The sequence below is a fragment of the Anarhichas minor genome, unplaced genomic scaffold (assembly GCF_050575085.1).
Source record: "Anarhichas minor isolate MPS153535 unplaced genomic scaffold, ASM5057508v1 ptg000023l, whole genome shotgun sequence".
NCBI classification, from domain to species: Eukaryota; Metazoa; Chordata; class Actinopteri; order Perciformes; family Anarhichadidae; genus Anarhichas; species Anarhichas minor.
Genome location: NW_027466469.1, coordinates 5,732,277 through 5,876,455, shown reverse-complemented (window position 1 = coordinate 5,876,455; position 144,179 = coordinate 5,732,277). Strand labels below are relative to the sequence as shown.

At 42.8% G+C, this 144,179-nt stretch overlaps 5 protein-coding genes and 1 long non-coding RNA gene across 10 annotated transcripts; 4 read left to right on the top strand and 2 right to left on the bottom strand.

Annotated features, from left to right (window-relative positions):
* Window positions 1–35,921: 35,921 nt before the first annotated feature.
* Window positions 35,922–48,493, bottom strand: LOC142955230 (uncharacterized). Its single transcript, XM_076096699.1, has 4 exons — window positions 48,357–48,493; window positions 42,368–46,646; window positions 39,651–39,919; window positions 35,922–37,235 (listed from the first exon to the last, which is right to left on the bottom strand). Exons 2-4 carry the CDS (start codon window positions 46,596–46,598, stop codon window positions 36,441–36,443), a joined length of 5,295 nt encoding a protein of 1,764 aa, XP_075952814.1. The 5' UTR covers window positions 46,599–46,646; window positions 48,357–48,493; the 3' UTR covers window positions 35,922–36,440.
* Window positions 48,494–52,356: 3,863 nt separating this feature from the next.
* cstf1 (cleavage stimulation factor, 3' pre-RNA, subunit 1) lies at window positions 52,357–58,171 on the top strand. 2 transcript variants are annotated; one of them, XM_076096978.1, is made up of 6 exons: window positions 52,357–52,406; window positions 52,769–52,989; window positions 53,079–53,356; window positions 53,453–53,650; window positions 53,866–54,256; window positions 57,035–58,171. In XM_076096978.1, exons 2-6 carry the CDS (start codon window positions 52,821–52,823, stop codon window positions 57,292–57,294), a joined length of 1,296 nt encoding a protein of 431 aa, XP_075953093.1. In that variant the 5' UTR covers window positions 52,357–52,406; window positions 52,769–52,820; the 3' UTR covers window positions 57,295–58,171. The 2 variants fall into 2 exon arrangements, with proteins under 2 accessions (XP_075953093.1, XP_075953094.1); XM_076096979.1 differs by lacking the exon at window positions 52,357–52,406 and having other exon boundaries at window positions 52,413–52,989.
* A 786-nt stretch (window positions 58,172–58,957) lies between these two features.
* On the top strand, window positions 58,958–75,322 carry cass4 (Cas scaffold protein family member 4). The gene is made up of 7 exons (XM_076096933.1): window positions 58,958–59,126; window positions 70,259–70,669; window positions 71,909–71,992; window positions 72,089–72,142; window positions 72,251–73,561; window positions 74,123–74,200; window positions 74,397–75,322. The coding sequence occupies exons 1-7, from the start codon at window positions 58,968–58,970 to the stop codon at window positions 74,793–74,795; spliced, it is 2,496 nt and encodes an 831-aa protein (XP_075953048.1). The 5' UTR covers window positions 58,958–58,967; the 3' UTR covers window positions 74,796–75,322.
* Window positions 75,323–80,370: 5,048 nt separating this feature from the next.
* LOC142955225 (uncharacterized) lies at window positions 80,371–83,497 on the bottom strand. Its single transcript, XR_012955821.1, has 2 exons — window positions 82,442–83,497; window positions 80,371–81,723 (listed from the first exon to the last, which is right to left on the bottom strand). It is a non-coding gene; the product is annotated as an uncharacterized LOC142955225 (long non-coding RNA).
* Window positions 82,451–104,197, top strand: LOC142955224 (constitutive coactivator of PPAR-gamma-like protein 1). 2 transcript variants are annotated; one of them, XM_076096685.1, is made up of 17 exons: window positions 82,456–83,223; window positions 84,581–84,827; window positions 84,921–85,003; window positions 88,657–88,785; window positions 90,349–90,439; window positions 91,700–91,788; window positions 91,869–92,086; window positions 93,034–93,103; window positions 93,184–93,384; window positions 93,586–93,757; window positions 94,233–94,482; window positions 94,622–94,736; window positions 96,014–96,223; window positions 98,500–98,683; window positions 98,790–98,937; window positions 99,020–99,116; window positions 102,763–104,197. In XM_076096685.1, exons 1-17 carry the CDS (start codon window positions 82,750–82,752, stop codon window positions 103,060–103,062), a joined length of 3,078 nt encoding a protein of 1,025 aa, XP_075952800.1. In that variant the 5' UTR covers window positions 82,456–82,749; the 3' UTR covers window positions 103,063–104,197. The 2 variants fall into 2 exon arrangements, 1 of the variants encoding a protein (XP_075952800.1); XR_012955820.1 differs by lacking the exons at window positions 98,790–98,937; window positions 99,020–99,116; window positions 102,763–104,197 and having other exon boundaries at window positions 82,451–83,223; window positions 96,014–96,338; window positions 98,500–98,636.
* A 1,875-nt stretch (window positions 104,198–106,072) lies between these two features.
* phf2 (PHD finger protein 2) lies at window positions 106,073–136,552 on the top strand. 3 transcript variants are annotated; one of them, XM_076096682.1, is made up of 22 exons: window positions 106,073–106,430; window positions 115,071–115,156; window positions 115,397–115,511; window positions 115,829–115,989; window positions 117,925–118,066; window positions 118,162–118,348; window positions 118,952–119,114; window positions 121,584–121,671; window positions 122,010–122,116; window positions 123,247–123,338; window positions 123,432–123,521; window positions 124,599–124,955; window positions 125,140–125,256; window positions 126,864–126,979; window positions 127,195–127,373; window positions 128,401–128,468; window positions 129,660–129,838; window positions 130,658–130,956; window positions 131,780–131,875; window positions 131,966–132,075; window positions 132,158–132,473; window positions 134,344–136,552. In XM_076096682.1, the coding sequence occupies exons 1-22, from the start codon at window positions 106,333–106,335 to the stop codon at window positions 134,430–134,432; spliced, it is 3,255 nt and encodes a 1,084-aa protein (XP_075952797.1). In that variant the 5' UTR covers window positions 106,073–106,332; the 3' UTR covers window positions 134,433–136,552. The 3 variants fall into 3 exon arrangements, with proteins under 3 accessions (XP_075952797.1, XP_075952796.1, XP_075952799.1); XM_076096681.1 differs by having other exon boundaries at window positions 106,075–106,430; window positions 129,657–129,838; XM_076096684.1 differs by having other exon boundaries at window positions 106,076–106,430; window positions 129,657–129,838; window positions 130,679–130,956.
* The last annotated feature ends 7,627 nt before the right edge of the window (window positions 136,553–144,179 follow it).

Genomic DNA, 144,179 nt, shown 5'->3' with positions numbered 1-144,179 from the left:
GACTAATGACATTAACGACAGTAGCAACTCACATGACTAACGAGACTAATGACTCAATGTGGCTAGCAACTAGAATAACATGGCTAGCAACTCTTTATACAATGCAGTTGCTCTGACCGTTGAATAATGAGGCCTCAGCTCTATAACTCCATTGGAATGTCTGATGTAGGGGCGGTTAATGCTCGCTGATCAAGTTTGTAGTCCATGTAAAGTAACCATGTTATTCCTCCAGACTGGAAATAAGTCCGGTCTTAGTGAGCTAAAGTTACCGCTCCCTGTTTTTCATTTCCTTCCTTCAGGAATGGGGCTTGAATTCTCCTGTGAGATTATACCATACATAGTGTTAAGGAACGAGGAGTCGGATAAACAGCCTGATAAAAAAAAGTGATATCTGGAGAGACATTTTGCTGTGTTTTTTATGTAATTGTTGCTTGTATTAAGACAACATTGTGTTGGTTCTGATATCACAAACCATCAAAACATAAAACTGAACTACACAAAAGCATAGTACAACTGGAACCCTTATCTTAGAGGTGTATAAAGTTAATTAAGCATACAACCATACAATGTCCATAAAATGCTGCAGGAATGAGTCCTAAAACCTGGAAATGAGTCAGAATTTTTGCACTTCGCTCTCGTCTCAAGGTCAATGGGTTTTCGTTGACTGAAATAAGGTGTTGTTATCACAAACTTAAAATAATTTGACATTTTGTTCCGCGACATAAAATACATCAGTAAATATTTCGAGTGAAATTTGAAGCTTTTGCTAAGAAATGGCTAAATGTTAGCTTTTTATTTCTGCCGGTTGCATTTATGCTTCAATAAACATTGTTGTTTGCAACAAAGCTTCTGCAATAATCCTAAAAATATACGTCATCCCTGTAGCACTCTATTGGCAAAACAACCCAATCACAAGACAAGAACATCAGTGTTGTACAATTCTGTAAAACCACAGAATATGTTTAATCATAACTATTTCTGGTTTTCAAATTTCACTTGGCCAACCATCGTCAACCGAACTGGCGGCGTAGTTATGCAAAGAAGGCAACAAATCAGAGACAAAGTAGGACAGGTATTCAGAACTTCAACCAGTTGCGATGTGCTTCTCTGACCAGTTGAACTGAAAGCCAGCTCACTGGATGTGCTTGTTGCTAGATGCACAGCATTGCTCTAGCAAGCATCAAGCCAGCATGTCTTCAGCAACAGCCACACATTTTCCATCATGCTGTGCAGGACTAAGTATGGTGTTAACTTTGTTGTTTTTTGTTCCAAATTGCAAATGTCTGGTCAGAACATGGTGGTTTATGTTGGTAATTGTCATTTTTTGTGCTGGTTTATGTTTTATCCATTGGGGAAGGAGCCGTTACATTTGAGACGAACTGAATTGAGATGTAGCTAACATTTAACTAAAATGACTGATCAGCTGTTTCTGTTGTTGGTGTCTTCTCTGATATTGCTGTATTGTGTGAATAGTCTTCGTCTCCTGACAGCATGAATCATGACCAATATTAGCTGACATGAAAGAACAATTAAAACTTTCCCAATTGAAACAAATTTCTGAAGACCTCGGCGTACGGCGGCCTACGGCGCCAACTTCTGACCAAACTGTAACAGTGTGTATTCGCCCCAAACCAGTTAATGGAAATTTCAAAAGTTTGCTTAAAATTTGCTTGACAATTGAATGCAAACAGGGCTACTGTTACATGAGTGTCAGGCTAAATCTGACGAGTACTCTTTTAATGCCCATGGTTTTCAAAGTGTGATTATTTACCCAGGGATTAACTTGAGCTGCACTTTCAAATGTACAACACGGAAAATAAAAATCTAAAAACCAGCAGACATATGCCCTGTCTGTGGTAAGCTAAGAATAATTCTGGTTTTACCTCCTCCCACAGGCATGTCACAGCCTGAAGATCAACCCTCGCCAAATACTCCCAAAATCTCTGCAAAGCTGTCAAATCCACTTCCAGCTGCAGTGGTTTAGCTCATGCTCACATCAAAGTTGTGTTTTCTCTGCAATAAGATACAGGCAGTTTTACATTAGACAAGCAACTTCTGGTCTACCTTTGACAGTGTTGTGATGAAAAAGACCACCTACAATATGAAGACCAGAAGAAATGGCGACAAAAGCAGAGATTGTGTTCATATTGATCTAAATTAAGCTATCAAACACAGATTGATATTACCAGAAAACTATGCCAAATTACATGATTTTATCTCTAGAATGAAAAAAGGGTCAGTATTTGGCATTCCGTCAGAAATCAATTACTTTCTGACCTCACTGCTTTCGATTTGAACAAATTGTTTTAGATGTTAATCTATATGTAATAGTGTTAGAACTTGTTTTGATTAACCAGAGTGACCAACCATTCAGGGCCCTTAAAGTTGACCCATACTAGCGGTCCCACCTCGTGTATCCTTATTTGTTTGTACTCCCTTCTGAATACACATTTGCAGGTTCCTGTACACATTCACAAATCTGATTACACACACAGATTGAGACAGTTATACAACTATAGTTATACAATTAGTTTTGCTACAATAATGTTAGTAGTTTATCCCATGGGCGCATGCGCAGCACTAAGAGATCTGAAATCCACGCCCACCAGTGTGTGTAGGCCTTACCTTAATCTCACCGTGGGTATAAATTGCTATGACACCAGACAATCTTCTCCCATATGAAAGCTTTTTTTCTTCAGCTATGCAAGGAGCGTCCCAGATCTTAGAGGGTACGTTACTATCAATCTATTTCGTATAAAATATCACTATTGGGTTAAGGGAGGAGCAGGATATAGTCTATGCCTCACTGTGTCTGTCCGGTACCACAAGCACAAACACACCCACTTCGAGAGAGTGCGTCATGCGCAATGGAGCATTTAGAAAAGACCTTCATATGTACCATTGTGGCGCCTCACAGTAGAATACCTGACATTCTACTGCTGTAAGAAAATGAAGACGAAGATTGCGTACTGTAACAGTGAGGAGCAAAGTATGGAAATAAAGGCAGAGCTCCACGAGCAGAAGTGGCGGGGGAGCGCACGATTAGATCTCTCACCATCACTCACTCTCACAAAAACTCTGTGTCTAAGAGAAACGGGTGAGAGAGCAGGCGGAAGACCAGAAGAAGCTATGTAGTCCACTTTCATTCCTCTGTGCAAAGCCATGGAGTATGAAATTCCTCTGGTGGAGTGCGCTCTGATGCTCTCAGGGGGATCCATGCCAGATGACACCTGAGATTGCCCCTGAGATGAAACGTGGCCTCTTCCTCAGAGCTGTGAGGAGGAGGAAAGGAACCATCCAAGGTTACCACTTTCGATCTAAAGGAGGCAGTGATTGTTTTCCGTAGTAAACGCTCAGTTATGACGCAAAATAGCCGAGCTGCCATCGCCTTGGGTCCTCAGACATGAAGGAGCCACAGAGAGAGCAGATAAATTACTGACTGTCTTCGCAGACGTCAGAGCCAAAAGCAGAGCCGTTGTGACTGACAGAAACTTGAGTGGAACTTGATCCAGAGGTTGGAAAGGGGTTTTAATCAGTGAGCATATAACCTGTACTAAATCCCACTAAGGAGATTAAGAGCGTAGTATCGGTCCATGCCTCTGTACGCCTGTCAGAAAACGTTCTCAGAAAATATAAGTGATTGGCTGAACAGTGACCGGTCACCGAAACTCTCATGACAGGATGAAATAGCAGCTGCATCATTTTTAACCATGCTGAAAGCCAAATTCCTGTCCACCAGTAGTTGAAGGAATGAAAGCATGTGAGGCAGAGGACACGCACTGGGCTCCAGGCTCTTTTCCACACACTAACGCTGAAAAGCTGTCCATTTGGCTGACTGAGACGCTCTGGAAGACGCACAATAGTATGCTCAACATCCTGAGAGAGGCTGGGCCTCTTTAAGCGCTCCTTAGTCAGGGGCCAAATGCACAGACGATGACCTATAACTGGGTAATTCCTGATCACTACCTCTGCAAGGGAGAGAGAGTGTCCCCGCGCCACGAGGGTTCAAACGGGCGGCCTGATGGCAACTGCTGCAGGCAAAGAGACCTTGATGCGTCCAGGCATCTCAGTGCTTTCAGGACCAACGCTGACAGCCGCCCTTCCAGCACTCGGTCCGAAAACCGAGGGATTAACGGGACTGTTGGGACTGTCGGGAAAGCGTATCCTGGGCTACGGCCAATGCGCAAACGCATCCCCTTCCAGTGGATGATTGTCCCACACGCTTAGAGAGAACCAGAGAGTGCAAACAGATACAGCTCTGCCTAATTGAATCTTTCCCAAAGCTGCGTGATGAGGTCGGGGATGGGGGCTGCAATCTAGCAAGGACCTCGTCTCTACAAATGTCCACTCCTCTGTTCAGTTTGCTGACAGTATACACTGCTCTGATGGAGAGTAAGTTTGTGTACCTTAAGCACAGCAGCCGTCTGGCTATGCTCAGCAGCTGTGACCAACGCACTCGTACCTGGCAATTTATGTAAGCTGCTGTCGCTTAGTTGTCTTCAACGTTGAAACGTTGAACCACTTTCCAAACATCGCATTACCCCCCTGCTGACAGCACAGATGGATGTCTGAAGGAGCGCTGAGGGTGCTTGGCTGCAGTGAGCAAAATACCCAGTGGCAATTTGGTCTTTTCACTGGCACTAGGACTGGATGGATGTGACCTTTCCAAAATGCCGGTTTTGGGCGTTAATTACAGCGCCACCATGTGGCTGATTGGAGTCCCATTTCTCCGTGGAGCAAGCTAGTGAAAACTAGATCGTCCAGATGAAATAGTATTGTCATACCTACCTTTCATCTTGGCTCCAGTGCCATCTCCAAACATCTGGAGGTGCATGGGGCCGAACGGTTACTGAAAATGTATTCCCCGGAATGAAAGATGCAGGAATTTCCCACGTTTTGGATACTTGTCTTACAGATCAATACAGTTGAGTCAGTTGCCCACAAATCATGGATGAGTCTCACTCCACCGGGCGGTCGTACAAGCATACAATGCACTGCGGTTGTCAAGGAGACGAGCCAAGCCAGAGCCGCCGTCGTTTGTGTCAGAACGATCTCCGAAGCAACCCATTTGGAGGCTGCATTACGCACTGGCTTGCAGCCTGACACTGCCGGCGAGGTGATGCACAATCAGTGGAGACATCAGCCTCCAAACGGCACCCTTTAGAGGTAGAGGGCCTGCAAACATGACCTGGAGGCGTGTCTACACTCACACACACAGAGTGATGAGAAGAGTTTGGCACAGTTTCGTCCACACAAACTATAAAAACAAACTGTAAAAACAGCACCCGTGGTGGTTTGAGGCAGCCGGCTCACACAGTGTGAGGGATGTGCTGCGGCTGAGTCGTAGAATTCAGGGACTGGCTGTATTTTTTTCAGGAACCTTACTCTTTAGTGGAAGTGATTCATTTCAAAACAGAGTCTGTCAACAAGAGCATTGCTTTTCATATACAATCCCCGTCCAGGAACCACTCACAACGGGCATATGGATCATAGGGCATGATGTATCCCATCTGGCAGGCCAGATAGATGCGGACACCGCTGTCCGAAGACATCGAGAGCGAGTACATGTGAGTAGGTTCTCATTCTTATTCAGATGAATAAGATCAAGAAAAAGGGGAGCTGATTGTCTGGTCTCTTCACAATCTATACACAAGGTGGGACCAAGTTGAGGCCCACACACTCAGGTGGGTCTGGATTAAAGTTCTCTCAGCGCTGCGCATGCGGATCCTATATGAAATAGAACAATCCTTGACTAAACTTGTTCTCACGTTTCTTATTGTTATTGCACCTAGTGAAACATTTTCTTTTCATTCATAAGGAATGTTTAACCTCAACAATATAAGGGATGACGTTTGCCCCAATATGTTAGGATAACCTTCAGCATTCCACACATTTTTCAATGCTCCTTGACGGGAGGATATATGCACTGATTACGTGCACACCATGCATTGACTTTTGTTTGCTGACCTACTGCTCACCTTGCTACATGGGAAAGCACTCTGCACGTTTCAAATGTAGAGAAAAATAAATACATTCACATCAAGACTACAAAAAAAAACCACTTAACACTTTGCTCTGAAGACTGCGGCTTGCTGCATCAGATGAACGAGTGTATTTGGAGACCCAGAGCAGTCATTTGTCCAAACATAGAGTCCCAGTTGTCTGGTCTGGTCTTATCGGCCTCAAACAAGATCATAAAAACAAATGTAGCCGCTAGCGGTTGTTACAGATTCAAGCCCTTTTTCACAACAGAGAGAAGCAGGTCAATTGCCAAAATCAAAGCCAAGCAGGTTTCGCGCTTCATAAAGCTGAGAAAAATCACTTCAGCTGGTGTCTCTTGGAGTGAGACCAATCACACACTTGTTTCATCATCACAATGTAGGCAGCCTTTCAGTAATTGCACTCTCAAAGCCCCGTCATGTTTCTTGGCATTTGGGGACAGGCTTTAAAAGCCTAATTAAAAATATTCACCAAAATATTGGGATGTTTGGACAAATTGTTTTGGAAATAGTGGCATCCCATACTGAGCGATTTCAACAGTCATGCTGTACATTGTGATAAAACATATCTTGCACATTTTGTATGGATTGGACAGACAATTTCTGATTCATAATCTGGTTTGTGTTCAGCAAAACTCATTTTTTTGCATTTGTAGTGCCCCTTAGCGGTCGATCCATATCCTGCAGGTTTTGTGGTGATTGGTGCAACAGTTTTTCACTTTACTCTAGCTAGGTGCTGAGCCACGTCCTTTGAATTTTGTCAATGTCTGAAACACTATGTAAGATTTCAATAAGCTTTTGATAAGCTTGTTCCAATAATAATCCACAGGAGGAGACCTCAGAAAATCTAGTTTGGCAGATTTATGTCGAAGAGGCTTTGACATTGAGCTGGACATGAGGGTCAAATCTCAAGTCACTGGATGGATGTGACTTTGGTTTTGGGCATTAATTACAGTGCCACCATGTGGCCAATTAGAGTTATATTTCTTGGGAAGGACATCATTTCCAGTTGGGCAAGTAAGTTTCATATTTCCAGCTCACAGGAATTTGAGCCGCTGCGGCAGACAATATATAATAATAAACCGACACAAACTCAACCTAATCACCACGTGAGCATAATACAGCTTTTAAACCACCAAATACAAGAGATCCGTTGGGTTAGTGTGGATATATACAGGATGTCAAACTGATTTAGCAGTGAAAACAGGTTACAGAGTAAAGGTAGAAGTTAAAGCTACAGGTCACAGTGTTAAAGCGAACAAGCACATCACCTGGCGATCGAGAAAGAAGACAATGAAATAAAGAAGCTACAGTGTTCCTGTAAAGCCGGGTTTTTATTCATATGTAGACATTCAGTATACCTTCATTAGCTAACGTAGCATACAAATGCTAACGCTAGTAAATAATGTGCTATCGTACTCTACCAATGTTAGCGCCGCAGATTTTTCCGGAGAAACGTAACATTTTAGAAACGTATATCTCCTTCCAACCTCTCTGTAACGAGTATCTCTATTACACAACGTTTAACCATGACGAGCCCCAAATCCACTCAACCTGATTGGTTGGTTGAGTGGATTTGGGGGTAACCCTAACTAGCCCGATAGTGGAGAAAATCTAAAACGACTGCACAAGCCTACGGAGCAGAGCTGTGATAGTCGTTAGACCCTGGTCAGAGCTGGACGATGCTACGCTATGACTGGCAAGGACTTAGTGAAGGGTCAACTGATTGCACTTTTCAAGTAACTTGCCCAATTCTGCCATGCAGTATAATATTCAACTTGACAGACTTGATGATAGATGGCATTCTAAGAGAAAGGCTTATTATCTCTATTATCTCTTATCTCTAGTCTTCCTCGGGCTCCCCTCTCTCCACCAGCCAGAGGCTTGTGTTGTAAAGACACACAGCTGGGTCAGATATCCAAGTCAAACTTAAAAGGAAAGCTGTGTGCAGAGTGCAAAGAGCCACAGTCTTCTGTGAGGTCCTCACCTTACAGGTTGTGCAGGGTTCAAAGCAACAACAAACAAAGAAAAAGAAAGGGAATGATGTGCCACAGACTTGGGTTGCAATCTTTATTATATTCTAAATGGTTTCAACTCATGCCGCTGTGCGCCTCACGTTTTCCACCTGCACAACATGCTCTGTCTGGTCAGGGCCTTAAGGCCTTTACACACCGGGGGGTGTAAAGGCCAGTTGTTTTTGTCAAAGGGAATACTTTTACACAAAATATGAATATTACGCAGCAAAAAGACAGTCAGGTTTTTTTCTTGCCTTTGCACAACGAATAAAGGCATGAACCAATCACGTTGTGTGGAAGAGGTTGAGTTGCTCCTATATTCATGAAACAATAACACAAAATTTCGAACTGTGTTACTCCTTTCAACCTTGACAAAGGCAGAGCATACCAGATCTTACCTTTCACAATAAAAGCTCTAGTCATATAATATTTGCAGGCGAGTATTTAGCATTTTTGTGTCGTGTATTCGTCACGCCCCCGGTGTGTAAAGGTCCTTAGTGTGCAGATGGTCGGTTGATTGGGGAAATAGTTAGAGGCTCAAACATTACAAGAATAAACAGACAATACATATCGTGCCCCATTGGAATTACCGGAATTACATGGTAAGTTTCTTTACTTGACTGGGTTCTTTACCACAGAGGAATGTTGATTAGCATGATCACATATATAATTCTACATACAACATCTTATTATACACCTTTATTGTACATATACGTATTGTACGAAAATATAATTTAGAGCCTATATATATTGAAACACATTTCATATTCACAACACTTGGATACAGCTTAATAAAGGTCCCTTTACCTCCAATAAATCTCACGGAAAAGTGGAGCGTTTCACTGAAATGCTTTCAACAGTTACTGTTGAAACTAATGGAACAACCTAATAAAAAATAAAATAATATATTGGACGTTTCAGTGACTGCGACAAGTTGTGAATTCTTAAAGAATGTAATGTTTTAACAGCATGCGAGGTGGTTGAGTCGGATGGCAGACGCTCTTAAAGTGGCCTCCACATCACGCGGCATGGACACGTGTGAGCTCTATCAAAGTCTTTCATGGTGGACACAAGTGGGCCATGTGAACCATTCCTCAGCCGTGACCGAATAATGAAAAACATTGTCCACACCTGCTGAGCAGACACAGGCTGTTTTTGTGCAAGCAGCTTTGTGGTTATACCTCCGTCGGTCTGGTGACCAGGCACTGAGCAATAAAGGGATGCCTTATGTAAAAGACAAGTCATGTCCATTTTCTAGATCAAGAGCATGTCACTTATACGTCCATTTCAGGCCCACTGCGCAGAGATGCTGTCCTCTGGTCTGTCTTAGGCGCTGATAGGGCCGGCCTCTTCTGCCTGCTGGGAAAGAAACACAGACACTTCAGGCCATGTCTGATCTGGTGCTGCTGGTTTAGTCATAGTTCAAAGAACAACATAAACCAAAGGAACAACCTTTATCCAATTTTGAAAGTATTTAAATGAAAAGGACTGCATGTGAACAGGTAGAATCTGTGACTCAAATCATTAATTGATGTCTATTAATTAAATCTGACGTTTATACCTTACATTTTGCTCCAAACATGTATATTTTATAAACTCTAAACATGCACCGTTCAGCAGCTGAGAGTTTGAGAAGCACAAGCAAAGATTATGAAGCACCTTTATATTAGTTTAATTTAGATCATTAGGCCTCAGATATTTCTATCTGACATTATTTTATTTGGTCTAGGAACATCAAACTCATTTACATCTGGGATGGTATTGGAGACCACCCTTCAGCTTCTACGTCCACAGTCGAAGAGGTGTAGACGAGAGAAAGTAGAGCTTTCTTGAGAAAGGGGGTGCAGCTTTATGCAAAACCACTCTCATCTGGATTATTTTATTCAACCTCATACTTTACAGAACTTACTTTATACTAGTTACTTACAGATTAGTTTTAATTCTTCTTTATTTGAACTCGGTGCTATCTCAGCCGCAACATGATGTCAAATAGTTTGATACGAATCGCTGAATTAAACCTGATCAATTAAAGATTGAATGAATCAAAAAATGATACGACATATATAGACCTCCCCCGCTTCTGTTGGTCTGAGAGATGTGGATTATATCACAGTTGCAGGCAGACAGCTTGTTATCCCTAACTATGACTAACCTTTATAGACTCAGATGTTTTTAATCTATATATATATATATATATATATATATTATATATATATATATATATATTATATATATATATTATATTATTTATATATATATATATATATATATATATATGTATATATTATATAATATAATATATATATATTATATAATATAATATATAAATATATATATATATATATATATATATATATATATATATATACACACACACATACATACTGTATACAGGGACTTACTAAGACTAGGACTAACATATCAAGGAAACTTTTATTTGAGTTGTGTATTATAATTGGATGTGTCCTCAGGAATGTGGTTGATCTTAAGCGCACAGATGGGGTCACATAACATGGTAGACTCAGTCTTAACGGTCTAAGTGTTAAACGTGACCCCAACTCCATCTGGACTCTGTCCAGACACACAGAAACAGAGAGTCTCACCACTTAGTGACCTATGAAGGGCAAGAGACACCAGTTCCTGACAGAAGTTTATTAGTTCAGATTGTGTCATAGACATTTCCGTTTGATAAACTCTCCTCAGATGTCCGCTACACTTTTTAACATAAAATGAAAGGATAGGGTCAGATTTGTTCATATCCGTCTTTATATAATACTGTCATGCCCATTATACACTGACAGTCATTGACCGAGGACTGTCCCCATCTCTTATATTGGAGCTGGATTCGTCGGGGAACACAGGACACAGGAGAGATGATTAGTGTCCAGCAACTGTCCGTATTGTTTAAAGATGGACTTGTAAAACTTGGAACCTATCCTCTCACTGGTATTGGAGGATAAACATTGTTACCAGCAGGTAAATATATATGATTTACGCCCGGGGCCACACTGCCTGCACGGGCAGCACGTGTGCATTGCGGAATCTTTTGACAGTAGACTGGCCATCACACCAGCGACATCACTACAGTTCCAATGTGTACATCTGTAGAATATGTCCTAGACATGAAAGATTGTTTCTTATTCAAAATAAAAAAGCACTGTAACGTTTGTTTTCAATGGACAGAACCCCTTCATTTGATTACACAAGGCTTTTATTCTGAAATAGTTGCAGGACACTGTAGTGGAAAATGCAGTGACTTGCACGACATTAATAGAGTACCGGCTTTTAATTGTGGATTATTATTATTATTTATGATGTATTTTATATACACTGCCGTTCAAAAATGTGGGGTCACTTAGAAATGTCGTTGTTTTCCCTGAAAACATACATGAAATGAGTTTAAATAGGAAGAAATGTCATTGACAAAGTTGGAAATAATGATTTTTAATTGAAATAATACTTTCAAACTTTTCATTCATCAAAGAATCCTCAATTTGCAGCAATTACAGCCTTGGCATTCTAGCTGTCAATTTGTTAAAGTAATGTGAAGAGATTTCTCCCCATGCTTCCTGAAGCACCTTGCACAAGTGGGATTGGCTTGATGGGCACCTCTTGCTGCTCCCACAACAACTCAATAGGGCTGAGATCCGGTGACTGTGCCGCTCCATGACAGACAGAATACTAGCCGACTGCTTCTTTGCTAAATAGTTCTTACATAGTTTGGAGCTGTGCTTTGGGTCATTGTCCTGTTGAAGGAGGAAATAGGTTCTTTGTTTCTGGCTATTTTGAGCCTGTAATGGAACCCACAACTGCTGATGCTCCAAATACTCAACTAGTCCAAAGAAGGCCAGATGTATTGCTTCTTTAATCACCACAACAGTTTCAAGGGTTTTCTGATGATCGGTTATTTTGTTGAAATGATCAACTTGCATGAGCAAACACAGCTTGTCATTGGAAGACAGGATGGGCCTCTGTACGCCTATGTAGATATTTCATTAAAGCTCAGCTGTTTACAGCTACAGTAGTCATTTACAACATGTCTACACAATATTTCTGATCAATTTGATGTTATTTTAATGGACAAAACATGTGCTTTTCTTTCAAAAACAAGGGGATTTCTAAGTGACCCCAAACTTTTGAACGGCAGTGTATATCTAATGTATTATAGCAATGTGGACACCACACGGGGGCTAGCTACAGCAGTTCAGCGAGACAGCCGTCGTACGCTGCTCACGCATGCAGTGTGGCCCGGGCACCTGCATGCCAATTCCATGTGTGTTTTCAACGAGTGTTAACTGGTTGAGGACACATGTCCCCTGTTGGTATCGCCTAAAAAGAACAAACACTTGTGAACATTGCATGTTTTTTTCTCCCCCCGTGGTAGACTTACCTGTCCAAGCAGAAGCGGCTGCAGTGAGAGTCAGTCTGCTGTGTGCACACACAGCGCTGGGCCACCTCCCACCTCCTCCGCTGATCAGCCACAGTGGAGCGTCTCCCACGCAGGGAGCCCTGGTAACTGGACATACCGTATGGTACAGTGTGCCTACAAAAAGACACAGTGCGCTGAGTGACCAGACAGATAGGAAGCCCTGTACATTAGACTGACTACAGACTACAGTTTTTACCAGGCTTATAATGTTTAACACAGCATCAGAGAGAAACAAATGGAACTCTGTGATGATTTTAGAGGCTTCTGTCAGTGGCAGACAGTTTTATACTGGACTCATTATATTGACAGTTGTTTCTAATAGTTTATCCTCCACCATTGGGACAGAATATAGGAAACACCATTCAGAATAATGCAGTCCAGTACAACAAAACAACAGACTGCAACATCTAACTTAACTACTAAAATATTAAAATAGTTTCTACAACTATTTAGCATAAGTTTTGCAATGATGATTTATCCCACAACTGTTGGATCGTATAGATTGTAAAGGTGTACCTACTAAACTAAAGTCAGTGTTTTGACTTCAATACATGTTTGAAAGTAATCGCCAGTAAAAGAAAAGTTAAAGTACAAGTTCAAAGTTTGAAAACTACTTGAACTCATGATTCATGTTGTATGATGCCAGTAAAGTAATACGTGTCTATTTCAAAAACCCCACTACAACGCCGACTAACATCTGGCTTTTGTCTTCGTTGTAAAACACACTTCATTCAAACGACAGAAACGATACAACTCATCAAAACTGTCTCCGTTAGTCTTTCTCCCAACTCTGGTTTGACAGTTTGAAAGAGAGACGGAATAAGTAAGAGATGTAAAAAGTACCACCACAACATTTCTACTGTTTACTAACCCGGTTTCCGGTGCATCCATGACATAAAATGTGACACACCAGGGAAAAAAAGAGTAAGGCCAGTTCAGCAGAAAGAGTCTAACCTGTAAGCCTGTTGTTAGAGGGTTTACATTTTAAAAAAACAGGTATACATGCTGCTTTCGGTGGAAAAGTGGAATATCAGCCCCACTGTGATTTAGGCTGATTTGAACAAAAAGTAAGGCATGAGCAAGGCTCTGTTTTACTGTATATGAGCATTCATATGGTACAGGATATTGGAGGATTGCTTGGTATGTGTAAAATCGAGATTACTGCCTATTCTTTGTGGCCACTTATGGGTATTGTAACATATGAATCTCAGGTCTATAGATATTTGTATCTATCTACCTCTCTTATCTTTTTTGGGACAACAATGTCATACATACAACTTTCTTCAGAGGTGAAACTGAATTTAAGTGCACCCAAATGTTGGTAATAATTCCTCATTGTGCAATAAAAGTGTTAACATGCACAACTAGGGCAGGTAGAGTAGGTCAAAGCTGGACAGTCCATTAGCTATTCTAGTCTGGGTAATAATGGTACCATTCCCTTTTTTTCTCTTCAAAATAAGTCTGAGTATCTTGACAACTACCTACTGGGTCAGCTGGAATACTTTTCCTCTGCATCTCTTCCCCCATTGGACTTGTGGATGCTGCCACGTTTCCAGGTCTCAGCAGGTAGCTTGGTGAGCACAGGAGCACAGGAAGGAGAGCTGCTTTGCTGCTCTCACAGCATGCATGTGGTGAGCTGCTCACATTGACTCTGCCCTTAAGTCTTGTTATTTTCTCTCCACATGGCTGTAAAGTGTTATGAAGAACAAGCTAACCAAAATGAAAAAAAAAGTGAACATCACAGTGAACTAAAACCAAATGGCACCACCTGCTACCTTTGGAGTACAGCAGTGGTTCTCTTGAACAACCTGGGCAATCAAACCCTGATGGTGTTGGAGGATCTTCAGGCGAACCCAGAACACCTCATCAGTGGCGAAGGCAGAAATCACAGCGAGGGTGGGCGCAGAGAACATCAGGTAAATGGACTTATAGCGCCTTTCTAGTCCTCCGCTTTGATGCTACATGTCATTCTACCATTCATACACTGATGGCAGGGGCTACCATGCAAGGTACCACCTGCACATCAGGACTAACTAACCCATTCATACACCGCACGCACAGCCTACGGGAGCAATTTGGGGTTAAGTATCTTTCCCGGTGCCAGGGATCGAAGCGCCGATCTACCACAGCGGCCCAACCAGTTGCATCCAGCCCATCCAAGACCAACACATATGACATATGAGAAATGCATATGTTGACCAAAAAACGCCATTACGACTATACTTGCCTGAATGCACGTCATCATCAGAGGTAACGTTAGGCACCAACATGAACATTAACAACGTCTCACAGCCTGGCACAGCGGTCACATATTCACACACACAGGTGACAGACGCAACAGCATCATTAATCAAGTGTATGGACAGAGGTTCACCGGCACCAACATGCCCAGTAATGTTAAAAATTACTCTTTAACATAGTGGCCACATAAACCACATAGATGGGAGCATACATCAGCATAAAACATCAGCATAAAACATCAGCAGCCATCCATTATCCGTAACCTCTTATCATATTCAGGGTTGCGGAGGGGCTGGAGCCGATCCCAGCTGTCATTGGGTGAAGACTACTCCCTGGACAGGTCGCCAGACTATCGCAAGGCACCCATTAAACAATGTATTGAAATAGGCCACTACAGTCCTTACATTATAGATTGGCTTATTTGTAATGATTACAGCAGAAAACAAGGGGGCTTGACGTTGAACACTGACATGATTTCATCATAGTTTCCTTCAATGGAGAGCAGGGTCAAAGAGTTCAGTCTGTATGATGACCTGATGCCAGTTTTTATCCGACTGACAGTCTTTCAACAGTACAGCAGCTTGTTATGGGGAACGTTTGGGTGACCAGGGGCCACATGTCTTTATTACTTGGCTCTTGTTGAGGAGAAACCAGCGCAGGAGTCGGTCTTGGTAGAGAGTTGAGCAAAAAACATGTTATATATTGCATTAGGGATTTGAGGCCACTGTCAAATAACCTTTAATACCTTGTTATAATTACTGTTAACATATGACATTGACAGTGGCAAACCCCTGACAAGTGAAATGTTATTTGTACTATCCCTCTAAATGCCGGGATTGCCTTCACTTATTACTCTGAAAAGGAATAAACTCATACAGAGAAAGGATGGATCAGATTATATTGCCATGTCTGCCTGCGGACCAAATGGTATTGAGCAAAAGAATGCAATGTGCTCTTCTCACAGTTTGTAGTCTCTTTTGAACGCACTGCAAAACGTGCTCCCCTTTCAGGAGATTAAAGGATTTTGAGGCAGGTTCTAAAAGGATCTGGCTTTGTTTAGCCAGTATCTGTTTAACCATGACCGTTTATCCTGGAGTCCTCCTGTTGGAGGACATTTTGCACACTGATATAGAGATATCTGACTTTGTACTTGGCTTGCATATATCAATCAGATATTTTTTTACCGATCAAAATTGTTGTAACTTAACTCCACAGATTTTACACATGAAGGTTGGTTTACTCAGTCAGCACTACTCAGCCTGGGGCTCTGGAGGAGCTTTCTAAAGAGAAAATAACCCTGCTGATGATATCAAAGTGTTGCAGAAACTACTCATCTTGGACAGACAGTACCATTTTTCAACCTCAACTTAACAGTAAATGATTTCTAGCAATCATTTTGCCAAAGGGAAACTGCAAACGAGGTAAATGAGAAACGGCACGACCTTTTCTGACACTCTGTCTTTCTGTCTGGAGGGCAAACCCGACACCACCTTGCTGTGATTTATTTAGTGAAGCTGCACCAAGAGCAGAATCAATCACATTTAATGATTTGTGATCGCCAGCTGCTGATAAGCTACACATCTGAAGGCATTTCTGCATTGGAATCTTAGGTCTGATCTTTACTTTTCAACTTGAGGTGGAGGTCAAAGGCCAGACACACCCAACCAACATCAAAGAACTGGCGGCGCTAAAGGCCGACTGTCAAACAACGGCCAAATAGGACGTACGTTCTGCATCTACCTGAGAGCAAAGAACTCTCCATACCAGGTCAGAGGAGATGAACAATGAGAGGAGCCTTCTCTGTGTGCCCTCTTGTCTTTACTTGTTTGCTTGCTTTCCTCACCTCCCTTTCTCTTCTCGGGCACTGATTCGCTGAAGCTGAATAGCCGATCGGAGTGACTTCTCTCACCACCGGTCTCCGGCACCCATTCAACATGATGAATCAGCCAAAAAAGCCTCCGACAAGGGCAGACTAGTGTCAACGGTGCAAGACACACTGCAACAATTAGGGCACCAGACGCTCACCAAAAGCCCGACATATCACGTGGCCCTAACACTATAACCCCAACCTTACACCGGCCTTGAAAGAATGTGGAGATAATGAAACTTCCTTCTGTGAGCTTCCATAGTTTTCATGAATTTAGAAGCTTTTACTGGTCTTAAAAAAGTTGCTTGCTAACAAATGTCTAAATGAGACGACTAAACGTCCTCACTAGAACACTAGTCCTCCTTAAGCTTAGTGGTGGTGACGATAAGTCATGTGACCGTGGCGTAGTTAGTTTATAGCCTCACTTTAGCGTTTTACTTTACCGATTGCAAGGAGTTTATTTGTGAAGATTATCTTGCTGAACAAAACCTGTAAGTATCATAAACGTTTGTTTGCCACAGAGTTTATTCTCTGCAATAATTCAAAATCCAATGGAGAAATCTAATTGGCTTTTTATGGAGGGAACCAGTGTGATGCTGACAGAGATACCTACAACAATACCTCATTGCTGCAGATCTTTATTCTGCAGTTTTTCCTCTAGCACTAATGAAAATAGATATAACTGATATTAGGAACTACATCTAAATCAGTGACTGTAATACACACGATTTATATGTTGCAAAAGAATACTGAAAACTGATGATGTTTGAGCATACTGTTCTAGTACCGAGCGATGGGAAATCCAAAACTGTTGAATAAGAAAACTTTACCGGAGTAAAGTCTAAAGGTCAACTTACTGTAACAGGTACTTTAGAAGCTGTACCCTAAGATGCATAAAGCCTCAGAACAAATATTCACCTTTTCACAAACAGGCTCCCATGTGAACACAGCTGTTCCATAAGATCCAGGGTAAACAAATCCTAATGTCAAAGGATGATTACTGAGCCCACATGGTAAAAAAACAAACATCTTCAATTCAAGTAAAAAACATGGTCAATTGGGAGATTTCTGTAAATTCACAATAAACATTTGTATATTTAAACTTAAAATCTCAGAAATCTTACAAAAAATATTTGTCTTAATGAAAGTTATGAACTGGGGAAGTTTCGAGCTAATGTCTGTAGTTACATTTTTTACCCTATTCTGTTTTCTCTAAATGAGTTGTTTCTCAGACTCTGATCCACAAATCTCCACTTCAGCTCTTACATACACCAAACTTTGCACTTTCATTCCTCTCTATATTCTGAAGGTTTCTACTGAGAGCTTTGTTCACACATTATTCAGAGCCTCATTTATACAACATCTTATTACTAAAAACATGCAGATTTTTTTAATGGCTGTTGACAGTATTTTCTGATTTATGGAGTGAAACAAAGCGATATCTAAAATTCCCTCTGTGAAAACTTCCGACTCTAATAAGTCATCAAAAAGAAACAAGAACATTGAACCTGGCTTCATGCAATGTTCAGATTTCTGTTCGGGAAATCAGCACATATTTAATAGAACAAATGGTTGATTTGCCAAGTCAAAACAGGAGCTACTGATCTTCTTTGAGACATTAGCAAACATACCAACCCTAAGTAACTCAGGACAGACCTTTTGCCTGCAGCTTGATTCACACATAGTAGAACTCCCGGGCAACAAAGGAAGACAAAGACAAGATTGCGCACAGCTCAACGTGTTGCTGTGGAAAACACACGGCCTTAACACTGTAGGGCACAATGTCTCTGATTTCATCCAGGTATGTTTCTGTCGGTCTGACGTTAGGAGGTGCACGGGTTTGAATTTGCTTCCTGCACCATAAACATGTCTGAAATAGCTTCAGAAAGCGAGAGCCGCTAAACCTTCACTTAAAATCGAGATCTTCCCGATGGGAGTTCTGCATGTGCTTGTAGCAGCAGAGAAACTGTTGCTGCACTGCTCTCTGTCAGGCGGGCATCATCGGGCATCACCCAATGCAGGTGAGCTCAAAGGCACTTGAGTTTGCAGAATGAAGTGCAATATTTTGAGGTTTCATGTTTGAGGATTCTTAAGCTGATCTACAATAAAAACATGACAGGAATGCAAAAACGAATGCTGAATGAGTGAAATAAATGCTGATATATGAGGGGGGGAAACTGGCTTCCACCAAATCATTTCATGCCTTAAAGGGACAGTTCAACCCAAGAACGAAAACACATAATGTCCCCCTTACCTGTAGTGCTATTTATCAATCTAGATTGTTTTGGTGTGACTTGCGGAGTGTTGAGGATATCAGCCGTAGAGACTATTAACCATGAAACTGGTCTGTGAGGAACCAGCTCATGATTTTTCATAGTTTTTCAAACATCATTATATTGGAGAGAATCCCTACAGCCGATATCTCCAACACTCTGCAACTAACACCAGAACAATCTAGATTGATAACTGAAGGGTTAACAGAAACAAAATATGTATTTTTGATTTTGGGGTGAACTGTCCCTTTAAAAGAATCAAGAGTGTTCCTTTAACAAGAAGATTAGAGATCATGACCTGACACCATATAGCCTAAGCCGCAGTAAAGCAACGCACAGCTGCAGTATAAAGCCCTATAGATGGTCATGGTAACGTGATAGTGCAGCAGCAATAATAAGGCTCACTGAGGAGGACTCTTACTCTGGCGTGTTGATCCAGATGATGTCCAGGTGGCAGTAATACACACACTCCTTGTCCTTGTAAGAGTAACACGTGCACCTCTTGGAACGCCTCCTGGCGCCCGGCGGGTCGCAGGCGAAGCAGGGCTTCACTCCACCGGCGAGGAGCAGTTTGACCGCGGCCGCCTCCACCTCCTTCCTCTCGCTCACATCTTTGCTAGATGAGGATCCTGCTGGATCATGGCAATTTGAGAAGAAATGTTAATAATAAATCAATTAATTTATTTATTTGATATATAATTTAAGATTATAAATCAGACCTCAGTACAAAGCTACAATCCTTGCGACCAATAAAGTGCTGATCCGACTGGTCGACAGGTCAAGTAGCATTGGCCATCTGATAACAGTTTCTACTGTGGATTAACTGAGGTAGGGCTGGGCGATATGGGCAAAATCAAATATCACAATATTTTTGTATCAAATACCTCGATATCGCTATTGTATAGTGATTGTATTGTATTGTATAGTGCAGTAATGTAGATATCATGACTAAGAGGGTAAAGGCAAATAAAAGAACAGCTCGAACATAGTTAACAGACTAAATTCAGAAGAGTAGGTCATTTTACAGTAATGCAGCCTTATAACGTTATTACGGTATCCAAAATCAAAGACGATATCTGGTCACTTTTCACGATATTGATATAATACTGATATGTTGCCCAGCCCTTAATTGAGGTGATTTAAACAGTAAATATATCAAACAGGTCGCTGTGGGTAACTAGTCTGTGTTACACTTAGTTAAATGAGTTAAAAAGGAGAAAACCTCTTGGGCTCTTGTTACCTGACATGTGCATCTGTCATTATCTTAACAAGCTCGAGACTCAGTGATTAATCAGTTATTTGAAAATTGCGAAAATTGTAACACCTAATAGAATTATTGTTGTGCTGGTTTTATGATATTTTGTAATATGCAAACGCGAACTGTATCTGCTTCTTACTCTATGTGAACATCATTTGTGTAGAATAAACACAACAATAAAAAGACTACAGTCTCATACTACTCACCGTTTGCCAACGACGCTGTCACCACGATGAGAAACAAAACTCCAACATCAACCGACGACACATTAGCCATCACACATGAAACATCAGAAAATGAAAATGTCAAAAAGTCCAAAGCGTCTCCCGTGAGCTCCTCAGGTCTCCTCAGAAAACATCCCGCATCAGCCGCTGACCGCCTGTAGAGCTGCACTGCCGCTCCGCGTGTCTGGCGCTCACCTCACCCACACTCCGGGTTATCAGGAGCCCACAGCTCAGCGACAAGTCACCTGCAGTAGTCACGCGAGCTTCCTGTGGTGAGTTTTCAGAATAAAAGCGTCCCAGTCAAACGCCAAAGAAAAGGTTTGAGACTCGTGGGATGGAGCTGTCCAGTTTTGCTGCAATTGACCGCTCACTTCCGGTCCATCATATGACATTAGCTGAAACCCAGACCGACAACCGACACACCCATAAGAACTCAGTGGTGGGCCGTCAGGGCCTGCAAGGCCTTCTCTGCTGGCCTAAACAGAATCACAAAGTTATAGCTATTTTATACTTTAATATTTTTCCTTAAATACACTACATGTATTATAATTTATAAAAATATTTTTCCCATTATCTTATTTTCTCATTGCACAGCTACTGTCTTCCTCAGTTGCTCTGCTTCCAGTGCAGCTTGTTTTAAGTAGAGCTTTTATCCAATCAGATTTCACCTCTGTGTCTCTAGGTAAGAAGAGAGGCCCGAGGCCTGCAGACTCACAAGTGAATCCATTTGCAGTTTCAGTGAATGGGGACAATATTGTTGATTGTCATAGTGTTCAACCAATCAGATCTTTAGTTTGACATGTTGGGCGTATTCTTTGACGTGCCAGAGCCTGCTAGCTGGTCTACAAGTACGTGATTGGTCATTGGGCTAGCCTGACGTGTTGGGCGGTGACAATGCCAAAATCTGCTGCCTCTGTCAAGCGGACATTTTCAGCCCTCAAACACATTAAAATGTATTCAAGAAATACAACTGGGGAGGCTCGACTGTCTTCACTGGCGTCCATGAATCGAGAAGGACTTCTTACTGGAACTAAAACGCACGGATGTACTGAACAACCGTGGGATTAAACTCTTTATTAACAAAGAAAGGCGGAACAGCAGCTAAATAGTGAACAGCAGCTCTGGTAAGTTAAATGCGTTTGTTTTTACATCTGCAGTAGCTTTAAGATGCTTGTTTATATATTATTATTTGTACAACTTGTTTTTATGAAGATTGGATTTTTGTTTGGTTTTATATGTGATAGGAACCATTGTTGCGTCCAGTGTTGCTCTAGGGACATATTTAGCCGGTGCCAGTGTTGGCAACCTGGCGACTTTCTCGCTAAATCTGGTGACTTTCTAAACCCTCATGGCGACTTTTTTTGTCAAAAACTACAAGTGACAAATCTAGCGACTTGTTCTGGTGTTATTGGAGACTTTTGTGACGTTAAAGGACTACCGTTCTACAGTTACTGTCGTGAACGAGCAGCAGGTGCTGCCCCTCCGCAGCCCCAAAGCTCACAGGTGGTAACTCGCGCAGCAGTCCCAGCTGCAGTCAGAGCAGAGAGGAGACGCACTCCTGGCGTATTCTCTGCAGATAGGTGTTGGCTTAATTTTTACACGAAACAAATGACTGTAGCTGTGTTTCAGCTGCAGGACAGCAGTGAAGGCCCAGGTATAAAATGCACGGCCCGCCACTGTAAGAACTGCAGGTAGACCAGGGTAACAAGTCTCCCTTAAGAACAATGGGCCTCAAGAACCACTGATACAAACGGATTTGTTCCTAAGAGGCGTATTTTGAATTTTCCCAAACACAATTTAGCAGTGGTCCAGCCCTGTCGTAGTAGTCCTGTTCAATTAGTCTATTGTAACTTTTTTCACTAAAGGTTACATATTTCATCACGTTGAAGCAATTTTGTGAAAAATCCAATATAAATTACACTTCATAATTATGGTGACCTTATCCTGTTTGACTCTGCAATTTGAACTATAAAATAATTCAGAACTGGCTATTGATGAAATTGTATAACACTACAATATCAACATTTCAAGCTGCAAAACAACTTGAATTATGCACTAATTAAAGGTTAATTTGTCTCTGTATATCAGGCAGCAACCTCCTGTTCTGCAGACTGAAGCTAATGCGGAAGTGTCTTAAAATGTGCATAATCTCTACTGACCAGATTTTTTTACCTCTCGGGTTGCAAAAATAAGTCCAATTGTATAGAAGTCGATGAGGAATTGACTCTACTTCTCTCTTGATTTATTCCCTCAGTAATAAACATTGTAAACATGAGTTTATGGTCTCAATCTCTAGTTTCAAGTCTTCTTCAATACAGCATGATGTTAATTTAGTAAATTATGGTCCATAGAGTCAAATAGACCATAAAGCAGGGTATGATTTAGGGCGGGCTTACTGTGATTGACAGGTCGCTGCCGCTAATAGAGCCGTATACGGCGTCTTTAAGTCACTCCTTCGCATTCCAAATATGGTAACATTCATTGGTTGCAAAAAAACAACATGGCGATGGCCGTAATCCAAGATGGCATCACCGAAATAAATCGCCAAAATCGAGGCTTCAAAACCGCAGTCCACAAACCAATGGGTGACGTCACGATGATGACTACGTCCACTTCTTATAGTCTATGCTTGTATATAATAAGGTCAGGGAGAAGTGTAACCAGGCGCGTCATGGCTAACTTACCTCTCATGCGTATGCCTTTGGAACAGAGCGGGTCTTTAGTCAGCGCCCTGATATTGGCAGACGGATGGTTCTTCACATGCATCTTGTTGCCTCACAAGTCATTTTGATCTATACTTTATTTTAAAATGTTGACATTGCTGTCACTTTAACTGCATGACACACACGCATCACCGCGGATGCTTCTAGCGTAGAATTCAAGCTAGCTAGCCACAGCAAGCTAAAGTTGCTAAAGGCTTATCGTAATAAAGTCAGCTAACTTTAGTTAGATAATAATTAAATAATGATAATAAACTTACTAATGGCTAGCTATTATGTTATTGTGTGAATGTTAGATTAAGGTGTAGGAATACTTTCTCAGAAATCTAGCATTAGCATTGATGCCCATGGGGGGCTTCTTATTTAAAATAACCACAAGCTCCCCCTTAAGTTTGGGTGTCCTCTTGTGCGCACAGAGCAGCAGACTTGTGGAGTGAGAGGACAAAAACAAACAGTGTTCAAAGAAAGTACTGACAGCTGCTTATTCTGAGGACAGACAGGATGGATATCTGAAACATGATGCATCATTAATATAATAACATGTCAATAAAAACATCACACAGTAAGTGGTATTAGTTATAAATTTGTCTCTGCGTGAGAAAATGGACGTGTTGCGTGACACTGAGGGAAAAGCGTCTCACTGTAAAATGTGAAATTGGCATATGATAATCTAGTTTATCATCCAAGTGCCCAGATGTTGCTACCAACACAAAACCCCTTTGAAACGGTGCCTATTTTTGTTTCTGCAGTGTCATCTAACCAAGGTGCGAAAACATTTTTACTTTCTCCATCCATATTTCACTGTGGCTCCGGTGTCTCCTTCTCCCCTGTCTGTCTCTCTCTCTCCGTGTGCTGGTGTGGGTGTGGCTTCTCCTCTCACTCCTCTGGCTCCCTGGTTGCTGCTAAGCTGTTTCACCTGCTCCAAGTCACACACATCAACTCATCAGCCATGCAGTATATCAATCCTGGCTATCCCAGTCCTTGCCAGGTACTTGTCGCAATCTCTGTGGTAGATGCTTGCTTCAGGCCAACTTTAGTTGGTGGTATTTTATGTGCTTTGTGATCTGTTTCTCTCGTGTCCTAAGATCGTCACCCGCCATCTTGTCTCTCTTTCTAACTGCTATCAACCTCGCAGTCTCTGAGCTAACCCTTCTTGTCAGGCATTCCCTCCGTTCCACGCCCTCACCAGCCCCGCTCTCCATTTTCCCCCTGATATACTGTATGTCAACGGATTCCATTCCCTGCCATCAGCCACTTGACAAGGTCCTCTACCGGTGACCTTCCCAGCACGCACTATTCTCACACTATTTTCAAGGTGGTCCTTAACACCAATTAGGCTTCAGAAAGTACAGTACATGAAACAAAACAACACGCTCACGCATACACACTGAAGCAGAAGCATAGCACCCTTCCTCCGGTCCCATTTTTGAGCAGCATCAAAATCAGCCAATAATGTACACTGAATTTGTGAGGTGTCAGGCGTGGAAGAATAAACCACAGAATAATCTGCATATAGTTGAAAATATAGTTGATAGTAGACACTTTGACGTCTGAGGCGAAGATATGAATTGAACTGCATTGAAACTTGTGTTACAAAAAACAACTGTCGTAATGTAAGTATTCAAGTGGGAAGTTTCATAGCCATCTATTGGTATATTCGGTAGCACTTTATAATAACTACACACTATGAAGCATTAGTTAAGTATGAGTAAACACTTAATTCATCATTTATAAAGAATTGTTCCTACATTAATAATTCATTAGTATGCAGTTCATAACAACAGTTGTAAATGTTTCATTCTTGATTAATAAGCTTGTCTATTATGTGCTTCATTATTGTGTTTTCATACTTTATAAATGATGGATTCCCCAGTTGTAAATGAAGTATTATATATTTTACAAACCAATTATTAAGGAGTTGTAGATGATTAATAAGATCATTTATAAAGTGTTGGTAAATGATTAATAACTTATTTAGATGTACATTATTCATGCATTAATATATATAATGGTTAGGGACTATGTTAATATATGCTTTATAAACGCATATTAATACTGCAAATCCATGATTAATTCATGATTTATTAAGGTAGTTACTACTCGTTAGTAAAGTGTTTTATGTGACCTCATCTAAAGTGAGGACTATTTATGCCTTATAAAGCATTTATTAAGTATTTTGTGTGACCTCATCTAAAGTGAGGACTATCTATGCCTTACAAAGCATTTATAAATGACATTGAAAGGCCAGCAGTGCCTCAAAACATGAACATTTGAACAGAACAGGCAAATAGACACAACACAAAGTGATCAAAAACATATTAATATTTATTGCAAGATGCAAACAATATACTGTTAAATACAAACCTCTCAGCCATTAATTCATGTAAGAAACAAACAAACAAAGACATTCTCCTTCAGGAGATAATTGAGAATTATAAAATGTTGACCGAGCGCTTCTATTTTAACCGTCGCAGCTTTTCTAGCCTTTAAGGCACTTGTTCAGCGGTCCAGGAAACACAACGACCAATTACCGGTTCAATTTGAAAACTGACAATAAATATTGTTGAATATTATTTATTTATTTGATTTGACAGTCAGTTGTTGATTATATACAGACGTTAATACAACTGCTTGCTACTTATATATATTGGAATAAATCATAGCACAAGTTAAATATTATTGTGATGTTCCAGAACTTTGCATGAGGAAATTCTCTCTAAATGGACCTCGTTGAATTCTAATTGAATACCCCTGAACTATGGGATTACCGGGAGACGCTGGCGAGGGTCCCCAAGAAAGCTACTTGTAAAACAGGTTTTTAGCGAACGACCCTTTGTCAGTGTAGAGGAGCCTGCACGACAGAAAAGCAATACAGAGTATACAGAGAGCCTGACTCGAGCCTATTATATTCCAACACAGAGCTTTTGCCTCTCTCTGCAGATCTCCTTGCAGCTCACTTTTCCATTGTTCATGTATTGCTGGTGGTCTGAGGGTTCCGGTCTCTGGTGTTAGCCGGAATAGTAAGTCAATAGTAAGTCGTGTGGATGTCCGGAACAAGAGGTGGAAGGCCCTTCTTGTACAGCTGTGCATAGATGAGCTTGTTTAATGACTCCTTCCAGTTGGCCTTCTCCCTCTCTGGAGCGTTTCCAGCTGTTGCAGAAGCGTCCTGTTAAATCTCTCCACTTGGCTGTTACCCTCTGGGTGGTACGGTGTCCTCCTCGAGCCTGCGATGCCACAGTTCTCAGTGATTTTCAATTTGCACCCTTGGTCTATGTAAGATTTGTGTATCTTATCTTCAGTTGCATTTATTTTCTGTCAGCCAGGGTCTTACCCTGGAGCCCGGTGGTATTTTGACAGAAAACTCACTGGCGTAAGGAATCTGGAGTGCACCGCTGGCTGGATAAGAGAGGAATGTCTCTCACAGTTCCCCTAGAAAAGCATGTGAATGCATGACCTGCAATAAAAGCCCCCATTCCACATCCACTGGGAAAATCTTGCTAAGGCTACATCCACATAATTACGTTTTTGTTTGAAGAGAAAGCGATCTCCGGGCAAAGAGCTGTTTTAGAAATGAACTCCATCCATACTAAATACACATGGCTACTAGGTTATTGTAGCTTATGTCTTGCTCCGTCGCTCTCTCACACACATCATATCACTTAAAAAAATGAACAGTCACAATTCAATGTTTTACTCATAGACTGTGTATAAGACGTGGACGTAGTCAGTATGATCTCAGCCATTTGGTGGTAGACTGCGATTTTGAAGCTTGGAATTCAGCATTGTGGCCGTGGCAATCTTGGTTTTTCGGAGCCAGAAGTGACAAGAGAGAGTACAACCGAATGCTGACAAATACATTTTTAGGCAACCAAAACATTACAATTACCTTTAATGAACTGAAAACACACTGTGAAAGGGTTCAAATTCTAAGATGAAAAACAGCAACCTGTCAATCACAATGTAGCCCCGCCTTAAAGCACTTTTGGATTACGGCCGTCGCCATGTTGGTTCTTTTGTAGCCAAAGAACGGAAGTTACCATATTTGGAATGTGGAGGAGTGACATAGAGACGAGTAGCTTCACTTTTCAAAAACTGAGGTTGCCTTCTGGTTTTACTACATTTTGGGTCAAGAAATTTGGTCGATAGACTTCTCACTTGTTGTTGTCTGTTCTCAAACTTGTAGCTCTGCTGGGTGGCTGGAAGTCGCTGTTGTACTGCAAGAGCATAATTTATGCTTTGTACTTTTACAATTTCTTTATGAACTTCACAACAGTTGAACAAAAGAAAACATGACAATAGGAAGGTCCTCCAATTTAAGTCCATCTTCCTCCTCAGACAGCAAACCAGGCCTTCAAATGTCCGCTCCGTAGGGCTGAACCCTTGTGAACACCCCGCTCAAATCATAACTTGCCTCCTGCACATATAGGCATTATAAACGGAAGAATTTAACTCAACAGCAGCTACTTGCATAGACAACGCATGTAATTTGTTATCCATGTTGAATAAACCACTGGTAGCTGCACGGTAATCTGATGCTGTTTGTTTTCTTCCGGAGAAGTGTCTCGTGATAGGAGGGTGACAAACCAGGGAAGGACACGTCGTGACTGATGAGACCCAATCAGGAAGGGAAGTTGGTGTATCGGTTTGAAGTGTCTGTGTTTCTGCCTGGCCAGATTAAAACGCAACCCAGGAGTTTTTAAACTAAAACAGCACCAGCAGCATTTTCAAATGTCTTTGTTGAAGGGGTTCTAAAGTCTTATTAGTGTTTATGTAGTCTTAAACTGGGGTTCTTCAAAATGTTGTAACTTCAGGCCCGCTTCTGATTGTTATACAAATTGGGAGGACGGCCTTCCCAAAATTAAAAAAGGATAACAAATAACTGGGTTATAAATATGGGTTATGCCTCTATTTTGCTTACCCTCACCATCACTGCCTGTCATTACGAATCCAACTTGAATGTATTCAGGGTGTCACAGCTCTGCCCCTTCTCTCCTGTCACTCTATCTCTCACTCACCTAACCAGCTCATTCAGTGCACCTGTTAGTCACACCCACCTCATCAGCTCAATCACTCTCACCTGCTCACTCTGCTGCATATTTAGACCCCAGTCTCACACACACTCACTGCCAGATTGTTCTCCGCATTATGCCAGACTTTCCTGCGTTTACCCTCCGACTGGTTTCCCGTTGCCGACCGTGCCTGTTTGGACTTCGCCGCCTTACCTCTGCCCTGGTAAATGACTCGGCCTTCTCTCCCCGACCACGAGATTCGGCCTCTGCTTCCTCTGGTTTCTGGCTGCCTTCTCCCCTGACGGCTTGGCGTTCCACTGAGTGGATTTCAACATGTGTGCAGATCCAAGACTGTTTGCCTGTTGTGTGTTCTGCCTGGAATAAAGTCTCGTTCCAACTATTGCGTGTGTCCGTCGTACTGCGTCTGGGTTCTTACCACATCCGTTATACAGGGTCATATTTCCTCACCACACATTCTGGACCTTTTACTGGCACAGGGTCGTCGCCCACATCCCTTTATTGTTTCAAAAAAGGATCCATTTTGAATCACTGCATCCAATGGAATGTTAGCTAGCTTACAGTGGCAAAACATGTTTGTCTCTAACTGTTGGTGTGGGGTGATTGGCTTGGTGACATTCAAACATAACTTATTATTTTGCTTTGTTTAAATTACCGTTTTGATTATTCATGTAAATTATTGAGCTCATTGGGATATAAAAAACAAAGTTTTGTATTTAGCAGTACCTTTGCGGCCCATTAGATGGCGCTCTGAGGACCACTAGTGGGCCCCGGCCAGTGGTTGAGAATAGATGGCCTAAAACTCTTGGTATGGGGCCCACCAGACCTTTCCAGCACTTGTCTATTGATTGACCACAGGAAGTTTGTAGTTGGAACTTGTGCAGTCTTGACCACAGTTATCAATTTTTAATTGGAACAGATTATACAGTGAGGTCATATTACATGTAAGGGCAGATAGTGTATTGATAAACAATATGTAGTCATACCAAGGCTCACACAGATGGATTACTCAGTGTAAAGGTATTCATCACAACATTGGTCTTGCTGAGGCATGAAAAACATACTCAATGTTCTGAAATGTTTTCATCGGGGCTGTTTACAGCTGAGATCCAGCTTTTCAAAATGACTCACATTAGTCATCTGGGAATGAACACTTCAATGGATCCTTATGTGAAGCTCAGCTATGCCCATGTCTCATTAAAAGGTGAGAGATCTGGCACCTCAGGAATACTGGCTGTGTGGAAGATAACTGTTCTTAAAGCTGCACTGATGACAATGGATTACTGTAAATGACTGTGTAATGTGAGTGTTTACCAACAACTTTATTAGAGTGCCAAAGCCCTGACACCACTTCCTTTCTAGCCAACATTCCACTAGCTGTCCTTGATAATGGCACTGGATGGAAAGTCAGAAGATCAAAGTTATTACAATTCATCCTTTGGGGACTGTGAATGTGTGTACCAATATCCACAGAAATCCATCAAACTGATTTTTAAATATTTTAAGAACTACATGGTCAACCTCATGGTGGCAGCAGAAAAGTCAGAGAATCACTGATAAGAATAAAATGCATATAGAGCCAGAGTGTGACACTTTTTTTTTTTTAATAGATAGGAAAAATGGCAAATTTTTACTTGTACATAATTACTACTATGCTGCTCTGAAGGGAACTGTGTTTCAACGAATTTCATTATCTCCGAGGTGAGAAGGTCACGAATGGAGACAACTGCATACCTCCGTCTTTTCCAGAATATCATTCATGTTAAGGCAAAGGTTGTGTAGGAATGCACTGCACTCAATAATGTTCGGTGCGAGGTTTAGATGGACCTCCGGGGCCTTTGATAGGGTGGCTCTCCAGCGTGTTTTCATCATTCCAAAAGAATCGTTCAGAACGAGTCCTGAAGTGATGATTGATGTCTCACCTTGTACGGTGTTAGGATGCCAAATTGGCAGTTCCAAGCAAGGTTAGGAAGGCAGCATCCCCAAGGAGGTAATAGCCAGCCGGAGGGTATAGGGCCTGGCAGAACCCTGGCATCGTGCACCAAGCTGGATAGCCCAGAAACACATCTAGAAATCTGCCTCTTGCATCACATGGCCTGCATTTGTAGGGACGGAAAAAGCTTGTAGTTCACATGGTCTGCCCAGCGCTGGATCCCTGGAGCTTTAGTCCGTATGTGGCGTCCATCTATGGCACCAGCAGCATGGGCAAAAGCAGGACTCAACTCAAGCAAGTTGACTGAAGCCTTGGGGAAATGCTCTTGTGGCCATGGCAGTGAAAGTGCAGTGGAGAGTACTTTCCCTCTGAACTCTATGGATCATTTTGTATATGGTGCTTCTTGGCATTCCAAAGGCAGGATCACCACAGAGAGTGAAAGCACATGGGCCAAGCTACACAAAAAAACAGGAACCTCCATCTCCTGGCCCCAAACGTGGTCCCTTGGTGAAGAAATTAACTGCAGCAAGAATGCCAGAGTAGTTCTTTAGCATGTACAGCCCTCTGCATTCCTGGGGGGGAAAAAAATATAACACACAAAGTGCAGGCCAACCTACGATACTGAGGGATAGGAGACAGCGGTGTGTGCTGCCTTATATACTGTGGGGTCCGCACGTATTCAGGTAAGCACGACCTGATTGGCAGGCTACAGTCTTGCAAATTATCAGTGGGCAAATGTGTGCTCGTGGTTGGAGGGGATTATTACGCATAGAGTCCATTGGAGGGCTTCACCTGTGTATTCTGTGGATATTTTCTTTCTCATACTTGAAGCAAAGGCCCGATCCTAATCTTCTCACGGACTCACAGGCTTTGATGCGCGTCCCTGCAAAGTCCATGAGGGCTTAGGGCTGTCCTGCTGTCAAATCGTTGAGTGTTTTAGTGCTCTCTCGCAGCCCTCTTGTGAAGACTTTCCGTAAGTCCGCATTTCTGCAGACTTGGCCTGAGAGAAATACCCACAATTTATAGGGTTGTGACGTTAAATAAGAATTAACAAAGGGAAGCCCGGAGGTGTATTAAAAATAAGCTAACGGCACATGGGTGTTCAGCCAGGTATATGAAATTTACACAGAAACGTTAAGGATTTGAGACAGAGATAAAAACATATGAAATCCAAGGAATGCAATCAGAGACTTTATTACACACCTTCTTTATTCATCAACCAATTCTTTTAACTTTGCCTTTTAAAGCAGTTTTGACAAAAAAAACTCGTAAATACATTATTTGACAGTCACTTCTCTACTTATAAGTGAAAGGGGCTGAGGTCCAGGGTAGTTAGAGGAATCTACATTCCAGCAGAACTGCCTCTGCCTGCTGTGCTGCCACTACACTATTTTCTGTGTCCTCCGCACCGTCCTGTTACAGTAAGGAAATAGCCTGGAATATGCTCAAATCAGGCAGTTAGTCCCCCCCCCCCTTATTTCTACCATTTCAAGCCCTCGCAGCTGGTCACACATAACCTATTACCAGTAACGTCAGTAAACCCTGAGGCTTCAGGGTTTGAGGCTTTATTGGGATCGGGCCAAACTCTTGTTTAGGTTGGGTTTGACCCACAAAACTACCCAGACTGTTTATTGCTGCAATCCATATAAAACAAAGATTCTCTGCTGGTCAGATTTCACCCTATTTTTGATGATTTGATGATTTGATTAATGAAATATTCAACAGCAAGGTAAATGTGGCCTTTGGACGACGAAAAAAGAAAATGTAGATTTCTTTGGTCACACATCAAGTCATGCTTATGGCCATGCACATGTTTCCTGTACTTTAAACCAACAAACAAAGCTACTCCTATTATTCAAACAACATATCTTTGAAGTCCTTGGGAAAATTAGAGGGGAGGGACACACCTGTTTCATTTTATAGGTTATATATACACTCCCTACAGATTTTCATGAGATGGATTGCGTAAGTGAGACAGACACCTCCCTATTCATTTCATCCAATACACAGGGGGATGGAAGAAGGGGCGAAGCACTCACACCTGTTTTATTTTACAGACTGATGAAAGGGAAGCTGCTTTACCTCAAATGATTGGATTGTTGCACCAACAATCTGCTGCACCAGTAGATCTTTACCGGTCCACTCCAGTCACTGTAACACATTAATAATGAAGTTGTTGCTGCCATACAGTAAAAGTATTCCCCCAGATGTGGATGAAAAACATCAGCAGGGACATTCAACTGCACTCTAACTCATTCCTTTTCTGCGTTGACACTTTTAGAAAAAAATGTGTTAAGTCTAGCATGAAAGTCGCCAAATATTGAATAAACTAATTGCACAGAGTGGAAAAAATTGTGAAGAAACACTTCAGTTGACATTTGATATGTTGAAAACTCTGAAGGAGGGCCTCCCGAGAGGGTATACAAACAGTTCCAGGGAATGAAATAAAGATTACTTTAGATCACATACAATAGCCTAAATGTGTGTGATTTGGTTAAGGAAATAGTTCAGAGCAGTGGTTTTGGGAAGTTTTTCCCAAGTGTCAGAAACGTTAGGACAGACCTTATTTTTTTGTGCAATCTGAAATTATAGCAAACGGCAATATTAGGCTATTTTACCTCCATTGTTGGGATTAAATAAAATAATCCCATAGCCATGCAGGAATTGAGCCAAACTAAAGTAAACTGAAATATAAATGGCGCCTTTCTCCAAGCTTTGTCTAAGGGGAGACACAGTCTCCAATTTTGAAAACCCTTGTCCGAGATATGTTTAAATCCATGTTTTAAGAAAGTAAAAATGTGAATATTTCAAAAGGCCTGAAACAATACAGGCAATGTATTCATAATATATAAGAAGTTGGAGTTTATAATGAGGTACAAGAATCTAACAGAGTTTTTGCTGGAGGTAAATGGAAAAGATACCGGACAACTAGTTTAAGGGCACCGAGGCATCCGGCTCTTGTTAGTTAGTTAGTTATAAATTCATCGTGGGTTTTTGTCTTTTCAGGGGAATTGTTGATGATCGAAAACAGATAAAACACAGCCGCCCTCATCCTTTAATGCAGTATATAATCTCAAATTCCACAGATCGTCGGAAGTCTGGTTTCAGACTCTTTCTGGGGCAAATCCCAGCAGGAAGAAGCAGGAAATGCCCATGACATTGCGAGAATATTGCTGTGATGAATACCTCTCTGTGTGAGCACCTCATCTGCTCGACTCAACATAAGCTTTGGCTTGTCCACAAACATGTTTTCGCTTTGATCAATCCTAAAAGGCTGTATGACATTTAGCTGATACTCAACATGGGATTTGTTCAGTGCATTCTTGACCATTTTATCAGATCAGAGATGACAACAGCAGAGAGACAAAACCTCCCAACATGTATTGACATCTGTCTTCAGTTATGCCATTTGATCTCCTCAGTTCTCATAAATCTCTGGACCCTTATCTGTTTTGTAAGGCAGGGTTAAGGCCTGCACGATGTAAACAAATCAGAAAACTCATGGCACTCCTAAAGCCAAGTGCTATTGATTGTCTCTCTGCCTCGTGTCCTCATACAGCATACATTTCATACGTTGCAGTGTGTTTTAAATGGATCTAACTTGTGTTTAACCAGATGTGGGCGGTAGATGGCGAATAATAATATTAATTTGTCTTCATATATGGCCTGTGTACAGCTGAGCAACAGATAAACAAAGCTCATCAAATCAGAATGCTTATATTAAAGAACTGGTCCATCCAACCCTGATCTGCTTCAGAACTACAGCAGCCACCTAAAACCAAGTCAGAGGTTTAACTGAAAATAAGACCAGGATTAACAATGATGTTGAGTATGGTTTAATTTCTCCGCCTTTGACCTGCAAAGCTCTGGTGGGAGGAGAAGAGTTCAGCAGCTTCTCCTCTTTGCTCCTCCGGTCCCCGCTTCACAAGGACCACCAATTCATAGTAGCTTTGAAATGCTTAAAAAAACGAAATAACATGCAATACATTTGTTAGTCAGTTATGATTATGTACGCAATCTGGTACAAGAATATAAAATTAGAAAATGAACACAAAACATCTATTCATATTTATAACGTAACACAACAATGAATCAGCTTGCACACCTGCACGCGTACACCTGGCAAGTCCAAAAAGCTATATGACCACTCATGGTTGACAAGCAAGTCAGGGTGAGCTATAGCTGTAGAATTATGCACAGCGTTGTTCACATACACCCATTTCCTGTTGCCGTGAGTGCCCATGCCTAATCATAGCTGCTGACTCATTACAAAGCCCAGACTGGGAAAAGGTGTGTGGGGCACAAACCAGCCAATGCCCTCTTCACCTGGCTGATCTGATTGGCAGCAGAGATCTACTTGATGGGTATTTGGCAGCATGTGCACCTGAGTCACACACACAGGTGCTGTCTGGGTGAGGTTACAGGGTGATACAGGGTGCAATTAATGCGAGTGAGTGTGTGCAGGACGACGTGATTTATTGAAAAGTATGTGTGTGTGTAAGCATGAACAAGCAGAAAGGAAGTAATGTAACATTTGGCAGCATTTTATATGAGGCCCACGTCGACAAGGCATTAAATACATACTTATAATCACTGTCATTTTTTTTATTTTTCCAGGATGATAATGTATTATAAACCTCGCAGTTTTTTTATTATTCATTAAAATGTGATTATAAGTGTTCATTGTTTGCTTTAAGTGAAGTAAAGATACATTTACAACATTTTGTGTGTTTTACCATTTTATTAACTTTACGTAAAGCAAACAATGAGTAACTTATAATCACATTACGATGTATTATAACACTGGTTATAATGCATTATAAAAAGATCATAATATATTACTACTATGGGAATTATAATACAGTATGATCCTTGAAAAAAATAACGTCAGTGAGTGACCAGCAGTTATGAAGAATTATACTTTACCATATCATTTTAAATGTTTTATAGTGTGTTATGATTATTGTAATACAGCATTATTATTATTTATGAGTGCTTATAACTATGATTGTACAGTGCTATAAGCAGATTATAACACTTATAAGTATGTATATAATGTGAAGCAAGCACTCAGTCGCCGTTAACAGAAACGATAGCAATGCTGTTGATTGCTAACTCGAGAGTTTCTGACCTCCTACTGGAAAAAGTAATGGAACCTCAGGACTCTACTCCGACCTCATGAAGATGAATGTACAGGTTCATCCCTGTACATTCTTTTCCAGAAAACTCTCTTCAGCAGAGAGAAACTATGATGTGGGTAACCGTGAACCACTGGCTATCAAGCCATCCCTGGAGGAACGTGACCTGAGGAACTGAGAACGAGGTCAGGCGTGGGTGCAGGTACCTGAGGGCTTCCCACTGAACCGCCTTTTTGTCCCCGAGCCACTTCGGTCTCAGGTCATCCAATGGGGACACTCTTTGAAACTTATGTCATCCGGGTAGCGGTCGGAGTTTCATCCGTCAACGGTTCTGGTGGCCAGTTATAAGTAAACAGGTGAAAGAATATATTGCTAGTTGCCCATCGGAAAGGGCAACTAGATAACAAGATAAAGCGGCTGTGGATGGGAGCAGCAGAAAAACATATTTTAGCCACCTAATAAAATGCCCACCTGAAAATTCATAAAGTGTATGCACATTAGAATATTTTCACCGTTTAACCTTGTGATCAGAAAGCCCTTTACGATTGTGGAACTGAAGCAATTGTATTGCTGTCTTCAAAGGCACAGAAACAGTCATTTAACCTCGCGGAACACATGAGTTGCTGGTCTTCTGCTGTCTTCATTGGCTAGTTTGTTTGTGTTGTGTTATCGTTATCTGAACTGATATTGCGTCCACAGCAGCACATTGCTTAGTGCTCCATTATACACACACCTATGTCAGGTCACATGAGAAATTAGCATTTTGACGCTAACACATGCATTGCTCGACCAAAAGGTGAATGTTCCGATTTAATACAACTTTAATACAACTTCAAATAATTAACAAAAATAAATGAAATAATAACGGACCCAACCTTTAGTTATCATGATCGTCCCCATTAGTCTTAATAATGGATTTGATTTGGTTGTAACTGCCTGCGATGGTGGCTTTGCAGATCTTTTGTGACTGGTTCAGTAATTGCTGCGGCTCTTGTTTCCATGTGGGAGATATAGCTGAAATTCCTGAGAGTCCTGGAATTCTTACTCGGAGGCTTACGTGAGCAGTATTTCCTACTCAGCTTGTAATTACTCTTGATAACACGATAGGACATAAACGTTAGCTTGCACTCTACCTACACTATTACTACATTTACTTTTTTATGTATTACTCAAAACTAAAGATAAAATAGTCAATGACAGTTCATTTTTTTTATTCAAATTCTGACTTTTTTGAGTGTACACATGTGGTTCTCAGCTTTTAACTGTTGTTATAAATCTGTAGCAGAGCAAATTCCAACTAGCATGTGTTTGTTCAGCTAAAGCTCGATGATGAGCTTCCCTTCATCGTCGCTGCTGCTGGTGTCTTCTGTGTGGTCCTGGCAGCTTTGCACGGGCCTCACTCCACTGGTCAGACACTCGGGCGGCTGGAAGCCATTGAGCTGGCTGGACAAGAAAAAAGACTGGTATTTGTTGTAGTCATTTGGTGCCTCGTCCTTGGTGTCAGTATAATCATCAGGTTCTGGGAATTGAAAAGGCTCTGATGGCGGTGCGGCATTATTATCCAGCACATCATTGTTTGATGCGAGGGTTTCCCCCGTCGATCTAGCAGCAGCTCTACTGACTTGAACAGAATAAGAATCAGGCGAGACACTTGGGCTCTTGTGACTGCCTATTGTCAATTTATAATCTGTATGTCCTTGCTGCACAGGACTGATGTTACTCCGCTTTCTGTCCTGGTGTGGAAATGCTTGCGTTTGCTGAGTGCCGGACTTACTTTGCGTGAAAGCATTTTGTGTCTCTACTAATTGGGCCCGCGCTTTGATACGCTGACTCGAACTAGATTCACATGAGACCTGTTGGTTATGGATGCTGCTGTTTTCCCAGTGTTGTTGCGAGAAACAAAAGTTGTTCATATCCAACGGGAGCTGTGGAGAATTGAAAAGTCCGGTCTGACCGCCGCTGGCCGTTGAATTAAGGTCGCTCAGAGCTTGCTGAGGGCTCCGTGGAGGGTATTCAGACATTCCTGAGTGCGTCTGGGAAAGATGCTGAAGATGTTGCTCAGACAGCCAAGAGTGTTTGAAGGGATCCGCCTTGACCGCTCTGTCTTCTTCCTGTTAATAAGACAAGAATTTTACCATCATACTGCCACAATAATACAGCCATTGTCCCCCCTCTACTGAACCCTTCGCATTAGCTTCCTGCATTGCTCAAATACCACCAAGCTTAATGTGTCCAGCGAGTTATCAATAATGATAAAAACAAACATCACAGAGAAACTGATGCTCTTCTCCTGTTCCTGATGTGGTGATATATAAAATGATGCTATGTTTGAATTACTGGGATTTTGTTCATTGGAATTCTTGAGCAAATTTAGATTTGAAAATTATTAGCTTTGTATATTACTAGTAAATATATGTTTTTTTTTTTATATAATTGAACGATTTGGCTGTATCTCCGTGGCCCACTAGATTGGGCTCTAAGGACCACCAGTGGTTGAGAATAACTGCTCTATTAGAGGATCTGAGGTCCAAAATGTTGTACATTTTAAAATTACATTTTAAAAGGTTAGTTTTTCAAGATGGGTCCGGTGAGTTGGCCCCCGGTTGATAGTCACACCGGGAACAGCACGGCCCGTCCCTTCCTGCTGGGAGAGAGGACACAGCGACCGCTAATGCTGCGTTCGCACTTCAAGCGAAGCCCCGCGACATGAATCTACAAACAGATGGAAGTTAAGCTGATCTCAACTTTTTTTCAGAACTACAGTGACGCGGGGAAGCGACCATTGGCGACCATTGGATGGAACAGGATGAAACAAAAACATATGTTTTTGTTTCATCCTGTTCCATTGCCAATGCGGAAGTGTCTTTCACTTGCATTTCCTCAAATGGCCAGCAGGGAGAAGAAGTCAGATGGTATAGAAGTCTATGGAAAGATTACCCTACTTCTCTCGTCATTTATTACCTCAGTAAACATTGTAAACATGAGTTTATGGTCTCAATCTCTAGTTTCAAGTCTCCTTCAATACAGCATGATGTTCATTTAGTAAATTATGATCCATTTAGAGTCAAACAGACCATAAAGCAGGGTTTGCTTTAGGGCGGGTGTAACTGTCAAAGAGACATGTGTAATTGGGTATTCTATTGAGTTTATATGGTACCGTATGTGGTGCCTCAAGGTATCGTATTTCGTCATGTAACGTCGTAAAGTAACGGGCCACACCCAGAGTTGGCGTGGGCATTGTGGGTCGTTTGCTGGCACAGAAGCAGAGAGGAGTGAACGACCCCAGATTAAATTGATTCTGCACGTGGTCCAAGAGGTGCACACGGTAAAGTGTTAAGTTGTACATATATTCGTGTGTATTGTTGTTGACCTGCATTTATGTTTACATGTGTTGCATTTGTTGAGATTGTAGTTTATGTCATTATTAATGTGCTAATATGTGCTAGCAACGTGTGCTAGCAAATGTCTGTTTGGCAACGGACATTTGCCTGAGAGACTCCAGGAAGAGCTCGCAATTTATCTAAAAATGTTTATGTTTTGTTTGTAGTTTTCACGGTGTCTGAGGTAGAGAGAGAGAGAGAGAGAGAGAACGCGGCAAATAAAATTCATCAAAGACATCAGTACGAAGCGTCGCCATTTTTGTTGGACCAGTGTAGCTACAGCGGGTCTACCTTGTGATTGAAAAGTCACTACCAGAGCTCCAACACCATCCCTGAACAAATTGTTCAAACTGTACCGGGTCATGATTAGGACTGATAAGGGTTCAACACGTTAAACGCACAAGCTTAGACATTACAGGTTCTACGTACCGTAATACTTGGCTTTGACCTGAGAGTTCCCCACTATTCCAGCGCCTATGTAACTGCTGTCAGCTGTCCAAATTTTCTTTTGCCATAATAGATTGCCGATGTTTTCAACTTTGGCAAAAAGGCTCATGAAGCCTCATGATTTATACCTCGTTTGCCACCGCCTGTGGTTTCAGTGAAATACATCTCTGTCAAGCATATTTATTTTGTTGTGTAAATCTTTTCTCTTTCTCGAACCGCATTCTTCTCTGCTCGACGCACGTCTTGGGGACCATATATTTATCGTGCTGCAACTATTTCATGAGAAAAAAAACAGAAAAATTCCGGCTTGGTTGCCTCTTGGGCAAATATCTTTAAAAAAAAAAAAAAACATTTCAGAAACAAACGCATCACGGCTAAAACCTAAAACAGTCTGAATATATCTGGCTGCGGGGGGACTTGTGGAGAGTTTTAGAGTTTAAAAATAATTAAAAACAAAAAAAATTGAAAGAAAACTGGATGGAAAAGAGTCCTGTACATGTTGAGACATTCCTGTGCAATTTCACTTTTGCCTGTGTGTAGTTTGGAGTGTGTATACACACATGTGAGAGGGTTGGTGTGTGTGTTACCAGTAGTGAGGATCTAAGTTGACATGTTTGTGATTGGGCTGTACATCTTTTTAATGTGTGGAATGTATAAACATGCATCCAGTGAACATTGAATGGATTAATTCGATCTCACCTCTGACATATCTGTTAAAGGCGTGTATGTGCAGGTGAACTCGGCCTTGTCCCGCCGTCCCGGCACCCAGTCGGCCTCGCCTCCTCCGTTCTCGTCCTCCCCCTCCACGCGCTGAAGGTTTGTCCTCCAGGCCTCTTGGCTCGGCTTTGGCCTCCCGTCTGTGCCGTCTGTGCCGTCTGTGCCGTCTGTGCCGTCTGTGCCGTCCGGCCGCCCGGGGGCCCCTCCACGTCCCAGTGTCTCCTTCTGGGCCGCACATCCCTCCATAAGTCCTCGGGGAAGGAAAGAAACAACAGTTGTTTTCTTTAGAGCGGCGAGTCCACAGTGTCAATGCTTATCAGTCAGTTTGAACTAAAATGGAGATTACGCGGTTTATGTCAAAACCCTGCGTATAGAAACCGGTGGTTACATTGACGTTTGGGATAAAAGCCTAACCAAATAAATCATCACGATAAATTTAATTATACTAATGAATGTATTATTCTTGTCATTTTAACATTCATATTACCGGGCCTTCGACCACACTAAAAGAAAGCAGTGCATATTCATGCCATTCACATGGAGCAATGTGGATATCATGTGTCGTCTTTATGGAAAACAAATCTACTCTACTTCAGTAGCTCTTACATACAACAAACTTTCCAGCTGTCCATCTATATTCTAAAAGTTTTTACAGACGGGTTTATTCATATATTATTCATAGACTAGAGACTAATAGATTTATACATTGATTTATACATTTACAACATTCTATTCTGAAAAAACATGGTCTCAATTGATCAATTTATGATTTAATTCCCTCTGCAAAAAGCTTTGACTCTAATATGAATGAATTGTTAAACTGGCTTTGTCCTACGATTCATGTGATGGAAATGTATGGAAATTGGTAAATATTTTATAAGAGAATGTCTCATTTGCATACAATATAAATATAAATCTTGTAAACTTCCCTATTGTAAATATTCACCTGGGCTTTCGGGACAACCATAAACTTAGATTGTTGTATCTGAGGCAGAGGGAGGAGCTTTTCTGTGCTCCCCACAATGACCTTTTAACTTTGTTATTCTCTGTAATCTTTCATTTAAAGAGAGGGTCGAATGACACCGTCAAATACTGCAAGACCCCACAGTTCTCTGAGAAAGTCTGGGGGCAGTTACTGTCACAGTAACAAGGACAGTAATGAGCCAAATTAAAGCCACGTGCACTGAGAGTTGTCCTCAGGATTTCATTCTGCAAATGGAGAGATTTTTAAGCAAACTGTCATTTGTCTATTATTAAAATTCCCCATAGTGCGTTTAATTTCCCGACCTCCACATCAAGTTTTGGTAATTCTGCAGTACACATAACTGGGTTAAGACGAGGCCTCCATGCTGCAAAACCACTGATCACATGCTGCCACCTTGTGGGTAAAACTGCTTCCTGACTTGACTTCCTGACTTGCAAATCCAGTGCAGTCTGCACACAAGTATTAGATCAGACACATTGATGTTGTGTTTTCTCTCTTCATTTGAGGCTGTTCACATCCGCACCAGATGAACAGTATTTGTAATCCTTTTTACACCTCAATGTTTTGAGCAAATTATGATCAAACATTTATTTTTTTTGCTTTTGATTTACTTGAGGCCATGAGGCAAAAATGGGCCACGGCCCCTGAAGAGACCTCCACCACAACCTTCTCTCTGTACATTGTATCCTCTCACTCTCAAATAGAATAGAACTGTAGGAATATGCACCATATCAACACCATATAAACATAATGAAGATATTAAAACTTGTCACGAAACATTTTGAAATTACAGAAGACGTCATTAAAGCTGGGGTTGGTAATGATGAGAAACTAGCAAGAGTTTGCTACATTTGAAAAATGATCTGACCTGTAAACTCAGCCCAGTGTTGCCGACTCTTTTCCAATAAAAGTAGCTAGCAGCACTAGCTCCAAAGGTTTTTAAATCCAACCAGAAATCGCCATGTCGGCAACACTGACAGCCCGTCCCTTCAGGCCTCCCTCCATAGACACTCACCCAAAATTGTCATAATGAAGGTAAACAACCAACATGGCTACTGTTAGTACTCATAGCTGTCAAGCTGGCAGCTTGTTGCAGGCAGGTATGTCTAGGCCCAAATACAATGATTGGATGGGCTTAGTCCTGCAAAAGCCACAGAAACAGGATTTTTTAATCAGAGCATTTGGTTGATTGATTGCCATCGGGATGTAAAGAGAATTTATTTGTAAAGTGTTTTTGAAGAAGATTGCCAACCCTTGCTTCAAATACCAATATTACCATACAAGGAGAGTGAACCCGGGACTTTAGGGGCCTTTGGGGGCCTGTAGACCTTGCTTATTGCCCTCAGTCTGGTCTTCAGCAGTGGAACACACCATCGTTGGAATGAGGTCTTACTCTCTGTTTAGGGTTATATTTCTACATTGTCGCAGAATCTGGGGACTGTACAAAAAAGTCCTGAACTTTTCACCTAATATGGATGTGAACCCTATCAAACAACCTTCATAGTCAATTATAAAATGAATAAGCACAAAGGTGCTCAATTCGATATTCAAAGCATTGATACAGCAGGAATATGGATATGCTCCGAATTTTGTATTGAGCACCTTTAAATCCAATATTCTGGTTTACAAATTGACAAATTCATGCACTGCACTGTACATCATTCACATTATACCCAATATGAATACTTAATACAATCAAAATAGTCATATGTACCTGCAGTATGGCTCTGAATACTTGTAAGCACAGCTGAAGTGTCTTTGGGTCTTTCTACCTGGATGTTAGAAGACACTGACATAAACTGAGCGAGTTGTTTTTCTGAATGGGTTGAGCTGATTACATCCTGAGTCACTTCCTGTAAAGGGGCCGAATCGTCTGAAGGTCCCACCCTGTCACATCCCATGTTTGCATGTTTAGATGAATCCGGAGCCTCTGATAATGTAGTTTCCATTAGATTAGTGCAGTAGATGGACGTGTGTGGGTTCAACTGTCTGAAAAAATTGCATTTATTGATGGAAAATGAAGACACTGACCCAGGAGGTTCATCAACACATGAAGCACCGGAGGCCTGAACGAGTGCAACCTGCAGAGGGGGGTAGGTTTCCTCGCTTTCTGGCCTGCTGCTTTTGCATGCAGAGGCTTCGCCTGTTGCTCTCATTGTTCCTACACAACATGGAGCTGCTTGATTTTGAAGTTTGCTTTCTTTGCCCAGTCTTTCACTATTATACTGATTTACTGTGCTCGGAGAGAGAGGGGTCTCGCTGAACTTGTGTTGGCCAGAGAGAGTTTGAGAGATTAATCCACCTTGGCTGACCCTCCTGTTCGGCAAAAGTTGCTCCTCAGCACAACGGTTCAGAGAAAGGGTTTGCTCCTGCTCATAGGTTTGGCTCCTTCCTGACTCTAAACCTTTAAGCGAAGCAGCAGTTGACATAACATCACCCGTACAGCTCTGAGTCACAGTGACCGTGTTTACATGACCGTGTTTGTGTGGGCGTGTATATCCAGCTGATTCTGTAGCCTGAGTGGAATCATGGAGTTCGGTCAGGTGGAGAATTGGCTCTACCGTCCCAAATTGTGCAGACAGCGGAGGTTTTATTCTCTTTTGGTCAAGTGTGAGTGAAGACTCACTTTGGTACAACCCCTGTTGATGTCCTGGCTGTTGATGGCCCCTTCCATCATTACTACTTTCAATTGCGACAGAGCTTTGCATGGTGTTCTGGATTCCTTCCACGTCACGCCTCTGCGAGACAACACTACCTGCTTGCCTCTCGATCTGGGGTTCAATGAGAGCCAGCTGCTCATCAGATATGATCTGAAAGCAGATCTGGAGGTCTGCCGTGTGAACTTGAAACACGTTCTGGGCATCTGGCTGCATCTGGTCAAACGGTACAATGTGATAAGGTACGACTGGGGTGACGTGTGCGCTGTTTAAAGGGTCTGATGCTGGCGAGAGTTGTGTGCGCGGGTTTGGGTTAGGTTGACCTTGTGCAAAAGCCGTAGTGACAGCCGCAGGTGACGGATTGTTTGCTGTGGCAATGGTAGGTGCAACAGGGAAGTGCGGAACCGTGGGTGAAACAGGTAACTGCAAAGGCTCTGAGCCCGCTCCAGATTGCGAGGGCTGTAATGAAGTGCTGCATAATCCTGCTCTATCATTTTGCAGGCAGGTTGTGGTTATTGTGGTTGCTGAAAATTGCCTGTGCACGACAGCACAACAAGATGTTGCATCTGGATTCAGTCTTGGCGTTTCAGCCCGACAAAGGGTCGTGGCTGTGCAAGGCGAGGGGTGCTGGTCTTGTGTGGAACTGAAAGCATTTGCCTTTTTAATATCACAAGTCAACGGTGAGGTGACGGGAACGTCAAATTTCTTTTCGCAAGTTTTGAGCGAGAGTGAGGTTATCTCTGTGAGAGGAGATGACAGAGCAGAGGTGATAGTGCGACCACCAGTTCCTGGCAGTTTATCCACAGCACGTGGAGAAGTATTTGAATCCGGTTCAGCGGCATTAGGTAACTTTAGCTGATACTTGGGCAGAAAGCTGGCCTTGGCAGGTGAGCAGCTGACAGACGGTGTATTTGCATTGATTATGCACGTTGGGAAGAGAGCTGCTGTGAGCTGAGTATGTTTCTGATTTTTCTGGAGGTTGATGTAACTGAGTTTTGTATCCTGCTGTGGCGCACTGCCAGTGACAGAGGGACGGGGATGGGTCGGTGTGTTTGGATTGGTTTCCATCTCCAGAGGGAAAATTATTTTCTCATCAGTTTTCTGTTTTTTCCTGTCTGAGGGAACATGGGCTCCACACAGCTGCAAGGTGGAGTCAGTATGTTTTTCTCCATAAACAGTTCTCCTTGCTTCTGCTCTGCTCATGCTGTCTGTTTGGTGGCTAACCAATGATCCAACTGAAGATAATGGCAGCACTGACAAAGACAGGTTTCTCAGAAGTGGAGTCTTGAGAGAGCTGCATGATGTGTGAAGCTGGCCAGCTTTGACATTCAAATCCACAGCAGAGAGGGATAGTTTGGCAGGGGGGCAGCCTGGTTGGCACGCTGTTGCACTGCTGCTTGAGAAGTTCATTGTTATTGCCGTCTCCTTCTGAACTGCTGATGACCTTTTCGGCAGGCCCTGAACAACCTCGTGCTCTGGGTTTGCCGGACATTTCCTGCCTTTGCTGACACCATCATCGCCGTTCTTCTCGGCATTGTAGAGCTTCTTAAATGTCCCTCCCCCGTACATATACCACTTATCGTAGGCAAACTTTTGTGTTTTCTTCCTCCGGAACTTTCTGTTGCTTGGCTCTCCAGAAATGTCACCGCCATCCCCTTCGCAGCTGAGGCTGCTGGCGCACGCCTCCTCCACAGATGCATTTGCAAAGAGACCGTCTGTTGCGTGGTTGCCGTCTACGGCTGTCTGCCGGACCAATGGGCGGTGGGCGGATGAATGTTGGTTTACAGGCTTCATTGCGAAACCTGTTGGATTGATCTGGCCAGAGCTTCCCCTCCGGGCAAGTGTTACATAATCGCTCTGAAAGGAAGAGGTTGGGCTGCTCCTCTCATGCTGCAGGAGGGTAACACTGAAAGGGAGGGAGTTGCTGCGGGTTAAGGGGGCATGCTCCATGGTGTTGGATCGCTGAGTGGGCACAGAGCTGTAGAAGTCGGGGTTCCTGCTTCTTTGTAACCCAACATTGGGAGCCTTACCGATCCTCATATCAAAATGAAAGGAGTCCTTGTACGTGTACGGCATGGGGAGGTCAATGCTACCCTGCTTTGACAGAACTGTCTTCCGCGGCCTTACATGCTCTAGCTGTTTGTCCTCCACAACAGCTGTATTCTCTGAAATCAGCTTAGATATGCGCTCCTCCAGCGTCTTCTGCTCCTGCTCCCTTGCAGTGCATCTAGGTTCTTGTCCACCTTGGCCTGGACCGGAAGGTATTTGTGGGTTGGCGGTTTCTGAAAGATGCTCCTTGGTAGATTCGGTGAGGGAATCCATACTGTGGTCGTGTAAAACGCTGCCGGGGCTCGGGTAGTGGTCACTGCTCTCGCTGAAGCCTGAGTCTGTGCTCTCGTGGCTCTGCGATTTCCCTCGGGAAACAGAGCTCTCCCACTGCTTGGAGAACAGAGTGGCTTCTTGCCTCTGAAGGGGAAGATGTCGACCGGCAGTCAACGGAGGTTTTTCGTTTTCCATCCTCTGTTTTTGTACTTCCTTCACCTTTGCTTCCATCTCATTTACTTCCGTCCTCTGACCTGCAAGGGTCAACGCATTCTGCTCACTCACAGAACCTTGTGACTTTACAGAATAGACCTTTGCAGTACTGGCTGGACAGGTGATCTCATCAGTAGGTAGTGTGGCTTCCTTGTCCATGCTGCCCGAATCCTCGCTGCGCTCATCCAAAGACAAACTGGAGGTACAGGTCTCTCTGGAGCCGGACATGCTGTCCAGGCTGCTCGGCTCTGATTCAGACGAGAGGCGGGCATGAGCCTGTGTACGCTTATGTTTATAGAGGTTGCTCTGAGTCTTGAAAGAAACTCCACAAGTGATGCAGGGATAAGGCCGCTCCCCGGTGTGGCAGCGGAGATGCTTCTCCAGCACGCTGGGCTTCATACAGTCCCGTCCACAGTGAGGACACACGTGCTTTCCTGCCGACTTGGGTCTGACTGCAGGAAGAGCAGCTGCCAGACTCAGTCCCGGCTGAGACTGCAATCCACCAGCAATATGGAGTGTCAGGAAGGGGAGCGTCTCCTTGGAGTAAAGCGGCGGCATTGCCAGATGGAGTGTGGCTGTATCCCGGGCGGTCGCTGGAGGCAAGAGGGGGTAAGGCTGCGCTGGTAGAGCGGGCACCGTGTGGATGTAAACAGCTGTCAGCGGGGCCTGGATGTCCATCCTTTTCTCTGTCTGCGCTGCGACGGAGCTGATGTGCACTGGAGCACTCACCAATCCCGGCTTGCCAGTCTCCATGGTAACCCTGCTGCTGTCGTGATGTACCAGTGCCAGGTCTCTAATTACCTGTAAGATAGGAACAGTTTGCATTAGACCTCTGCTTTGCCTCAGATCAAACAGGGCCGATCCATCTATTTTAAGCGGGGATGTTTTACAGGTCTTGCTCTTAACCCAGTGGAACAGAAAAAAAGGAGCATGCACTGAAGCTGTTCATGATGACAGATATGCAGTACCCTTTTGGGCAGATGGCTACTTAATACAGTCTGGATGTCTTGCATGTTGATCAAATCCAGGGAGATATGGTTTGCAATGACTCTACAGCACGACAATAAATGATATATCTTAAAAGCCTCTCAGAGAAAAGCAGTGAATCTCTGCTATGTGTCAAGAGCAGGTGGTGAGGAATACAACTCTGAAGATATGGTGCAGGCAGTGGAAATACACACACATGGATGAAATTGTGTATAAAGAGTGGAGAGAAATGGGGAATGATGTAGGAGAGTGACTCACATCAGGGAGTAAGAGCAGATGTATTCTTATCAGAGGCTTTTATCTCCCAAAATGAAATGTGTCTGCTGACATTAGCGGTTGCCTCTTTCACCAGGCTGCGCAAATGAAATGGCACACCCTTGATGTTCACAGTGGCATGTGGCAGCTTTGTCTCCCGTCAGAATGTCACATTTGTACAGTAATGCAATTGGAGCGTAAAGTGAAAAGAGGAAACAGCCTGTATTATTTCAAGCAAATTTCATTTCCTGTTGCTGTGATGCTGCTTGTCCATGTATGTTCTACTTGATTTTGCAGAATTCACCCACAGAGGAGCAATTTGTACGGTGCTTTGCTAGTTGTGCAGCAAAGAGCACTAGCGACTTTTTGTGGTGCCGTGAACTGAGGAAAAGTTTGTCTCTGTTCATGTTTGAGTAAAAACGAGGAGCAATGTAAGTGTATTTCTCAAGAATTATCAACTTAAGTACTACCCTCTTACTGTAATGTGCTTTCACTTCCTTTCAGATATGTTATTATGTCATATTGTCACACATGCTGCAACTCCATAAAGACATAGGACTGTAATGTGGACCTTTTAATAGAGATGCACTGATCTGACTTTTTTAGTTCCGATAGCGAAACGTGAGCTTTTGGTAAAACACTGATACCGAGCACAGATCCGATACCTGTGTTTAGTTAAGAAGCTGTATCGCTTTCCTTACTTTGCAAAATAAAATGTAACAAATAAATACTTTGATATAAAGTTACTCATTGTTTTTTATTATTAAAATGATAAATGGCACTAGCAACTTGGTAAAATATCTTTGAAATTAACAATTCAAGTGTAAACCTTTTTGATGCAGCCCCAACTTGGTCAAAAATTACACCAAAATTTTAATTCCAGTATATATTGTATAGTATATAAACAAGGAAATGAACTGAATAGATCAGCCCCATTGTCATGATACCCTATCCAGCTGTTTGAGGCACTATCGGCCCGATATCGGTATCATCCCTACTTTTTAATTAGTCAAAGGGATGTTTTATTTTACAAGCACTTGGGTTTAAAAAAGGTCAAACTGTACAGAAAACCTGCTTGTAGTAAGAACAAGCATCAGCAAAAATTGGTGGAGTGAAAATGTAAACATGGGGAAGACGAGGGGATGTTTGAGAAGAGGAAATTGGTGTTGCCATCACAGATTGTAAGAATAACAGAACGAGGATCCAGAACATTCCCAAAGTAAGATGCAACAGAACACTGTATCAAACCATCCTACAGAAGCCACTTACCTTTCCTACTTTGTACTTCACTCAGCAACAATCGTCCAGCTGAGAAAGCCTCCTCCACTGAACAAGCCCCGTCCTCGGTGCACGTTTCAATCTGTTCTGTCATCCGGGCAAGTGACAATCCCTCACAGCTCTTTCACGTGAACTGTTTCTTGTTGAGGAAGCGGAACAAATGCAAATGAGAGAGAAGATGCACTATGAAAGTGACGAGGCAGAGGGGAGGAGAGGGAGGGAGAAGGGCTGGCTGGCTGGGTGGGTGTGTAGCTGTCAAACAAAGACTTCCGGAGGACAAGTTGAAAACATAGATTAGACAGAGAGATGAGCATACATGGAAGGATTTCAGGCTAATACAGAGTGTTGGTGCAGAAGTGAAAGCAACTGTTGGAAGAGGAAGTGCAGTGACGGAGGCGAGCTTACCTACAGCACTCACGCTGGCTGACTGACTGACTTCACCATCAACAGTTCGAGGCTCACTTATATAGGCCTACTTGCTCCCCCACCTACCTACTTCCACCCACACACTGTATTTCATACACCCACAAGGACCAGGGTGCAGCAAATCTAATGCTGATGCACTGCTCTCACTCTCTCAGGCGGAGAACAAATGGATGAGTTGTGAGTGGCTGGAGTGAATTTCCCACCTCCAACCACAGCCCCCAGTACAGCATGTATCATTCTGCAGAGGGTACACCAGTTCACACCACACATGCTTATACAGTAGTGTGGTTTTTCTGACATCATAACATCTTACTGCGAATTCGGTGCAGATAAGAAACAGAAAACCGATTTTATTGCTCCGTTTCAAACTCAGGAATCTGGCAAATCCTGAGGAATCCAGATCATGGTTATTCTTGGCAGCAGTTTTCTTCAACCTGTCGCTGGTAAACACAATGTCAACAGACCGATCATTGCTATTTTTTTATTAACAGCTCACGGTGGCATAAAAAGACAAATGCAACACATCATTTCTCACGTACACACACTTTTTGTCCACATAGTCAGGCCACCTAATGGCCAATGTAAGTGCCAGTGACACCCTTGGGACATCAGTATGTGTCTGGACAGCATGAGTGGTACATTACACATTGTATGTGGACTCATGTGGCCCGTTATAGATAGCATTATGCTGTTGGCATAACTACACCGTGACTGCGTTGGATAACATTTTTAAACCTGTATTAATTGATATTTTTGACACTTGATGGCAGCACAACAAGATGTAAACATACAATTCATACTTTAATATATCTGTATACAACAATGACATATTATCACCGTACAAAGTTGATACGGCTAATGTGTTAGCAAACATTTGCCAGCTCACTTCCAGCAGGTACGAAGTAACGTTCTCCACTGACTCCTGAAACTCATCAGTAGCTGCAATCTTAATTTTGCTATTTGTATGCTGTTGGTTTTAAGTCTGTTTGGTCTTTTATGTAAACGTTTTTATGCTGCACTCGTGGCTATGAAAGAGATTTTAAACCTCAATGAGAAATAGTCCTGGAAAAATAATGAAAAAAAAAAAAAAAAAAAACTAAATTAGAATTATAGAAAATGAGGCAAACAGCGAGCTGCCGGTTCTAACGGTCCCTCCACCTCACTTGCTCCATAGATGGTCAAGCTAACTAGCCAGCCCTCTCTTCCTGGATCTGATTGGTTGCAAATGCCAACTGCTGAACCTTTTAATACAAAACGATTGGCTATAGATGCTTTAAGTTCATTTCATTTTCTTTTAAATGTGAATATATGAAAAATTCCAAAGATAGTCCTACTCTCAATGTATCGCTCTACGCTCTAATGTAAGTGATGTTTTCAAAGCTGGGATCTTTTAAGAACAGTATGTCATCGTGCGGGATCCACTGTGCAATCATCAGATGACATCTGCTGAAACAAAACAAATACTTTTTATATCATTCCGCTGCTGCTGACTCTAGCTGGTCTCCAAGGCAACTGCAGGCCCGATCCAGAGCATGCTTTGTGTTGACATGGTAACAAGACACCTCCTACCACGCATGTTTTCTCCCACAGCTCACAGTCCTGCAGGGTGGAGGCATAGTTTCAGGCATGATGGTGGAGACTGACTCAGATGAAATGTTTTCTCAATCACAGTATGTGTATAGTCTCTATGGATTCGCACAGATGTCCTCTCCAAAACAGTCAGCAGGCGTTTAATGTTGTTGATATTTTGGCCTTGTTACTCCGGTTACTAAGATAACGGGGGTTGAGTCCAGTTTTACAGCTGATGCTCTGCAGTGACCAGAGAGCAAGAAAATGCTTTATTCTACTCCTCCTGGTCTCTCAGAAGCCTCTGAACCGTTTATTGCAGTTATTTAGACATTTATCCATGTGGATAAATTGGTTGGTGTATTTTATTTTTTGCCATGAAGTAAAATTGTCAGAGACATGTCGACATGATCCCTGTAGTCACAAATAGGCCTACATCTCAAACGATGCTCAAAAAGCTCATGGGATCATGCAAGAACAACTAAAGCACATCTTTAGTCACTTGGGACAAACAGTTCCTCGCCCTTAACTCTCAAAATATGACTTCATTTTGTGAGGACTGTGAAGTTGCCTGAGTCTACACACTTGCACATGAAATGACAGATGTGTCGTTTGCATAGGCCCATCTCTCTAACAGGCTAAGCCGCCATCATCCATCTGCATGTGTTACACTCCATTTCGTTCTTCTTTTGCCAGCACATGAAGCGATGAGCCACATTGCAGGAAGTGGCAACTGAGAGACTGCGTGTGGGTGGGTGCTGAATTGCTGGAGGCCTATATCCACTCATATGTTCACTTGTGCCTTTTCAGCGGATGAAGAATATCAGTCTCATGCCCCACTTTTGTCTTCAGCACCACCAGTAATAACACCACCGCTACAAGCTGCCAAGCACAGTGTGTGTACCTGTCAGTGGTAAACCACAATAACTGTCTCTGTTTTACTCTCTGACACAGCCTTAGCTGCTGTGTTCAGCACAAGGCATCTTCAATCATACAACTCTCAAGCAAACACTGCAATTATGACAACAAAGCTGCGCTCAATCCTGAGCAGAAGCTCACAGCTTCTCTTTCTTGATGTCTGTGAGATGCTGTACTTGTGCCCCCTCTGCTGGGCCTTATAGAAAGGATGTATGTGTTAGAAATCAGGTGCGCCTACGGGAAGCAAAGCATATCAACACATTCAAGGCCAGGCTGACTAACAGTTATTTTATATCATCCTTTAATCTGTTGTTGTTGTTAGACTATAAAATGTCAGAAACAGGAGAGAAATTCTCATCATAGTTTCCAAGATGAAGAAGATGATCTGTTTATACTACTTTTTTTTGCCTGAGCAACACTCTGACACATTTTTTTATTATTTGAAACAGTGACAACCAGCTAATTTTTCTCAGTTTAGACGCTGGAAAACACCAAATATTTAGCTTTTTTGTTGGAAAAATATTCTCCTCCTGTTTTAGCACTGGGCCTAATTATGAGCTAACTTAATTTTGGCTATTGTTTTTGCATGAACAGGTAAAGAAAGAACGAAAGAAAGAAAGAAGGGACAGGTTTTTTAGTGTTTTGGCCTGCACTAAAGGCATGTTGCATTCATGTACCTGTTAAATGCACCACATGGTAGCCTAAACTATTTTTTTTAGCTTAATGACAAAAAAGGCAGTTATATCAACGGAATATTTATTTTGTTAATATTTTGTTTCAGAAACAGACCGTTACGTGGGGTCAAACGAAGATGACGAACCTGAAAGTGTGTTGTTTTATTTACATTTATAAATAGTCATCGCGTGGCCACCGTTTTTCTCTCCCTAAACGTCTCATTTTACAGTTTAAGGTGTTAACAGTTACACTAAAAAGCCATCCTCCTTGCCCCTTTCACAATGAAAGTATTACACCGATATGTAAAGATTAAACGTGCACTTTGAATCTGAAAATTCCGTTTACCAAGAAGGCAACCTCGGTCTGGAGAGTCTTTCAGTTCTGTGACGTAGGACGTCAATGCGTACGGCGCAACGCACGTTTGTGTCCAGGAGCGCCATTGGAAGTTTGAAGAGGGTTAGATGTTTTTATGTTTCAAGTTGTAATATTCAGCTCATGTCCTTAAATGTCACATAACGCCGTCGTTGCATAGTACAGGCGTCTAGCTGGTTGGGGGTTCAAATCCGCCCGTGTACTTCTGTCGTTTTTGCTCTGTCGAGACTGTAGCCACTAAGCTAACATTAGCACAAGTTCCATTCATTTGTTGTAGCTGTCCCAGCTAACGGTGTATGTTTATGAACAGCTAGCTAGTTTAGCAAACAGCTAGCTAGTTTGGTACAATACTGCATTAGATAACACTGCCGTCTTTTAAAACAGAGATAACTTAACAGCGGCTAACGTAGTCAGAAGATGAATGGTTGACATTGTCTTTATTTCAGCCGGCTACGTTGTCCCCATTGAAGGGGCACCTTCTAGTCACACGGACCCATCATGTATCGTTCCAAACCAACCCTGAAGGACCGACAGCACCTGTACAAGCTCATCATAAGCCAGCTGCTCTACGACGGATACACCAGCATCGCCAACAGTCTCATCACTGAGGTCAAACCACCGAATGTAGTGTCGCCCTCTGAGCAGCTGATGCAGCTGGCAAAGACAGGTACGACTAGTTCCCTCCGCGTCTTGCATGTTAGAGTGATGTGATGGTTCAGGAGGCCCTAACTGTGCAATTTCCAACCTTTTTTTCAGGGATGGAGAACGACGACACTGCAGTTCAGTATGCCATCGGGCGCTCGGACACAGTGGCGCCGGGCGTGGGCATTGATATGGAGTTTGATGCCGATGTCCAGTCCATGTCCCCGGAGGCGTCGGAGTATGAGACCTGCTACGTAACATCGCACAAGGGCCCGTGCCGCGTCGCCTCATACAGCCGAGACGGCCAGCTGATCGCCACTGGCTCTGCCGACGCGTCCATCAAGATCCTGGACACCGAACGCATGCTGGCCAAGAGTGCTATGCCTATTGAGGCGAGGCAGATTTAAACATCAGAGCACACTGCACCGTTTTCTAATCCAGAAGGGTGATGTTTACTGTTTTCTTGTGTGTGTGTCTTTACATTTCAGGTGATGATGAATGAGACAGCGCAGCAAAACATGGAGAATCACCCCGTGATCCGGACACTGTATGACCACGTAGACGAGGTCACCTGCCTCGCCTTCCATCCCACTGAACAGATTCTAGCCTCTGGCTCAAGAGATTACACCCTCAAGCTGTTTGACTACTCAAAGCCCTCTGCAAAAAGAGCATTTAAATACATACAGGTCAGATTTTGTACACAATATGTCTCAGGTTTTCCCCTTAGGTTCTGGGAAAACAACAATTGTTCTGTTGAAACGGGAGATGCTGAGTTACATAGAAAATGGCAGAGCTAACGGAAACAAGGCTGGGAAATTGCAACATTTTAATTTCTTGAGTCTATGCCGACTACTGTAATTCTCTTGTAATCCAATACTCTCTTCATCCGTTTCACAAACAGGAAGCCGAAATGCTGCGTTCGATCTCCTTCCACCCGTCGGGCGACTTCCTGCTGGTGGGAACGCAGCACCCCACCCTCCGCCTCTACGACGTCAACACCTTCCAGTGCTTCGTGTCCTGCAACCCGCTGGACCAGCACACGGACACCATCAGCGGCGTCGGCTACAACCCCAGCGCCAACAGCTACGTCAGCTGCAGCAAGGACGGCAGCATCAAGCTGTGGGACGGCGTATCCAACCGCTGCGTGACCACCTTCGACAAGGCCCACGACGGAGCCGAGGTGTGCTCCGCCATCTTCTCCAAGAACTCCAAGTACATCCTGTCCAGCGGCAAAGACTCCGTGGTCAAACTGTGGGAGATCTCCACGGGCCGGACACTGGTCAAGTACACAGGTAAGGAGGATGCCTTTCGCCGCAACCACAGTGAGACGTGTCTCATGTTGCTTTATATATTCAAAGGGGAAATTCTGCACCTTTTTTACATCGATGTCCAAACAGCGTTGATGCTCAATGTTGTTCATTGAAGCAATACTTTCCTCAGTTTGTGCTATATTGACCGGGAAAGCTGAGTTCTCCAGCTCGCGGAGGTGTGATGGCTGCGCCTACATGTACCAGGATGCATTGCGGGCAAGCATAGTGAAGCCGAGTGGCACCCTCGGTAATATAAAACAAAAACACTTCTGTAGTCCGACCCAGCGTGAAACAAGACATTTACCACATTACAACTGCAGCTTCCCTCCTTCCGTTTTCACCTTTCACAATAAGAGCCCAACTTGTATTCGCTGAGAGGCAACTCAACAGCTTACTTTTGGCACCCGTCACTGGTGGCGGTAAACTCTGGCCAGAATAAATAGGCCTGAATGTCTGAGTCAGCCAAAACACTGTAAAATGTATCCATAACATCCTCTGCACTCATATTTTGGGAGGCCATTTTCAGCATCTACGTCACTCCCACGTCAAATGACTGCTGGATGCAGCGAGAACACGAGATATCGCAACAGGAGAAGCTCTCCGGGTCGATATGACAACGCACTGAGCAAGTCTTTGCTTCAATCAACACTGAATGAACATCGAGAACACATGCTCTGCTAACATGCTAGGGGAATTTACAAAAATCAACCTCATGTTTTTTTTACTTAATGTGTGATCTATTCCTTTTCATCCGATTCAATTAGTATCTTAGTTTGTGATCCAGTATATAATACCAACATGTTTACAAAACTATTATATACTGTAATTTAAAGCTGGTTTGATATGATTCAATTTGGGTTTGTTCATGTTCCGCTCAATTAAGAAGAGTTTTGACTAAAAGTAAGTAGAAGAAATGATATTGCCTTACTTTTGTTCCAAGTACTCAAGTGAGCCGTCATACCAGCAGCAACAAAACAATCAGACACAAGGGGTAACTGTAACTTCTGCCTCCAGGGTCGGTGTCATCCATCGAAATGTGCTGATTTCATTACATTAACAAATTGGCTCATTGGCCTCGTAACAAATAGTGTTTTACAGCTTCAGTTCAGATGTCGAGCTCTGTTCATCCTGAAAGAGGCTCAGTGTACAAAATACAAACAGATCCTTTACTAGTCCTTCACACCTTCACGTGGCTGAGAGCAACAACCTTGTTCACCGTCCAAACGCTGCACATGTGCTACTGAAACCCAACATGTCTGCTGTGTGGACAGAACCTCGACAGGAGCAGAGCTAGTTAACGTTAGCTGTTAGCACCGTCCTGCGGAGCTAACGTTAAAGGAGGATGCATTGGATTTCATTATGATACGTTCATGCTCTATTCAATGAAATCATTTAAAAAAATATTTATAAAATGATAATGTTATCAAGATGTGTTGAGATGGAATCCTGTAAAATGCAGTCGTTGGTGAGAGACTTGAACAAGTCCAGTTTAAAGGATGTTTTCACAGCAATATGAAATGGATATTAGTGAGGTCATTATGAGCCGTTCAACACGAGCGATAAGGAGCTTATAATGCATCATTAAAACTACTAATACCAAGATATTTAAATGAAAATACAATCATTCATTTCTTAATCATTAGTATGCAAATAACCACTGTATATGTCAAAGACAGTAAAAAGATAACCTTTAGAATTGTTGACGTTAACACTGACTTTAGGGCCATTTGAAATTATTTTTCGGGAATTTGGTGAAAAAAGTTAGTTTTGTTTCCATAACAACAACATCTTGACCACATATCACCCTGTCACGACTAGCATTGCCCCTTTGCTTTTTATCTTCTATATGGGCTGCTGTTTATTTCTCATTATTTCATTTCCACAAATCCAACCCGTCACACTGACCACATTATCAGGAGGTTGCAGCGTCAGCAGTTATTCATCTAATATTCATAGAATCAAAGCGTGCTAATAATCAGTGACCGATGCGTCATCTTCTCAAGTATCAGCAGTCACTTGTTACAGTGACGTGTCATTCCTTCTTAGCGTGAATCAACACAATGTCAAACAAACGAACACACACACGCTGCTTGTTTAATGTCTTTTTTAAATGTACCTGTTTACTAATATTATAGTAGCGTCATGATGTTTGTGTGGCCGGTGATGGAAGACATTGCTCATGTTTCCTCTAGAAGCCACAGCTTCTACTCGGACAGTATTGCCGTTTAGTTTCTTTCTGTATGTTTACTGTAACCAAAGCAAGCAAACACGACAGACAGACAGACATCTTCCTCATTGCTACAATTTATTATTATGTTGCAGCCTCTGGAGTAAATCGTTTGAATTAGTTTTTCCCTCAATAATCTACACTCAATACCCCATAATGAAAAAACAGGATTTTAGAAATGTTTGCAAATTCATTAGACAGAAAAAAAATATTAACATAAATGCAGAGACATAAAAAAAAAAATAGGCAGGAGGAGAGCTAGTTAACGTTAGCTGTGAGCAGCATAGTCCTGCGTGGCTAAATGACGGCGCTAACCGCTAACGTTAACAGAGGTGGCATTGAGTTACATTACGATGCATTCAAGCTCTATTCATTAAAAATGACTATTGGCGGAAGGTAAATTCTAAGCTTACCATGATGCATCAAATGTAATCTTGTAAAACTCGCGAACGGTCAAATATTGTTGAATGTGAACGACTTGATTAAACTGGTGTGGTCTCCGTGGTGATGTGAACGTGTCCCGTCTGTTTTAGGGGCGGGGCTGAGCGGCCGTCAGATGCATCGCACGCAGGGCGTGTTCAACCACACGGAGGACTACGTGCTGCTGCCGGACGAGCGCACCATCAGCCTGTGCTGCTGGGACTCCCGCACGGCCGAGAGGAAGAACCTGCTGTCTCTAGGCCACAACAACATCGTGCGCTGCATCGTCCACTCGCCCACCAACCCCGGCTTCATGACCTGCAGCGACGACTTCAGGGCCCGCTTCTGGTACCGCCGCACCACCACGGACTGAGGCTGCCCTCCTCCTCTCCACTCTCACTCCATCACCACTCGTCCGAGAACCTAACAGGATGCTGGACTCTCTGTGAACTCGCCACTTCCTTCTGATCTGTGGTGACTTTCATTTGTCATTTGCAGTGGAACTTGTGGGACAGCACTTAAAGGGTAACTTCTATATTTTTCAATTTCAAAATTTGTTGCCCCCTCAGTCACGTAGGCCGTGGTTTCACTTGTCTTTTCGGCGCAACTTCTGTGATTGAATGGGCGTATGCGTCTCCACACGACCTGACTGATTGGATATATTCGTGGTCAAAGGAGCGGCTGTAAAACAGGGGAACGCATCTCGTTTCCTAAAAATTGTTCACAGTAAAAGTCCTCCGTAATTTAGTTTAATTTGAAAGCTTTTATTTTGAACTGTTGGGTTCTCAGGACTCGGACAGCAGGTGTCGGCTCTGTTCTCTTCGAGATGAAGATGATGGAGACGTTTTGATAACTTGTCTGGATTGTGTCCACACCTCACGGAGAACTCAACTCGAGCCAGACCGCCTCGCTCTGCGGTCTGGCTGATGTCACCACGGCCTTAGACACAACAACATGGCAAAACAGGTTGAAAAATACTGACGTTACCCTTTAAGAAGAGGAGTTGCATCTTCTTAAGAGCAAAGCAGCATTTCTTTACATCTTTTGTCTTTTTGATAATCACACTTTGAGAATGAAGCTGAAAGACCTTTTTAAAACTGCTCGGATACTTCAACTCTTTTCAGATTCCTCAGCTGTATGTCGTCTTCGACAACTGAGTTGTGTTGTTGTCTTTTCTTCCCCACTTTTCTATTTTGTCTGCGTCCTTTGTTGTAATTCAGTAATTTTTAATAAACAATTAAAAGGAACAAGCCTTTTCTGTGAATGTGATGGTGAAAAGTCCCCTTTGAGAGCTCCTGAACCACAGCCATGGTAATATCCTGTCCTATTTTAAGAGCACAGTTGTTGCTGCAACAAGCGAGCAACCTGCAGGGAGCACACATGGGCGATGATACGTCTCACACACACACACGCACACACACACGCACGTACTTGTGGTAATAGTTTCTGTCTGGCTTAGAATCTGAATCAGAAACGTACGTTGCACATACGAGGAATTTGTCTTGGTGATTGTGCAACAGCAAAACACAGTGCAATAGTATGACACAGAAAATATGAAAATGTAAAATATAATATGGTAAACAAATAAGAGTATGTTAAAACAAGAATATAAAGTGTCAAGTGTATATTAAAAGAGAAATTCATAAACCTAGAAGTCCCCCCCCCTCCCTAAAAGTCCCCTGCCATATAAATCTGTCACACATTTGGAGGAATGTGTCCAATTTATTAGAAAAGAGGAAGTAAATATGACAAGATGACATAAATTCCCTCAGTTAGTTAGAAAAGTAGACTAGCAGTGAGTGATGTACTTCTGCTTTTTAAGGGAGATGGTGGTGGTGGTGGTGGTGGTGGTGGTGGTGGGGGGGGGGGGGGGGCACAGAGTGGCATGAAGCTGAGTGGGGAAAAATATGAAGCAAAACAGTGGTGGGGTGGGGCAGCTGTAGAGAAGGGGGGGGGGGATCTGTCCAGCCAATGGGGCTGCAGCAGGGCCTCGTGACCCCGCCCAGTGTGTAAAACACCGTGGCTCTCACTGACAGCTCAGACAATATGCTTGTGAGGCACCGACGAGGAGTAAACCCCCAAAAAAGAGCTTTTGCACACACACACACACACGTGCGCGCACACGCTCCATGGAGTGAGACTTCACCGGAAAAACTCTCCTCTTCTCGGTGCGGGGACGCTGAACGCCACCGCCTCACAACCATGGTGAGTGCTGCTGCATCTGACAGCATTACGGAGTTATTGTGACAACTCTTGTTTCTTTTTTACAATCACAGTTTAGTTGTCGCTCTCCACCGGGATGTCTAGTTTGTGTTGTTCGGTGTCCGTGCTGTTGATCGTCAACAAGAGGGAATGTCCCCTAAGGACCACCTGCTGGGATTGCTATTCAATTTGCGGTGTCAGCTAATGTACCGACTATTTCCACTCACGGACCCTCTGACCTGCTCCATGCTGTCTTTATCGAGAGAGAGAGAGAGAGAGAGAGAGAGAGAGGGACAGAGAATGAGGGGGAGGGAGAGAGAGAGACTTTATGAGCCTCATTAACACACAAGCCTTTAGAAGTGGCATTATCAACTCAGGCTGCTCAGGAAGACACACACACACACACACACATACTTGGGACGTGAGGCAGATGTTTCATTTTGTAGATGTTGCACTTAGCAAGTGTCCTTAATATTTATTGTTATTTTGTGATAAAGTTTGATTACTCGGCTGGTGTAGAACTTGTTTTCTGAATCTCCGAGAAATGATCGATGCATTTGCAGCATTTCGTCTCTACCAGTCGGTGTTTGTTAAAGACCCTACTAACCCTACTTTTGATTGATTGATTGTATTATTGGATAATTAAAGCAGTAGTTACACTTGATTGGAGCCTACCTACATATATATATGTATAGCCTACCAGCCTATATATATATATATATATATATATATATATATATATATATATATATAATGTGTGTATTTAAAAAAAAATCTTAAGAACAGCAAAATACAAGCACACAGTTAAAATACCACATAAAAGAAATTTAGAAATAAATCATCTAAAGCAAGTGAAACACTTGGAGTCTGGTTTGGGGTTCAATGGGTGGAAAATGTTTAAAAAGCTTGGACATGATTAATGTAAAGCCTCATCTTCCCAAATCCTATCTGTGAGGCTCACAGTGGAGGGAAAGGATATGCATCATCCAGACACTTTCCTGCAACGCAAATATGCAACTGAGCTCATCTTGTTCATCGCTTCTTTGAAAAAAAGAAAAGAAAAAAAGGCTGGTTTGGTGACTAACAGTCAGTTTAAGCGACCTCATTTCCGTTCTATAGGGTTATTTCGTATTGGAATTTATTTCCTTTTTTAGGTCATTGAGAGCTATTCCGGGACGCCGTGTGCGCTGTGTGGCTGTTTTCATCATCTGAGAGCAGAGTCAGTAGACAGTCATGAGGGCTTTTGAGGCTAGCATGGAGAAGTGGCAGAAACCTCTTCAGATCCCACTCAAGGATGTTTAATTCTCCATCTGCCCTGTATGTTATCCAGCAACTGTCCATGTGTTTAACTGCAAAAGATTAATAATCTACTGCAAAAATTAGAGGCCCCCATCGTTCCTCCTGTAAGGACGTATGCTAACTGGCTATAGGCTCTCCACTATGAAGACAAACAGACTTCACCCAGGAGACCGCTGTCCGTGTCCTGTGTGACAACAAGTCAACGTTGACTTATTTTACCTTTTGTTAAGTAACTGACATATCTAACTAAAGCTGCTTGCATAAGTTTCACAACAAGTGAAACCAATTACTTAAGTTGCCTTAATTTAAAAACTACATTGGAGTTATTTAATTTTTTTATTTTTAAAGAAGGGCTTTTAATACTGCACTTAGCCCCAGGCCAAGTGAGCTGTTGGCCCAAGTGCCTGGGACGAAGGGATATTTTAGTCTTGGACTAAATTAACTGTTAGCCTGGGACAAAGTGGGCTGTTAGCCTGGGACTAAGGGAGCTGTTAGCCTGGAACTAAGGGAGCTGTTAGCCTGGGACTAAGGGAGCTGTTAGCCTAGGACTAAGGGAGCTGTTAGCCTGGGACTAAGGGAGCTGTTAGCCTGGGACTAAGGGAGCTGTTAGCCTGGAACTAAGGGAGCTGTTAGCCTGGGACTAAGGGAGCTGTTAGCCTGGAACTAAGGGAGCTGTTAGCCTGGAACTAAGGGAGCTGTTAGCCTGGGACTAAGGGAGCTGTTAGCCTGGGACTAAGAGAGCTGTTAGTTCGGGGTTAACCCTCTTAAGCTCGGGCCCTATTTGTAGGCCTCTGCTCGAAAATAGCATACCCATACTAAGGAGACCACAGTTCTGTAACTACAAGGTCTATTTTAATACTTTTTGATGCTATAATCAGATCACAACACTGGTGAGATTGACAGTGGGTAATATTGTGTATATGTTGCTGGTTAATATAGTAAATGAAGACATTACACAGCTCAAATTGAAAATAATCAGGTTCGCCTGAAAAAAAAGCACTTTTATTGATATTATGTTTTTGAAATAATGCAGCTGGCTGCCCCAAACTCTCCCAAATCATAGCACAACCGATCAAGTAGTTGTTGAATAAAGGTTGGCTGGGATAAAGTGAAGAATAAGAGGCTTTAGTAGAGAGAGGTCACGCGAGATCATCATTTTCGAACCAGCTGTTGCAGCTCTTACATTGTACTTTTATATACTATATAACTATATATTTCACTTTTTTTATCACTCATATTATTCAATACATCCAAATACAGCTGTTAGGAATCATTTTGAGAGCAAGGGTCCTGTCAGAGCACGTTTCTGGCTCTCATGCATAGGATTTTCTCAGTTGATGTGTGTGTATGGGGCTGTAGCTCAGCCTATCATCAGTCAATTTCAGTCAATGAGCCCGCCTTCGAAGCGTCAGAGTCTCAGGAAGGCGGGTGCCGAAGCGGGTGTTGATTGACAGAGTTTTCAGCGAGTAAAGTTGCAAGAAGTGCCGCGTATCCCCGAGCGTAAAATTCCATTGGCCGAAAGTCTGACCGCTGGCCCGAGGTGGGTTGACCCCCCTTCCACAGGAAACTGCTCGGCTGTAAACAGGATGCCGTTGGCGACAATGACGGTCGCTCTAAAACCGATCATTTTCTATGTTTTTGTACTAATATTTCATAAAACCTGACCAAAAATCAAGGATTTTTTCCGGTGAAGACCACTGCCCTGGTACCGTTGCCCACTCACAGCTTTCTACTGCTTCCACGGAGAGAAAAACCGAAGGTATTTATGCGTTATGTGTCGAATGCAAATTCTAAACGATGTACGGATTAGCCGGCTAGCTGCTAGCTTCGTGGTGCAAATATTGATTTGAGGCAGACATAACGCCGTTTTCTAGATGCTTATATTAGTAGTCTATAGTTGTGTTTGGAGTGTGTAAAAAGTGACTTATATGATAGTGCTGCCCATACGTTGCTGTTTAATCCGGAAAAAAAACTGGACAAATCCACAATATTACCGAAGAATAAGGCTATTTTTTGAACAATATTTCCAGGGGTGCTGAGCCAGAGAGCCCCCGAATTCGGGGGCGTCGTGCTTAAGATTAAGAAGGCTTTCACATCCCAAAGTGGGCTAACCCCGACTTTATCCCAGGGCTTGGTGGCCCTGCTCTTTAGCACAGTTAGCCTTGAGTTTGCAGGGATATCCCTTGAAAATTGATTAAACACAGGGCTAAAAGTTGCCAGTGTCACGTTTTTGTCATCCAATCTGTTTAAGAGTAATCACGCGTTATTCCAGAATGTAAACATTACTCACGTTTTCCAACACACATTTAACCCAGGGCTAGAACTGCAGCGTGAATCGAATAGCCCTGGACTTACTTTAACCCTGTGTTAACGTTTGAAAAGTCTAATGTGCATTTTTTTACATCCATGTTTCCTAGCTAGCAGTCTTCTTCACTTGAGTGTGAAAGTTCAGCCTTGACCTTGGATAAACTTCAGGTGTATAGGCTTGAAAGTATTCACTAGAGGGGAAGACTCTGTTAGTGTCTGTGCAGGGAGAAAGAAACTGCAACAAACCCAAAATCTCAACCACCCAACATGCTCCTGTTCACTGTAAATGTATAAATGTAACCCCACCAGTGAAGCTGCAGAGTGACCTCACAGTGAATATATTCACTGTGACACGAGGCAGAAGACGAGACTGAGGAAGTGTGAGTATAAATAAAAGCGGAGTGTGAGCGGTGAGATAAGTTCCTGCTGCTATCGGCGGCTCCTCACATTGTCCAGGACGTCATCCACTGTTACCGCTACGCCTCGCTGCTCACTACAGTATTTATTTTAAGTCAATTTGTTGAAAGATTCAGTTTAACAAGATAGGGCTCTTGTTTTACCTCAAACATGTTGTCTGGCTGCCAGAATCCAACATTGAAATGAAGCTGAATCAGCTATTTGTTGCCCGTCTTTCATACTTCTCTAAAAACCTTCAAATGGCTGCACCAGTACTCTGACCTCCTACTGTTAGTTGAAAGTGGTTACATTTGTGTTCAAATTGTACTTCCAATCACTTCTAGTGAACTCTGCAGCCTTTAATGGTGATTCAGCAATGTAATACAGTGAAACTAAGACATACTTTACTTTAATCGTGCTGACACGAGTATCTGTTTGTATGTAACAACAGAAGCTAAGATCAAAGGTCCACTTACCAGCTTTTAGAGCTTTCAACCACATCTCACAGTCTTCATTTTTAAATCTTATTTTTTGTCATTAAAATGGTTATCTCTCACATGATAAATGTAGATTAACAATAGCATTAGTAGCAAAGAGGCATTCATTATTTTAACTGACTTTCTTCTGTTGCGTAGCTAGAATTTAAGTTTGCTATAGCGTTAGCTAACCTTAGCCACTGTTTGCTACTACAAGCGAATTCCCAAAGAATGGATTGCGGCTGCTGATAGCACCGTTATTTAACATCAGCCAGTAACTGTGACTGTGTGTGGCTATTAGCGCTGGTCTTAGTGAATGGACTGTTTTTGCATTGAGGCTCATTTGCATAGAAATAAACTGCATATGTCTAGTAATGTCTGCATATTATCTAATTTTAATAAGTGAATTACATGGTTTGGTTTCATTTTGTCTTATTGGTGCAGGGTTAGTGGCCGCAAAAAGCCGCGCAATCCTTTTGCGAATTTACCCCTGAGTATATTGATTTGACAAATAGTGTGTTTTGTTGTTCATTTGTATTTATTTTAACATTAATAGTCCAATAAAACTGATGAAATCTTGAGATCTGCTTCTAGAAACGAACCAAATTGAAACACATCAAGTCTAGTTACTGTTGTGGTGACTCTCATATTGCAATAAAAAGATGAGCTGTCTACGTGGAATGTCCACTAAAGGGTCCTTGGAAGTTTGTGTGTGTGCTTTGCGTTTATGATGTTTTGACATAGTTCTCACCAGTTCCCAAACAGGAAATACCAGGGCAGCTGTAGGGAGTCAATGTCACTGCCACAGATCCTGAATCAGTCTCCTCTTGGATCTGTTCGGGTTGTAGAGACGGTTGGCAAAGGTGATATTCCACGGAGCACATCTGAGGATCATTCAAGATGATAAAATTGACGGATCTTTGAACGAATTCCCAGCATGTCAGAAAATAATTTACGGGATACCAAATCTCTCTCCCAGTGTTTTTCCCTCTGTTTGTCTGTCCCCCCCCCCCCCCCCCCCCCCCCCTCTGTATCTAACAAACTGTGGGAAAGTTTAATATGTCATATTTACAGGATGACTTCCTGTCCAAATTCAAGAGAAGGGATTATCTCAACTATGTGCTCGGCCTCATCTTGAACACCCTGCTCCCGCCGCTCTGTCTGGGGAAAAAGAACATTTTTCAAAATTTGAGTGAACCTTTGGTCGTGTGTGACAGATTTGTTCACCGCCGCCGTGGGTGTTGCTCTGGGCCCGGCATGTGTCTGAATGTATCCTGGATGAGGTGCTGACCTGACCCCCCCGGGGTTGGGCCCAGACTGTCAAGGGGCAAAAGGTCAGAGTGGACCAAGAGGGAGTCGGTCCCACACTGGGAACCACTTCCTGGACTAGTTCCTGTTCCACTAGCTATCTGGGACCGGACGCTCTTCATTTGGGCTGAGGGTGACTTACTGCCCGAACGGAAGCTTTTAAAAGCATTTCCTGCGTTGCGTCTGATGGGCCGACGTTAATTTGTGAACAGGATGGAGCGCAGAGAGACGGGAGAGGCAGAGACAGCTGTGCAGTTTAAAGTGCTGAGGGCCAGCTGTCAGAGGGCTGATCCACACAAGCAGGCGTGTGCAGGAATCCAAAAGAGTCACAGCTGAATCTGACTTTGTTACTGTACTCCGTGATCAACATGCAGAACACACAAACAGGGGCACGAGTGAACACAGCACCAAGACCGGGGACAAGTGGCCTGAATTCAATGCAGTTATTTTAAATTTGGACGAGTAACCAAAAACAAGTTTCACTGATAATCCCAAAATAGGCTGTGGTTTAAATGGCCCAGGGCACTGAAACCCACGGCCTGGATTGATGAGTCACAGTATGAGTGTTTAGTGATGATTCTTTGGATAGTGCACACTGATGATTCCAAGGAGAAAGTCAACAGCGTAAATCTTGGTGGTGCAGTCGCCGACTGTCATCTGACCCCATGTATTTCACTTGCATGTCTGTAGCATGACCCGGAGGATTAAGCAGGCAGCTTGCGGAGGCTTGGTGTGTGTGTGTGTGTGTGTGTGTTGGCTGCGGTCAGTGTGCTCCACAGGCCTGCATCCCGACAGGTGCTGAGCGTGTTGGACTCTGATGGTGAATGGGCTCTTTGTTGCAGATGACAGCAGACACACACACACACTAGTCAGCTGAGGGGTGTGTTTGTTTTGCAGAGGGTCTGTCTGCACCATTATTCCTCTAGTGTCTTGGATCTTTCTTTATGATGTCATTGATACCTTTACTCTGGAACTTTTTTCTTTTATATAGTTTTTTATGGCTTCTTTAAGTGATAAACGCAAAAACGCACACAGAACATATTCCCCGTCCCCTCCCCAACAGAACAAATATATAATAGATACAATAAATAAAATATTATGATAATAATACAAGTTTACATGCCCACTACATGGTGACCACTTCAGTATGATCAATTACACTGAAATATAATAGCATTGGAGTTCACAATGTAAAATGGAGAGAGAACATGAGACAGTGAATTCAGGAGAGACTTTCCTGATTTTACTGGAACTCAATCCATTTAATTCTTCTATATACTTACTTCACTGTGTTTACAGAGCCAGTGTAAGGCAATTCGGGGGATCGATTAGCAGAAATGGAATATAATATATATAATATAACATAACTATGGTTTTATTAGCATATAATCACCTAAACTAAGATCATTCTGTTTTCATTAGCTTAGAATGAGCCCTTCGTATCGACCAATACCACGGAGGGGTTTTCATTCAGTTGGTTGCAATCTGCAACCACACTGCTAGATGCCACCAAACCCAACACATTGTCCCTTTGAGTGGAAAATATTGGTGTTTTTGACAGTTATTGTTAGTGGTTCCTTCAACGATTACCACCTTCCAAATATAATATAATATGTATATAAAGTAGTTCAAATTAGTTCCACTACACCTACAACATTATAGATATGTTAATGCATCAGTAATAATAATAATGAAATAATAAAATATATAATAACAAGAGGCCATTGAGCAACATGGTTGCTTTTATTTTTGATAAATGTCATTAGTTTTGCAGGTGTTTAGTCATAAACCAAAGTATTGGAAATCAGAGGATCATCAAAGTTATTACAGTTTATTCTGTGGAGAACACTGATGTCTGTATAGTCGTTAAGTAAGATGTATCATCTAGAAACAATGAATGTACAGAATTTTGTGGGATAAATGTCCAGATAAACCAGTGTGGAGCAAAGTGGTCGACCCACCAACGAACAGTGTGTCCAAAGAACTGTGCCGCTAGTGTGACAAATGTTTCACGACAAAATATCTTGTGTTGTAAAAATGTGACAAAATGAATCTTTGAACTAAAAAATGGATGACAAAGACTACCGATGCTTCCCAATGAGATAGTCATTGTTTTTGTGTGCACACATTAAGTTCCGGAGGACACAATCAAATAGCAAAGAGACAACTATCATTGTGAACTGTTGATTTAACTGACACTGTCATGTCGGCATTTTGTTCTATGTAGATATCATAAAATTCATAAAATATATATTTTTTCACATAAGAAGATTCATTGTTTGACAATATCCAGCAGAATGCTAGATTAGCAGTGGACAGACAGACAGGGATGCACACATGCATACGCACAACTGAATACATGATCTCCTGGTGAAGACTAAACGCTCTGCAGCCTGTAGGTGCTTTTGAAATCAAAAATAAAGTTGAATGTGGTTGAAGCAGGAACGGCGGTAAATCAGCCTGCAGTGGTCTATGAATGAATATGAGTGATTCTTATGGTATCTGTTGTCCACAGCAGCGTTGCTCTGTATGGAAAGCTTCTCCTCCAGCCCATTAAATCCCTTATTGGAGATGTGCTGCGTCAAGTGTAAGTTACAGTAAAGTGTAAGGTGTAAGTTGACCTTAAATCATGTGCAAGTGGCAGCAGGCTGCTACAGAATAAACACACAAAGAGAAGCTTCTTTCTATGCATTGTGCTGTTGTGTCAATGTGATTGGCTTAGCAGTGATCAGACCAGTGGTGTGACTGGCTGAGAGTTTATTTATTCATCGCTAAACCCTCTCACTGAGCTGAAAGATCATTTTTGTACATTTGTTAATCAGAGAAATTAATACAAAATATACAGTCATAGTAGGTTTGCATTCCAGTTTTATTGCAAATATCATTGCCAATTGAATTAAGCTGTCAGCAAACTGTGATGCTGCACCTCTGTAAGTCACCTTTTTGTTGTCTGACTAAAGGTCAGGAGATTTGGCCAAATGTGAAAAGGTCAACAAGAGCAACATCCAGCCACGCCAACAACACATTTGGTTCACATTAATCGAAATATAGAAGTTTCTCGAGGGAATTGAAAAGATACATTGATGAGATAAGTGTGAACATCCAGTTCTCTCTGTGTGGTTATAGTCAGTCAAACCACAAGCTGCTTGCAGCCTCATTTCATTATTACCAGCTTGTTTCTCATACGGACAGCCTGCACCGAAGAACCACAGCGAAAAAGATAATGTCATTGAAATAAAGGAAACTGTCCAAGGGCGTCAATATAGATGTTTCAGACAGTGTGGTTGCACTGGAGCTCTTGGAACAGGGTGGTCTGTAAAGAGAATTGGTCTTTTCAAGGGGTTTTCCATTGCTTCCTAAAACACGTGACATTGCTCAATCAAGGACTGAATGTAGTTTTGTGAGGTTCCAATTCTTTTATGTGCCCTCAAAACCCATCTCTGTCATGGTTTTCATTTCTTATTGTCTTTGGTATTTTTTTCATATTCAGATGCAATGGTGATTATTACGTAGTATGTATTTAGATTTTGTCCAATGTAAAGTCTCTATTTGAAAATGTGAGGGTTATGTGTGTGTGTGTGTGTGTCTGTTTGTGTGGGTGCGCTTCATAACAAGTAACTAGCATGCACAAGGGTTCTTAATAGGCGTCCTCAAGGGTCTGTAATAAAAGCGTGCGCTAGGCTCCGTCATAACGGCGTGAACTAGGCTCCGTCATAGTAGCGTGCACTAGGGTCCTTTACAATAGTGTGCACTAGGGTCCGTGAAAATAGTGTATATTAAGGTCCTCCATAAGAGTGTCCACTAGGGTCCTTCATAATAGCGTGCACTAGGGTCCTTCATAAGAACGTGCACTAGGGTCCTTCATAAGAGCGTACACTAGGGTCTTTAATAATAGCGTGCACTAGGGTCCTTCATAAGAGTGTGCACTAGGGTCCTTCATAAGAGCGTGCACTAGGGTCCTTCATAATAGCATACACTAGGGTCCTTCATAATAGCGTGCACTAGGGTCCTTCATAATAACGTGCACTAGGGTCCTTCATAATAGCGTGCACTAGGGTCCTTCATAATAGCGTGCACTGGGGTCCTTCATAATAGCGTGCACTGGGTCCTTCATAATAGCGTGCACTAGGGTCCTTCATAAGAGCGTGCACTAGGGTCCTTCATAAGAGTGTGCACTAGGGTCCTTCATAAGAGCGTGCACTAGGGTACTTCATAATAGCGTGCACTAGGGCCCTTCATAATAGCGTGCACTAGGGTACTTCATAATAGCGTGCACTAGGGTCCTTCATAATAGCGTGCACTAGGGTCCTTCATAATAGCGTGCACTAGGGTCCTTCATAATAACGTGCACTAGGGTCCTTCATAAGAGCGTGCACTAGGGTCCTTCATAAGAGCGTGCACTAGGGTCCTTCATAATAACGTGCACTAGGGTCCTTCATAATAGCGTGCACTAGGGCCCTTCATAATAGCGTGCACTAGGGTCCTTCATAATAGCGTGCACTAGGGTCCTTCATAATAGCGTGCACTAGGGTACTTCATAATAGCGTGCACTGGGGTCCTTCATAATAGCGTGCAGTGGGGTCCTTCATAATAGCGTGCACTGGGGCCCTTCATAATAGCGTGCAGTAGGGTCCTTCATAATAGCGTGCACTGGGGCCCTTCATAATAGCGTGCAGTAGGGTCCTTCATAATAGCGTGCACTAGGGCCCTTCATAATAGCGTGCAGTAGGGTCCTTCATAATAGCGTGCACTAGGGCCCATTGTAACTACCTTACCCCAATGAAGCTGTCACATGTCAAATCTGATTCAAAATGTGTTGGGTAAAATTACTTTAACTTGCAAGCCTGCAAGAGGAAGAAGAAACTGGTCTACCATTTGCCTCAATACAGTAAGCCCAAATAGGAAGTGAGCAAAGGAAGATGTCACATTCAGAACAAAAGCTTAAGTCTACTTAGTTGTTTGTTGTTGTTGTTGATTCACAATCACTTTAACAATAAGGGTAAAACTGACAACTATTTGTGTTAATTATGAATCAGAAAATGACTTTTCCCTTGTGAATCGGATGACGACTGATAGGTGCAACATGTTGCAACATTTTGCAAGAGGAAATGTTCTCATAGCCTGACAGCAGCATAAGAAATGCCCTACATTCAGTTTCAAGTAACAACTTCTAAATGTGTATCTGTACCATGCAAATTACAATGTGGAAACTGACCAGGGAACTGCAGCACATGGCTGTGTCATTGTGTCAAGTATCTTACTTTTGTCATTTAAAATGTGCCACACACTATCTGCCCACAGGTTTTACCTCCTCATCTTTATTTACATTCTCTCTGTTCTTGATTTTAGAACAAACTCGCGAAGGCTCTGTATGACAACACTGCGGAGTGTGCAGATGAGCTGGCTTTCAGAAAGGGGGACATCGTCACGGTGATGGATCAAAACGTGGCTGGCACCAGCGGCTGGTGGATGTGTTCTCTTTATGGACGGCATGGTCTGGCCCCTGCAAACAGACTGCAGCTTTTACCGCAAACTGGAACCACTGTGGGCTCATTACGCCATGACGTAGAAAACCCCAAAGTAACTGATGACAACTCACAAAATATCTACCAGATCCCAAGTGTACCCCGACCCTCCAGCAGCCCAGCTTATGAACGCATGGATGTGATCTACAAGGTCCCGTGCACTCCTTTACCACCTTCACAAATTCCATTCCCGCCAGCACTTAAGCACAGCACAGAAGGACCTGAGGGATACAAGGTACAAATTGATTTTCTACAAGTACTGGATTTATGTTGAGAACACTGGGGGCGTTTTTTTGTGTGCAATTAATTTGCAAATCAATATACTGTTGTTGTAGTATATAATTATGAGGATTACAAATCTACAACTCAAAGACTCAACTGCAACTGCAAACTCAAATACTCATTTAAATCTTGTCAAAGGCTCCACAGACCAAATCCACTCCTTCCCTTCTTACCTTTCACAAAATAAGCTCTAGACATACATTCATATGTAAAGGCTGGTAAGGCCTTCATACACCGACGACGTGACGAATATACAACAAGAAAATGCAAATTACCAGGGCAGTTATTGTGAAGAGTATGAAAGGAAGGAATGGATCTGGTCAGCCTTTGTCAATATTGAAAGGAGTAATATAGTTTACCTTCTACATACAGAGCCTTCAAGTTGTTGTTTAATAATCCTCATAAATATAGGCGTAACTCAACCTGTTCTGCACAACGTGATTGGTTGATGACTTTCTTTGCTGTGCGAAAGTTATGAAAAGTCTACCTCGTACCGCAAAATATTCTCGTTCAGTGTGAAATTATTTATGACAAAAACAACAGTTCGAAAAATATATATTGACGTGCGAATAATCGCACAGATGTGTGAAAGTCTGTCTCGTTCTCTGGGGTCAAAGTTGGGCCTTTTCCTTGGGAAGTGTTAACCTTCATAATTAGAGATGTAGACTGTTGCAGAAATGCAATGCTGTGAAACCCCTGCTGGCAAAAAAGCTTACAGATGGGGACTAGGGGCCTCTCCATGGGACAGGCATGCAGCACCGGGGTCTTTATGAGCCCATAAAAGACCAACAGACACAGACTTCAGACACTTTTAACTGCAAACAGCAGCTCGTGCCGCCAGGGACCCCAGAAAGACAGAAGTGTCTGTACGGGTGTATGTGCGGCAGAAGGGTGGGGAGAAATGAACCCACATGTTCACGATTTCCTTTCCTGCTCCAGGGGAGTCCTGTTCCCTTCTGCAGTAGCCACCTAATATTCAATGAGCGGCATGGTTTCTATTATAGAGCTGCGTTAATTGGCAAAGTGCATGCATCATGGGGTTCTCTCCGGCACTCCCAACGGGCTTCAGAGCAAACACTGTCCCCATAAATGTGTTGATGCAGAGGTCAATGAGGTCGATGCAGCTTTGATCAAAGCAGTGCAAATGTTACCAGTCAACCCCAATGTTACAGCCCCTCTGTCTCGTCTGCAGCCTTCATTCTTCAGCATGGTGTCCCGTCCAACAGCGGAGGTTTACGATGTCCCGAGCCAGACGAGACAAGCTTCCCTTTTCACTGTGAGCTCAATACACGCCAACAAAATGCATCAAACGTGTAGTGGCTATATGAAGATATGCTGACGCTTTACTGCTGGTGTGATGTTCTATTCGCAGGCGTCAACAACTCCAAGACAGGTGTCACAGTGCAGCAGTCCAGGAGACTCTTACGTAAGTTTCAGATATGTAGAGGGAATAATGAAGCAAGAACCTATGATGTGCTCACTTTAAAATCATGCAGTCTAAAGGCCTCTTTGACAACTTTGTTCTTGTGCGCAGGTGTATGCAGTTCCACCGCCTTTGCCTCAAGACCCAAACTATGACATCCCTGTTCCCTCGGCCACAGAAGCCCAACAGAAAATGACGGGTGGATTCAGTACCCTTCCCAGCCCCTGCAAGCCTGAGTGGATCTATGATGTACCAGTGGGTCCTGAGAAACAAAGTCCACCCCAAGGTTCCTATGACCCCTCCAAAGTCATTTGCAGGCAACTTTATGACACTTTTCCAGCACGTGCTTGGCCCATTCAAAGAGGCAGTCCTACTCCCTCGCTCTATGATATACCAAAACCCAACTCGCCTGACATCTCGAGTCCACCCAAAGTGCTGCCAAGGCTCCCCATTTACGACAAGCCCCCAACTCAGAGGCTTACAGAGGAGCTAGTATATGCGGTTCCACCCCAGGAGGAGCCCCTCGCTCGAGTTATCAGTGATCCTCCCAGTGATCATATACCCCTAGAGTGCAGGGGCGACTCAAGCAATGCTCATGAACTCGCAAGGGTGCGTCTGCAGCAAATGAGGAACTTCCTGGCCTGCACGACGTTCCATGAACTTCCTGGAAATGGGGAGTCGCTGGTGCAGGAGGACGACGAGCGAGGTAGAACCCTGCGTCTCTCTGCAGCAGACAGTCAAAGAATCAGCACGGCCTCCAGCTCCTCCACCAGCTCCTGTGACTCTCTGACCCTGAGCTCGTCCTCTCCCGAGCCTCTGCGAGAGGTGACGCTCAGCCAGGACGAGGCCTGCCGCAGACTTCTGGACCTGCGGGACTCTGTTTGCAAGGCCGTCCCCTGTCTCATGGAGTTTGTCAGCAGTCACTGGAGGAGCAGAGAACATCTGGAGAAACACCTGAGGGAGATCAAAGAGGCCGCAGAGGGGATTGTGTGTTCTCTGACGTGCTTTCTGAGCTTCGCACTGGATGTTAAGGGCAACGCCCGCCGTTTGACCGACACCAACCTTCAGACGAGGCTCTTTAAACAGCTGTCCATCGTAGAAGACTCAGGCGTGATCCTACAACAAACAGTGAGTGCTCTGAACATGGCTGGGTGGCCCCTCAACACACTCTGCCAGGACCCTGGTCAGGTCCAGACCCCTGACCAACTGGAGCGCTTCGTCATGGTGGCGAGGACTGTTCCGGAGGACGTCAAGCGCCTGGTGTCCATCGTCAATGCCAATGGCAAGCTACTGTTCAGAGCCCCTCAGAAAGCTCCGGAGCCTCTCAACACCACAGGTCAGCCAGAGACGAAGAAAAGTCCTGACGGAAGTGAACAAGGAGGGAACTTAGTGGAGGATGACAATGACTACGTAGAGCTACAGGTATACGCTTCTAATCTTCTAAGGCCTTAGTCGGACAGAGCGTTTTAGCAGCCTGGGGCGGCTTTTTGTAATTGTTTTCAAAGAGATTGAAGCGTCTTGCACGCTGCTATTTACGTTTTCCTCAAGTTTTTCCATTCGATGCGCCTCGCTTTTCGGCAGGAGCGCCCTCGAATTGTAAAAAGAAAATCGCCCAACGTCGTGATTAGTCCATTTTGTCTTGGTGCGGTGAACAGAAAACAGCAGGAGGCAAATTAGTGCCGTACTTGAGAGTTCGGATAAGTTTATACTGTAAGTAATTTAAACTGTGCAGTTCATGGTTTGCGTTAATCTAACGTTAGCACTCATTTCGGTGGTTGCCTAGTAACAATAACAATAAAAAAGACGCAGCAAACTGCAAAAAATCGGATAACAAAACGCTCTCTGTCCAATCAGGCCCTGAGTCATCACATATAATATGAGTTACTATGGTAACTGAATGATGGGCATTCAACCAAGGAAAACCTAAAGCATATTTAGAATTGTAAATTTCACACTAATTCATTTCATTTTCACTTTTCTCAGACTAAGAATGACTTTGAAAAGCACCAGAAGGAAGTGCAGAAGGAACCAAAAGAAACCGTCACACCAGTGTCTAACAAGGTGAGTGTCTCCTGTTAACAAAAGGGATGTGTTCCTACCTCATGAGCATGACGTTATCAAGAATGTGATTCTCATCAATCGATCTGAAATGATGCTGTCCAGGATTTAAGACTTTCCTCGTAATCAGAAAAATACAGACAACACTGGTCCGGATGACATAATATGAGGCTCTTCGTTCTCTGTCTCCACTGCTTAGGCTGATACCAAGCGTCGCTCCTCCGAGTCAGACCGACCGGCCTCCCTGTCAGAGCACTGCCGGCTGTACTTTGGCGCTCTTCAGAAGGCCATCGGGGGATTTGTGGGCAGCCTTCGGGACGGCCAGCCGCCGGAGAAGTTCATCTCGCAAAGTAAGCTGGTGATCATGGTGGGCCAGAGACTGGTGGACACCCTGTGCAGGCAGGCCCAACGGGGAGGGTCCCCCCAGAGCCTCCTGTGTAAGAGCAACCACCTGTGTGCTCTCCTGAAGCAGCTGGCCGTGGCCACCAAGAAGGCGGCGCTGCACTTCCCGGACGAACAAGCCCTGCACGAGGCTCAAGAGTTTGCTAAGGAACTGGCCCAAAGAGCACAGCACTTTCGGATATCGCTTGACCTGTGAGCGCGCACATTTCAAGCATGTGGATTTGTTTGTACAGCAAAAGACATTGGTGTATTCATCATCAGTTTCCTTTTACGTTCATGAAATATTCAACTATGTTCAAGCTTCACTAGCCAAAGAGATGCTTTCTGCTGAATGTTGTTATCATAATGAATGCAGGTACTGGTTGAAATGTTAATAATGTTAAAGTCACTGGGACGAGCAGAATAATTGAAATTGTATTTTGTAGCAGAATAAAAGACTTCACCACAGTGAAGGTCCAAAATGAATTGCACATTTAGGATACTGTACTCAAGCCCATTTTAAAATGCAATTGAAATATGTAAAGTATAACATAATTAGTTTTATATAATTTACAACATTTTTGTATTCTCTGAATATTATTTGTTATGTGGATGATTTGTGTATGTTATTACTTTATTGTGTAAGAGGTATACTCTCCAGGGTAGTAGTTTGATACAGTCTACTTTTTATGAATATCTATGTAAATATTCAAAAAAATAAATGTGTTACGCATTCCCAAACAACACATGTTGGATTTTTTATTGACATTAAACTTAAAAACTGAAAACTCTTAATGTTATTTTGTGAAGCATACGAAAACCAGCCATGAGTGTTCTCTGTAGAAAGGGTATAAATGGTACTTAGGTTTCCTAGTCACGGAGAGTACTTCTTATTGTGTCGTCTCAGTTGGTCACCAGGAAGTGAAGGTTTATTGGAGACATTGTTAATTTATGGAAATTATGGGAAATGTAGGATCCAGTGTTTTGTGTCTTTGCCCATGCTAGGGACAAAGGTCAGGAAATTGTCGTCTCCGCTGCTTCAGTTTTGTCTTTTTTTTTTGGTGAGTGTTTAAGAGCTAAAAAATATTTCAAAAATGTTGCAGCTCTCTATACATGTCTGTCGTTAAGGCTGCTACGAGGAACTGTCATTTTGAGTTTGCGATGTCTATCGTCAAAAGTGGTAGTGTATCCGAGCACCAGACTCCCTTTAGAGAACCTCTCATTTTACTGCAGCAGGATCTGCAGTCTGCCGCGCTCAGCCCTGGTTCTGGTTCTCCCGTGACTCCCTTCCCTCCAGGGGGTCCAGCAGTACAGCGTAGTTCTCCAGCAGCGTGGTGTCGGTGTTGGCTCCCAGCGGGGACAGAAGGAGCAGAGAGGAGATGCTCTACTCCTGGAGGAGGAGACGCTGCTGCTGCCAGGAGCTGAGCTCTCCTCGTCCCTCCAGAGCTCGGACTGCAGCTCGAAGGCAGAAGCGAAGCCAGATCTGGGTCTGTCCACGGTGGACCGGTCTCTGCTGGAGGATCCGGGTCTGTCCACGGTGGACTGGTCTCTGCTGGAGGATCTGAGTCTGTCCACGGTGGACCGGTCTCTGCTGGAGGATCCGAGTCTGTCCACGGTGGACCGGTCTCTGCTGGAGGATCTGGGTCCGTCCACGGTGGACCGGTCTCTGCTGGAGGATCCGGGTCTGTCCACGGTGGACCGGTCTCTGCTGGAGGATCTGGGTCTGTCCACGGTGGACCGGTCTCTGCTGGAGGCCCCGCTGGAGTCTGAGCTGAAGGAGTTTCTGGTGAACCTGCATGATTTCATCTGATTTCACCGCAATCTGTCCCTGTGGCACCGATGAAAAGCATTAAGAATAACTACATAGAAACAGACCATCTTCTCACTGACGGACTCGTTTACTGATGGAGGTGAGGTTGTCTTTGGGCCACATTGGGAAAAATTCATAATTCTGCATAATTTATCCAATTCATTTTAATGTAAACAAGCATTTTCTTTCACAGTTTGGCACCAAAATCATCAATACTACAATCAAACAGACCAGATGGGTTGTCCCTTTCATTTCCATCCTGTCTGCTGTAATAAATAAGAAACAATACATACCATAACAATACAAAACAATAATACATACATGTTATGTTTACATGAAATGGACACATGGCCTTTTACAAACCGAAAGCCCCAGGTTTGATTTGTCTCAGACAATTGATTCTTTGTAAGTAGCCAGCATGTATGTAATGCTTTTGTGTCAGCGTTTCCAATACCCATTGTACCAAGCTATCCAGTAGACCAGAAAAAGATGTCTCAATACATAGATAGATAGAAAGATAGATATGTACTTTATTCATCCCCAGGGGGAAATTTGTATGTTACAGCAGCAAGACACACCAAGAAGCAAAGTAACAGAGTAACCAAAAATATTAAGTATTAAAAAATGCACAATATATACAATAGAATAACAGAGTAGGACAAATTAAATATCAGAATATAGAATATATAAGATAAAACAACAAAAATGCACAGTATATACAATGAAATAGAATAGTGTTAAATGAACTAACTAGGTGAAAAACAGTAGTGCAAAAATCAACCCCAGCAAACAACAGTGAAGCAGTGTGTAGTTATGTGGAGGATGATCTGGCCAGAGGTGATTTATTGTACAGTCTAATAGCAGAGGGCAGGAATGTTCTCCTGTATCTTTCCTTGTGACAGCGGAGCTGGATCAGTCTGTTGGAGAAAGTGCTCCGCTGTCCCTGCAGTAGGTGGTGGAGAGGGTGGTCCTGGTTATCCAATATGGACAATAGTTTCTTCAGTGTCCTCCTCTCCACCACCTCTTCTAGATAGTCTTGTTTGCAGCCAATGATGGAGCCGGCCTTCTTAACTAGTTTGTTAAGTCTGTTGGTGTCTCCGGCTCCAATGCTGCTCCCCCAGCAGACTACAGAAGTACAGTGCACTGGCCACAACAGACTCGTAGAACATCTCCAACATCTTGCTGCACACGTTGAAGGATCGAAGTTTCCTCAAGAAAAAGAGTCAACTCATCCCCTTCTTGTACACAGCATTGATGTTGGTCTTCCAGTTCAGTCTGCTGTCGATGGAGACACCCAGGTACTTGTACTCCTCCACCATGTCCACATCCTCTCCCAGAACTCTCAGCGGTTGTGGAGCCGTCGTCTTCCTCCTGAAGTCGACCACCATCTCTCTGGTCTTGGCCACGTTCAGACGCAGGTGATTTCTACCGGCCCACTCCACAAAGTCATCCACTATTGCCCTGTACTCCTCCTCCCGTCCGTCCCTTATACACCCGACCACTGCAGAGTCATCAGAGAACTTCTGCAGATGGCATGACCCTGAGTTGTACTGGAAGTCAGTGGTGTACAAGGTGAACAGGAAGGAAGACAGAACAGTTCCCTTCGGAGCTCCAGTATCACTGACCACCCCATCAGACAGCACACTGCCCAGTCGGACAAACTGTGGTCTGCCCGTGAGGTAGTCAATGATCCAGGAGACGGTGGATGCGTTAACCCCCACCACCCGCAGCTTCTCACTCAGCAGCACTGGTTGGATGGTATTAAATGCACTGGAGAAATCAAAGAAAGTGATTCTCACAGAGCCACCGGTTCCATCCAGGTGCGACTGAGCTCGTTGCAGCAGGTAGATGATGGCGTCGTCCACTCCAACATGAGGCTGGTATGCATATTGCAGAGGGTCCAGTGAGGATTTCACCTGCGGTCGGAGGTGGGCAAAGACCAGCCTCTCCAGCACCTTCATCACATGAGATGTGAGGGCAACTGGTCGGTAGTCATTGAGGCTAGATTGTGCCGTCTTTTTTGGTACAGGAACCAGGCACGACGTCTTCCACAGCACCGGGACTTCCTCCTGCTTCAGGCTCAGGTTGAAGAGGTGTTGCAGGACAACAGACAGCTGGCTGGCGCAGGTCTTCAGGACCCTGGGGCTGATGCCATCAGGTCCAGCAGCCTTGCCTTGCCTTACATACGTAGTATGTCAAAAGCAGAATGTCTAAAATACCAGGATGTTCTTCTACATCCGGTCACATTTTGAAGTATGCCAGCCAGAAAGCTTTTCTAGCTATTCTGACCCACAATCATCTGTTCTACAGATATATGAGCAACAGGGTCAAAGTTCAAGATGCAATGTTGTGAGAAATGAGTTTGTTCCAGGTGAATGCATACTGCATGCAAATGTGTTTACTTTGTAAGCTGCAGTATGTACTAAAGGTAAAGAGAAGAAGATGTGATTTGGAAGTCAGCCACTGACTGCTGCTCACACAAGCAGGTCCGTACTGCATGCTGCCCTCTAGCAGTACTGTGTGGATATCATGTTATATGCTTTTCTTTTCAGGCTAAAGGGCGTTTGAGCGTTATTTCACGACCGATCATGTGTACATCATTTTACACCGTAATCACTATATTCAGGTGTCTGCTTCTCATAACTTAAAAATGTATAAAGGTAGCTGTATATTACAAAACCAAAATATTCTGGACTGATAGATGATGAGGAGAAATTCCAGGAAATGATTCAGGTCAAAACATTTGGTCACTTCATCAATCTCTATTAATTTCAACAACATTGTGCTGAATCTAAAGCCCAACATTTCCACATGTGTCTTCTTCAGGGGCTGAGCAAGAACTCTAAGTTACAAACCACTTTTTATACATTTCCAAACATGTTGACACATAACAAGGCATCCTATAATAGAATCACATCACTGGTGATCAAACCATCACATGTATCACCTGCATTAATGTGTCACCTGTGTGTGCTTTACATGTCATGGCGCCATCTTGTGGTTGAAATAAAATAAAATAAAGTTGTATCCAAACTAACTAGTAACAGTTGAATTTAACATATGAGGATTCATATCAAATGTTTGTGGACTCACACATGAAGAAGCTGCTGAACGCTTTACCCTCCTACATACAAGACACACTGACATGCTGCTGAAGAGCAGAGCTCTCATTGTTGATGAGAAGGATTTACTAGTAACCAGAGATGTGGATTCATTCTGTTCCTCATGAGGACAATGTGAATGCTTTCACATACTTTCTGTCCATTGATGTGAACCAAATGTTGTCTGAGATTTACTTTAATCTTGATGAGTCTTTTTTTTAAATGGATTGTATTTAACACAATAACCACTGGTCAGCACATCACAGTTTGGGGCTGACATGTTGATGATATTTGTCTTGAGTTCAGTGGTGAGTTAGAAAAGCTGGAAGAATTCAAAATGTATTTGAACAGTTTGACGCCAACTCTCCCTTTTGACACAAATTTCACTTCTGGATCAATCAAAAATGCTGAAAAAACTACAAACAAGTATTCCCACTAAACCCACTGACAGGAACACTCTGATGACTGCAAGCAGTTTGAATCCAAGACCACTGAAAGAAGGTCTTCATTTAAGACAACTACACATTGTGAAGAATTGAAAGAGACTTATTTTATAAAATCAGAGGATCTTAAAAAAGAGAGAGCTCCAAACAGACAAGTTTCCGTCTCAACAAACTGATTGTTCTTACAACAAGACCAGAGAAAGATCCAGAATCTTTACTGAAACCAGCCAGAAAGAAAAACATCTTAAAGACATTCTAGTTTCTTCAGATTTGGTGTCAAGTTAATGCAGGAGACACGTGTGATGAGATTCTCCTATAGGATGCCTTGTTATGAAGCTTTATAGATACATTATGTGTTAAGATTGTGCTTATTCAGCATTATAGACATGACCTTCATATAATGGGTTACAGAATTCTTTATTAATAAATTCTTAAATATTATTCTGGTTGACTGACAGGCTTTTATTGATGGCTTATTTGAAATTGAGAAACTCAAGACCGTTTATTAATGACTACTAACATTTCTAAGTGCAGACATGATTTATTTTGTATTGAGAAACATTTTAACCAATAAATAATCATTTATCAAAAAGTAAAAAGTAAGTAAATATATCTGCTGGCAAACTGAAGTTAAAAGCATAAAGAAACTGACTATGATCTCTAATATGAATATGTCTCTTTTATGTGAACTCTTGTGGACACAAACGACTGTTGATGGCAGAGGTTGATGGCTGCAGGTGATGGTAGCCCCTGCAGTTTTCGGATGACACCACCCTCATTGGACTCATCTTTGGTGGGGATGAGTCCGCCTAGGTGGGAGATTGACCATCTGGTCTGAACAACTTAGAGCTCAACGCTCTAAAGACAGGGGAGATAGTTCTGGATTTCTGGAAGAATGCAACAATACCAGCCCCTATCACCCTGTGTGACTCCCCCGTCGACGCTGTAGAGTCCTTCCGCTTCCTGGGCTCCATCATAACCCAGGACCCTTAAGTGGGAGCTGAACATCAGCTCCATCACAAAGAAGGCTCAGCAGAGGATGTACTTCCTGAGGCAGCTGAAGAAATTCAACCTGCCAAAGACAATGATGGTGCACTTCTACACTGCCATAGTTGAGTCCATCCTCTGCTCCTCCATCACGGTCTGGTACGCTGCAGCCACTGCCAAGGACAAGGGCAGGCTGCAGCGCATCATTTGCTCTGCTGAGAGGGTGACTGGCTGCAATCTGCCGTCACTCCAGGATTTGTTCGCTTCAAGGACCCTGAAGCGATATAACACAGCAGTTGCACTTCCTGTTTGTGTCTTCTCCTTCTCCCAACATGTCTGCTCCATCCTTTTTTGATGGACGGCTATCTCCGTCACCACGTTATTTCACCTGCCTCAGCTTGGAGAGCACACAAAGTCCTAGCTGCTCTATAAACGTACTCTTAGAGCCAGAGCTTACAGAACATACAGCTGCTAGCACACATTTAGCTGCTGATCAGTAACAAACACTCCCAAAGTCAAATCTTGATCTTATTAAGAACACTTAAATATGCATATAATAAATATCATAAAGAGGCTAAATCAGCTTCCAATCCTGAAAGACACCTCAAAACAATTTAATTAATAATTTGTTAACTTCATACAGTATGCTCTCAGTTTATTTCCTGTAAAAAAAAAAGAGGACTTTCTCAGGTTTGCTCCTTTAATAGAGGGTCCCGACTGATGATTGGCCAGCTGGAAGTCTGTGGGAACCAATGAGCAGTATGACTGGACCTCACAGGTGGAAACCAATCATCCCATTAGCAGCTGGAGAGAATACAGGGGAGAGAGAGAGAAAGAGAAGAAACACACACACACACACACACACACACACACACACACACACACACACACACACACACAGAACCCTAAATCACAAAGATTCAAACTTGTCAAGATAGTTCACATCCAGCCTTTAGAAACCCCAGTTCCGCTGGCTTCTCAAACGTTGTTAAATAGTTACAGTACTATGCATTTTTAGCCACACCCACAAATGATGTCATAAGGTGTTTCCCATCATATTTATTAAAGTAAAAATTAAAAGCTATTGTGATACTTTGATCAAAAATTAAAAATGTCCCTAAAAGTTCCAGCTGTGTCCTTCTACTTTGTTTATTTTAGTCTATTTGTTTTAGCCTTGTGCGTATCCATATTGTACATGTTTGTGATCCTTGCTACTGTGTGCATATAGTCATCATACACAATGTGTAATGGTAAAAACATTGAATTAAAAAATAAATGAACGGGAGTTAACTAAAGTTGTCTGCGTAGCGCCGTTGTATAAATCAGAAAACAAAACGTTTTTTTCTTCGTCAAAGTCAATATCCATTGACAATTATGATATGATTTATTTTTCTAGAAAATTATTATTGTCTCTTAACTGACAAAGCAGTGCAACGAAGCTTTTGCCTTCGTTGCGTGAAATGAACTGCGGAAGTACGCAGCAGTGAACTCTCTTGTGTTCCTCGTGTGCCTCTGTACGTGCCTGTACGTCATGTCGTCATGTGTTCCTCTCTCCGGACAGACTCACAACCTCTGCCATGGCTCCATGAAACAACACATGGCAGCAAGCAGCCATGGACCAAAAACAAAACAACTCACCCAAAAAACTGACGATGCTTAAATAGCACCCTTACTTGGTTTCTTTCGAAATTATTTCAACTCCTCCAATATTCGCAGCTACAAGCCGGCTGTCAGTCACTGTCGGGGGGTGAGGCGCACTGACTGCAACCCACTTCGGTTTAATTTCCTCCGGTATTTCGATTCCAGGTTTTCCTCTACCAGACGCTCAGCATGGGTGTCCAGGGTTTCCAAGAGTACATTGAAAAGCACTTTCCCAGCGCTGTGGTGCCGGTGGACCTCCAGAAGCTTGCCCTCGGGAGTGTTGTTGTAGGCGGCCAGCAGAGACCACCTCACAGTCCGCTGAGACTGCTGGTGGACGCCGAGAACTGCCTCCACCGGCTCTACGGAGGCTTCTACACCGACTGGGTCAGCGGCGGCCAGTGGAACCACATGCTGGGCTACCTGGCCGCCCTCTCCAAGGCCTGCTTCCACGGCAACATTGAGCTCCTGGTGTGCTTCAATGGCGCCCTGGATAAAGGCCGCCTTCACGAGTGGGTCAAGCGGCAGGTGAACGAGAGGCAGACCGCCCAGCAGATCATCAGCCACGTTCAGAACAAGGGCACCCCGCCACCCAAAGTCTGGTTCCTTCCTCCCGTGTGCATGGCCCACTGCATCCGACTGGCGCTCCTCAGGTTCCGCGTCGGGGTGAGTGATAACTCGGCCTGGCGACGCCTGTTGAGCGGAGCCACTCCGGACCGCCGCCGGCGTACGTTAGCCGGCTTCCTTGTTAGCCTGCTAGCTTACCCACCAGGTCATCAGTGCCAACTTCACCCATGATAAGAGCAGTTTCCTGCCCCGGCTCTGTGAATCAGTGTGCCGCTATGAAGTGTTAGCAGTGGAGTCGGTGGCCTGCTTTTGAATACATTTAGTGACCTTACCTCAGACTGAGTGCAGGGGATCAACACTGTAATGGGTTTGATCATTAATCACAGGCCAGGAAACTACTGACTCACTGACCTGTATCAGTGTCAGAGAGCCAGCAGGGGAGTTTGAAAGAAAGAGGAAGTCCACCTAATCATGCTAGTACCCCCCCCCCCCCCCCCCCCTTCGATTCTGATTGTGATTAGCTTCAGCTGGTTTTCTTAGCTTTCTATGAGTTTATCTTTTGGGCTTGTTGGACAATACCAGTCATTTAGAAAAAGTCTCCTTTAGCTGTGAGAAATTGTAATGTTTATCTTTTCACAATTTTTTTTTGGACATTTTTACACCAAAATGATTAATGCAGCATAAAAAACAGCAGATTAATTGACAGCCCCTAAATGTTAGCTATGCAGGAACACTACAAAATACAGAAATTCCTATTTTTAGTGGATTACCTCTATAGAACAGTAACGCTGCCTCTCTTTCTGCACGGAGCATTATAGAGCAATCTATACCTATAGAACAATCACACACCTTTGCATGGGAAGAGATCAGGGATGCTCCTGTTTGCCGTGTTGGTACAGGGTCGATACTGACCTTATTAAAGCAATACTTCACTCACAATGTGACGGTTTGCAGAACAACTACTCGCCCCTGAATTCTTGAAGAAACTCTTGTTTTTCTCTCGTGCCTCCATGGTGAAAAAAGGGAGAAAAGTCTTGATGCATTGACGTAAACAGGGTGTCTCCCTACTGACCAAACGCATGCATCTCCACCAAAACCTTACTTTTGTTTACACTAAGGACTCGTGCGGAAAGTAGCGCACCTACACAAGTGTGAGACTGTTAATGCGGAAGTGTTTTAAATTGTGTTGTGTGTTAAATTCTATATTTGCTGTCAGTATCCATATTATGCTGCATAAGTTCTTCGGTAACGTTTTAGATACATAGCTTATTAATTATCTCTCTTTCCATCCATCAACCGCTCATTCACTGAGAGCAGCTCAAACCAAACCGCCCCTGGTTTGCGGTCCTGTTCCTGTAGCCTTCTCTCAAGTGGCTAATACACCACGTCTATGTAAGCGGTTTATTTTGAGGTTTAATCATCTTCAGGCCCAATTCTTGTCGTGGCCACTCCTCAGGTTGTCCAGAGCATGGAGGACCACCACCTGGAAGTGATGGCCTTATGCAGGGAGAGCGGCTTCCACGGCCTGGTGGCCTACGACTCGGACTACGCCCTGTGCAACATCCCGTGCTACTTTAGCGCCCACGCCCTCAAGCTGAGCCGCAACGGCAAGAGCCTCACCACCAGCCGGTACCTGATGCACGAGGTGGCCCGACAGCTCGATCTCAACCCAAACCGCTTTGTCCTTTTCGCATCGCTCCTAGGTTGGTGTGACACTGCTGGACAGAATATACATGGAGGTGCTAGTTTAAAATCAGGCTGACTAACACAACTATGCTGCTGCATGTTTTTTCTAGGAAATCACATACTGCCTGATGAAGACTTGGCTGCCTTTCACTGGAGCTTACTCGGTCCAGAGCATCCATTAGCATCTTTGAAGGTAAAGATTTGAATGGGTATTTCTCTCTTCATCATCACTGGGCTGGTCATCTGGTGTGTTACTGTACTGTGAGCTTTGTAAGTGAATGACAGTAACAGTGGGACAGTGTTTCAGCCAGGCGGCAACCTCCCGGTTCTGAAGAGTGAAGTCAATGCAGAAGAGCCTTAAACCTGCATTCTCTCTAATGGCCATCAGGGGGCGACTCCTCTGGTTGTATAGAAGTCTATGAGAAAATGACTCTACTTCTCTCTTGATTTATTACCTCAGTAAACATTGTCTAGTTTCAAGTCTTCTTCAATACAGCATGATGTTCATTTAGTAAATTATGGTCCATTTAGAGTCAAATAGACCATAAAGCAGAGTATGCTTTAGGGCGGGGCTACTGTGATTGACAGGTCGCTACCACACCATTGTCCAGGTCGCCAAACTCTCATACTCTTCCCTTAAAATGCCATCTGACTGCAGTATTTAAAGGTTATATATACAATATTCAGAGAAGTAATATAGCATCAAACATCCATTGTCTACGTAAAGATATAGTGGAGTAATGTGTTATCTGATCAGAGAATGATGTCACTCTCCCTTTGAGTGTGTTGTAATCTGAACTTCTCTGTGCTTTGTTTACATAGCTGCGACTGTTGGTGCATGTGAGTGTGCCCTACTGACTATAGCTAATGGCCGCCGCTCTGCACTGCATCCAAATGACGGCTCATAAAGCTGTTCCCACGGAGTTGTTGCGCAGCTCTGTCGGCACTGTTGCTGTTGTTAGCGCCGTAAGCACCCTTAGCTGCTAGCACCATTAGCTGCTAGCCACCAGCTCAGCCCCCACCTCGTTGAGAGCCGTGTGGAGACAAAGATGTGCTCTAAACTTCAAATTGAGCACCCTTAAATAAGATGTAGGTTATAGGCTTTTCTGCGGTGGCCATGAGAGCTCAACACACTACGAATTAGGAAAACAAATGGACAAAACACAAGCAAATGCAGAAGACATCCTCACAAATTTCACAACAAGTACAGAAAACCCAACCAAATACAGAACTGTCCTTCAAGAGGCTCACAGGACAATGGGAAAACTGCAAACTCAAATAATCTGACCAGATATACACAACAAACTGTGAAACAGGTGTAGTGTAGCTGCTTTGAGAGAGAGAGAGAGATTGGGCTCAGAGCAGACAGGTGAACAGGTGTTGGAGAGTAGAAGAGAGAAGAAATGTTGAGTAACAAATAGAAAAGAGACTGTCCAGCTTACTTTGAAGGTTCTTGGTAGTAGTTGGCAGTCTGAAAAACATTAAATCACGGATAGTCTTCATCAGGGTATAGAGTGTAATGAAGACAGTTGTTCAAATTGAAAAACTCATTATGGTCAACTTATTTAGTTTTAAACCATTATTTAAACAATTTGCATTTTATTTTTGTCATTGAACGTCACTTGATGACAACACTGAAAGTAACTATAGCCAGCGAACATAATGTTAGTCTATTTTACAATTCCTTGTGTAGCTGGACAGATTATTTGTATTGGCAGGCTAATAAGAAGCATGAGGCTAACGCCAGGTTCCCAGAAGTCAACACTTATTTCCCCAGATCCACTTTGAACCAAACCCATTAGCATCCAATGAAGTTGCAGTAGAGAAACATAAAGAACTCATGTAATATTACTGAGCATTACCAAAGATAATTTGATTCACATACAAAAAATATGCGGTTGTCAACTTAAACAAATTGCAGTCTGCAAAATGTGTTGGTCCAAAATTCCAGACAGACACTAATGGCATTACATATGGTGAAAAGTGCATTTGGACTTGTTTAGTTCTAGAAACAAAAAAAAGGACTTGCTACTTGCCAGTCTTGACTTGGGACTTGATTTAAAACTTGCCAGTCTTGACTTGGGACTTGATTTAAAACTTGCCAGTCTTGACTTGGGACTTGATTTAAAACTTGCCAGTCTTGACTTGGGACTTGCTACTTGCCAGTCTTGACTTGGGACTTGACTTGCTACTTGCCAGTCTTGACTTGGGACTTGTCAGCCTTGACTTGCTACTTAACTTGGGACATGTCAGCCTGGACTCGGGACTTGCCTGTTCTGACTTGATGGTCTTGACTTGGGACTTGAGTGCAAAGACTTGAGAAATACTTGTAGCTTGCAAAACAGTGATTTGTTGCCTCCTCTGCAGGTTTGACAGCAAATCATTCAGAAACCGTTAAGGATCTTTCTGGAAAAGAAGACTGAATTTTAGCACCGCTGTATTGCCAAAAGTTGTAAATGCGGAGAACGCTGTTAGCTTAACCTCCAGCTTCCAGCAGGACGTAGCGGTTTGGCTCAGTGTTCATGCATGGCCGATGCAATACTGGATACAGAAATAGGATAGTGATGGGTTGGTGAATGGTTGGCTCAAACAGTTGCATGACAGCAGTGCCACACAGTGTGTAAATGGTTCAGCTGTTAGTTTTCCATTGACTGGCTCTGATTAAACAGAAAGCCATCTGGTTCACGTGTGCAGCCCGACTGAGGCTAACTACCCTCCATACTGAGGGTCCACTGCTGCATGACGCTCAACAGGACTGACGGACTACTTGCATGTCTTCACTGCTTTCTACTCTTTTCTTGGCTCCCATCAGTGGCACCCAGTCAATCTTTCAGAAAGTAATAAAGATAAAAAATGTAGCATGCAATTTTCCCCAAATATGGTGTATTATATTGTCATTTTATCTTTAAAATAGCATGGAATTTAAAAAAAGAACCACTCTATGTATACATATATTTGAAAAGATAACCAAACAAATGCATATTTACACTACAATAAATCTCATTTTATTGGTTGCTGTAGTCTTTATTCAACCTGGGACAAAAAAATCTCATCTTCAACAAATAAAAATATGTTTTTATCACATGGACACTGCAAATATTGGTAACCAAAACTGCTGCCATCTTGATATCGCTGAAATGAAGTGTCTCGTTCTGCAGCTGCCGTCACCTGGACAGTTGTTTACCCATCAATCTCCTTCAGTGTGTAAGGGCCAAGGCAATGAATGTATTGCTGTTCAATTTCTGTAATTTGGCCAAACACACCGGCCAAGACAAGTGTGGACTTGTATGCTCACTGATATCTGGAAAGTAACACGAGAGAAAAGCAAAACAGTGGCTCGCTGGCAGAACACTTGGTACTCTGCTTTATGGTCTACTTGACTCTAAATGGACCATCATTTACTAAATGAGAATCATGCTGTATTGAAGAAGACTTAAACTAGAGATTGAGACCATAAACTCATGTTTACAATGTTTACTGAGGTAATAAATCAAGAGAGAAGTAGAGTCATTTTCTCATAGACTTCTATACAACCAGAGGAGTCGCCCCCTGATGGACATTAGAGAGAATGCAGGTTTAAGGCACTTCCTCATTGGCTTCACTCGGCAGAACAGGATCTTGCCGCCTGGTAATATCTAGCAGAATCCCTCTTTTTGTTTTTGTGGCTTTTTTTGTTGTAATTTTTGGCCATAACTCAAGAATTCATATGCGAATTATGACAGTTTCACACAAATGTCTTAATAGGATAATATGCTGAAGTGATTTTGGACAGACATGGATGTAAACTGCAGCTAATTCTAGTTCTCCCTGTAAGACTTGAGTGGTCTACCTGTGATGGTTCCTCAGGTGCGTGCCCACCAGCTGGTGCTCCCACCCTGCGATGTTGTAATCAAGGCTGTGGCCGACTACGTCCGCAACATTCCGGACATCGCCGACCTGGAGGCCGTTGCTAAGGAAATCTTCAAGCATTCCCAGGTATGAGAGGTAGCCGATGTGGCGTTGCGTTTGGACGGATGGATAAGATGCGGGCAGATCGCGCACATGTTGTCAAATGAATATTCACAATCAAACGGGTTTTTGGTTCAAAGCTGTGAGCAGGATCCCACTGAAACATTCATAATGAGCTGAATATAGATTTATAGCTTTACAGCGCTGCAGAGTTATGTAACACAATGAGAAAGAAAAGATCAACACAAGGTTGGATTCAAATATTTTTTTTTTTTCTTTTTTTTTTTTGACATATTTTATCTGCTATGAAACTTAATTGTTATACTTCAAAGCTCCTGTGACTCAAGTGAGAGTCCTGCCCTTTGCTTTAGTTCTCTGGCCTTGCTTCATAATATACACCGTTTGGTATGAAATATAAATTCTACAATGGAAGGTTTATTTAAACTTTTTTTCAGTAACAGCATTTTTGCACCCTCCGTCATTTCAGTGAATTGTTGAAGTGAGAAATGTTCTGATCCCACTGTTCAGGATAGAATCGTGCATTATACCACAGTCACCGTTTCCTCTTCTCATTTTTGTTTTTGAACCACCTTAAATGTCTTTAGATTTGTTTTCTGTTTCGCAGCACATTGTCCTAAAAACAGTTTCGACAACACATCCTGTAAATGTAATTAGTGTGCCCTGGAATAGAAGGAGCAAAAGTGAATCACCAGCAGACATGAGAACAGGGAACGGTTGTGTACCGACTGATGTGAGGGTCATTTGGTTGAAGGATTGTATGAAAAAGCAAAGTTTCTATTTGGTCATAAAACATTCAGAGCACTTCTGCTTTTTAAGCCATCCAAAACCAAAAAAGAGGATTTGAATGGACAGAAACAGAAAATAGCAACTCTGTCCATAAGTTAAATGTGCAATGTATGTGTTGTTACATTCAAACAGTGAACAAACATTATCACCAGAATGTGAAGCGATTACAGTGTTGACTTTAGAGATATGTACTGAAACGAGCACGCTAAGCAGCCTCCTGTCCTGTTCTACCACTGGAACGATAGTGAGTCTCTGCAGCGTCCAGTCTGTCCTCAGTCCAACATGAGAGGACGAAAACGTAGAAGAGAATAACAAACACTCTTTCTCAGAAAATCTGATTATTTTCCCCTCAAGTTCCTAATGAAATAAGATACTTTTTATTTAGCAAGAATTTAATCAATCTATCTATCTATCTATCTATCTATCTATCTCGATGATCCATATCGCTCTATGGCAAAGTAGTCTCCTGACGGAACAAAGATACAAGTTATTTTATCATTAAACATATTATACATATATTTACACCAACCCTACAGCCTCCGGTTATTGTCACAGTAAACACAGCATTGCGAATTCTTTAGCAGCTGTTACGTAGTAGTTGGCTTTTTTAAATCTTTTTATAACTGTACATTTCGATGGTATGGACTCGGTAGTAGAGATTTCTTTAGAGCATGTGGCCACACATTACACCTTCTTAAGTAATCGTTAAAGGAGGAGTTTTCTTCTTCTGTGGTGTCCTCCGGCTGCTGCGTGTGTTCATCTGATCTACTGTTTTTCTTTTAGTCGTGCACCGATGACAAAGTCCTCCGCTTCAACAAGGCAGTGGAGTACTACTCGGTGGCCAGCAGCCCCCCCCACCCCCCTCCACAGCTAGGTGGGTCTCTGTCTAATGATGCCCCACGGCCCTGAATTATGTTGCAGGTGTTTGTTTCTATGCGGAGTAGCTGTCAGATTTGGTCTTTGTTGACCTGGCTAGTACAGGAGTTAGCTGAATGATGGATCAGAAACGGATACATCAGATACCTGCTTAATAGCTTCATCCCATTCAAACTGACATGGAGATGGAATGGAGCGCAATTTTCAGATCGCAAAAGCTGCGACTTATTTTATTTATTTTTTCACGCATCAGTAAAGTCTCCACGCTGCAGCAGGAACACTTAACAACACTTAACCACCTGAGGTAGAGACACAGTCTGTCTGTACTTTAGTCTGTGTGAAACTGACACTGACTGGAGATCAGTTGGACTCATTTTACACCAGGCTTGGTGTTCTTTTTACACATTTATGTCATGATGATTTAATTACATGTTAACAAGTTGTAACATTCCACTGTGAGTAAAGATGTTTTACGTTTCAGCAGCTCATTAAAGATTCATGTTATTCATCTCATGTCTCCATAATGAGCGGTTTATATGTTGACTGACTCCAGTGTTGTGTTGGTGAAACTACAGAATGATGTGTTGCTTGTGTTTAGTGAATAATACAGAAGATAATGAAATATCATACTTGTATCTCAATATTGCTCTAAAAACTAGCCCACTGAGATCATCTTCTCATATCGCTGAGTCCTGAATAGTTTACAGCTTTCTTACTTTATGAACTGTGGCTGCAGACTGTTGAAGTGCTTTACATTTAAAAGAAGCTTACTATTGTTGATGCTAATCTGTTCTTGTGCGTGTTTGGAGGAGCTCAGCCTCGACACAGAGCAGAGGAGATGTGTGATTATAAATTACACCAAACCCGTTAACTACTAATGAATGAACCGATATCGTCGGAGCCTATCAGTACTCGGGTCTTTAATCATTTAGAACCGATTCCCCTTTAATAGCGGGTTTCGGTCCTCGTCCCTTAGTCTGTGTCCAGTAAAACAGATCGAAAACATCTGTATCAAGATAGTTTTAATGGAAAAAGAACACACAAAAAATTAAACTAAATGAGCGATATATCATTATCAGATTTACAGATTTAACATCGGGCTATTTTAAATATGTTGTGAAAATTATATTTATTTAAATGAACATTTTATTTTTCCTTTTAAATGAACCCCCACATTTCTTTAAATCCCAAACTCCAGAAAGGTCCTTTTCCTCTCGAGTCTGTATGCTGACATGTTTCCTGTGTGTCTGTGTCACAGTCAGACCTAAACCAATGGGAGTCTCCGCTGCAGGGCCGCTTCCAAAAATGCCCCCCATTCCACACGTGCCTCTGCCCGTGAAACCCGGGGTAAGACTGTGAAACACACTCTGAGCTTAACGATTCCGATCCCGCAGGTGCTTCACGAGAACGTGTGCTCCACGTTTCAGGTCCAGCACCCGGACCCCGTGGTGGAGCGCGGCCTGGCTCCGGACCCTGTGGAGAAGGGCCCCCCGCGGCAGAACGGCTTCGGCGACATTCCTCCCGAAGGGAAGCACATGCCGCTGTATGAGAGGTCGTCTCCCATCAACCCCCACGACCACGCCGCTCTCTTCAACGCCTCCTCGTTCTCCGAGGAGGACGAGGAGAGCTCGGGCACAAATACCAAGTGAGTCGGACGCAACACTTTCCTCTCTGTTACTGAAACTCTTCAGCTGTTAAGGCTTCACACACTGCCCATGTTTTTCTGTGCGATTCATTCCCACGTCAATAACATTTTTCTATTGTGTTTGTCATGAGCACTTTCACACAGAACGCTAATGTTTGGATCTGAATACATAAGGAACACCTCTGGGAAGACACATAATGATGTAAAAACTAGAAATAACAATGGACCCGTCCTGTTCAGACCAAACGCGTAGTGGATATTTCACCTTGCGTTGTGAATATTCTCCCTCTGCAGCCAATTGGAGTGCTCTTACCTGAAGCACATTTAGTTTGTAACTTTGGATGCAATCACTCCGCGCAAAAACATCTGTCACACCTTTATGCTAGTAGCAGCTAATGTAGCCTGCAGCAGAGGTCTGGTAAACTCACTTCTAACACCACACCTCCAGATTTAGTTTTTACTTTTCAAGCATGTAGTCTTCTAAATGCTCTTTTTTTTTTTTTTTTTTTTTTTTTTTTTTTTTTTTTGGCGGAGCAAGTTGCCGTTGCCATTGCCCTCCCTTCCTCATTTGAAATAATGTGCAACACAACATTTGAAATCCGTAACAGGTTGTTCTAATGTTACAGTCACGACAAACGCCGACACTGCTCTGCTCTAGACATCTTCTGCTCAGAGCTTGATGGGGTGGAGGGTGGTGCGTTTACCCACCTGTGTTTAGCATGTTGGAATCATTTCCCTGCCTGCTGTGGATGAAGATAAGGCCACTGTCTCTTTAATGTTAGATGTCATGATCAGTGGATGTTCTCTTGTCTTTTTAGATTGTAGACAAAGGTAGATCTCTACAGAACAGCTGCCTCACATCCAGCAGTTCTTTTCAAATGAAAGACTGTCTAATCTTCTCTGTTGATATGAAACGGTGGCACTGATCATGTTTGCTGTGTCTTCAGTCATGTTAGTGCCCATAGGGGAGGATGGGAGAGAAACGGACCAGAGGGAGACCCGGGGGACCTGACTGACGTGAGTGGAGCGTCAGGAACACTGATTACAAGTGTCAGCAGGCGACAGATGTGACATCACTGTGTCCCCTCTGTCCTCAGGCCGACCTCTGCGTGACCCCCGCTGCGGATCTCCGCGGCCTGAGAGCCCAGATCCCCTCGCTGCTCTCCATGCCCACCAGGAACCACATGGACGTCACCATCCCGGCCCTCCCCGCCGTGGCCCCCGAGGTCCTGCGGGTGGCCGAGCACAGACACCAGAAGGGCCTCATGTACCCCTACATCTACCACGCTCTGACCAAGGTCAGGGGGGTCCGACTCTGGTCTCACTCTGATTCATGTTTTGGGTTTGAAGCTGCTCATAGCTTTTATTTTGTAACACTGGTCTTTTTGTATTCAACTAAAGGAACAGGCAACCAGAGAAAGTATTGACCTTTCTAGTCAAATCGGTGCTCCGTGTACACAGACGTTGTGCAGCGTTTAGATAACTGGGTTTCTTTGCAGGGAGAGATCAAGCTGTCTGTCACCATCGAAGATGAAGCCAACAAAGACCTGCCTTCAGCGGTGCAGCTGTTTCGGCCCATCCGCCAGTATGTTTACGGGGTGCTCTTCAGCCTGGCCGAGGCCAGGCTGAAGGCCGAGAGGCTCGCCATGAGGAACCACTGCCCCCCCGAATGTGAGTCCTGCAGTATCGAGGTTTCTGGGCCTGTATTTCTAATATGGAAACATGTCTGTCATAATTTCCAAACTATGACTTCAAATGATGTGACCAACAGTCCATCAACCCAAGATATTCAGTTTACAATGATATAAACCAACAACTAGCAGCACATCCTCATTTCAGCTCGACATACGATCAGTAATTCATTCTGAAAATTGTTTCTATTTGATTTGATGTTGATCAACTAATTGATTAATTGACTTTTTAGTGCAGCTCAAATTTTTTAATATTAATATAATTATTATATTTAAAGTTCAAGAAGATCCATTGTTCAAATTCTATATATTTAAGTTTAATAACATACATTATGTTTCCAAAGTAATAGCGTTAAATGATCATGATCTTAACATTGACCGTAATGACAGTGATAATGATTTTTGCCATGATGGAGCGTTCCTGCCTGATCTCTTGTTATCCCCCCCCCCCCCAGATCCACATGTCATGGTCAAAGAGTGGGCCGCCTACAAAGGCAAGTCTCCCCACACTCCAGAGCTGGTGGAGGCGCTGCCCTTCAGGGAGTGGACCTGTCCCAACCTCAAGAAGCTGTGGTTGGGGAAGGCTGTGGAGGACAAGAACCGCAGGATGAGAGCCTTCCTGGCCTGCATGCGCTCCGACACGCCGGCCATGCTGAACCCCGCCAGCGTCCCCACGCCCCTCTTGGTGCTCTGCTGTGTGCTGCGGTGAGTAGACGGACCAAGTGCGTCTGTTTCACTGTTCCGGTGTGAAGTCCAGTGTGAAGTAATATGGAAGGGAGCGAGGCGTTCTGAACACAGTCCTTTGGTATTTGTAACGCTGTTAACCTTCTGTGTTTTGCTTCAGGTTTATGTTACATTGGCCAGGAGTAAGAATTTTGCGTCGTAACGAACTTGACGCTTTCCTAGCCCAAGCACTTTCTCCTAAACTTTACGAGCCTGACCAGCTGCAGGACCTGAAGGTGATTGTGTAGCGTTTATTGTATGGGGAGTGTCTGAGAAACGCACGCAGCGTCATGAAAGTCCTGTCCGTAATAAGCCGTCCTGTCAAAGGTTTCCAATTGATCTGTATCTATTTAACAGCTGTAACTGTCAGGTAGGCCGTGGTTCCACTTGTCTTTTTGTCATCCGATCACACCAGGACGCTTTACCTGTCGAGTCTGAACCATCCGATCACCCAGACCACATGCCGAGGTGGCCTGGCGGTCTTTGAGTTCTGATCTCAGTGGGGTGTGGACACAATCCAGACAGTTTATCAAACGTAGGTCTACAATATCCCCCCCCCCCCCCCCCAAAAAAAAAAAACCAAGGCTGAAGCACAGCTGAGGCCTGCTAAGTTACCGCTGATGATGATGCAACATTTCCAGATTTTAGTTTCTTCAAAGTAAAAGCTTTAGAATTACAAAATAATGGGGGATTTTAGTGTGAAGCATCAGTAGGAAAATGTGTTTATCACTAAATTAGCAGAACTGTGTTATCGGTGATTCTTCAATCAATACTCCAGGAAGGAATATAAATAATTAAAATAATAAGAGGCTTTTATTGTGAAACAGTCATAGGAAATGAAGTGTGTTTATCCACCGTTATACAGCCGCTCCTTTGAGCCTCTGATCAGGCAGGTCTCATTTCACACATGTGAAAACAGCTGCGGTCCGATCCGGCACATCGGATCTCAAAAGTCGCGTTGAACACACAAACGTAACCACGGCCTCATTTGGAGAATTGGCCGACTCCTGTTGGAGTTCATGTTGTTCTGTTTCTCTGGACACTCCTCATATTCTGCAGACTATAAACAACCTCCTCGGGCAAAACAAAGTTTTGTTCGAGCACGTTGTTCCTGAAGCCGTAGCTTTTTCGCTAAAGAGATGCTCCGAGTGACTCGGAAGGGTTCTCGTGTCACGTGTGGATGGTTCATCAACTCCCATGTCTCAGACAGAGCTCCCTTCTATTTGGCCCTCTTGTTAATGTAAACCATCCACACGAGTTGTGCGCTTTGGTCCCTGTGGTCTGTCTGTGTGCATCTCTGTCGGCGTGTCTGCTCTACGCTGTGCCAGAGCGTCCAGGTTGTGCACCGCTGTGTTTGGGCAGCCGGGAGTGAATGGGCTGCTTTCGCTTACTCTGTGCTTTGCTTTGCACTCTGTCAATGTGAATGCTCAGTTGGGCTGTTAGAGGAACATACTGGGTTTCTTTTTTTTCCTTTCATCTGGAAAGTTCACATGTGGATGTTTCTCCTCTCCAGATCGACAACCTGGACCCTCGAGGAGTGCAGCTGGCCGCTCTGTTCATGAGCGGAGTGGACATGGCCCTGTTCGCCAACGACGCGTGCGGACAGCCTATTATTTGGGAGCACTGCTGTCCTTGGATGTACTTTGACGGCAAGCTGCTGCAGAGTAAACTCATCAGGGCCAACCGGGAGAAGGCCCAGCTCATTGACCTCTGTGATGGTCAGGTAACTTCATCCCCACCGCCCACAAGTCAGCAAAACGTGCTCCGACCAAAGGCCTCGGTGTGAGGGCACCGTGTCGACACAGCCACAGTAGAACTGCCTTTACCACAGCACTGAGGTCCGGGTGATTGGGTTTCTAACGGTTGTTTCTTGCATTGGACATTAGCCAGGCTGCTGAGGTTAACCATGTTGCTACCGCTAGCTTTTTGCTAGCAGCCAGAAAACGAATCCCAGTGCTACATGAAAGCCAGGACCAAAAATAAATGCTTGCGTTAGCTAGCATTAGTCATGACAATCATGCTAATGCTAGCACTAGCTGCCAGAAACAAACATCTGTGGATACAGATGTCTCTTATTTCTCAAGATGGATCAGAGATTAAACTCAAGCTTTATATTTAATTAGTTTTCTGATTCACCATCTGGTTTAAATATATGTTCATATAAAAAAACTGAAATACAAGGTCCACAAACAACTTTCTTCATTTATTAGAAAGAAATTGTCTTTTCATGATCTGATATATTTCTCAATAACTTTATTATGGATACAATTAAAGTCAGAGAGCGCTGGAGAGACAAAACACCTTTTACATAATTTATCATCATTCAGTCATGTGAGGCGGATCATTCCTGAGTGTCGGGTTTAATGAGTTATATAATTTCAATTTAACCTGAAAGGAGCCTAATAAATAAATTCCAGTATTCAAGAGAAACCATAATCATATTCTGGGTTATTTAATAATGATGTCACAATCAGAATTTCAAAACATACAGACGCAAATAAATCATAAATAAGACAAACGCATTCGGTAGAAATCGGTCCTGCGCTTATAAACAGGATACAGAACACAGTATAAATACCACAGACTGTGTATAAATACTCAATGCAGTTTGTTAAAGAGGTAACAGACTACATAAAGATAAAATACCTCCACTCTGGCAGTGATGATATCTGTCTTTATTAGTTATTAGTATTATTAGTTACTATTATTAAGTACAGTGATCATGTGAACAGACACAAACTTATCAAAAGTCTCTCCAGCTGTTAAAGGCGACTGACAGCTGATCACAGCTGTGATCAGCTGATCCGCCATCATCAAACAGACGTTGCTTCACGAGACACTTCAGAGGAAAGGACGTCTCATTTATCTTAAAACATATTTCCTCGTTTCCTCTCTCCTAGCAGGGTTTCCTTGCGTCTCTCCATGCATCCCTGGTGGGAGGGACTGGGATGCAAGGAAAGGATGCAAGTGAGGGAAACGGGGATGCAATTAAGAGACTTGGGATGTACCCTATGTTTGTTTCTGGAACAAAATTAGATGCTGGTGTTAGCAAGCTTTAGTCATGATGCTTATGCTAACGCTAGCACTAGTCATGAGAAACAGACATATTTGATTTATTGCCGTCGTTTTTTGCAGTGGCCTTTCTTAAATGAGCAGTGCCGACTATATTCTGTTTGAGCTTTTCCTAAAGCAGCTACTTTTTGATACTTTGTTTGTTGGATTAAATCCAAAGAGGCAGAAACAAGAAAACAAGTCGGAGAGTCAAAATGTGAAAATAAGACTTGTTTTCTTGTTTGGACACGTGCCAGCAAAAAGGCGAGGAAGAAGATTGCCCGCTGATGAAGTTAATAATGCAGGGTCATATTCAAACAGCCAGCGTTCCAAACGTTTTATGCTATACACACGGTGCGTCCACTCTTTCTGCTGCGCTCCAGTCGTCACCGAGCTCATGAATAATCTTTACACCAGTACAACAAGTACGAATATCGCAAGGTAAACAAGGCTTACTGCCATAATGATTTGATCAAACAACTATTACTGTTCTGGAACATCAGATCCTCTCTGGCAGTAAAGCACACAGCAGTCTGTTAACCCTCTGAGAGCCGCAGCATCATCTCCAACGAGCCTATTCATTCACTTTTGGGTTCGGCTGCAGAGTTTGGCACTTCCGCGTTGGCTTCACTCGTCAGCACCGGAGGTGGCCGCTTGAATGGAACTACATGGCACTCAACTTGTGATGCTCAAACGAATGCATTTGAAAAACTTGGTTGTGCAACGATAAAGGTGAAAATGAAACCTGTCGCCAACACAACAGGTTGCCTCCAATTTTACAAACTTGGTTTTTGGTGTGGACACCACTGGGTTATATTTTGGAGAAGCAAGAAAACTGGGCACAACAAGAATTAATTCTCGCTTGTTAATGGCCGTAGTTTCTGGGTATCTGAAGTCATCCAAATGTTGACAATAGAGATTAACAAGTGTTGGTTTGTTTCCCTTCAGGTTATGCTGGCTGCCAAGGTGGAGAAGATGCGTCAGAGCATCCTGGAAGGTCTCAACTTCACTCGGCCACCTCATCCTCCTCCGTTCCCCCCACCGCCACCTCCACCTCACGGGATGCCTTTCTACCCCCCCGTGGGCTTCTTCTACCCGCCGCCCCCTCAGGGGAGAGGCAGAGTGGTGCCTGGTGAGTACAGTGAGCTAAACCGGTGAGAATGTCGCAGCACCTGACATGAATTATGTCAGGTAAGTCTTATACCTCAGAATTATTGTTTTTTCCTCCCTCCTACAAGGACTCGAAGGACTTGAAGAAATGTCATCGCAGGGTGGGAAGCTGGAGATAGCCGGCACTGTGGTGGGCCAGTGGGCTGGAAGTCGACGCCCCCGAGGAAGAGGAGGCTTCCCCGTGCAGGTGGTGTCTGTCGGTGGACCAAACAGAGGGTAGGCACAGAAAGAAGGCGAGACGTACTGTGTGAAGATTTTTTTTTTGTAAACCATGTGGACCCGTTTCTGTCTTCTGCAGTCGTCCCAGAGGAGTGATTTCCACGCCCGTCATCAGGACGTTCGGTCGGGGAGGCAGGTACCACGCTCGGGTCTTCAGGAGTCAGATAGCTTACCTGGTGAGTGAGGGATGAGTCACAGAGATCGGGACTGTTTTCCCTTTTGTCCTTCTGTCTTTATGTATTTCACAGCTTGTCACTGGATGCATTGGGTTTCAGTTTGGAGTAGATTGTTTGTTCACTAAGCAGAGAGATGAGTCCACGGTTAAAAAAGAGTTTTCTTGTTGCATGTCATCATTCCGAAGACCGATTCGGCTTCATGCTTGTCTACTAGCAGCTTATGTTTTCCCATCAACACTAAATTAAGCCCCTTTCAGAGACGCACTTCTTTACATAAATGTGACGGCAACTTAACATGCCGGTCTCCAGAAAAGAGCACTCAGTAGATCTCCACCAGGTGTGTGTCTCACCTCCCAAACAAAGAAGAGTTTATTCTCACTTAAGATGGCAGCGAATACCACACAGATTTATTCATCTCGCATTGGGCCTGACTTTAGTGGATCATAACATACGGTGGGTGGAATAAATGCTCCGGGTCAAAATGAGACCAAAATCACTTTTTGAGCTAGACTTAGGTATGGCTTGTTTCTAGCATAGACTGTATATATGAAATGGACACAGTCACCATGGCCCATTGGTTTGTGGACTATGAATTTGAAGCTTCAAGTTTGGCATTTTGGCCATCGCCAATTTAACTTTTGGCCAATTTTAAAACCACACTGTGAAAGGGTTAAAGTTGTAAGACAAAAACACAGAAAACTCCCACACCAGACAACCCCGTGGTGGAGACCTGTTATCACAAGTAGCCCCGCCCTAAAGCATCCCCTGCTTTATGGTCTATTTGACTCTAAATGAGCATCATGCTGTATCGACGATTTGAGATGGAGACCATAAACTCATGTTTACAATGTTTACTGAGGTAATAAATCAAGAGAGAAGTAGAGTCATTTTCTCATAGACTTCTATACAACCAGAGGAGTCGCCCCCTGATGGACATTAGAGAGAATGCAGGCTTAAGGCACTTCTACATTGGCTTCACTTTTCAGACCCGGAGGTTGCCTCTTGGTTTTCCGCCAAGTCGATTACCGGAAATTATTTTTGCAACTGAAGCAGTTGTTGACACCTTGCAGCCGCTAATGGCCGGTTAAGAGGAGTGACGAGTCAGCAGTCAATGACTGTATAAACCAGTCAATAAAACAAGTTTTTCAAAAAATAAAAATTTTTATCACTGCAACCACAGGAGGACCATGTGCATAGAGTCACAAATAAGCCTGGCGGAGATGGTAAGTGCATTAATTAATAAGCACTTTTACATAACTTTGAATCAAGGAAATCAATTATTACGCTTTTAAACGCAACATTCAATATTCAACAAACCAGGAAATGCAATAGATGAGCTGATTTAAAGTTGTTTAGATTGATTTTTAACTACACTAATCATCAGCCCGGCACGGCCTCCTCATATTTCATTCGACAGCACGGAATGTGTTGTCATTCTATGCTTGTGCCCTGTGGAACATCATGGAATAGACAGAAGTTAATAGTGCAGCATTGTTAGCTTCCTTAGCACCTGTTAGTGACCTTAGAACACATCTTTTTCCTTGATATCACCACTTAGCTCTGTTCAGTTCTCCCAAATATCACTTGAGCATTGTGGCTCTTTCTATAACGGCCCTGTCTAGTCTGAACAAAGCCATCACACACATGGATGTGCAACCACCGCAGTCTGAAAAACACGAAGCAGCAATAAGACAATTGAAGACATCTGACGTTCTAAATGAATAACCTCACTCTGCAAATATGGAATCCATAGACGCTGTTGATGTTCATGTGTGAAAGGCTCACGTAAGTGTCTGAAATCTTTAGGAATTATCATCAATGTCCATTTCTAATGTCAAAGCAGTCTCACCAAAAGTTGTGCTCCGGACCAAATTAGTTTGAAGGGCAGACTTGTTCAGGCCCTGCTGGACTGGAGGGTGCTTAGTCAACAACAAGTCACGTTAAAGGAATACTTCACCTACAGAATGACCAGTTATCAATCACTCGCCCCGTGTTACCTTGAATTCGTGGAGAAAACTTCTCGCATTTCAAACACTTCTGCATAAACAGTCTCCCAAGTGTTTTAAATAGTAATGTTTTAGTGAAGTTGTGCATGTTTGGGAAGCAGAGAGCATACGGCTGGATAAATGACTTGGATTATACCGCATAAATTGCGTGAGAGTTTATAAACGTGTGTAGTAGGGGTGTAACGGTTCACAGAATTCTCAGTATGGTTCATTACGATACAGTGGTGCCACGGTTAGGTACGGTTCAATACAGCAAAAAAGCAGAAATGCCATCATAAAGTATGTTCTTTCTTTACTTTGAATAATGGGGGATGAATTTGTGTACAGGAAGCTGCAAGCAACTCCTGTTTTGTCTTTAACACGTGGGCTACTGTTGTGCTTCAGTGAAAGAAGGTCACACTCTCTCTGATCTCTGGAGGAGGCCGAAATCTGCTGCACTGTTGCTGCTTTCTGAGATGCTGGATTAAGACATCGGCCTATTTGTGTCGTTACAGTCAGCTAGCTTTGTGTAGTCCATGACGTCCGGCCGTCTGTTGGCAGAGCAACAGCGAGAGCTCGAACATTTGATTTTCTGTTTGGGATTTTGTTTTATTTTACAAAGCAGGAATTATGATCTGGAGAAATAGGCTGGTGAATGAGTCGTGTCACAGGGCTCAATAGCATGAAGCATGTTCGTACAGCCTGGTTTCCGACTACAGAGCAGCGTCTCATATCCGCGGCTGTAAACATACCTTTAGCCCGGTTTGAATCGGTAGGGAGGAGCTACCTAAACGCTGCGGGGAGAGTTTGTAGCGTGTGTGCTGCTGTTGGTTTTCCTGCTAAGCTAGCTTAGCATAGTGTGTAGAATTGTTGTTCTTCCGTGGTGGGCGTGTCAGACAGCATGTTGTCTGTGACGTTGGGTTGGTTGCCAGGTTGAGCGCAGTGGCTCCACCGAGAGAACATTATATTTCCCACAATTTAAGCTTCTGCATCTTCCAAATGCACGAGTATTATTCAAACGTATTGTTCGGTTCATAACGCGTACCGAACCGTGAGCCTCGTACCGAACGGTTCAATACGAATATGTGTATTGTTACACCCCTAGGGTGTATATAAAGGTACTAAAGTAGAAATTCAAAGCAACAATATAGCAGGAAACAACTATTCGATCCCGACCCACGGCGTTAAGCGTAACGTCCGTGCAGTTTTAAATTGAATGGATTTATTCAGAGAGAGGTGAAATATACAGTATATTCCTCAAAAACTGGGGAATAGACCTCTACTACCCTTTGCTTTTTTAACAATGTGAGATAATCATATGATTTGGTCTCAACATGGACTGCATGTGCTTCACAAAGATCAAAATACAGCTGTTGCTCTTTTCACTGTTTAATCACAGGGCAACGACAGAACCCATAACCATTGTTTGAGCATTCAGCATAGGACGCGTGGGAACTAAACGGCCCCTCAGCCGGTCTTTGTTCTGTTTAAAGCCCTTTTATTTGACTCATAATTAACATCTCGTTTGTCACCAGGACTTTCAGCCCACATCTGGATTTTCTCCAGATTGCACATGATTTAAAGAAGAACCCTCGCAGTCGCTGTTGCAGCCCGACCGTCTTTGGCATCAGTTTTAAAATCCTTCCTCCTTTGTCCCACAGAGTAAGCCTGCTCATAAGCCTGCTCCTACGTGCGGACACGATGCGGTGAAGGAGCAAAAGAAGCCAGAGGAGAGGAAATCCTCCCCAGCGCCGTGCGGCGGCTCGACCACGGAGAATGGCGTGGAGGACGACGACGAGCCAGACCGGCTGAACGGAAACAAAGAGGAACGCGGGGCCCTCATCCAACCTGAAAGTGCCTTTAGCAGTGACTCCAAGACGCACACTGCTAATCCTCACTTAAATGCACTAAACGTAGACGGCGAAGGTCTGGAAGCCGCCGTCTTAAAAACAGAAGAGTAAGCCTATTTTTCTAGAGAGGGTGAAGGATGAAAGGTGGAACAGGATTAGGATATCTGCACATTTCGAAAGCCTCCAGTCAATGTACCTTTTCCTGTCAGAAGAAAATATGAAATTCTCAGTAAAACACATGAGATACGTGGCACACTGCTAGTTTTACGGAGTTGGTCACTCCATCACCGAGATTTTTACATGTTTGCGACAACGAGGCTTTTCCTTTTCACGAGAATATTAAAGGAGCTTTCATTTGGAAATATTTGAGTTCTTCTAGGTTGATCCTTCTTCTAGGTTGACATGGCGCCACGTCGCCGTAGTATCCGTTATCAATTTTGTGTTGTGTTCGGGTCCAATCGAAGCAACTCGGTCCAGGAGCTCGGATGAGCTCCGTGTAATTTCAGTCATTCAGCAACATTTCTAGACCCTAAAAATCCGATGAACAAGACACTCAACTTGGTTCCTTTGAGTATCACAAACCCCTCCTGCATGGTTCACAATGCCAGAGGTGTGTCGTTATTATGCATGTCGTCCTTTTTCTTCTATCTTCACACAGCGCCGTGTCTCCATTAGCAGACTAACGGATGGCTGACACCGGAGATGTAAATGGTAAAAAAACAAACCACGTTTGAGTTGTTCTGACCTTGAAGTTATCTACCCACTTGGAAGTAGCGTGTTCACACAATGTTGTTCTCTGTTGTCGTTTTCTGCATTAGTCAAATATCTGAGAAAAAAAACACCCAAAAAAGAATCTTCTGAAAAGCTTTTGATGGAGATCACCGCGCTCGTGCTTCTAATTCAGACCCAAGACGTCGAACCAGGAATCCTTTATGAGACTGACTTCAGTGTTGTTTTCACACTTGTACTCCTTCTGCACCAGACTCATCATTTAACATTTTGACTTTGCATCTTTCATTAGTGATCGCAGAAATGCGCCCCCCCCCCCCCCCCCCCCCTTCCTCCCATGCTAGATTTTAAATAGGTTACCTTCTATGTAAGTCGATGGGTTTCTTCCTAACTCGTGGATCGTCACAAGAATGTACTGGTCGGGTCCGATTGATTATCGATGGGTTGATTGTGGCGCGGTGTGTTTGAATGCTACTTGGCTACAACGCTTTAATAAAACTCTATTCTTTTAGGACAAGTTGTTGCTCGTTTGTTTATTTATCCCTCATCACACTGCAACAGCATGTAGCCATTAATATTTCACCTTTTCCCCCCCGCTCGCCGACTTGACTCTCTGCATATTTAAATTGCTGCATTCATTTTTTTAAGAGTGAGCAAATCTGCTCCAAATGCAAAACGGGCCAAATTACAAATTGATTGCTTGTAAGGTTGTTTTTTTTCCTTGTGGAAAGCTGATCCTCTGATCTTAACCAGTTCAGGCAGAAGAAGAATACATCCACTGTGGAATTACAGAGTTCAGCCGATGGTTATACTGTATGATTTTACTGATAACAAAGTTGATAAAAGAATCCCAACTATCTTCTCTTCCACCGCATTACTTGTCAGAAAGTGACGTGTGTGTGGGTGAACTTTGACCTGCAGCAATACATATCTGAGAACAATCTACCCACACGCTTCTTCTTTGACTAATCAATTAGTTAATTGATAAAAAAATAAAATCTATCAAAGTTTTAATACTGTAATGCCTCTGCAAATCATGCAAAATGATCTGTTGACTCATTTGTAAATATTATTGTGACGCCAGAGATAAGGTTCAGGTTACTTTTATTTGTACCCGTAGGTAGACTTGGTTTGCAATAGAGGGCGAGGCATCCATCTCGACACGCATTACAATGTACACAATGTGATGTGGGTCGATCATATCATTTTCCATTAATTATAACAGTAATGCCTAGTACTATACAGTATATAGTGATACAGATGTTATGAGTCAATGTATCGCGATACTGCAATACTGTAAGTTGTATTGCAAGTTTTAGAATTTACTTTAGGAAAACTCAAAGAACACACCACCGTTACTATAAAATCTGAACGGAATTAGTATTTGCCTAAATCAGTAAAATAAAAAGTGCTTGCAGGATTCTTAAGGTATACAAAAAATGTAAGCAGACAGTCTAACATATATTTACAGACTATATCTTTAAGATATTACTAATTAAAATAAGCGTTTATTGAGAATCGATGCGGTATCACAAAACATGTGACTAGCAGAGTACTTAAAACACCAAACTGAACATTTTATTTATTATTTTGGATATATAAAACATGCATATATACCCTCCGTAAATTAAAAACCAGCCTCATACTCGGCCATAAAAAACACGTGGGACGGATAACCCTCACATGTCCAAACATTGCTGATCCATGACCTGTTCTGTCGGTGCTAATTAAGACCGCCTCAAAAATGTATTATGTCATATTTGAAAAAAAAATGGCGAAACAATAAAAAGCCTCTGTAATTACATAATGTATTTACTTGTTTATTGATCTAATACATAAAATGGGCTCAATAATATAAGCCTTTATTGTAATTCACATGTTACAGCAGCACAGAGGGAATAAGTACATTTAAATAAGTAAACATTCAAATAAGAAACACACACACGTATGTACACGCATATATATATATAGTTATATATATATATAATTATAATATATATACAAGTATATGTATAATTATAACATAATTAGTATCATTATTGCACTTTTAAAATATCGTTATTTAATTGGATTATTTATTTATCACCTAAACTCAATTACGTAATCGGAAAAGAATCTCCACTTATTTATTTTTTTAAATGTCTATTCATTTCAATAAAAATGCTTTTTATTGTGCCTGTATTTGTCCGATGGAGGCTGTGAAGAAGAAGAAAAAAAACAATCCGCACTGTAGATTGATCCGCACATTCATTCATCTGATTTGAGATCCGCTAATTCAAACCTGCTCCCTGACGTAACTTTCACATTTTTTTTGTTGTTTTTATTTATTTATTTCGCAGCGCGACATCGAGGCTACATTTTCTGCTGGCTCCTTAATATGACCGCATCGGTGCCGTGCAGTCACCAGGGGGCATGCACATAGTAATAATAATAATAATGCATTTGAGGAAAGCCTGCTATTACGACGAGCCTCCATCGTTCCCACCACACGGCCGTGGAGTGATGGAGATGTGCGGTTAGGCTTCATGTGTCCGGCGGGTCTGCCCCTGGCTTTTTTTTTTCTGGGGAAGATCATATTGGATCATATTGTTTGCAGGACGCGGTTCCTCCTGCAGCCCCCCCAGTCCATCCCGACGTAGTTGTGAATTGAACATGGCGACTGTACCAGTATATTGCATCTGCAGATTACCTTACGACGTGACCCAGTTTATGATCGAGTGCGACAAATGCAAGGACTGGTTCCACGGCAGGTAAGTCCGGGATTGCTCGCCGTGGCGGCGGTGCTGTTTGTTGTGTGTGTGCGGTGGTTTGCATTTGTTTTAAACAAACAAAAATGGCGAGGTCTCGGGCGCGTTTGACAGCTTTGTGGCTCTCGGTCGCCCGTCTACATCTGAAGAGAGGCCGCTCGAAGAAGAAGAAGAAGAAGGCGGAGTTAAAATACAGCCGACCGGGGTTGTGACATTATTTCGCGAATAACACAAAACATATTCCTCTTTTTAGAAAGTTCCGGTGGTTTATTGAGAGATGTCGGCCCGGGTTTCGTGTATTAATTGCACTTAGCGGGTATTTAACGTCCCCGCATAGCCCCGAAGTAATCCTCTCGCGCTGTAGCGGGCGGGCGGCAGAGGCAGCAGGGGAAGCCTCGGCGGACTCGCCGCTCGTTTGTCTCCCGTTTACTCTCCCCGTAGCCGCTTTCAGGGCCGACATTTCTAGTATATTGTCTGTAAAATGTCACATTCCAACCGTTCTCCGAGCTTTCGCCGAGTGTTTTTTTTATTTTTACAGAGCGAGGCTGGAAATCACGACCCGAGTCTGAGCTCAGCCCCCCGTCCCAGCCTTCCTACCAGGCGGCAGCTATGGCTGACAATAGCCCGTAATGGAAGCCCTTTGAGCTTCGGCGGCGGGGAGAAACGACACAAATATGAACATTCACTGGTGCTTTGTCCGTACTTTGAGCTTTGGCGTGTTGCTATTTTTGTTTCACTGCGATTTAAACGGGGGACATATCGTCCGCCGCCGCTCATCACTTTCCCCGCCGCTTATAAGCTGCAATGATCTGGGATCCCTGTTATCACCGCGCTACGTCTCCCTCCCGCCGTCGCAGTTTAGTTGCTACACAAGTCTAAGTCTTTGTGTTTGTCATGTTTCACGCTGTTCCGCTGCACTCTGCATGCCTTTTTTTGGTGTGGGGGGGGGGGGTCGTTTTGTTAATCGAGTTTTTTTTTCGTTCGTCGAACGAGCCCTTCAGAGCAATGAACAGTATTTACGCGCCCGAACATTAACCCTTTAATGCCCCCCCCCCCCCCCCCCACCACATCCCCAGCTGCTCGGGCTGTACAGGTCGCTTTATCACATACAGTGTGTAATGAATGAACCATCACCTCCAGTCACGCGTCAGCATAAACCAAACTTGCCAGTATAATTAAGAAAGTACCCATCTTTAAATTTAGACCCTAAATCAGCTTAATGCTGCTTACTATACTGTTATTATATACAGTAGTCAGTCGTGCCCTGATAAATAGCGAAATACTGTGTTTTGTTAAGAAAAGTGTGTTACGATGGATCTGTCTTACATCCCTGCTTATTATATAATCCAATCATTGAGGATCCTCAGCTTGACCTCTACTAAGGGTTAAATGAAGTCATTTTGGGCTGCACTGTTGCCTCACATGCCTCAGATGGGCCCCGGGTTCGATTTCCAGGGCTGGACGGGCCCCTCTGTGTAGAGTTTGCACGTTCTCCCTGTGGGTTCCCTCCGGGTTCTTCGGCTTCCTCCCACAGTCCAAAGACATGCAGCTTAGGTTAATTGATTAATTAATTAATATTGAATTTAATTAATTAATGGGTTAATTGCCCGTAGGTGTGAATGGTTGTCTATGTGTGATGGCTCTGCGATAGCCTGGAGATAAGCGGTTAAAGATAACGGATGGACTCAGTAATTTAACTCAAATTCCAAATGATCATAATAAAAAATTAAAAAACTATAATAGCTGTGTAAGTTTAGAGTGAAAAAAACAAACATTCTATGTACCGACATGATATTATGTTCTCAGATGAGATTAGAGGATGTAATGGAGATTTGCTACGTGGGTGGCACTTTATTGTAGACCGTTATCTGACGTAATAACTGGTAATAACATTGTCAAGTTATAGAAAATATGTGGAAATATGACAAGATATAATAGCACACGGGTATTTGGTTGTGAGCGTGTAGTAGTTATGTAAAAGTCAATTATTTTGAGGAACAAGCTTATTTGCTGTCATGGAGTTGGATGAGAAGACTGGTATCGGTTTTTTACTCGACTGAGGTGTGTTCAGCTTCACAAAGACACAGCGGGGGGGAAACTGCTCGACCAGCTCCACAAAACTGGGGAAAAAGAGACTTTCCCACAACTTCACGAGTCATCTTGGTTTCTACCACGTTTGAGTCACAACAGTGTTCAGGAGCGGTTCTTTTCGAGATGCTGCAGTTGTTGTGCCCATCTGTTGTTGATCAGGAAATAGTTCAAACTCTAACTGCTCCTCAAACCGCAGTGACTTGTTTTTACTGTGCGTTTCTGTTTTGAGTGAGCAGTCCAACGGGCCGGGGTTGCTCTTGTGTTTTCAACACGACTTCTGTGATCGGGACCCTCCAGATCGGAACCCAGCATGTGTCTGCATGTGTGTGTCCTGTTGACACTTCAATGAGACCTGCCTGATCGGATAGTGATTGTGGTTCAGAGGAGCGGCTGTAAAACGGTGGATGAACACATTTCATTAACTATAAGTTCTTCACAATAAAGGTCTCGGTTATTTCTTTTCTGCTTGTTCTTCCTCCCTGCCGTATTAGTGGACTTGTTTTATTGAGGAATAGGTGCCAACAAAGTTCTGCTAGTTCAGTGATGAACACATTTTCCTATTGGTTATTCACAATAAAAGTCCCCTTGTGAATTTGACATTCAAAAGCTTTTATTTTGAAGGAACAAAATCAAGAAATGTTAGGTTTTCATCAACAGTAACTTAACAGGGCTCAGACAGCAGGTCTCAGCTTGGCTCCAGTCCCGGTTTTCCTAAACTATTCCCTTTGCTCTCTGGAGAAGAACTCCCATGTGGGGGGAGATGGTTGAGACCTACGTTTGATGATTTGTCTGGATTGTGCCCACATACTGTCCACATCTCAATGAGATCAGAACTCAATGAGAGCCAGGCCACCTTAGTATGTGGTCTGGCTGATCGGATCCCAAAGCACGCGAGATCCAATCTCAGAGCGTACAGACTGGACAGTGAGTGCGTCCTGGTGTGATCGGTTGACAAAAGACACGTGCGACCACTGTCATAGTTGCGTTTTATTTGGTGACATGTCCAGCGAAGTTTATATTTTATTCACAATTCTGTAATAACAGACCAGTAAATTATGTTTTATGTTAGTTTTAACATAAATACATCAACAAAATTAACTCGCACATCAATATATATTTTTTCAAACTCTTGTTTTTGTCATGTGCACTTTCACACAGAACTTGAATACTATGCGCCCAAAAAGCGGCGGACTTTTTTTCCGTAACAAGGTGGATTTTCCTGAATTTTTGCACCACGAATAAAAGCATCAACCAATTATGTTGTGCGGAACATGGATATTGTAAGAGTTACGCCTATAACTATGAGGATTTTAAAACAATAACACAAAGGCTAAAATCAGAATCGCATGTGCAGCAGTCAACACTCTACTCTTCTAGAATATGGATAATAAACCCAAGGATCATGTTCCAGTTCCACCCAACACAGATTAAAGAAATGCTCACTAAGAGGTTGCATTGAGTCACAGAAGCTAGTGGCACTTTCACTCTATATTTCCATTTTATACAGTTGCAGAGGTTAACTTGTTAGCCAAGAGTGGCCCACTTACACCTCCAGCAGACACGGAGCAAGATTATCCTCCCACTGACGTTGTGTTTCTGGCTGCCAGACAAAGGGAATTTCACTCTTCACATTACTGTTATCTCTGTTCTGGTCTGCAGGAGCCCCATTGGGATGTCTTCTTAGCTGCTGTGTGGGACACAGTGACAGTAAATGTACCGTAAAAACAAAAATAATGAGCTAAAACTGCGTATTCTCTGTGGTTTTGTTACTATGAGCGACCCTTTTAACACACACAATGTTATTATAGAATATTGATTAATGCAGCTCAGTCTAATTTCATTTCACTTACTGTCACTAAGGTATAACCGCAGCGTAACAGTGCACAGTAGACAGACGTAGTATCTTCAGTTGAGAAACAATTGTCAAAGAGTGATGAGCTGTCCAGCATAAAATAAGTCAACACTTCCTGCAGCTGCTTCAAAATAAAAGCCTTCTGGTAGTTCACTGGAAAAAGGGAACCACAGGAAGAGCTGAGTGTGCATTTGCAGAACATTAAGACTTCATTGTAGCCCTGCAAGCCCAGAACAGAACTGCTGACCAAGAAACTGTGAGTGAAGGGAAAAACTGGAAAGTAGGAGTGAAAATTCCAAACCAACATTAACTGCTATGTTGTATATAGGAGCTACAAAACTACTGCAAAAATTGGTGCGAAAGCATAGCGCCCGCCCTACATTTCCCTCTCAGGTTAACACTGTTAGCTCTGTCAGCACCGTTGCTGTGGTTTGCACTGTTAGTGCCTTTATCACTGTTAGCCTCTAGCCGCCGGCTCAGCCGTCGCCATGTTGAGAGCCGTGTGGAGTTATGCTCTGCATTTGGAATTTCGCACCTTTAAAAACATCTTTCTGATTAACATATTTAAAAAAAAAAAATTCCAGATTGATCTATGATAACACATAGCTCTAATATGTAACGGTTTTTGTCCCCTATGCATCCAAAAGTTACCTACAGTAAGAAGATACACATTTTCAAATATAAATGTTCAACCATTAAAACAAACGCACCAATAAATTCCCAGGTTTTATTCAAATAAAAGAATTGAATCGAAATGATGAGCCCTAATTGCATCAACATCAGTCAATATGGAAACACAGTAGCCTGCACCCATCACTGCAGCTCTGTGACTCACCTGTGTAGACCATCTTGGAGATTGCTAGGTACTGGAGATACACAATAAATATACTCCATACTCTAATTCCTGTTTGTCAAAAGCACTTATGAATCTGTCTCGACTTGAGTTGAAGTCCACAAAGCCTGACTGTCAGTGGATTAGCTCTGGGCTTTCACTACACTGACATCGCAGTGTTTTGGTTCTGGCTGTTATTCAGCTACTGTATTGATAGTGTGTAGTGTTGATGGTTACAGCTTCGTGGTGTCAGGCTACTTAGTTTTACTTTTATTTGCATTATATCTGATATCTTTTTGGAGACAGATGTTTCTTGCCACATCAATATAATGGAGGTAAATGGTTGCATTCACAGCATTTCTGTTTAATATATCTTTCCAGAAAAAGTGGAAACACTGTTAACAGATTTCCATTGGAGCTAGTGTCTATAACTATCTCTCCTCATCCTTAAAACAGTCATTCTTTCAGCTTCAAGTAACAAGCTTTAATGGGAATGATCCGGGTGGTGTGATGTGCTCTCCATATCGGACATCACAGGTCAGCTGTGTATTGTACATATCGGCAGTCCTGATAATATTGATCCTATTCTTGTACAGACATGTCTAGAGCCCACCGGACTAAAAATGCATAATAGCTGACATCACCTGGTGGGCCTCAAATGACAGCATTTTACAGAAATGTGCTAGCTAACGAATGAAGTAGCTAGTGACTAGCTCGCGCTACTATCTGGCTTCTCTCTAAGGAGGATAAAGAGACGACTAGTTTCAAACAGCATCTCCTTCATGGACACTACATGGAGTCACACCCATGAAACATACGCTGTTCTGTAACAGCACAGGTGGCTAACACTAGCAAGCAACCCTACAACATGGCGCTGGGGGAGAACAGGACAGCTGTGTTGTTTGTTTCTCTACTGATTCACGAGCTAGCACGGCTACCAAAAACTAGCCAACCAATGCCTTTGGTTGTTTACGTTGGTCACATAAACCTCACCTTGTATCTCGTAGCGGTGGAGTCATTTACCCGAGAAAATGTAATTGCACACTATTTACCTGTATTGTGTTTAATTGTAATCAGACATTTGTCAATCAAATAGCAAGCAAGTATTCGATGTCCCTGACCAAAAGGCAAAAACCTGAGACTGAATCAGATTTTGCATTATTTGCTCAATACTTTAATGAAGAATTTAAATTTAAAGCAAGAATTAAGCAAAAGTATTTGATTCATCTTTGATTCATTGGATATGTTATGGTACAGAAGCAGCAATGATTTGACAGTAGTAATGAAGGCCCCATAGCTCGATGTGTTACTGTTTCTAGCGTGTCCATCTCAGTGTGATGAAGGCCTTTGATTTCACCTCCTACAGCACGTTATGATCAGACCCGCAGTGTGTAATGTAGCCTGACCTTTAGTACTTACTGAGCAGCAGATATGGCAGTACATCTGTTAAAGGGCTCCTCATGTATCTTAGTATTGCACTTTGAGAGAGAGAGACAGACCTTTTGAAAGAATGATCAAAATCAAAGCAGCAGAGGCTGCTGACTTTTAGTATGGACCAAGCTCCAAAACAACTGAAACCTACACTTCCCATAATGCATCTCATTTGTGTGTGTGTGTGTTTTATATCCCCTCCCTGGCTGGTAAACACTAAAATCTTTCAAATTCCATACGCCTGGGTTTGTTTCACAAACTTCGTGTTCAAAATATGTAGAATCAAAACCCAAACTCACATAACCCCGATGACATCATCATGACATCATCATCAGTGTTCTGTTACCACGCGACGACTTAACGAGTCCTTAGCGTAAAATGTAAAGAGCCTTAAACAGTCTTTACTGCAGTGTGTGCGAACTGTCTTCAGTGTCTGATAATCCCCACACATGTAGATCTCTACCAACATTAGTGGCATAACAGTGATAAACATACATTACGTTTTATCACATTGAAAGAGTGCAGAAACACATCACATGACATTTCATTAGTCTCTGCAGAGGAGAGGTCATTTCTCTTTGCCCCACAGAGGAAGGTCAAAGGTCAAAGTCAGTTTCAGAAGTGTTCAAGGACAACGCTGCAGCGCAGCTCGTGAAGTGATGAAAGAACTCCGATGTGGTTTCAAAATGAGTCCTATACTGATGAATCCATTCTGTGAAGGGGAAGCGGGGGTAACCTGATCTGATGATGTGCGTCTGGTCTCAAACCAGAAACGTGTCAGCAGAATGAGTCTGGAGCTGAACCACAGCTCCACTGCAGTCAAGGTGAGATGTTTGTATAGATCTCAGTGTTACTCAAACGTACTCCTTAAAAATACATGTCCCAACCAAGTACACGTACTTTGTCCTGCTACTTAGCAGCAACATTGACGTGACCACACCTCTCTAACTTCTCTTTGATACCACAAGAAGCTGTCAGTGAAAGAGTCTCAACATCTGGTTTTTATGTACGTTTCATATTTAGGGTGAGTTGTAGTTCTCTTCAGGGCCACCAAGTCCAGGATCATGAGCAGGCATTTCCACACTACCCGCCCACTCCTGTATTTGCACACAGTGAAAGCCAGTAGGCGGTTGTAGTAAAGCCGTGGAGTTCACGGTGGGGAGGAGCATTCTGGGGGAAACTCCCAGCTCATATGGGAGGAATTTGCTCGTGCAAAAAAAAGAGCGCGACAGCTGCTGTTTGAAACAGAGCGGTGCGTTCACTGTCATCACGTCAAACACTTGATTTCACATCAATCGACTGGACTTGTCCCGTGTTTGCCTTACTTTATATCTCTCGGGCAGTTTTCATTTTCAAAAATTAGACTTTTACAAAAAAATCTTTGTGAGAAATCAATCGTTTTCTAAATCTTTCTGATGTAAACTGTCAAATGTAGAGAGGATTATTACATCAAAGGCACCAACGGAGGCAAACTGCCTCGTGCCAATTCAACCGACACTTCCTTTCACAGCAGCCGTTACCCACAGTGTTCAGATATAGAATGCTCCATACACAGTGAAGAGGGCTGTTTGAAGTCTACTGTGTGCCGTCCTCCACTGTGCTGTCCCCTTTGTCCCACGCTCTACTCTATACGAGGACCGGATGCCCTTCTGCTGTCAACCGTCACTCATGTTAAAGGACTGTGTGTTTTCGTAGTCCATATCTCATTTTAGTACAAATTAAGAGCGCTCAAAGTTCCCGTACTGTAGAAAGATTTCCATGTCTTTTTAATTTATTCATTATAAAGCAGATCCATAAATACTGTGAAAGTATGCTTAAATACACACAGCCCGTGTTCAGAAACCTTTAAAGGAGCCGTCAGGACATCCGTGAGGTTGTGATGTCACAACGTCACCGGTAGAAGTGATGCTGAACTCTGTTTAGTTGACACACAGTGAATAAAGCAGCTCAGAGAGTATAAAGCAGTGATAACGATGTAACTTTGTAACACAATGAAAAGCATTCATGGTGTCAATGATGAAACTCAAGTCATTTGAAGTCTCTTTCAGGCATCCGTTCGTCCGTTACGTCCGTCCGTTCGCTCTCGTGACAGCAATATCTCAGGAACGCACAGATGAATATTCATTTCCTCTAATTCGGCACAAACCTCCACCTGGACAGATTTTGGAGGTCAAAGGTCACTGAGACCTCACGTCTGTCCCATCTCTCGCGATACCTCGAGAACGCCTTGAGTGAACTTCTTCAGATTTGGCACAAACACCCACTCAAGGATGACGTGTTTGGAATTTTGAGGTCAACGGTCAAGGTCACATATTTTGGCCATAACTCAGAAATTCAAATGCACAATTATGACGATTCCACGAGCAAAGGAAACCTCCTCATGCTTCCTTAAGGTCACATTCCTCGACGTTAAAGCGGGTTCCTCCTGTTGTTTCAGCTGTGTCGAGGTGGATGAAGATGACGCTCCAGATATTGACGTATATCACTGTCCAAACTGCGAGAAGACCCACGGCAAATCCACACGTGAGTAGAGACTGAAATGTTATTTCTCTCAACGGAGACAAACACACTTCACTGCTTCTCAACTTCCTGTCACGTGATGTAAAACTCTCAGAACAGGTCAAACCGTTTTAAGGATGACAAGATGTTTTTAGTCTGCGTTTAAAACTCAATTATTAGTTTTTGTTTCTATCTGTGTCGTACTGCGTTCTAAGTGATTTTTTAAATTTTTACATTTTTTTTGTTGTTTTTTCTGCTGTTCAGTGAAAAAGAAAAAGAACTGGAACAAACATGACACGGGACAGAGCACAGACATCAAAGCGGTTCAGAACGGCAGTCAGGTGTTCATAAAGGAGCTGCGCAGTCGGACCTTTCCAAGGTAGAGACACTTCAGACGCATGAAGACACTACCACTGTGTTTGTACAACTCTTTGTTGAACTGTCCATCAATCGTGTGAGATAGAGTGGTAAACCTTAAATAGTCACACTTAATTAAGATCCCCTTTAATGGATCTAATTATAATCACATTGATGATTTGGCCTCTGTCAACATTATTCCTCACATTATTAATAATCCCACTAGGGGGCACTGTCTGACAACTTCTGAAGTTGTGTCTTCAGCAGTCTCACACGCTGCACTGTAACCATTGGTTCCAGTGGTGGACACACTTAACACACTGCCTCTGTGGGTTCCAGCGCTGACGATGTGGTGGTGAAGCTGAGCGGCAGTCAGCTGACCATGGACTACCTGGAGGAGGGCGGCTTCAACGAGCCAATCCTGGTCCAGAAGAAGGACGGGCTGGGCATGTCCATGCCCGCTCCCACCTTCTACATCAGCGACGTGGAGAACTACGTCGGTAAGGACCGCTGTTACCACGCCTACTGCTGCCATTACTCTTCTTTGTACTGCGTAACTATCTAACTACTACTGCTACGACAACACCTGTCACTGCTATGACTGATACTACTATTACTGCAGTATTACCACTACTGCACTATAACTATAGTGCTATTACTATTATTACTACTGCTGCTGCTAGTGCACTACTTCAACTACTGCTTCTACTGCCTCTGTTACTGCAGTAATCAGCACTAATATTTCCCGCTTTTGCTGCTACTGTACTAGTACTACTTTATTTTGTAATTTTACTCCCTGTGGCCTCGTATTCCTGTCCTGTACCTCTATGGAAGCGTCACAAACATGGCTACAAGTATTCTTTAATACATTATAACACAGTTATAATAGCACAAATCATTACAAAAAAAGAAAAACACAAATTGAATTTCTTTGACAATTTATTTAGCAAAACTTTAAAAAAACTAAAAAAAAAAAAAAAAACTGAACTATTCACATTTTACAACCTCTACTTACAAACTCTCTTGTCTTCTGTACTCGGGGTCAACAGCCTGCAGTTCAGTCAGATTTCACCGTGTTGGTCGTGACTGTTGGGCTCAGTCAATGTTTTTTACAGGATGTGGTTCTTGCAAACGGTTTATTTTTAGCAACATTTTTAATGAGACACATTATTGAAATATCACTATTTTAAGTTTATATTTGGTTGCTTTTCCGGAATGAAGCATTTTGTCACACATGATACATTCAAGGGCCATTGGAAATTTGATTATTCGACGATTTAAAAAAACAACAACATGCTTTTCAAACCTGCCAGCTGTTTGTGGGGTTCAGAGGGTTAACTAATACAATCACTGCTACTATTACCACAGTAACAGTTACTATGCATGTTACAGGAATTAGTGGTAGTAGTAAAACTATCATTAGTTTTATTACTACTAATACTACTACTAACAATACTACTGATACTGTGTTGATAACTGATAATACGGATTCCATTTCTACTACTATTACTGCTGCCACTTCTATTAATAAAGCTGTCGTTACTTGTACAGCAACATTGAAGCTAGTACTACTGTGGCCACTAATAGTGCTGTACACTACTGTACTATCACACTACTACTACAACTACTGCTGCTACAACCGTTGTACTGCTAGCACTGTACCAGTACTACAACTGGTCTTCTGAAGTATTACTCTACATCTACTACAATTACTGCTGTACTCACAGTATTAGGTGCAGTATTAATGTATTAACAACTTTTACTACTTTACTTTACTACTACTCCAGTATAACTATTACTGCTATAAATACACAACTATCGCTACTATACTACTATTACTCTAAATACCCATTAGAATGTCTTCATTTACGAAGCAGGTCAAAGTTATTTTGGGCAGTGCTTTCAAAATAAGAGCATGAGCAATAGAAGCGGGAACATCATCTTAGTCTATTCATAACTATTTAGTTTTCTGTTTTTTACTTTTTCTGTTACTATAAAAGTACACTATATATTTTCTCTGTAATTTTAACATTATTAATCCATAATTTAGAATTGATCTTTTTGCGTTGCCTGTGTCTGTTTATTGTCCGAGCGGATGGATGTGTTGTGACACGGGTGAGTGTTGTTCAGACAGACCAACATCTCTTTCCTTGTACAGTTACAGTTTCATTCATTATTGAAAATATGAAGAAAACCTTTGAAAGAAGGGAAATAAACACGAGACAAAAAGTGAACTATACCATTGTCTTATCAATAGGGGGCGCATCTGTCCTATGTTTTCCCTGTGCACTGGTGTTCAGTGATGACATCACCTGTTACACATCAACAGCACACTGCTGCTGCAGACATATGTTGTTCACCAGTTTCCTGTTTAAGGAAAGTGTTTAGCTTGTAGGCGGTTAGTGTTTAACCGTGTCCCTCTGTCTCTGTCCCAGGGCCCGACGTCGGCGTGGACGTCGTGGACGTCCCCAAACAGACGGACGGCAAGATGAAGCTCAAGGAGTTTGTCGACTATTACTACAGCACAAACAGAAAGAAAGTGTTAAACGTCATCAACCTGGAGTTCTCTGACGCGAGGTAGTTTCTGGTGGTGACAGATTTAGCCGTGTGAAGATGGCAGTCTGAGAGAAATCCCCCGGCACTGATTTACTTGTTCTGTTTCTCTGGGACAGGATGAATTCGATCGTGGAGAGTCCGCAGATCGTGCGGCGGTTGTCTTGGGTTGAAAACTACTGGCCCGACGACGCTCTCCTCGGGAAGCCAAAGGTCACCAAATACTGTCTCATCTGTGTCAAAGACAGCTACACAGACTTCCACATCGAGTGCGGAGGCGCCTCGGTCTGGTACCACGTCCTGAAGGTCTGTCACACTTCCTGTTAGATGTGATGAGAAACACCCGGTCATATTAGAGCTATGTGTAGAGAAGAATCTGGCCATATGATACGTATCATGATACCAGGGTTACGATTCAATACATCGCGATACTGTAAGCAAGGCGATATATGTTGCCATTTAAAAAAATGTAATTTAGAAAAAATGTCATAGTATAAACGCCACCATGTGAAGCATGGAATCTGACTTACAGAAAAAGTTGTCTTTCTGCATGAGCTTTTATTACTGTCCCTGAAGCATCCATAACCATAGCACGACCTGTGAGATCTGAACAACCGATTTAACAATCAAAGAAAATAGAGTAAAAGTGCTTTAGGTATACAAATGAAGTAAATAAAAAAATGTTGAACTATTGATCAAAATCAATAGTGTTTTTGATAATCGATAGATTATCACGAGACAAAATATTGCGATACTTGAGTCTATCGGTATTTTCTTACACCCCTAGTTTATACAACTCTGGTTTTATTTCAAGACGTAATGTGGAATCTCTCATCATGATGATGATGGTGGTGATGATGAGGATGATGATGGTGGTGTCAGAAAACGTGACGGTGTCTGTGTATATAGGGGGAAAAGATCTTCTTCCTCATCAAGCCCACCTCCGCCAACCTGTCTCTGTACGAGCGCTGGAGGTCATCGTCCAATCACAGCGAGATGTTCTTCGCCGACCAGGTGGACAAGTGTTACAAATGCACTCTGAAGCAAGGCCAGACACTGTTCATCCCATCAGGTCAGAGCTGCACTCGGCCCCGGGATTTAGGAGAACACCCAGTAATGTAGACCAGTGATTCTCTACTGGTGGGTCGCGACCCAAAAGTGGGTCGCAGACCCGTTTTCAGTGGGTCGCGGGCCTTTGACTGACAAAAAAAAAGAAAAAGAAAAAAGTTGCGATTTTATTTTGAAGGGCATTTTTTATGCAGCGGAATTATTCCAGCATTTACGGCACTTGTTCAGCGGTGCAGGAAAAACACCGACCAATGCGTTGTGAATCACGTCAGGTGATGCAGCTCAGCCAATCAAATATGGGCATTCTGACAAGTTTCCTGACTTGAGTGAGACGTACACACACCGTGGGTACTTCTTAAGTCTCTTAATTGCATCCCCGTTTCCCTCACTTGCGTCCTTTCCTTGCGTCTTAGTCCATCCAAGGGATGCATGGAGGAAACCATGCGAGGAGCGAGGAAACGACAATTAAGAGACTTGAGAAGTATCCCGTGACACACGGGGAGAGACGAGGATATAGACAGCAGAGCAGGACTGTTGTAGTGAGAGTTGTGAAAGTCAAATCATAGGACGATTACCAAAAGAGAAAAATGTCCAGAGAGACCAGAGTCATTAGACTCTGACTGGACAGAGTCATAAAAGTGAATTCCAACACTAATTTCTCTTTTTAGAAGATGAAAAAAATATTATATTGTGGCTTTTTCACTTCATCCTGAATGAACTGAATTTAAAGCTGCAGATCATAATTTTTCTAAGCAATTTATTTTTGAATCCAGCTGTTATTTTACTTGAAATGAGAAGAACATTTATTTATGTATTATTTATAATCCATCCAGTTAAATTTGAAAAATTAGAATAATATTTGTTAAAATATAATTGATGTGTACTTTCTTTATTTGATTTGGCAGTTGTTTACCACACAGAGACGTTACTACTACTAGACTTCTTGAATATAGATATACCCGTCGTGGGTCGCGGCTTGTCATTAAGGGGTGATGGTGGGTCCCGCAGCCAGACCAGTTGAGAACCACTGCTGTAGACGATGCTGCTCCGTCACCGCGACCCTGCGTCCGTTATAACCGACCAATCGGGACGGTTTGAAACTGTAGTAGAGATCCCAGAGAGTCCAAACATAGTGTGGTATGAGTGTATAAAATGGCAGAGGAAACATTAACATTATGTCCTTTTGATTTGAGGGAATGTTTAGTTCTGGGGGGAAAAAAGCTGATTTCTCAGAATTGAATCATCATTGAAGTTGTTTTTCTAGCAAAGAAATGCTAAACATCCAGCTTTCTTTTCAGTTTTTTAAACCACTTTAAATCTGTTGCTCAGGCACGCTAATTATTTTTAAAGACTCCACTTTGGACATTTATTCACTATATTTTGACCTTTTAGAGACAAATCAATTCATTGCAAACAGTACGGACTGATACATCTGTTTACTTTAAATGGACTAAATTGAAGAGAAATCAGAGTTGAAGAGATTAACATACTTTACTTGTTTTGTCTAGTTTGTAGATGGTGTATTTTTACAATTATTTATGAATACTTAACAACATGGAAATAACATGCAGGTTTTTCTTGTCTTTTTAGATTTCAGAAACTGTTGAGGTGTAATTCTCCATCACATTATATGTCATTATATGTCACAGTAATAATATATTGTACGTTGTGAAAATCAAGTGAGAGATTTGTTTATGGATAAAATAGCACAACGAATAAATATCGCTAACAAATAACATATGGCAAATGAAATGTCTGACTAATCAAAGTACGACATATAATCGTCGCCATAAATAAATAAATGCTGCTCGCTGATTCACGGCTTTGTCTACATTGGTCCAACACAGCCAGAGATATTAAAGAGAGAGCTCCCCAGTATAAAGGAACGGCCATCCCATACTGTACATCATGACAAATCAATCAATCAATCAAAACACCAGCCAATAAAAATCTTCCATAATGTTGGTTGAACAACTTTCCATCAAGTTCGGCTCTTGAGAAACTCCCACAGATCATGAGGAAGAAAGCCTCGGAGTTTTACGCCGTCTGGGAAAGGATTTTTGGGAATTTGTTAAAATGTTGTTTGTGTTTTTTAATTAATTATTTATTAACTTAATTACTTTTTAACTTTATGTTTGGCTATTTACTTATTTCCAAGTGATAATATATATTATTGTTATTATTATTCATGTTCAATATGGGGGAAGGTTCAGTTAAGTATGCACATTATGTTAAATGTATAAAATCAATAAATATATGTAAAAACATAATAGTGTAATAGTGGTGATAGGGTAAATGATAAATGCGAGTATAGAACACTGTAGGAAGTGAAGGTAGGGAACAACTAGAAACTAATAATACAGATCTGTCTTTCATATTTCATGAGGAAATGTTGCATTAATGAACATCTCTTGTATTCACAGTCACTGGGTTTGAGCTGATTGTGGTTGTTGAACTGTGATCGTCTCCTCAGGTTGGATAAATGCAGTACTGACTCCGGTCGACTGCCTGGCGTTCTCTGGACACTTCGTCCACAACCTGAGTGTGGAGATGCAGATGAGGTTTGGACACCTGTCTTATAGCACACACACACATGCTTTATGCTGCCTTCTTTTGCTCTGTATTGCTGTGGTCCGCCATGCCTCCCGCAGACGGTCGTGTCCTAGTTTGGGGGATGAAGTGTGACATGAAGACGTTGCATATTTGTCCTTGGCTGATCTTAGTAGTCTCCGCTGGATTCTCCGTTTAGGTCTTCAGTTTTAGCTCCAAATTCCACCGATCTGTTTATGACTCCTCCGCGTTTGGAAAATGCCTTGTGAATTGCATAGTTTGTTGCAGTAAAGCTGTTGGTAATGCGTGACGATGTTTAGCTGAGACATCTCGGTTTATTCCTCCTCAGAGCGTATGAAATCGAGAAGCGGCTAAAGGTCAGAACTCTCACCCCCTTCGCCAACTACGAGACGGCGTGCTGGTATGTGGGACGACATCTCCTCGAGCGATTCAAAGGTAAACTCTTAAATCACTTGCTTGTATTTATAGATTTGTTTCTTTTTTTGCTCTAATTTGTGGTATTTCAATGTAAGCGTAAATCCTCGTTTAACTCGCATTGCTCCAGAAGAATGTGTGAAAGCAAAAACCCTGTTAGAAGCACGGCTGCATGTCTGCCGCACAGATGAGGAGCTGGATGCTCTTAATATTATTTCAGTCATTAAATTGGTGAAATCGCCGAGTTCACAGATGATTAGCTTCAAACGGTTTGGCCCAGCTAGAATCACTTGCTCCATTACAGGCCTGTGTTTAAACTCCCCTCGGCTGGCTCGGCCCAATCTGTTTATGTTTCCACTCGTTTCTGTGTATGTGTGTGCGTGTTAGAGCCAGATTGCTATTGTGTGTGATGCACACTAACCCACAATATAACGTTATTTCCTTTTAGCTTCAAGGTCAAAAAAGACTCACTTAGTTCCTCGATGTTATGAATAGTTTCCTGTTTTGGTCATAAATCCACTTCAGTTGATAGAGCTACTTCGATGTTCGGTGCTTTTAAACTGAAATTAAAGAGGAAATACACATCTGCATTAAAGCTTAATTTGCATAAAGTAACAATTAAAATAGTCAATTTATTGATAACATTGATAACATTAAGCCACTAGATATTTCCTACACTTTCAGTGCAATACATCACACCATGAACATGAGCAATGTGACATTACCATTGTGTTGTTTGGTTGCTATAGTAGGAGTATACTGTATATTCCTTTAGATAAGCTTTATTTCACAGAGGAAAACTCACTTATTGTTCTTCCATTTGAGGTTTTCGTATTGGTGCTGATGCACAGTGATCCAGAGTGAGATGTTGATTGTGTACCTCAAGAGCTTTTACATGTCCTCTGGCTGTTTGGGTGCTCAGCTCTGGTTCACTCTGCTAGCAGGACAGTTTGTCCAAACACACAGTCACCTAGCTGACAGAATCCAACAACTTCACATGGCGTCTCGTCGTCAGCTCATCTGTTCTTGTGTTTGCGAGCAACTCGTTCAGTTACATCTTGTAAATCTCTCGAGTGCACTGAACATGTACACAACTTAATGGCCTTGACTTTCAACTGTCAACGTTAACGTTTGCGTTTCTTTTTCTGCAGGTTTACACAAAGCAAATAAGCAGCCAGCCCCATACCTGATACACGGTGCCAAAATCATCAATGGAGCCTTCAGAGCTTGGACTAAAAAACAGGTACGGACACGTTGGGATGCGTTTGTGTGTGTCAGTCGTCCATCGAGGCTGCTGGGAAAAGCAATGACAGTTTTGTTTGTTTTCTCGTAACAGGCCCTCTTGGAACATGAAGACGAGCTTCCAGAGAACATGAAACCATCACAGCTCATCAAGGATCTCGCCAAAGAGATCAGACTGTCAGAGGTATTCTCATTTCATTTTTGTAAACGTGATCAACTGCTCTCTAAAAGTTCCAGGTAGTTTTCGCACTTTGGTGGCAGTAAGAGATGACTGTTTACAATTTTACATCAAGGCGGTGATGTTGTCTGGATGTGCAACGTGAGAGTCTCTCAATCACTACTGTTGAGACTGCAATAACTGCATCCATGTACTGTGGATGTTCATGTTCCCTAATGATTCTGATGAGTCCACCTGTCTGTTGTTGTAGCACCAAAGTGAAGTAAAAAACATGCCTTGATATTAGTCCCTGCAGGAGTTAAAGTAGGACTTGTCACTTATATCACATAATCCATGTAATTTGCAAGAACATTCATGCTCCCCGGAGGATGAACCCTTTTTATTTGAATGACTCCATCGCTTTAATCTTTGGTCACCCACAGGACACTTTGCTTGCAGCTTTAGAAACTGCAAGGTTTATTTTGTTCCATGGGAACAGAGTAGGGTCCGCAGGCAACAGGCAACAGGCAACAGGCAACAGGCAACAGGCAACAGGCGCGCCACTTCGGTTTCTGCCACCAAAGTATTAAAGCAAACAGGTTTACTGTGAAATAAAGAAACATTTGGTAAGAAAGCCACACAGAAAGAGCAAAGTTCAAGTCCTACGAGGCAAATACAACTTCATCGTCAGTCTTTAATAAAGATGCTTGTAACTAGCGTTAGCATTTTAGCATTAGCAAGGTGTGAAAACAATAAGATTGGTTGTCAATTGCTCACCCTAAGAACTCTTTTTTCCCGCATGCCGTCACTGTGAATGAAGAATCAAAAAATTAAGAAAAGTCTTGATGAATTGAAGTAAATTTGGGCCGCGTTTTAAAAACAGCAAAACTCTAAGAAAACGTCCATTTGTCTTTGTGATGTAAATAATAAATAAATAATGTCTTTATTTATTTCTTTATTTTTATGTATTTTTCATTTTTCAACTACTTGATCAGTTAACTACTGATTTCTGTGGGAGTTCAGTGGGGCTTCAATTGTCTCAGTTGGGGTTTGAGTGCGGATAAAACTATAGCTCACTTCACAATTCCGTGCTTTTATTTCTAGAATGCAACAAAAGCCATTAAGAGTGAGCCCAGCATTAAGGTACCGGTGGAGGAGCCCCCGTCCACCCATTCCGAGCCTGAAGAGCCCGTTTCCCCGGCCCACGTCCCCTCGCCCAGCAGAGAGAAGGCCAGAAAGAAAGCTTCCAAACCCCCCAAGCCTCCCAAGCCTCCCAAACCCCCAAAGATGCCGAAGGCCCCCAAGCCTCCGAAGGTGCCCAAGGTCAAGGAAGGGGGGAAGAAGAAAGCGAAGAAAGTGAAAGAGTCGTCGCCGCCGCCTCCTAAACCCTCCAGCTTCGCAGCACTTGAGTCCCATGCGAAAGACATCCTGAGTAAAATGGACCAGCCGAAAAAGACAAAGGTGAGCGGATGGCAACGTTAGCGGAAAATGAAAACGTTCTTATTTTGTTATTTGTATCCTTAGTTTTCACTTTACGTGAGCCATTTTGCATCCCCTTCAGCTTGTCAAATTCAATTCAATTTGCAGAATTGTAAATGCCGCCCACAGGCGCTCTTATTTTGTTAATAACTGTGTCTTTCTTCAGGCTGTTAAGAACGTCCTGAGTATATCGGAGAAGGAAATGTCAAAGCAGAACAACATGGAGAAGTTTGACATCAGAGAGCAGAATAAAAGCAAGACTGAAGCAAAATGGAAGTATAAGGTAAGAGCGTTTCAGCCGAGTCGGTGGAATGGCTGCTTGTTACAGGCTAAAGTAAATAATATCACAATCCTTCACATGTTCAAATAAACCTTTGGTAAAGAAGACTCAAACAGTGGTGAAGGTTACGAGCCGAGCGGCTGAGCAGAAAGAAGAAAAAAAAAAAAAAGGTTGGATCATCCAAAAGTGATTTGCACACTTCACTTCAAAGCAATCAGCAAAAGTAATGATGTGGCCCCCGAGTCGCACATTTGAGGCCTGCAGCTCATCAAGAGCTGCTCCACAAAGATCCACAATCCCAGAGTTTACCTAATGGAATTAGGCCACGTCCATATCCTCTGCCCTGCATCTAAGTATTTACATATGCCCTCATCTTTATTTTAAAAAAAAAAGGTTGTTGTATTGCTGAACAACAAGGGGAGGCTTTTTCGGAGCAGAAGTGTAATTTTTGTAAAACAGAAGACATCGCAGGGCTTTGGTTTTGTGGAAATGCCAGACTGCTGTGGAATGCTCCTTCACATCAGGCCAAGCATTCGCAGATGGAGCCAGAGACCCCTGTTAGGTGTTTACCGAGGTCACCGGGGGCCACATCGTCGCTCCTGATCGCCGTGGAATCCCGTGAAAGGTGCACAGCTCCTATGTGGTGTGCAGGGCATGTGAGGCCCGTGTCACTGTCTGGTACAAAGAACGCACAAGACAAAATGAACTGTTGGCTTCAGGTTACACGGCGTCGTCACATGTCTTTAATTTGGGAGTCAAACTGGTTGCGGGAGTGAATATTTGAAAATGCATATTCTTGGGTTTCAGTTAATTACACAGTCGGCTCAGTGGTGATTTTCTTTTATGGCAGCGGCGTTGCATTCCTCTCCGTGAATTTGGTTCAGTTTAAACTGGGTCAGAAAATGTCACGAGAGAATATCATCCGGGGAGATTTACATCATGATGATTTCTGTTTGAACAGAAATGGTTTTATTTGAATGAAATGAACCTACTTTGTATTGTGTGTTTTAAAATGAGTTGATTAGAAAGTTACTGATAATACATTTGTGATTATTTCATTTTGGAGTCAAATATCAGGCGTTGACCTGAGTGCGTTTACTTGATACGTTACATTTCTTATTTCAGTTAAAGGGACACACGTGAAGTGAAAACTAATAGATATCACCATGAAACTTCCCCAGCTGAGTACTTTCATTAAGAACATTTGTTTTGTCTTATAAGTTTTCTGAAATTGTATGTTTAGCTATTGAAATGAGGCATTATCTTATCAAACATTTCTAGAACAGAAATCTAAACATTGGATGATTTGTTGACAGATTATACTGTCAGCGAGCAAGAAATAAATCCATTCTCTGCATGTCTTTAGTAATAACATGTTGTATAAAATAGTCTCTGTATGTGTGAACAAACCCCTCAGTAGAAGCCTTCAGACATAGAGAGGAATGGAAGTGTACAGTCTGGAGTATGTAACAGCTGAAGTGGAGATTTCTGGATCAGAGTCTGAGAAACAACTCATTTAGAGAAAACAGCCTTTATAGAGATGTTTTGTACACATGGTGATTTCATTTGCGTATGTGCCCATCTGATATATTTCCTCTTCCTATTTACAGAACAGTAAACCAGATTCCCTGCTGAAGATGGAGGAAGAGTGCAAATTTGACAGAACACCGTTGTCAGGCAATAAAGACCGATTCAGCTTCACCATGTCGCACAAGAAAACGCTCAGGTACGTATGGAACGGCTGCCATTTGCCGTATAAACGTTTCATGAAAAAGGTCTTTGGACGCTTGTTAAGCGTCTCATGTGGTGTGTTATGGTGATTATGGAGCTATGTGGCTGTCAGCACCAGACACATTAGAGACAATTCAAGGACTTCTCACGGCGAGCGGCCGGCTGAGCCTCGCATCAACTCCCTCATTGTCCTGTGCTTTTCCTTTTCAGCTCCAAGACGCTGAAACCTCAGACCAACTCAAGTGTTTTTGGATCATTACAAAACCTAAAAGAGGACAAATCCAAGCCGGTGAGAGACGAGTACGAGTACGTCTCCGATGAGGGGGAGCTGAAGATTGACGAATTCCCCATCAGGCGGAAAAAGAACACCGTCAAGAGAGACCTGTCCTGTGAGTATTCTGGGTAGTGTTTCAGTTTATCGTACAGGGCTGGGTATCAAACCTCAACCCTTTTTATTATTGGTGGCTGAAATGTGTCCGTAGCATTGAGTTTAGAAAAGTGTTAACAATCAGCATTAAATAATTGGTCCGATTATTAGATTAAGAGTCGAGGCGTCATCTTCCTAAACAGCTAGCTAGCTACGTAGCTACACCCAAGAAAAATAGACGAAAGGTGCATGTGTAAGATCGTCGCAGCCGTACAGGTTGTTACAGAAATAGCAACTAAATCGACATGAGTCCTTGACCAGCATGACAAGCAGCTCCTAGCATTAGCTACCGTAGCTTCACACAACACACGTGTATTTGTGAATATATGTGATTTGCGATATTGAGCAATACAAAAAAATGTACTATATATTTTTGGTAGATTTAAAGGGCCAATATGAGATTTGGGGGGGGGGGGGGGGGTCTATTAGCAGGAATTTAACATGATAACTATGTTTTCATTATTCACAATTATAACATTTTGGTCGCCTAAAAATGTCTTAGATCCACCCTCTCGTGTCACTTCTGGTTGCAAATAAACAAGATGGCGACAGCTATAAACCAAGATGGTGGCGACCAAAATGCCAAACTCAAGGCTTCAAAACCGTAGTCCACAAAACAATGGGTGACGTCATGGTGACTCGTTTTTACCTGAAGGCCGCCGTAGTTCTCGACCACAAACTGCGGTAACATGAGCCGCAAAGTGTAAAACCATGGTAACGCTTCCTGAGTAGTGTTTTTATGGAAAGGATGGCCCCTGAGCGAGGCGAAGGTCCCACAACATAAAAAAACAAAAACCACAACATGATGGAGTAGTGTGGCTGCAACCAATTACACGCTGGTCCTCTATGTATTGCTCTGTTACAAGTACCAAAGATCAGGTATTGTATTAGCACTGATACCCAGCCAACTATTAAAAATGAAAAGATATCATTTTGATCACCAACTTTTGTTTTACCTATTGCTTAATGGTGAATGCATTTTCTTGCAGTTTTGTCAGACATCAAAGAACCCATTCAGCCAGCCAAGAAACCAAAGTTCCAACCCTCGGTGACCAAGGTACGTACCACATGATACTCAACAACCAAACGTTGTGACGCTAAGTTGCTCATATTCGAGCAGTTGTACTACTCTTTATACATGAAGAGCCCATCAAGAACATTTGACATCTGAACTTATGTGCTAAAGATCGTGTCCCAGAGGATTTCATGCACAAGAACATGCCGCAAAGCATCTTTAAAGCTCAGATTTAGAAGAAGAAAAAAAGATTGTACAAAGTGAATTCCAGGTGAATCAGAATAAAAAGCTCCCTAAGCTGTGGACCACCACACATGGATGAAGGAAATAGCTGTGGCATCTACGGAGGAAGAAGAAGAAACAGACCAGATGCTATTGTGTTAACTAGTGAGAGGTCTTATAGTTTACTTCAGATCCTCAGAAGCCCCAGATTTATTGTGTATCTATTATTTTGTGGTCGTTTTATTAAATGCGAATGAGTTTGGGAATATCAAATGACACAAGGTCCTGTGGCAGCTGTGATTTGACTTGTTTTGTCTACATTTGTAAAGATTTGACTTGGTACAAATAAAGAAAATTGTGTTACACTAAATAACCACTAAAAGTCAGATTGTATAGACGTCTATGAGAATATGACTCTACTTCTCTCTTGATTTATTACCTCAGTAAACATTGTAAACATGAGTTTATGGTCTCAATCTCTAGTTTCAAGTCTTCTTCAATACATCATGATGTTCATTTAGTAAATTATGGTCCATTTAGAGTCAAACAGACCATAAAGCAGAGTATGCTTTAGGGCGGGGCTACTGTGATTGACAGGTCTCTACCACGGCGTTGTCTGGTCTGGGAGTTATCCGTGTTTTTGTCTTAGAACTTTAACCCTTTCACAGTGTATCATGAAATTGTAACATTTTGATTTCCTGATAATGTCTTACTCAGCGTTCAGTTGTACTTAGCTCCACCCTCTTGTGTCAAAAACCAAGTTGGCGACGGCCAAAATGACGAACTCTAGGCTTCAAAACCGAAGTGCATAAACCAGTGGTTGACGTCACGGTGACTACGTCCACTTCTTATATACAGTCTATGAGGAAAATATCAGACGTTAATACACAGGGACCTTAAACAGAGATCCAATCCAATCTAGACAAAATCCCATTCAAAACAAGAACGTTGGCTGCAAATGTCTCCTCATGTCCACTCTGTTGTACTCTGTCCACTTTGTCACAAAAGCAGACCGCGGACTCCTCAGACGAAGAGACTCTGCACATCGACACGGAGGCCAAGCCCGAGGCCAAGCCCGAGGCGAAGAGTCGCAACTCTAAGGTCAAGAAGAAGGGCGGCAGCGCTGCAGGGATTCTGGACCTGCTGCAGGCGAGCAAGCAAGTGGGCGGGATTGACTACAGCGCCAACAGGTAGACTGACCCCCCCATCACGTCACTCTGTTCCCTCAGCACACACCGACACACACTTGGGTTGCGGCACATGCGCAGCGTTACTCTCTGAATGGCCCCCGCGGGGCCCTTTTTTCTTTTTCCTCTCTCAGCAAATGAATTTTCGAGTCCATAATGGCGCGACCCACTGACAAACAAGCGGCGCACTCAACGACGATATAATTGGATGAAAAAGCTAAATTTCATAACTTCGCTCGGAGCCGAAAAATCAACTCGCAACCGAAGCAACAATTTACACAGGTCCTGTCAGCAGTTTGTGTTAAGTCAGCGTTTGTCTCATTACGCCGTAATCTATCAACCGCTATGTTGCCCGGGGCTCTTCCCTTCGCCTTCTGCTGTTTGCTGTTGGGTTCGGCTCTTGATGGTCTGTTTCCACCACATTGAAAGCTACAAATGAGCAGTGAAAGAAAGACAGAAACATCGGCTGAAATGATGCTCATTTCTCAAATGAATTGGGGGGCTTTGAAGAGGGAGCGTGGGGAAGCAACCGTGGTTCATCATAGCGGTGTTTGACAGTCGCTTTGCTCCTTGTTGCAGCTCAGCAGCTAATAGCTTAATAGGTGCGTGAAGACATTTCCATAACTGCCTCTTAAAGTAATCACGCGTCCGTGGAGGATATTTAAATTTGACAGTTTTGCTCTACAATTTCCAAATGATAATGACGCTCAATAGCACAACTGGTGACTTCAAAGCCTTTTTCTCTCTCTACACCTCTTGCCAGCGTGCCGACTGCTGTGTAATGGCTGTGTTGTTGTGTATTTTTTATTGACGTACTTACAGTCAGCCACCTGCATCTCCCAGCACACAGGAGGCCATTCAGGGCATGCTGTCCATGGCCAACCTGTCGTCTTCAGACAGCTTGCAGCAGCCGTGGAGCAACAGCCAGTCCAAGAACAATAGCCAGTCCAAGAGCAACTCGCACGGCGCGCAGGCCGGCAAAAAGGGCGGCGGCGGCGGCAACAGCAAGCGGCCCACCAAGCGGCTCCCGAAGAAGCCCAAGAAGAGCAGCAGCATCGAGAGTCTGGATTACGATGACGACCAGGACCACATGGACGCGTGCTTCAAGGACTCCGACTACGGTGAGCGCCAGAAGCCCACTCATTCCTCTTGGTTCTGTTTGAGTAGCATGTTTCTTTAAATGACTGGAGCTCGCTGGGATCAGGCCGGTGTCACAGGGTTACTTCTTTAAGCCAACAAATGACAAAATAATTATCTGCCACGCCCGATCCTCACCGCTGCTAACAGGTGCAGTTAAAAACAGATCGACCCTTGATGGATCAACATGCGGGTCTTTAGCTCTAAATTTGGCCTTGAACTTTCCATCAGGAGAAGATGATGGGGTTTGTGCTTATTTTACGTGCCTCCTTTTCCAAATCCGTCCTTTCATGTTGCTCCAATTTCAGATTTGTTTTTCACTCCCCTTCGAAACGTTTTCTTTGTGAGTGCCGTCCAAACACAGCTGAATGGTTCCTCCCAGCTTGTTAATAAGCCATTAAGGATTTGCGAATTGTTATTTTACATGCTTTTTGAACTTCTAATTTGCATCTAATTAGTTGTTCGTAGCACGAACATTCCCGGGCTGAAATCTGTGGGCCAGTGTGGAGCTTTTCTCACACACTGGCACTCTTTTCTTCTTTTTTTGATTATCCAATTATCCCATATTAAACGACTTCGATGGAATTTAGGCTGTGAGCAGGCAGAGGGAAGGGGGCAGTCCACAGCTGTCTCACAGCTGTCCCGTATGCTGTCACTGGAAACCTTTAGATGCACGGAAAGCAGAAACGAGTGCACTTGAGTCACACTCTGCTTTACATATGTGACAATAATTGGCCGGTAATGTTTCATTTCCAACATCCTCTCGTCGGTACGTGTTAGTGATCGGTTGCATCTTTTCGATTTTAGTTTACCCCTCGCTGGAGTCAGAAGAGGATAATCCCGTTTTCAAATCCAGATCGAAAAAACGGAAAAGCAGTGACGACACTCCGTACAGCCCGACAGGTAAATACCTGCATTTGTACTGTAAGTTTTAGACTTTTCAGTTTTAGGGAGTAAATGTGTTCTAAACCTTTGATATGGATGTCATCACAGCTCGCGTGGGACCCTCGGTTCCTCGACAGGAGCGGCCGGCGCGAGACGGAGCCCGAGTGGCCTCCGTAGAAACGGGTCTGGCCGCAGCTGCAGCAAAGCTCTCTCATCAGGTATGTCATGACACTATTTTCACATCGTAACAGTGAGTATACCTGTAAGCAGTGCCCAACAACAAAAAGTGTATGTCCTTAGGAGGAGCAGCAGAAAACTAAGAAGAAGAAGAAAAGCACCAAAAAGAAGGCAATAGTAGTCGAGGAGCCCCCGAAAATCTCTCAGGACAGTAGCTCGCCGGAGCACAATCTGGACTCCCAAGATGGCAACCTGACGGACCCCGAGTTCAACACTGGAACAGTCAAGTCGCCGGGGGGGCCGCAGCCCATGGCGCCAGGGGTTTTTCTTAGCCAGAGGCGACCGTCGATGTCTTCTCCCAACAACAGCACCAACACAACGAGCACCAACAGCAGCAGCGCGGCGAAGGGGGATCGCACCGTGTCAGCAGACGCCAAAGGTGAGTCGTAAAGAAAGCAGCGTAAGGCTGGTTAGACTGCGGAAGAGAATTTTAAACCACTGCCTTCAATCAGCTGGAGACTTATGCTTAACTCGAGTGGTTTTGGTACCAATACCAGTGTCGGAACTGCCTCCGATACAGCCCGACAATGCTGGATTGGGTATTGGTGAGTACGTGAGTCTATGTCGAGCCATCAGCTCATTTACGCTACACAGTAACAACAACAACACGTGACACGTTAACAATGCTAGTGGCAGATATGCTTATGACAGTAGACCCAACACTTTGGTCCAGACTGAAATATCTCAACAACTGCTGGGTGAGTTGTCATTAGATTTGGTAGAGATGTTAATGTCCTCGACATGATGACTTGTAAATACTCTGGTGATGCCGTGACTTGTCATCTAGGCCACCATTAGGTCAAATGTCTTTGGTTTGAGACTAAGTAACAAAACGAATGGCTTTGCCATCAGCCTCAGCTACACTGTGTGTTTAGTACTAATCAGCAAATATTAGGCGGTAGACTCTCAAGACCTTTACACACCGGGGACGTGGCGAATAAACGACACCAAAATGCAAAATACTTTTCACATCAAAACATACTCATAGCTGCAGCGAGGAGAATTGGGTCTAGGGCTTTTATTGTGAAGGGTAAGAACAGAACGGAGAAATGTTTTGGATCTGGTCTGCGAGGTTGAAAGGGAGAAGTCAAATTTGTCGTTTTGGTTTCGAACCACGGAGCCTCTGAGTTGTGGTCTACGCTTGGACTACATGATTGGCTGATGCCTTCATGAGCTTTATTGAAGTTCAGAACAATCAAAAGCATTACGTCACTTTTTCGACGTAATATTTAGTTTTTTGTAAAAGTATTGCGAAAGTATAATGAAGTATTACTTGGGATCAAATGGAGCGGCTCTTTCAAGGAAAATATTTATTTCCCTTATTGTCCCTATAGAACATTCTTCTCAGGAAACGTCCAGGGAATCACAGGCTCGTACAATCAAAGACTATTACTCATTCCATGTCAGTAAACAGTTTGGTTCAGCAGCTGCTGCTAAAGCAAATGGATCTTGTTAGACAGTTACTATATGAACTGCAGATGTGTAAATGATTGGATGCAGAAAACACAACCCTTCAGATAAATGCACCTTGTTTTCAAGCCTCTGATCCTGATCTGAATGTGCATGGACTGACCAGTTAAAGCGTCTAATAAATGCATTTTTACATGACATGTATCTGTATTCATAATCAAACATGAAATGACAACAAACTTCCTCTTAATTAAAAGGAACATTAACTCATCTGGGAAAATGACAGACCTGTACTGGCAACACAAATGATGTGTTTTAGCTTAAAGGTTCCCTGTGGCGTTTTTTTGACCACGAGAGGCGCTGTGGAACAATGTTATTAAGAGCACTTACGCATTCCTGCCAATTTTGACGTTATTCCACTGACCGACAGTTGGTTGCATTATTGAGCTAATAAACAAACCCGTGCTCCAGTATGAAGGCAGGGAAGAAGAAGACTCCGAGCTAGCGAGCTCCTCAAAATGACATTCCCATTCAACGAAACAGTGCTGTCATTGACGTTTCGGGGGCATATTTTCTCCCCGATCACGTTTGTTTTTGACGTAGCGCAAATACATGTTTGATCATACTCGGTGTCAGGAGGAGATCAGAGTGGATGGGTTGGTCAAGCAAACACAGGATGTTCACCCAGGAGGCCGCTGTTCATGTCCCGTATAAGGTCAACGCTGACTTATGTATTACTTGGCTTCATAAGGGAGGAGGGACTTTATATAACAAATCAAACAAGTTGTAAGTTACTACTGCAGTGGAACACTAACACTCTTCTCTTGTTCTCTTCGCAGCTAAGCGGCTAAAGAAAGGCATGGCGACAGCCAAACAGAGACTTGGAAAGATTTTAAAGATCCATCGAAATGGAAAGCTCCTCCTGTAGCATGCAGCAGACCGCTGTAGGACTGGGAACTCATGAGCTGGGTCCCATCCCAACCTCACCCCCTGTTCACTGATTAAAGCCAACAATGGGAAAAAAAACAAAAAAAACATCAAGAAAATCATGCATTTTTCAATTTCTAAGAAGAACATCACTCAGATAGGTTTTTGCCTCTACTTATACTTTATAACTTTCAGATATTAAAGTGTACAGAACCTACGATAAATATTTTTTAAGAGAACATGTCTCATTTTACTACAGCTGTCAGTTTATCAGGGGTCGCTGAAACATGAAGTAGAAGTACGTTGCAGTCATTCCAAGATGTGTGAAAGTATCCCTTGCATGTATTCAGTTGCATGCTCCGCTTGGGTCAGGGTTGGGGGATTTTACACATTAGTTCCTACTATATGGATGCAGCTTATCATTGCCACGCTGGATGATCAACGAGTTGACATGGGAATAAAAAATAAATTAAAAAAACTCCTTCCCTCCCAGCCAACATTGTCTGTGCGTCGCTGGGCGCGCTTTTTTTTTTGACTGGAGTCAACTTGAGCTTTTCTCTCTTTGTGTTAACACTTGGGTTTGCAGAGCACTATCAGCGGCGATATTTATTTATTCGTGTCGAGTTCATAGATAGTAAGTGAGACTTGGAGGAAGAACTGTAAAGCACAAAGTGAATGAGGAGTGGAGCGCTGCGTATGGAACCGCAGCAGCTAGCATGGGACTGAATGTGTTTGAACCAGCATAGGATGTGTGACACTACGTGGGACCTGTGGCCAATGATAAGCCTCATCCATGTCAGGTCTGCAGTTACATGGGGATACTTTCTCTCTTCCTTTGCTTTCACAGGCAGCACCGACCACCTCGACTCATCTCTGCGTCTCTACGTCTTCACACAGTACAGTATATAGAATGTAGCTTGTACATAGCCTTTTTCTATCCTTTCTCCTTAAGGCTTAATTCTACATTTTTACCGTTTTTTGCTAATTATGAATAAATTAATACAAATATATATATGGATCGACAGTATAGTCCTGATTTTTCAACTTTTGTTCTATTTTTTATTTTTTGTCAAACAGCAGAGATTCATTTAGAACTTTTTATTTGTAAGGTGTTGCCTGGAAAACAACGGAAGCAATGATACATTTTATTGTCATATGGCCTTACATACGCAAAGCTAATTGTATTGTGATTCTGTTTGAACAAGAGACGGAGCTTTGAGGGGGAAAATTATACAAAAGAAAAAACAACACAAAAAAAACACTTAAAGTTTCTCTGACCAGCCTCTTGTTCCAGTTCTAGTAGCCTGAAGGGTTTTCGGAATTATTTTACTAGCACCTTGTGAAGTGTTTATGTGTCAGTGATGTAATTTATTAATGTTTGTAGCTTTTTTATACTTGTACAATTCTTAAAGAGTTTTTTGTTCTGTTTTTGAATATTTCATCAACTTGTGAAATTACCCTTTTTTTGTTCTTGGGATGTGTGTGTTTGGAACATTTTACACACTCGAATCTACATTAGCAAAGATTTTTTTTAATCTCCATTCTGTCTTCACTCAATGTCATGGGAAACATTTCCAGTGTGTTATTATTATTATTGTTAATATTATAGTTCGAAGCAGCTGCGTTCACGCCTCCATCACACCGTTTGATTTGGTCAGGACATTTAGTGAACCACGCGTCCACTTCTCCCAGTGAAATGCGCTCCGATCAAACTGTCAGTTTTCAGGTTTTTATTTTGTACAATATACGTGTGTTGCTTTGTTGTGGTTTATTTTTCTATGTCCGACCTGTGCCAGGGCAGTGAACGCGACCAGTCGTAGCCGTCTTCCCTCACTGTTATTCGCAGTACTACAAGTAAGTATTTACAACCCTTTCTGACCCGAATCTATATTTTTCTGTATTTAGACGATTCTGTTCGAGGTCACGGCTCACCTATTCTTTTTTTTTTAAAAGACATCGAAGAAATGGTAAAATTCCGAGGAGCGCGAGCATATTGTTGATGATATGACTGTCCGCCTTGTTTACTTTTGCAATACAGTGACTGTGGAGAAAACAGCAGCCCTCCCGTGTAATGTGTTCCTCTCCCACTCTGTGTGACGACTAAACATGTCTGCTTGTTTCCTCCCGTTTCACATGGTGTCGTGCTTTGAAGTCGCATCTAATCACACTCATTACAAACAGCTTTTTTTCATTTACAAAAAACATGAGCGCGAGCGGCTTCTGGACTCACTTTGACTTTGATTCTCAAGCAGCTGCTTCGGCCGAGTCATTAATTAAAAGCAAGCCAAAGTCAACACCATTAAAAATGTATTAACGTTAAAAGTGCTCTCAAGTAGTCGGACTCTTTATTGAGCCATACAGGCTCAATATATATATAATATATATTTACACATATTAATTCATATAGTTTTACATTTATATTGAAGCAACGGCAAGTCTACGCCACTAGATTGAGTCCAGAAATATATGAATATAGCAATTTATTTATTTTGATTTATATACTGTATATATAATATATATATATTATTATTATTTATATATATTTATATTATTTCTTTTAAATATATACACTGAAGCAAGGGCAAGTCTACGTCACTACATGAAGTCCAGATATATATGAATATTGCAATTTATATATATATATATATATATATATATATATATATATATATATATAATATACTGAGGCAATGGCAAGTCTCCACCACTAGATGGAGTCCATAAGTATATGAATATAGAAACATGCATGTTTTCAAATCATCTTCATGTTGAAGCATTCAGCTGTGTTTCAGTATCTGCGTGTTTACACTCTATCAGCTTTATATAATACAATGTATGATTACAGAAAATGCTCATTTTATGAACATACATGAGACTATAAGACACATTTTTAAATAAGAGTCCTCAACAAAAATAAGGCAATTAAGTGTGTAATTACAGAGAGAAAGGGTAGTCAGGCGCTTGTTTTGATCTGGACACACAAAGAAATCCCGCGCGCGCACACCGACCTTCATGGGAATGTGCGCGTTCCCCCGCGTGCACATCTCATCTCATCCCTCAGGTCGCATCCGTGAGTGTGTGATGAGACGTGGGCGTGCGGTGAAGGCGCGCGGCTGTTCAAGAGGTCGCGACCCTGCTTCCACCCTGGTTAGCATCAAAGTGAGCTGTTGTTGTTCGCTAATTGTTAACACAAGAACGTGAAGTGCTCCGTGAAACAACCACATCATCCGTCCTCTCAGGATCATTCTCACACGCGGCTCTCACTGACGGATTCACTTGGAACAAAATATCTGAAACTGGCAGAAAGATAAACTGATATTTATTGGGACGATTGTAGGTAGAAAAAAATGAATTCACTTAATACTGAGAATTTCCAAGATTGAAATTGTAAATAAAAATTGAAAAAAAAAAAGATAATCTCTGAGATTAAAATGGTAAACTTTATGAATATATATAAAGAACTCTGGGATTCTATGAGATTAAAATGGTAAACTTTATGAATATATATAAAGAACTCAGATTTTCTCTGATGTAAATTTACGAGAAAAAAAATCCCAAATTCAAAAGAAAAAACCCTGAAATCAGTATGTTGTTTTCTTCTGTGATGTAATGTTATTGTTTAAGGTCATCCACTGCAGGCATAAAACAAAGTCGGTGGTGATCCAACCTTGCAAAGTGAAGCTATGTGGTTACTTGACCAAAAAAAATAAGTCTTTTTAAACTTTTTTTTATTTTATTTGGAGAACGTCCAATATTTGTGTACGACTTTATAATCTCAGAGAATACACATTTTTTTCTTGTAAATTTGTGATTTTCTTTTCCGTAAATGTACCCTTTTAATTTTTGAGAACATTCGAGGTTTGTGGATGAATATGAAAAAATAGTTTTTTTTTCAGAAAATAACGCAGCAACGTTGCTGGAACAAGTTGATTCGAATTGTATTGCATTAGAACTCTGTTCAAATAAAATAATAATAACATTCTTAAACCACATCTAAAACCAAAAATTGCACTGCAAATCTTCTTTACTTATCAAATGTCTGGTCCCTGAATGCCCCGTCCTCGTTTCTTTGTCAGTTGTGCAGTTGGTTCCCTCCAAAGGGCAAGTGGGATCACAATTTAAATGTCAGTGCGTTAAAAACAATGCCTGCGGAGTGTTACAGTCTAACTGCATTCATGGCCACGCTGCACCGGCGTAGCGATGGCAGATGTGAACGGGCCGCCCTCGGTTGCTTTGAAACCCCCCCGGTCCCGTATGAAAGAGTCCCCAGTGGTCAAGTGAAACGTGCCATGTGAGAGATGTCTTAATTACACAGGAATGTCAGGTTAAGCTTTGCCTTTGTGTGGCCGTGCAACGATCCCCCCACCCACCCCCTGCCTTTTATCCATCCCATTCTCATGAGTTCAGGGCTGTCATTAGCAATAATGCCACGGTGATTCCTCTGCCAACAGATCGGTAAAGCTTCAGAGATCCGCAAACTGTGCGCCGGCCCCCGGGAGCGACGGCCTAACAAAGAGGCTGCCTGTTTTTGTGTGGCGGTTGTTGAAAAGCGGCTCGGCCCGGGAGCTGCTGTTCCTCTGCAGTTGTTTTGGAGCTGCTCCGCTCTGCGTGGATGAAAATGAACCCCTGGGCTGGTGTTGCACTAGGAACGCGGAAGTGCCGAGAGGACGTTTGGCTGTGTGTTTTGGTGTGCTTCCAAAAAAAAGCATCAATGAGTCAATTAAAATGACTGATAATATAATTTGGCAGGTTGTTATCATGGTGCACGTTTACGTTTGAGTCAGCAGGTAGGATTTTAAAGGTTGCCTGGACAGGACAGGTGGCTGTTTGGCCCTCCGAGACACAGTGCTGCTCCAACGAGTGTACCAAGGGTTCATTTTCTGTACATTTTCCATTTTGAGGGCTTAAAGATCCTTCAGTAATGGAGCGAGAGGAAGCTCGAGCTAAAAAATAGCGTTGTCAAACAAAACGCAGCGTTGCCTTGCCGTAAAAATGAACGTCCGACAGCTTGAGGAGTGCAAGTGAACGCTGCCCGGTTTCAAGGCAAACACAGGGGCTCTGTTTTTTATGGCGGCGTGTTTCCTTAACCTTTGGCAGGCCCAAGTTTTTTTGGACCTGGAAAACAACACTCCACCGTTAATTTTTTGACGCCCGTCAAGGAAACGAGTGTCACGAGTGAAGTGAGAGCCCACCCAACTGAGAGTAATACTGATGTGAGCGTGATCGAGGCCTCGTGGAAAGGTGGTTTATTCACTGGCTGCTCACAAGGACAGCTGCAGCAGTCACAGTACAGCAGTACGAAATATTTTAATTAATTTATAAACCAACAGCACAAGGTTTTGTTATGTGTTCATCAAACGTTTAGACGTTCACATGTGCTTTTTATGGTGGAATAAAGACCAGAATGGTGTACTTATTCATACTCAAATACTTGATCATGACCAAGCACATTTGACATTTGTTTTTACCATGCAATAAATATCAAACCATAGAGGTGCATCAGTTCCACGAAAACCAACATGTACAATTTGCAGATACTACAAAGTGGAATTAAAAACCAAACCTAACCTCATTCACTGAATTATGGCTTTGTGATGCTGCATTGAATGGGAAAAGTTATAGTTATCATTTCTTTAATTCAGGCATCAGCAGCAAAAAAATGTCTAGTTTTAGTGGTACTGAGTATTTTAGAAATTAATATAATTGTGGATTAATGTGTCACATATGGTGTTGTTATTAATCATTATTCTACAGTTTAAGGTCAGTGGTTGGATGGAATAGTTTTAAAATGGTGTTTTGACTGCTCCCGCCTCAAGAGGCCAAAGCCCCACGCTCACAATGTCAAGTGCAGACTTGATGCCAGGTGGGGCTGATTGCCTGTTGCTCCGCTGCGATTTGATTGGCTATTTACCAAGTCCTGTTGTCGTCATTTTTCTTCGTAGCTGGCAGAAGATAGCGTTTCTTTTAAAGAAGATAGTAACCGTGAACAATGTGGATTATCTCCTACAGCACACATTTCAAAATCTTCCCTCTGAGGAAAAAATATTGTTATAAACCAAACTGCTGACAATCTGTGACAGTGACAATGCCTGTGACCTAGCTAGCTAGTAGGGCCACGTTGTGTCTAGCTAACATGCTAAATGCTAAAATGCTGATGGCGGTAAAAGAAGAACTCTTACCTTCAGTGAGGTTCATGAAAACTTCCTGCTGATTGAGATCCTCATTCACCTCACGTTTTTAATTTGAGGAGCGCAGTGGGACAAGAGAAGCTTAGTGGACTGGTTATACTGGGAGCAGACGGACAGAGTGGACTGGTTATACTGGGAGCAGACGGACAGAGTGGACTGGTTATACTGGGAGCAGACGGACAGAGTGGACTGGGTATACTGGGAGCAGACGGACAGAGTGGACTGGTTATAGTGGCAGCAGACAGACAGAGTGGACTGGTTATACTGGGAGCAGACGGACAGAATGGACTGGTTATCGTGGAAGCAGACGGACAGAGTGGACTGGTTATACTGGGAGCAGACGGGCAGAGTGGACTGGTTATAGTGGGAGCAGACGGACAGAATGGACTGGTTATCGTGGAAGCAGACGGACAGAGTGGACTGGTTATACTGGGAGCAGACGGACAGAATGGACTGGTTATACTGGGAGCAGACGGACAGAGTGGACTGGTTATAGTGGGAGCAGACGGACAGAGTGGACTAGTTATATTACAATTTGAGAATGAACGAGTGAATGAACAGGCGAATACAACAACACACTGACTCTCCAGAACATCAGCAACCACTTTGTTGCTTAGCAACGTAATATGCGCTGTAATATGCGTGTTAGTCGCTGCAGACTCTGTGGAGTTTATATAGTTTATAAATGTCCACGTTGTCTGTAAATGTTTTTTTTATGTAACTCAGTAACATTTACTCAGAGTACTTTTTAACCGACTACTTTGACCTAATTAGCCACATTCTTACACAAGCACTTTAAAGTTAGTAAAATGTATTTTAAGTAACAGTCACTCTTTCCACCGATAAACAGATAAATGGTGTTTAGCTGCAGTAGCTGAATTGACTGAATAACAGTTAATGTAGCATTTTATTTTGACGTGACAAACAGTTTTAGCTTTTCTTTTCTTTTTGATAGCTGTCAAATTCCTGATTCCATTGACTTGGAATGACAACCAAGTGGTGGACATGAAGGTTCATTTATTACCTCAGTAAACATTGTAAACATGAGTTTATGGTCTCAATCTCTAGTTTCAAGTCTTCTTCAATACAACATGATGTTCATTTAGTAAATTATGGTCCATTTAGAGTCAAATAGACCATAAAGCAGAGTATGCTTTAGGGCGGGGCTACTGGTCTCTATGTCACTCCTCGACATTCCAAATATGGTAACTTCCGTTCTTTGGCTGCAAAAGAACCAACATGGCGACGGCCGTAATCCAAAATGGTGACAGCGAAATCACCGAGCTCGAGGCTTCAAAACGGCAGTCCACAAACCAACGGGTGATGTCACCATGACTACGTCCACTTCTTATGCACAGTCTATGTAATTAGTTAAATACAATCTTGATGGAGGGAAAACGAAACATCAGCTAAGCTAGTCCTGCTAGTGGCAGGAACTGCGCTTCATCCTGTGGAATTTAAACTACATATTTAAACTTATTAACATAAAGATTGTTTTATTATATCTATCACAGTATATTGTCCATACAGCAAAACAAAGACACATTTAATCAACATGAAGTTTTGTTAAACAAACTAGTACAAAAGGCACATTGCATTCTCTGAAGATTGTCCAGTTTTCTTCCTCCCAGCATGTGTTTTGAAATACATATTTTTATAGCTGCAGCACATTAACTTTTTTCCACAGAACCTCGACTGCAAATGACTCTTCATTTCCTTTTCTTATTAGCGGACCGCCTGCATATTTTTCATTTCACATTATTTGTGTTTTGCTATCCAACTCCAACTGCTGGCTCAAGCTCAGGACACATGTAGCTGCACGCCGTAAATAAATGTGTTCAGAGTTTTTGAGTGAGCGTGTGTTACTCAGGAGTGTTGTACACTGTCATTGTGCCGAGGCCTCGTGACACAAACATCTATGATCTGCACTTTGTGCTAGAGCTCTGTAAACAGAGGAGCCAACCAACAGATGCAATGCATTTAACTCTGCAACACACAAACGCAAACATCTGCTAGCACAGTTGAGCAGTTATTTTTAGAGGATTTTTGTTTATGAGAGCCAGCTCAAGCAGAATACAGTAGATTGGTAAATCAGTGACTGTTACAAGCCAGACTACTTTAACTGTTTAAATGTTTATTATACTTCACAAAAGTTTAGTTGTGATATTGTCATATTTTTATCGTCTATAGTTTGTCAAGTAGCTTACTTTAGTGTAGTTATTGTACCGTTATATTCATGGTCAGTGTTATGTATTTCTATGTTTCAACTGTAAAATGTCTTGCTGCATCAAAACTCTAAGAACCAAATTCAAGGGATTCCTATCGAAAATGTTTTATGTTATGTATTACTAATAACAAAAACTAAATAAAAATAAATCACGGTAAATATATCATTATCAATATCATTATATTTGTCAAAAAATTCAGCATCAGTCGGGCTGTAATAATAGTAGTAATATTTGTGAGAAACGGTACTTGTATTGCTGTCATAACAGTTATCATAGTGGCTCTGATTTCATTGTGGATGACGTGGAAATAAATTACACTCAGCTGGCACTGGGAGTCTCCCAAGTACAATTACTCTGTTTACATGCAGTAGTAGGGGAGGGAAATTGCTTTTAAAAGCGCTCTTTAAGGTCATGCTTTTGTTGCTGTACATAAGCCCAATGTTTACCCGAGTATTTTAAGGCAACTGAAAGCCACGCCACGCATCAACAAGTGTCTTAAATGGCTGCACAAAAGGGCCCGACTGAGGCAAAAAACGCTCACCTAATCCTCTGGAAGAGGCTCCTGTGGCGGGTCCCGCCGCCGAGAACCAAGCGAGGCCCCTTTAACAAGGTGCCGAAGTCTTTTAAGCACCGAGCCAACAAACAAACAATCATTCGCTGCATTTCCTGGACTCGGTTCCCTAAACAATTGCACGCACGACGCATCTACCCGGCGGCGCGTCCAGAGCTGCTGCACGGTCATCTGTGTGTGATTATTGTTTCTGCATGGGAATTCCAATGACGTGCTGCGCTGGCGAGGCAGCGCTACCCCTCTCTGAAACAAGCGGGGATTTATTTTCGAGCCTCTGCCTTTTCTCCACGGCCAGATTGCCCGGAGAGATTGGCTTTCTCCGGGCTGTGTAACAGATACCACCTAAATCATTAGGGCTCATTCATTGCCATGTGCCACTCTGCGGCTCAGGTTCCTGCGACCCCGAGGTCAAGCGGCTGAGAGCTCCCTGACCCCCAGCACTTCCTCTGAATATTAACAGGGTAGTTATGTAGTCAAAAGCCCTGATATAGAACATTGGTTCATTTAGATAATAGCCAATCAGGCGGAGCGGCGAAGAGTGCAGTGATCTCCACAGGATGGCTGGGCCTTTATGTGGCTTACTGAGGGCATAATGACAGCAAACAGAGGAAGCGTAGGCCTCTCTGGCTGAAATTATGCGGTCACATGCCTGCTGGCTGTAATGCTTTCCTTTAACCCAGCTAAGTTGGGCTCCTGATGGGGGGACAAATGCACACCCGGTGGAGTTTAAAGGGCCACCGTGGTGAAAAAGACATTTACCA

What these genes read in the sequence shown, in the direction of transcription:
- LOC142955230 (XM_076096699.1), bottom strand. Translation starts at nt 46,598, where the DNA reads ATGGAGACTGGCAAGCCGGGATTGGTGAGTGCTCCAGTGCACATCAGC. An exon ending in TATTCAGAGCCATACTGCAG is followed by an intron (nt 39,920 to 42,367) that starts GTACATATGACT and finishes TCCTTCCCCGAG; the next exon opens with GACTTATGGAGGGATGTGCG. An exon ending in CTTTAACAGATATGTCAGAG is followed by an intron (nt 37,236 to 39,650) that starts GTGAGATCGAAT and finishes TCTTATTAACAG; the next exon opens with GAAGAAGACAGAGCGGTCAA.
- LOC142955224 (XM_076096685.1), top strand. Translation starts at nt 82,750, where the DNA reads ATGGGTGTCCAGGGTTTCCAAGAGTACATTGAAAAGCACTTTCCCAGC. An exon ending in CCTTTTCGCATCGCTCCTAG is followed by an intron (nt 84,828 to 84,920) that starts GTTGGTGTGACA and finishes TGTTTTTTCTAG; the next exon opens with GAAATCACATACTGCCTGAT. An exon ending in ACCCGGGGGACCTGACTGAC is followed by an intron (nt 93,104 to 93,183) that starts GTGAGTGGAGCG and finishes CTCTGTCCTCAG; the next exon opens with GCCGACCTCTGCGTGACCCC.
- cass4 (XM_076096933.1), top strand. Translation starts at nt 58,968, where the DNA reads ATGCTTGTGAGGCACCGACGAGGAGTAAACCCCCAAAAAAGAGCTTTT. An exon ending in ATGACTACGTAGAGCTACAG is followed by an intron (nt 73,562 to 74,122) that starts GTATACGCTTCT and finishes CACTTTTCTCAG; the next exon opens with ACTAAGAATGACTTTGAAAA. An exon ending in TCACACCAGTGTCTAACAAG is followed by an intron (nt 74,201 to 74,396) that starts GTGAGTGTCTCC and finishes TCCACTGCTTAG; the next exon opens with GCTGATACCAAGCGTCGCTC.
- phf2 (XM_076096681.1), top strand. Translation starts at nt 106,333, where the DNA reads ATGGCGACTGTACCAGTATATTGCATCTGCAGATTACCTTACGACGTG. An exon ending in CGACGTGGAGAACTACGTCG is followed by an intron (nt 115,990 to 117,924) that starts GTAAGGACCGCT and finishes TCTCTGTCCCAG; the next exon opens with GGCCCGACGTCGGCGTGGAC. An exon ending in TCTGGTACCACGTCCTGAAG is followed by an intron (nt 118,349 to 118,951) that starts GTCTGTCACACT and finishes CTGTGTATATAG; the next exon opens with GGGGAAAAGATCTTCTTCCT.
- cstf1 (XM_076096978.1), top strand. Translation starts at nt 52,821, where the DNA reads ATGTATCGTTCCAAACCAACCCTGAAGGACCGACAGCACCTGTACAAG. An exon ending in GAGCATTTAAATACATACAG is followed by an intron (nt 53,651 to 53,865) that starts GTCAGATTTTGT and finishes TTTCACAAACAG; the next exon opens with GAAGCCGAAATGCTGCGTTC. An exon ending in GACACTGGTCAAGTACACAG is followed by an intron (nt 54,257 to 57,034) that starts GTAAGGAGGATG and finishes CGTCTGTTTTAG; the next exon opens with GGGCGGGGCTGAGCGGCCGT.